We start from the raw sequence: 144,179 nt of genomic DNA, 5'->3' as shown, positions 1-144,179 counted from the left end.
ATTAAAGCGCTGCGTGCACTGTATTACCGCACTGCGTACACTGTATTAAAGCACTGAGTGCACAGTATTACCACACTGTGTCACTGTATTACCGCACTGCGTACACTGTATAACCGCACTGCGTGCACTGTATTAACGCACTGCACACACTTTATTAACACACTGCAGGCACTGTATTACAGCACTGCGTGCACTGTATTAACGTACTGTGTGCCCTGTATTAATGCACTGCGGGCACTGTATTAATGCACTGTTTACACTGTTACCTCACTTTGTAGAGTCTATTACGGCAATGTGTACACCGTATTACCGCACTGCATGCACTGTATTACCGCACTGTGTAGAGTCTACTACCGCACTGTGTACACTATATTACTGCACTGCATTCACTGTATTACCGCACTGTGTACACTGTATTACCGCACTGCGTGCACTGTATTACCGCACTGCGTACACTGTATTATCGCACTGCGTGCACTGTATTACCGCACTTCGTGAGATGTATTATCGCACTGTGTACACTGTATTACCGCACTGTGTACACAGTATTACCGTACTGTGTACACTGTATTACCGCACTGCATTCACTGTATTACCGCACTGCGTGCACTGTATTACCGCACTGCGTACACTGTATTATCGCACTGCGTGCACTGTATTACCGCACTTCGTGAGATGTATTATCGCACTGTGTACACTGTATTACCGCACTGTGTACACAGTATTACCGTACTGTGTACACTGTATTACCGCACTGCATTCACTGTATTACCGCACTGCGTGCACTGTATTACCGCACTGCACGCACATTATTAGCGCACTGCATTACAGTGCTACGTGCACTGTATTACCGCACTGCATTACCACACTGCATGCACTGTATTACCGCACTGCATACACTGTATTATCGCACTGTGTAGAGTCTATTACCGCACTGTGTACACTATATTAATGCACTGTGTACACTATATTAGCGCACTATGTAGAGTCTATTACCGCACTTTGTAGAGTTTATTACCGCACTGTGTACACTTTATTACTGCACTGTGTACAATGTATTACCGCACTGCGGGCACTGTATTACCGCACTGCGGGCACTGTATTAATGCACTGCGGGCACTGCATTACCGCAATGTTTACACTGTTACCGCACTTTGTAGTGTCTATTACGGCACTGTGTACACTGTATTACAGCACTGCATGCACTGTATTACCTCACTGTGTAGAGTCTATTACCGCACTGTGTACCCTGTAATACTGCACTGTGAGCACTGTATTACCGCACTGTGTGCACTGTATTAACGCACTGTAATACCGCACTGTGTACTCTGTATAACCGCACTTCGTGCACTGTGTTAACGCACTGTGTGGACTGTGTGCACTGTAATACCGCACTGTGTACCCTGTATTACTTCACTGTGTACACTATATTACCGCACTGCGTCCACTGTAATACCACACTGTGTGCACTGTATTACTGCACTGCGTTCACTGTATTACCGCACTGTGTACACTGTATTACCACACTGTGTGCACTGTATTACAACACTGTGTGCACTGTATTACCGCACTGTATTACCACACTGTGTACACTGTATGACCGCACTGTGTACACTGTATTACCGCACTGTGTGCCCTGTATTACCGCATTGTATACCCTGTATTACCGCACTGTGTACCCTGTATTACTGCACAGTGTACACTATATTACCGCACTGTGTACCCTGTATTTCCGCACTGTGTACACTGTATTAACGCACTGTGTAGAGTCTATTACCACACTGTGTACACAATATTACTGCACTGTGTACACAGTATTACCGCACTGTGTGCACTGTATTACCGCATTGTGTACCCTGTATTACCGCACTGTGTACCCTGTATTACTGCACTGTGTACACTGTATTACCACACTGCGTACACTGTATTACCGCACTGCGTACACTGTATTAACGCACTGTGTAGAGTCTATTAACGCACTTTGTAGAGTCTATTACCTCACTGTGTACACAATATTACTGCACTGTGTACACTGTATTACCGCACTGCGGGCACTGTATTACCGCACTGCAATGACTGTATTAATGCACTGCGGGCACTGCATTACTGCACTGTTTACACTGTTACCGCACTGTGTAGAGTCTATTACGGCACTGTGTACACTGTATTACCGCACTGCATGCACTGTATTAATGCACTGTATTACCGCACTGCGGGCACTGTACTACCGCACTGCGGGCACTGTATTAATGCACTGCGGGCACTGCATTACCGCTCTGTTTACACTGTTACCACACTTTGTAGTGTCTATTACGGCACTGTGTACTCTGTATTACAGCACTGCATGCACTGTATTACCGCACTGTGTAGAGTCTATTACGGCACTGTGTACACTGTATTAACGCACTGTGTACCCTGTATAACCGCACTGTGTAGAGTCTATTACGGCACTGTGTACACTGTATTACCGCACTGCATGCACTGTATTAATGCACTGTATTATCGCACTGTGTACACTGTATAACCGCACTGCGTGCACTGTATTATCGCACTGCACACACTTTATTAACACACTGCAGGCACTGTATTACAGCACTGCGTGCACTGTATTAACGCACTGTGTGCCCTGTATTAATGCACTGCTGACACTGTATTAACGCACTGTGTAGAGTCTACTCCCGCACTGTGTACACTATATTACTGCACTGCATTAACTGTATTACCGCACTGTGTACACTGTATTACCGCACTGTGTGCAATGTATTACCGCACTGCGTGCACTGTATTACCGCACTGCGTACACTGTATTAGCGCACTGCGTGCACTGTATTACCGCACTTCGTGAGATGTATTATCACACTGTGTACACTGTATTACCGCACTGTGTACACTGTATTACCGTACTGTGTACACTGTATTACCATACTGTGTGCACTGTATTACCGCACTGCGTACACTGTATTACCGAACTGTGTGCACTGTATTACCGCACCGTGTGCACTGTATTACCTCACTGTGTGCACTGTGTTACCGCACTGCATGCACTGTATTACAGCACTGCGAGCACTGTATTACCGCACTGTGCACTCTGTATTACCGCACTGCGAGCACAGTATTACCACACTGAATACACTGTATTACCGCACTGCGTGCACTGTATTACCGCACTGCACACACTGTATTACTGCAATGTGTGCACTGTATTACCGCACTGCGCGCACTTTATTAACACACTGCAGGCACTGTATTACAGCACTGCGTGCACTGTATTAGCACACTGTGTGCCCTGTATTAATGCATTGCGGGCACTGTATTAACGCACTGCGTGCACTTTATTAACACACTGCGTACACTGTATTACTGCACTGTGTACACTGTATTACTGCACTGCGTACACTGTATTAACACACTGGGCACACTGTATTAACACACTGTGTAGAGTCTATTACCGCACTGTGTAGAATCAATTACCGCACTGTGTACACTATATTACTGCACTGTGTACACTGTATTACCACACTGTGTGCACTGTATTACCGCACTGCGTGCACTGTATTACCACACTGCATTACCGCACTGCGTGCACTGTATTACCGTACTGTGTACACTGTATTACCGTACTGTGTGCACTGTATTACAGCACTGTGTGGACTGTATTAACGCACTGTATTACCGCACTGTGTACACTATATTACAGCACTGCATACACTGTATTACCCCACTGCGTGCACTGTATCACCGCACTGTGTAGAGTCTATTACTGCACTGTGTGCACTGTATTACCTCACTGCGTGCACTGTATTACCGCACTGCGTGCACTTTTTACCGCACTGCACGCACTGTATTACCACACCGCGCACACTGTATTACCGCACTGCGTGCACTGTATTACCGCACTGTGTGCACTGTATTACAGCACTGTGTGCACTGCATTACAGCACTGCATGCACTGTATTACCGCACTGCGTACACTGTATTACCGCACTGTGTAGTCTATTACCGCACTGTGTACACTATTTTACTGCACTGCATTCACTGTATTACCGCACTGTGTACACTGTATTACCACACTGTGTGCACTGTATTAAAGCACTGAGTGCACTGTATTACCGCACTGCTTGCACTGTATTACAGCACTGCATGCACTTTTTACGGCACTGCACACACTGTATTACCGCACTGCGCACACTGTATTACTGCACTGTATGCACTGTATTGCCGCACTGCGTGCACTGTATTACCGCACTGTGTGCACTGTATTACCGCACTGTATTACCGCACTGTGTACACTGTATGACCACACAGTGTACACTGTATTACCGCACTGTGTGCACTGTGTGCACTGTATAACCGCACTGCGTGCACTGTATTAACGCACTGCACACACTTTATTAACACACTGCAGGCACTGTATTACAGCACTGCGTGCACTGTATTAACGTACTGTGTGCCCTGTATTAATGCACTGCGGGCACTGTATTAGTGCACTGTGGGCACTGTATTAATGCACTGCGGGCACTGTATTACCGCACTCTTTACACTGTTACCTCACTTTGTAGAGTCTATTACGGCACTGTGTACACTGTATTACTGCACTGCATGCACTGTATTACCGCACTGTGTAGAGTCTACTACCGCACTGTGTACACTATATTACTGCACTGCATTCACTGTATTACCGCACTGTGTACACTGTATTACTGCACTGCGTGCAATGTATTACCGCACTGCATGCACTGTATTACCGCACTGCGTACACTGTATTACCGCACTGCATGCACTGTATTACCGCACTTCGTGAGATGTATTATTGCACTGTGTACACTGTATTACCGCACTGTGTACACTGTATTACCTTACTGTGTACACTGTATTACCGTACTGTGTGCACTGGATTACCGCACTGCGTGCACTGTATTACCGCACTTCGTGAGATGTATTATCGCACTGTGTACACTGTATTACCGTACTGTGTACACTGTATTACCGTACTGTGTACACTGTATTACCGCACCGTGTGCACTGTATTACCTCACTGTGTGCACTGTATTACTGCACTGCGCACACTTTATTAACGCACTGTATTACATCACTGCGTGCACTGTATTAACGCACTGTGTGCCCTGTATTAATGTACTGCGGGCACTGTATTAACGCACTGCGTGCATTTTATTAACACACTGCCTACACTGTATTGCAGCACTGCGTACACTGTATTACTGCACTGTGTACACTGAATTACCGCACTGCGCACACTGTATTACTGCACTGTGTGCACTGTATTACTGCACTGCGCACACTTTATTAATGCACTGTATTACATAACTGCGTGCACTGTATTAACGCACTGTGTGCACTGTATTAATGCACTGCGGGCACTGTATTTACGCACTGCGTGCATTTTATTAACACACTGCCTACACTGTATTGCAGCACTGCGTACACTGTATTACTGCACTGTGTACACTGTATTACCGCACTTCATGAGATGTATTATCGCACTGTGTACACTGTATTACCGCACTGTGTACACTGTATCACCGTACTGTGTAAACTGTAATACCGTACTGTGTGCACTGCATTACAGCTCTGTGTGGACTGTATTAACGCACTGTATTACCGCACTGTGTACACTATATTATCGCACTGTGTACACTGTATTACCGCACTGTTTACACTATATTACTGCACTCTGTACACTGTATTACCGCACTGCGAGCACAGTATTACCGCACTGAATACACTGTATTACCGTACTGTGTACATTGTAATACCGTACTGTGTGCACTGCATTACAGCTCTGTGTGGACTGTATTAACGCACTGTATTAGCACTGTGTACACTATATTACCGCACTGTGTACACTATATTACAGCACTGCATACACTGTATTACCCCACTGCGTGCACTGTATTACTGCACTGTGTAGAGTCTATTACTGCACTGTGCGCACTATATTACCACACCGCGCACACTGTATTACCGCACTGTGTGCACTGTATTACCGCACTGTGTACACTGTATTACCGCACTGTATTACAGCACTGTGTGCACTGCATTACCGCACTGCATGCACTGTATTACCGCACTGTGTACACTGTATTACCGCACTGTGTAGTCTATTACCGCACTGTGCACACTATTTTACTGCACTGCATTCACTGTATTACCGCACTGTGTACACTGTATTACCACACTGTGTGCACTGTATTAAAGCACTGAGTGCACTGTATTACCGCACTGCTTGCACTGTATTACAGCACTGAGTGCACTGTATTACCACACTGTGTGCACTGTATTAAAGCACTGCGTGCACTGTATTACCGCACTGCATACACTGTATTAAAGCACTGAGTGCACTGTATTACCGCACTGCGTGCACTGTATTAAAGCACTAAGTGCACTGTATTACCGCACTGCGTACACTGTATGACCGCACTGTGTAGAGTCTACTACCGCACTGTGTACACTAGGGTGACCGCAAAAAATCGATGTCGTAATTTTGTCCATCTGGACCCCACAAAACGATTCCCCTTCCAGATATTGAGATAGCCAAAATTTGAGCTCGATCAAACGACGTTAACCCGTGCCGCTCGTCGCTCAAAGTTTGAAAAAATTCAAATTGAGGTACTTTAAGATTTAGGTATATTGCATAGTCTGTTAGACTATAAAGAATGTGCCAACAACATTGCAGAAATAGCCCTGACCAAATTTTCAAACCATTTGTGGTATTTGAATGCAGAGTTGGTGGGATTATCGTTTTTTTTTATCCCACCATTACAGACAATGAAAAGTTGTTAATGGCTAATAGATTGCTCAGTAGCACAGATCAACCATCAGAGCATGCTAGGGTTGTAAATCCCAAAGTTAGGTAAGAAAAATTAAAAGAGGTAGGAAGTAACCGACTTTAACGACCTTTTGACAAAAGATGAAGAACAAAAGCAATATGTCCTGCAGGTTGTAAGCAAATGCCGAGCATTATATTCTGACGTTTCAAAAACTACTTTAACAAAAGCTCTAGAATAGATTAGATAACTATGTAAAATTATCAACTCATGTAGGTTAGCGTGCTCTGATGGTTCATCTGTGCTACTGAGCAATTTATTAGCCATTAACAACTTTTCATTGTAATGGTGGGATCAAAAAACGATAAACCCACCAACTCTGCATTCAAATACCACAAATGGTTCGAAAATTTGGTCAGGGCTATTTCTGCAATGTTGTTGTCACATTCTTTATAGTCTAACAGACTATTCAAAATACCTAAATCTTAAAATACCTCAATTTGGATTTTTTCAAACTTTGAGCGACGAGCGGCACGGGTTAATGTCACTTGATCGAGCTCAAATTTTGGCTCTCTCAATATCTGGAAAGGGGAATCGTTTTGTGGGGTCCAGACGAACAAGATTCTGACATGTTTTCCCCCCCATATGAGATCCGGTCACCCTAGTGTACACTATATTACTGCACTGCAATCACTGTATTACCACACTGTGTGCAATGTACTACCGCACTGCATTCACTGTATTACCGCACTGCGTGCACTGTATTACCGCACTGAGTGCACTGTATTACCGCACTTCATGAGATGTATTATCGCACTGTGTACACTGTATTACCGCACTGTGTACACTGTATTACTGTACTGTGTACACTGTATTACCGCACTGAGTACACTATATTACCGCACTGTGTACACTGTATTACCGCACTGTGTACACTGTATTACCGCACTGTGTACACTGTATTGCTGCACTGCGTACACTGTATCACCGCACTGCGTGCACTGTATTACCGCACTGTATAGAATCTATTACCGCACTGTGTACACTATATTACTGCACTGCATTCACTGTATTACCGCACTGTGCACACTGTATTATCACACTATGTGCAATGTATTACCGCACTGCGTGCACTGTATTACCGCACTGTATGCATGGTATTACCGCACTGTGTACACTGTATTACCTCACTGCGTGCACTGTATTACCGCACTGCATGCACTGTATTACAGCACTTCATGCACTGTATTACCGCACTGTGTCACTGTATTACCGCACTGCGTGCACTTTATTAACACACTGCGTGCACTGTATTACCGCACTGTGTACACTGTATTACTGCACTTTGTGCACTGTATTACAGCACTTTGTGCACTGTATTACAGCACTGTGTGCACTGTATTAACGCACTGTATTACCACACTGTGTACACTGTATGACCACAATGTGTGCACTGTATTACCGCACTGTGTACCCTGTATTACCGCACTGTGTACCCTCTATTACTGCACTGTGTACACTATATTACCGCACTGTGCACACTATATTACCACACTGTGTACCCTGTATTACCGCACTGTGTGCACTGTATTACCGTTCTGTGTGCACTGTATTACAGCACTGCATGCACTTTATTACCGCAATGCGTACACTGTATTACATCACTGCGTGCACTGTATTAACGCACTCTGTGCCCTGTATTAATGCACTGCGGGCACTGTATTAACACATTTTGTGCACTTTATTAACACACTGTGTACACTGTATTACAGCACTGCTTACACTGTATTACCACACTGTGTACACTGTATTACCGCACTGTGTGCACTGTATTACAGCACTGTGTGCACTGTATTACCGCACTGTGTGCACTGTATGACCGTACTGTGTACACTGTATTACCACACTGTGTGCACTGTATTACATCACTGCATGCACTGTATTACTGCACTGCGTACACTGTATTACCGCACTGTGTGCACTGTATTTCTGTACTGTGTAGAGTCTATTTCCGCACTGTGTACACTGTTTTTCCGCACTGTGTACACTGTATTACCGCAATGCGTGCACTGTATTACCGCACTGTGTGCACTGTATTACCGTTATACTGTGTACACTGTATAACCTCAATGCGTGCACTGTATTAACGCACTGCGCTCACTTTATTAACGCACTGCAGGCACTGTATTACATCACTGCGTGCACTGTATTAACACACTGTGTGCCCTGTATTAATGCACTGCGTGCACTGTATCGATGCACTGTGTGCCCAGTATTAATGCAATGCGGGCACTGTATTAACGCACTGCGTTTCCCTTTATTAACACACTGCATGCACTGTATTACAGCACTGCGTACACTGTATTACTGCACTGTGTACACTGTATTACCACACTACATACACTGTATTACCGCACTGCGTACACTGTATTAACGCACTGTGTAGAGTATATTACCGCATTTTGTAGAGTCTATTACCGCACTGTGTACACTATATTACTGCACTGTGTACACTGTATTACCGCACTGTGGGCACTGTATTACCGCACTGTGTGCACTGTATTTCTGTACTGTGTAGAGTCTATTTCCGCACTGTGTACACTGTTTTTCCCCACTGTGTACACTGTATTACCGCAATGCGTGCACTGTATTACCGCACTGTGTGCACTGTATTACCGCACTGTGCACACTGTATTACCGCACTGCGTACACTGTATTAACGCACTGTGTAGAGTCTATTAACACACTTTGTAGAGTCTATTACCGCACTGTGTACACAATATTACTGCACTGTGTACACTGTATTACAGCACTGCGGGCACTGTATTACCGCACTGCAATGACTGTATTAATGCACTGCGGGCACTGCATTACTGCACTGTTTACACTGTTACCGCACTGTGTAGAGTCTATTACGGCACTGTGTACACTGTATTACCGCACTGCATGCACTGTATTAATGCACTGTATTACCGCACTGCGGGCACTGTACTACCGCACTGCGGGCACTGTATTAATGCACTGCGGGCACTGCATTACCGCTCTGTTTACACTGTTACCACACTTTGTAGTGTCTATTACGGCACTGTGTACACTGTATTACAGCACTGCATGCACTGTATTACCGCACTGTGTAGAGTCTATTACGGCACTGTGTACACTGTATTAACGCACTGTGTACCCTGTATAACCGCACTGTGTAGAGTCTATTACGGCACTGTGTACACTGTATAACCGCACTGCGTGCACTGTATTATCGCACTGCACACACTTTATTAACACACTGCAGGCACTGTATTACAGCACTGCGTGCACTGTATTAACGCACTGTGTGCCCTGTATTAATGCACTGCTGACACTGTATTAACGCACTGTGTAGAGTCTACTCCCGCACTGTGTACACTATATTACTGCACTGCATTAACTGTATTACCGCACTGTGTACACTGTATTACCGCACTGTGTGCAATGTATTACCGCACTGCGTGCACTGTATTACCGCACTGCGTACACTGTATTAGCGCACTGCGTGCACTGTATTACCGCACTTCGTGAGATGTATTATCGCACTGTGTACACTGTATTACCGCACTGTGTACACTGTATTACCGTACTGTGTACACTGTATTACCATACTGTGTGCACTGTATTACCGCACTGCGTACACTGTATTACCGAACTGTGTGCACTGTATTACCGCACCGTGTGCACTGTATTACCTCACTGTGTGCACTGTATTACCGCACTGCATGCACTGTATTACAGCACTGCGAGCACTGTATTACCGCACTGTGCACTCTGTATTACCGCACTGCGAGCACAGTATTACCACACTGAATACACTGTATTACCGCACTGCGTGCACTGTATTACCGCACTGCACACACTGTATTACTGCAATGTGTGCACTGTATTACCGCACTGCGCGCACTTTATTAACACACTGCAGGCACTGTATTACAGCACTGCGTGCACTGTATTAGCACACTGTGTGCCCTGTATTAATGCATTGCGGGCACTGTATTAACGCACTGCGTGCACTTTATTAACACACTGCGTACACTGTATTACTGCACTGTGTACACTGTATTACTGCACTGCGTACACTGTATTAACACACTGGGCACACTGTATTAACACACTGTGTAGAGTCTATTACCGCACTGTGTAGAATCAATTACCGCACTGTGTACACTATATTACTGCACTGTGTACACTGTATTACCACACTGTGTGCACTGTATTACCGCACTGCGTGCACTGTATTACCACACTGCATTACCGCACTGCGTGCACTGTATTACCGTACTGTGTACACTGTATTACCGTACTGTGTGCACTGTATTACAGCACTGTGTGGACTGTATTAACGCACTGTATTACCACACTGTGTACACTATATTACAGCACTGCATACACTGTATTACCCCACTGCGTGCACTGTATTACCGCACTGTGTAGAGTCTATTACTGCACTGTGTGCACTGTATTACCTCACTGCGTGCACTGTATTACCGCACTGCGTGCACTTTTTACCGCACTGCACGCACTGTATTACCACACCGCGCACACTGTATTACCGCACTGCGTGCACTGTATTACCGCACTGTGTGCACTGTATTACAGCACTGTGTGCACTGCATTACAGCACTGCATGCACTGTATTACCGCACTGCGTACACTGTATTACCGCACTGTGTAGTCTATTACCGCACTGTGTACACTATTTTACTGCACTGCATTCACTGTATTACCGCACTGTGTACACTGTATTACCACACTGTGTGCACTGTATTAAAGCACTGAGTGCACTGTATTACCGCACTGCTTGCACTGTATTACAGCACTGCATGCACTTTTTACGGCACTGCACACACTGTATTACCGCACTGCGCACACTGTATTACTGCACTGTATGCACTGTATTGCCGCACTGCGTGCACTGTATTACCGCACTGTGTGCACTGTATTACCGCACTGTATTACCGCACTGTGTACACTGTATGACCACACAGTGTACACTGTATTACCGCACTGTGTGCACTGTGTGCACTGTATAACCGCACTGCGTGCACTGTATTAACGCACTGCACACACTTTATTAACACACTGCAGGCACTGTATTACAGCACTGCGTGCACTGTATTAACGTACTGTGTGCCCTGTATTAATGCACTGCGGGCACTGTATTAGTGCACTGTGGGCACTGTATTAATGCACTGCGGGCACTGTATTACCGCACTGTTTACACTGTTACCTCACTTTGTAGAGTCTATTACGGCACTGTGTACACTGTATTACTGCACTGCATGCACTGTATTACCGCACTGTGTAGAGTCTACTACCGCACTGTGTACACTATATTACTGCACTGCATTCACTGTATTACCGCACTGTGTACACTGTATTACTGCACTGCGTGCAATGTATTACCGCACTGCATGCACTGTATTACCGCACTGCGTACACTGTATTACCCCACTGCATGCACTGTATTACCGCACTTCGTGAGATGTATTATTGCACTGTGTACACTGTATTACCGCACTGTGTACACTGTATTACCTTACTGTGTACACTGTATTACCGTACTGTGTGCACTGGATTACCGCACTGCGTGCACTGTATTACCGCACTTCGTGAGATGTATTATCGCACTGTGTACACTGTATTACCGTACTGTGTACACTGTATTACCGTACTGTGTACACTGTATTACCGCACCGTGTGCACTGTATTACCTCACTGTGTGCACTGTATTACTGCACTGCGCACACTTTATTAACGCACTGTATTACATCACTGCGTGCACTGTATTAACGCACTGTGTGCCCTGTATTAATGTACTGCGGGCACTGTATTAACGCACTGCGTGCATTTTATTAACACACTGCCTACACTGTATTGCAGCACTGCGTACACTGTATTACTGCACTGTGTACACTGAATTACCGCACTGCGCACACTGTATTACTGCACTGTGTGCACTGTATTACTGCACTGCGCACACTTTATTAATGCACTGTATTACATAACTGCGTGCACTGTATTAACGCACTGTGTGCACTGTATTAATGCACTGCGGGCACTGTATTTACGCACTGCGTGCATTTTATTAACACACTGCCTACACTGTATTGCAGCACTGCGTACACTGTATTACTGCACTGTGTACACTGTATTACCGCACTTCATGAGATGTATTATCGCACTGTGTACACTGTATTACCGCACTGTGTACACTGTATCACCGTACTGTGTAAACTGTAATACCGTACTGTGTGCACTGCATTACAGCTCTGTGTGGACTGTATTAACGCACTGTATTACCGCACTGTGTACACTATATTATCGCACTGTGTACACTGTATTACCGCACTGTTTACACTATATTACTGCACTCTGTACACTGTATTACCGCACTGCGAGCACAGTATTACCGCACTGAATACACTGTATTACCGTACTGTGTACATTGTAATACCGTACTGTGTGCACTGCATTACAGCTCTGTGTGGACTGTATTAACGCACTGTATTAGCACTGTGTACACTATATTACCGCACTGTGTACACTATATTACAGCACTGCATACACTGTATTACCCCACTGCGTGCACTGTATTACTGCACTGTGTAGAGTCTATTACTGCACTGTGCGCACTATATTACCACACCGCGCACACTGTATTACCGTACTGTGTGCACTGTATTACCGCACTGTGTACACTGTATTACCGCACTGTATTACAGCACTGTGTGCACTGCATTACCGCACTGCATGCACTGTATTACCGCACTGCGTACACTGTATTACCGCACTGTGTAGTCTATTACCGCACTGTGCACACTATTTTACTGCACTGCATTCACTGTATTACCGCACTGTGTACACTGTATTACCACACTGTGTGCACTGTATTAAAGCACTGAGTGCACTGTATTACCGCACTGCTTGCACTGTATTACAGCACTGAGTGCACTGTATTACCACACTGTGTGCACTGTATTAAACCACTGTGTGCACTGTATTACCGCACTGCGTACACTGTATTAAAGCACTGAGTGCACTGTATTACCGCACTGCGTGCACTGTATTAAAGCACTAAGTGCACTGTATTACCGCACTGCGTACACTGTATGACCGCACTGTGTAGAGTCTACTACCGCACTGTGTACACTAGGGTGACCGCAAAAAATCGATGTCGTAATTTTGGCCATCTGGACCCCACAAAACGATTCCCCTTCCAGATATTGAGATAGCCAAAATTTGAGCTCGATCAAACGACGTTAACCCGTGCCGCTCGTCGCTCAAAGTTTGAAAAAATTCAAATTGAGGTACTTTAAGATTTAGGTATATTGCATAGTCTGTTAGACTATAAAGAATGTGCCAACAACATTGCAGAAATAGCCCTGACCAAATTTTCAAACCATTTGTGGTATTTGAATGCAGAGTTGGTGGGATTATCGTTTTTTTTTATCCCACCATTACAGACAATGAAAAGTTGTTAATGGCTAATAGATTGCTCAGTAGCACAGATCAACCATCAGAGCATGCTAGGGTTGTAAATCCCAAAGTTAGGTAAGAAAAATTAAAAGAGGTAGGAAGTAACCGACTTTAACGACCTTTTGACAAAAGATGAAGAACAAAAGCAATATGTCCTGCAGGTTGTAAGCAAATGCCGAGCATTATATTCTGACGTTTCAAAAACTACTTTAACAAAAGCTCTAGAATAGATTAGATAACTATGTAAAATTATCAACTCATGTAGGTTAGCGTGCTCTGATGGTTCATCTGTGCTACTGAGCAATTTATTAGCCATTAACAACTTTTCATTGTAATGGTGGGATCAAAAAACGATAAACCCACCAACTCTGCATTCAAATACCACAAATGGTTCGAAAATTTGGTCAGGGCTATTTCTGCAATGTTGTTGTCACATTCTTTATAGTCTAACAGACTATTCAAAATACCTAAATCTTAAAATACCTCAATTTGGATTTTTTCAAACTTTGAGCGACGAGCGGCACGGGTTAATGTCACTTGATCGAGCTCAAATTTTGGCTCTCTCAATATCTGGAAAGGGGAATCGTTTTGTGGGGTCCAGACGAACAAGATTCTGACATGTTTTCCCCCCCATATGAGATCCGGTCACCCTAGTGTACACTATATTACTGCACTGCAATCACTGTATTACCACACTGTGTGCAATGTACTACCGCACTGCATTCACTGTATTACCGCACTGCGTGCACTGTATTACCGCACTGAGTGCACTGTATTACCGCACTTCATGAGATGTATTATCGCACTGTGTACACTGTATTACCGCACTGTGTACACTGTATTACTGTACTGTGTACACTGTATTACCGCACTGAGTACACTATATTACCGCACTGTGTACACTGTATTACCGCACTGTGTACACTGTATTACCGCACTGTGTACACTGTATTGCTGCACTGCGTACACTGTATCACCGCACTGCGTGCACTGTATTACCGCACTGTATAGAATCTATTACCGCACTGTGTACACTATATTACTGCACTGCATTCACTGTATTACCGCACTGTGCACACTGTATTATCACACTATGTGCAATGTATTACCGCACTGCGTGCACTGTATTACCGCACTGTATGCATGGTATTACCGCACTGTGTACACTGTATTACCTCACTGCGTGCACTGTATTACCGCACTGCATGCACTGTATTACAGCACTTCATGCACTGTATTACCGCACTGTGTCACTGTATTACCGCACTGCGTGCACTTTATTAACACACTGCGTGCACTGTATTACCGCACTGTGTACACTGTATTACTGCACTTTGTGCACTGTATTACAGCACTTTGTGCACTGTATTACAGCACTGTGTGCACTGTATTAACGCACTGTATTACCACACTGTGTACACTGTATGACCACAATGTGTGCACTGTATTACCGCACTGTGTACCCTGTATTACCGCACTGTGTACCCTCTATTACTGCACTGTGTACACTATATTACCGCACTGTGCACACTATATTACCACACTGTGTACCCTGTATTACAGCACTGTGTGCACTGTATTACCGTTCTGTGTGCACTGTATTACAGCACTGCATGCACTTTATTACCGCAATGCGTACACTGTATTACATCACTGCGTGCACTGTATTAACGCACTCTGTGCCCTGTATTAATGCACTGCGGGCACTGTATTAACACATTTTGTGCACTTTATTAACACACTGTGTACACTGTATTACAGCACTGCTTACACTGTATTACCACACTGTGTACACTGTATTACCGCACTGTGTGCACTGTATTACAGCACTGTGTGCACTGTATTACCGCACTGTGTGCACTGTATGACCGCACTGTGTACACTGTATTACCACACTGTGTGCAGTGTATTACATCACTGCATGCACTGTATTACTGCACTGCGTACACTGTATTACCGCACTGTGTGCACTGTATTTCTGTACTGTGTAGAGTCTATTTCCGCACTGTGTACACTGTTTTTCCGCACTGTGTACACTGTATTACCGCAATGCGTGCACTGTATTACCGCACTGTGTGCACTGTATTACCGTTATACTGTGTACACTGTATAACCTCAATGCGTGCACTGTATTAACGCACTGCGCTCACTTTATTAACGCACTGCAGGCACTGTATTACATCACTGCGTGCACTGTATTAACACACTGTGTGCCCTGTATTAATGCACTGCGTGCACTGTATCGATGCACTGTGTGCCCAGTATTAATGCAATGCGGGCACTGTATTAACGCACTGCGTTTCCCTTTATTAACACACTGCATGCACTGTATTACAGCACTGCGTACACTGTATTACTGCACTGTGTACACTGTATTACCACACTACATACACTGTATTACCGCACTGCGTACACTGTATTAACGCACTGTGTAGAGTATATTACCGCACTTCGTGAGATGTACTATCGCACTGTGTACACCGTATTACCGTACTGTGTACACTGTAATACCGTACTGTGTGCACTGCATTACAGCTCTGTGTGGACTGTATTAACGCACTGTGTACACTATATTACCGCACTGTGTACACTGTATTACCGCACTGTGTACACTATATTACTGCACTGTGTACACTGTATTACCGCACTGCGAGCACAGTATTACCGCACTGAATACACTGTATTACCGCACTGCATGCACTGTATTACTGCACTGTATTACCGCACTGCACACACTTTATTAACGCACTGCAAGCACTGTATTACATCACTGCGTGCACTGTATTAACACACTGTGTGCCCTGTATTAATGCACTGTGGGCACTGTATTAACGCACTGCGTGCACTTTATTAACACACTGCGTACACTGTATTACTGCACTGTGTACACTGTATTACCGCACTGTGTACACTGTATTACTGTACTGTGTACACTGTATTACCGCACTGAGTACACTATATTACCGCACTGTGTACACTGTATTACCGCACTGTGTACACTGTATTGCTGCACTGCGTACACTGTATTACCGCACTGCGTGCACTGTATTACCGCACTGTATAGAATCTATTACCGCACTGTGTACACTATATTACTGCACTGCATTCACTGTATTACCGCACTGTGCACACTGTATTATCACACTATGTGCAATGTATTACCGCACTGCGTGCACTGTATTACCGCACTGTATGCATGGTATTACCGCACTGTGCACACTGTATTACCTCACTGCGTGCACTGTATTACAGCACTGCATGCACTGTATTACCGCACTTCATGCACTGTATTACCGCACTGTGTCACTGTATTACCGCACTGCGTGCACTTTATTAACACACTGCGTGCACTGTATTACCGCACTGTGTACACTGTATTACTGCACTTTGTGCACTGTATTACAGCACTGTGTGCACTGTATTAACGCACTGTATTACCACACTGTGTACACTGTATGACCACAATGTGTGCACTGTATTACCGCACTGTGTACCCTGTATTACCGCACTGTGTACCCTCTATTACTGCACTGTGTACACTATATTACCGCACTATGCACACTATATTACCACACTGTGTACCCTGTATTACCGCACTGTGTGCACTGTATTACCGTTCTGTGTGCACTGTATTACAGCACTGCATGCACTTTATTACCGCAATGCGTACACTGTATTACATCACTGCGTGCACTGTATTAACGCACTCTGTGCCCTGTATTAATGCACTGCGGGCACTGTATTAACACATTTTGTGCACTTTATTAACACACTGTGTACACTGTATTACAGCACTGCTTACACTGTATTACCACACTGTGTACACTGTATTACCGCACTGTGTGCACTGTATTACAGCACTGTGTGCACTGTATTACCGCACTGTGTGCACTGTATGACCGCACTGTGTACACTGTATTACCACACTGTGTGCACTGTATTACATCACTGCATGCACTGTATTACTGCACTGCGTACACTGTATTACCGCACTGTGTGCACTGTATTTCTGTACTGTGTAGAGTCTATTTCCGCACTGTGTACACTGTTTTTCCGCACTGTGTACACTGTATTACCGCAATGCGTGCACTGTATTACCGCACTGTGTGCACTGTATTACCGTTATACTGTGTACACTGTATAACCTCAATGCGTGCACTGTATTAACGCACTGCGCTCACTTTATTAACGCACTGCAGGCACTGTATTACATCACTGCGTGCACTGTATTAACACACTGTGTGCCCTGTATTAATGCACTGCGTGCACTGTATCGATGCACTGTGTGCCCAGTATTAATGCAATGCGGGCACTGTATTAACGCACTGCGTTTCCCTTTATTAACACACTGCATGCACTGTATTACAGCACTGCGTACACTGTATTACTGCACTGTGTACACTGTATTACCACACTACATACACTGTATTACCGCACTGCGTACACTGTATTAACGCACTGTGTAGAGTATATTACCGCATTTTGTAGAGTCTATTACCGCACTGTGTACACTATATTACTGCACTGTGTACACTGTATTACCGCACTGTGGGCACTGTATTACCGCACTGTGTGCACTGTATTTCTGTACTGTGTAGAGTCTATTTCCGCACTGTGTACACTGTTTTTCCCCACTGTGTACACTGTATTACCGCAATGCGTGCACTGTATAACCGCAATGCGTGCACTGTATTAACGCACTGCGCTCACTTTATTAACGCACTGCAGGCACTGTATTACATCACTGCGTGCCCTGTATTAACGCACTGCGTGCACTTTATTAACACACTGCAGGCACTGTATTAGATCACTGCGTGCACTGTATTAACGCACTGTGTGCCCTGTATTAATGCACTTCTGGCACTGTATTGACGCACTGCGTGCACTTTATTAACACACTGCGTGCACTGTATTACAGCACTGCGTACACTGTATTACTGCACTGTGTACACTGTATTACCACACTGCGTACACTGTATTACCGCACTGTGTACTCTGTATAACCGCACTTCGTGCACTGTATTAATGCACTGTGTGCACTGTGTGCATTGTAATACCGCACTGTGTACCCTGTATTACTGCACTGAGTACACTATATTACCGAACTGCGTCCACTGTATTACCACACTGCGTGCACCGTATTACCGCACTGCGTGCACTTTTTCCCGCACTGCGCACACTGTATTACCACACTGTGTGCACTGTATTACTGCACTGCGTGCACTGTATTACCGCACTGTGTACACTGTGTTACCGCACTGCATGCACTTTATTAACACACTGCGTACACTGTAATACAGCACTGCGTGCACTTTTTACCGCACTGCACGCACTGTATTACCGCACTGTACACACTGTATTACTGCACTGTATGCACTGTATTACCGCACAGCATGCACTGTAATACCGCACTGCATGCACTGTATTAACGCACTGTATTACCGTACTGTGTACACTGTATTACCGCACTGAGTACACTATATTACCGCACTGTGTACACTGTATTACCGCACTGTGTACACTGTATTACCGCACTGCGTACACTGTATTGCTGCACTGCGTACACTGTATTACCGCACTGCGTGCACTGTATTACCGCACTGTATAGAATCTATTACCGCACTGTGTACACTATATTAATGCACTGCGTTCACTGTATTACCGCACTGTGCACACTGTATTATCACACTATGTGCAATGTATTACCGCACTGCGTGCACTGTATTACCGCACTGTGTGCATGGTATTACCGCACTGCGTACACTGTATTACCTCACTGCGTGCACTGTATTACCGCACTGCATGCACTGTATTACCGCACTGCATGCACTGTATTACAGCACTGCATGCACTGTATTACCGCACTGTGTCACTGTATTACAGCACTGCGTGCACTTTATTAACACACTGCGTGCACTGTATTACCGCACTGTGTGCACTGTATTACTGCACTTTGTGCACTGTATTACAGCACTTTGTGCACTGTATTACAGCACTGTGTGCACTGTATTAACGCACTGTATTACCACACTGTGTACACTGTATGACCAAACTGTGTGCACTGCATTACCGCACTGTGTACCCTGTATTACCGCACTGTGTACCCTCTATTACTGCACTGTGTACACTATATTACCGCACTGTGCACACTATATTACCACACTGTGTACCCTGTATTACCACACTGTGTACCCTGTATTACCGCACTGTGTACACTGTATTACCGCACTGCATGCACTGTATTACCGCACTGCGTGCAATGTATTACCGCACTGTGTAGTCTATTACCGCACTGTGTACACTATTTTACTGCACTGCATTCACTGTATTACCGCACTGTGTACACTGTATTACCACACTGTGTGCACTGTATTAAAGCACTGCGTGCACTGTATTACCGCACTGCATACACTGTATTAAAGCACTGAGTGCACTGTATTACCACACTGTGTGCACTGTATTAAAGCACTGTGTGCACTGTATTACCGCACTGTGTACACTGTATTACCGCACTGCGTACACTGTATTAACACACTGGGTACACTGTATTAACGCACTGTGTAGAGTCTATTACCGCACTGTGTAGAATCAATTACCGCACTGTGTACACTGTATTACCGCACTGCGTGCACTGTATTACCACACTGCGTGCACTGTATTACCGCACTGCGTGCACTGTATTACCACACTGCATTACCGCACTGCGTGCACTGTATTACCGTACTGTGTACACTGTATTACCGTACTGTGTGCACTGTATTACAGCACTGTGTGGACTGTATTAACGCACTGTATTACCGCACTGTGTACACTATATTACCGCACTGCATACACTGTTTTACCCCACTGGGTGCACAGTATTACCGCACTGTGTAGAGTCTATTACCGCACTGTGTGCACTGTATTACCTCACTGCGTGCACTGTATTACCGCACTGCGTGCACTTTTTACCGCACTGCGCGCATTGTATTACCACACTGCGCACACTCTATTACCGCACTGCGTGCACTGTATTACCGCACTGTGTACACTGTATTACCGCACTGTGTGCACTGTATTACAGCACTGTATGCACTGCATTACCGCACTGCATGCACTGTATTACCGCACTGCGTACACTGTATTACCGCACTGTGTAGTCTATTACCGCACTGTGTACACTATTTTACTGCACTGCATTCACTGTATTACCGCACTGTGTACAATGTATTACCACACTGTGTGCACTGTATTAAAGCGCTGCGTGCACTGTATTACCGCACTGCGTACACTGTATTAAAGCACTGAGTGCACAGTATTACCACACTGTGTCACTGTATTACCGCACTGCGTACACTGTATAACCGCACTGCGTGCACTGTATTAACGCACTGCACACACTTTATTAACACACTGCAGGCACTGTATTACAGCACTGCGTGCACTGTATTAACGTACTGTGTGCCCTGTATTAATGCACTGCGGGCACTGTATTAATGCACTGTTTACACTGTTACCTCACTTTGTAGAGTCTATTACGGCAATGTGTACACCGTATTACCGCACTGCATGCACTGTATTACCGCACTGTGTAGAGTCTACTACCGCACTGTGTACACTATATTACTGCACTGCATTCACTGTATTACCGCACTGTGTACACTGTATTACCGCACTGCGTGCACTGTATTACCGCACTGCGTACACTGTATTATCGCACTGCGTGCACTGTATTACCGCACTTCGTGAGATGTATTATCGCACTGTGTACACTGTATTACCGCACTGTGTACACAGTATTACCGTACTGTGTACACTGTATTACCGCACTGCATTCACTGTATTACCGCACTGCGTGCACTGTATTACCGCACTGCGTACACTGTATTATCGCACTGCGTGCACTGTATTACCGCACTTCGTGAGATGTATTATCGCACTGTGTACACTGTATTACCGCACTGTGTACACAGTATTACCGTACTGTGTACACTGTATTACCGCACTGCATTCACTGTATTACCGCACTGCGTGCACTGTATTACCGCACTGCACGCACATTATTAGCGCACTGCATTACAGTGCTACGTGCACTGTATTACCGCACTGCATTACCACACTGCATGCACTGTATTACCGCACTGCATACACTGTATTATCGCACTGTGTAGAGTCTATTACCGCACTGTGTACACTATATTAATGCACTGTGTACACTATATTAGCGCACTATGTAGAGTCTATTACCGCACTTTGTAGAGTTTATTACCGCACTGTGTACACTTTATTACTGCACTGTGTACAATGTATTACCGCACTGCGGGCACTGTATTACCGCACTGCGGGCACTGTATTAATGCACTGCGGGCACTGCATTACCGCAATGTTTACACTGTTACCGCACTTTGTAGTGTCTATTACGGCACTGTGTACACTGTATTACAGCACTGCATGCACTGTATTACCTCACTGTGTAGAGTCTATTACCGCACTGTGTACCCTGTAATACTGCACTGTGTGCACTGTATTACCGCACTGTGTGCACTGTATTAACGCACTGTAATACCGCACTGTGTACTCTGTATAACCGCACTTCGTGCACTGTGTTAACGCACTGTGTGGACTGTGTGCACTGTAATACCGCACTGTGTACCCTGTATTACTTCACTGTGTACACTATATTACCGCACTGCGTCCACTGTAATACCACACTGTGTGCACTGTATTACTGCACTGCGTTCACTGTATTACCGCACTGTGTACACTGTATTACCACACTGTGTGCACTGTATTACAACACTGTGTGCACTGTATTACCGCACTGTATTACCACACTGTGTACACTGTATGACCGCACTGTGTACACTGTATTACCGCACTGTGTGCCCTGTATTACCGCATTGTATACCCTGTATTACCGCACTGTGTACCCTGTATTACTGCACAGTGTACACTATATTACCGCACTGTGTACCCTGTATTTCCGCACTGTGTACACTGTATTAACGCACTGTGTAGAGTCTATTACCACACTGTGTACACAATATTACTGCACTGTGTACACAGTATTACCGCACTGTGTGCACTGTATTACCGCATTGTGTACCCTGTATTACCGCACTGTGTACCCTGTATTACTGCACTGTGTACACTGTATTACCACACTGCGTACACTGTATTACCGCACTGCGTACACTGTATTAACGCACTGTGTAGAGTCTATTAACGCACTTTGTAGAGTCTATTACCGCACTGTGTACACAATATTACTGCACTGTGTACACTGTATTACCGCACTGCGGGCACTGTATTACCGCACTGCAATGACTGTATTAATGCACTGCGGGCACTGCATTACTGCACTGTTTACACTGTTACCGCACTGTGTAGAGTCTATTACGGCACTGTGTACACTGTATTACCGCACTGCATGCACTGTATTAATGCACTGTATTACCGCACTGCGGGCACTGTACTACCGCACTGCGGGCACTGTATTAATGCACTGCGGGCACTGCATTACCGCTCTGTTTACACTGTTACCACACTTTGTAGTGTCTATTACGGCACTGTGTACACTGTATTACAGCACTGCATGCACTGTATTACCGCACTGTGTAGAGTCTATTACGGCACTGTGTACACTGTATTAACGCACTGTGTACCCTGTATAACCGCACTGTGTAGAGTCTATTACGGCACTGTGTACACTGTATTACCGCACTGCATGCACTGTATTAATGCACTGTATTATCGCACTGTGTACACTGTATAACCGCACTGCGTGCACTGTATTATCGCACTGCACACACTTTATTAACACACTGCAGGCACTGTATTACAGCACTGCGTGCACTGTATTAACGCACTGTGTGCCCTGTATTAATGCACTGCTGACACTGTATTAACGCACTGTGTAGAGTCTACTCCCGCACTGTGTACACTATATTACTGCACTGCATTAACTGTATTACCGCACTGTGTACACTGTATTACCGCACTGTGTGCAATGTATTACCGCACTGCGTGCACTGTATTACCGCACTGCGTACACTGTATTAGCGCACTGCGTGCACTGTATTACCGCACTTCGTGAGATGTATTATCGCACTGTGTACACTGTATTACCGCACTGTGTACACTGTATTACCGTACTGTGTACACTGTATTACCATACTGTGTGCACTGTATTACCGCACTGCGTACACTGTATTACCGAACTGTGTGCACTGTATTACCGCACCGTGTGCACTGTATTACCTCACTGTGTGCACTGTGTTACCGCACTGCATGCACTGTATTACAGCACTGCGAGCACTGTATTACCGCACTGTGCACTCTGTATTACCGCACTGCGAGCACAGTATTACCACACTGAATACACTGTATTACCGCACTGCGTGCACTGTATTACCGCACTGCACACACTGTATTACTGCAATGTGTGCACTGTATTACCGCACTGCGCGCACTTTATTAACACACTGCAGGCACTGTATTACAGCACTGCGTGCACTGTATTAGCACACTGTGTGCCCTGTATTAATGCATTGCGGGCACTGTATTAACGCACTGCGTGCACTTTATTAACACACTGCGTACACTGTATTACTGCACTGTGTACACTGTATTACTGCACTGCGTACACTGTATTAACACACTGGGCACACTGTATTAACACACTGTGTAGAGTCTATTACCGCACTGTGTAGAATCAATTACCGCACTGTGTACACTATATTACTGCACTGTGTACACTGTATTACCACACTGTGTGCACTGTATTACCGCACTGCGTGCACTGTATTACCACACTGCATTACCGCACTGCGTGCACTGTATTACCGTACTGTGTACACTGTATTACCGTACTGTGTGCACTGTATTACAGCACTGTGTGGACTGTATTAACGCACTGTATTACCGCACTGTGTACACTATATTACAGCACTGCATACACTGTATTACCCCACTGCGTGCACTGTATTACCGCACTGTGTAGAGTCTATTACTGCACTGTGTGCACTGTATTACCTCACTGCGTGCACTGTATTACCGCACTGTGTGCACTTTTTACCGCACTGCACGCACTGTATTACCACACCGCGCACACTGTATTACCGCACTGCGTGCACTGTATTACCGCACTGTGTGCACTGTATTACAGCACTGTGTGCACTGCATTACAGCACTGCATGCACTGTATTACCGCACTGCGTACACTGTATTACCGCACTGTGTAGTCTATTACCGCACTGTGTACACTATTTTACTGCACTGCATTCACTGTATTACCGCACTGTGTACACTGTATTACCACACTGTGTGCACTGTATTAAAGCACTGAGTGCACTGTATTACCGCACTGCTTGCACTGTATTACAGCACTGCATGCACTTTTTACGGCACTGCACACACTGTATTACCGCACTGCGCACACTGTATTACTGCACTGTATGCACTGTATTGCCGCACTGCGTGCACTGTATTACCGCACTGTGTGCACTGTATTACCGCACTGTATTACCGCACTGTGTACACTGTATGACCACACAGTGTACACTGTATTACCGCACTGTGTGCACTGTGTGCACTGTATAACCGCACTGCGTGCACTGTATTAACGCACTGCACACACTTTATTAACACACTGCAGGCACTGTATTACAGCACTGCGTGCACTGTATTAACGTACTGTGTGCCCTGTATTAATGCACTGCGGGCACTGTATTAGTGCACTGTGGGCACTGTATTAATGCACTGCGGGCACTGTATTACCGCACTGTTTACACTGTTACCTCACTTTGTAGAGTCTATTACGGCACTGTGTACACTGTATTACTGCACTGCATGCACTGTATTACCGCACTGTGTAGAGTCTACTACCGCACTGTGTACACTATATTACTGCACTGCATTCACTGTATTACCGCACTGTGTACACTGTATTACTGCACTGCGTGCAATGTATTACCGCACTGCATGCACTGTATTACCGCACTGCGTACACTGTATTACCGCACTGCATGCACTGTATTACCGCACTTCGTGAGATGTATTATTGCACTGTGTACACTGTATTACCGCACTGTGTACACTGTATTACCTTACTGTGTACACTGTATTACCGTACTGTGTGCACTGGATTACCGCACTGCGTGCACTGTATTACCGCACTTCGTGAGATGTATTATCGCACTGTGTACACTGTATTACCGTACTGTGTACACTGTATTACCGTACTGTGTACACTGTATTACCGCACCGTGTGCACTGTATTACCTCACTGTGTGCACTGTATTACTGCACTGCGCACACTTTATTAACGCACTGTATTACATCACTGCGTGCACTGTATTAACGCACTGTGTGCCCTGTATTAATGTACTGCGGGCACTGTATTAACGCACTGCGTGCATTTTATTAACACACTGCCTACACTGTATTGCAGCACTGCGTACACTGTATTACTGCACTGTGTACACTGAATTACCGCACTGCGCACACTGTATTACTGCACTGTGTGCACTGTATTACTGCACTGCGCACACTTTATTAATGCACTGTATTACATAACTGCGTGCACTGTATTAACGCACTGTGTGCACTGTATTAATGCACTGCGGGCACTGTATTTACGCACTGCGTGCATTTTATTAACACACTGCCTACACTGTATTGCAGCACTGCGTACACTGTATTACTGCACTGTGTACACTGTATTACCGCACTTCATGAGATGTATTATCGCACTGTGTACACTGTATTACCGCACTGTGTACACTGTATCACCGTACTGTGTAAACTGTAATACCGTACTGTGTGCACTGCATTACAGCTCTGTGTGGACTGTATTAACGCACTGTATTACCGCACTGTGTACACTATATTATCGCACTGTGTACACTGTATTACCGCACTGTTTACACTATATTACTGCACTCTGTACACTGTATTACCGCACTGCGAGCACAGTATTACCGCACTGAATACACTGTATTACCGTACTGTGTACATTGTAATACCGTACTGTGTGCACTGCATTACAGCTCTGTGTGGACTGTATTAACGCACTGTATTAGCACTGTGTACACTATATTACCGCACTGTGTACACTATATTACAGCACTGCATACACTGTATTACCCCACTGCGTGCACTGTATTACTGCACTGTGTAGAGTCTATTACTGCACTGTGCGCACTATATTACCACACCGCGCACACTGTATTACCGCACTGTGTGCACTGTATTACCGCACTGTGTACACTGTATTACCGCACTGTATTACAGCACTGTGTGCACTGCATTACCGCACTGCATGCACTGTATTACCGCACTGCGTACACTGTATTACCGCACTGTGTAGTCTATTACCGCACTGTGCACACTATTTTACTGCACTGCATTCACTGTATTACCGCACTGTGTACACTGTATTACCACACTGTGTGCACTGTATTAAAGCACTGAGTGCACTGTATTACCGCACTGCTTGCACTGTATTACAGCACTGAGTGCACTGTATTACCACACTGTGTGCACTGTATTAAACCACTGTGTGCACTGTATTACCGCACTGCGTACACTGTATTAAAGCACTGAGTGCACTGTATTACCGCACTGCGTGCACTGTATTAAAGCACTAAGTGCACTGTATTACCGCACTGCGTACACTGTATGACCGCACTGTGTAGAGTCTACTACCGCACTGTGTACACTAGGGTGACCGCAAAAAATCGATGTCGTAATTTTGGCCATCTGGACCCCACAAAACGATTCCCCTTCCAGATATTGAGATAGCCAAAATTTGAGCTCGATCAAACGACGTTAACCCGTGCCGCTCGTCGCTCAAAGTTTGAAAAAATTCAAATTGAGGTACTTTAAGATTTAGGTATATTGCATAGTCTGTTAGACTATAAAGAATGTGCCAACAACATTGCAGAAATAGCCCTGACCAAATTTTCAAACCATTTGTGGTATTTGAATGCAGAGTTGGTGGGATTATCGTTTTTTTTTATCCCACCATTACAGACAATGAAAAGTTGTTAATGGCTAATAGATTGCTCAGTAGCACAGATCAACCATCAGAGCATGCTAGGGTTGTAAATCCCAAAGTTAGGTAAGAAAAATTAAAAGAGGTAGGAAGTAACCGACTTTAACGACCTTTTGACAAAAGATGAAGAACAAAAGCAATATGTCCTGCAGGTTGTAAGCAAATGCCGAGCATTATATTCTGACGTTTCAAAAACTACTTTAACAAAAGCTCTAGAATAGATTAGATAACTATGTAAAATTATCAACTCATGTAGGTTAGCGTGCTCTGATGGTTCATCTGTGCTACTGAGCAATTTATTAGCCATTAACAACTTTTCATTGTAATGGTGGGATCAAAAAACGATAAACCCACCAACTCTGCATTCAAATACCACAAATGGTTCGAAAATTTGGTCAGGGCTATTTCTGCAATGTTGTTGTCACATTCTTTATAGTCTAACAGACTATTCAAAATACCTAAATCTTAAAATACCTCAATTTGGATTTTTTCAAACTTTGAGCGACGAGCGGCACGGGTTAATGTCACTTGATCGAGCTCAAATTTTGGCTCTCTCAATATCTGGAAAGGGGAATCGTTTTGTGGGGTCCAGACGAACAAGATTCTGACATGTTTTCCCCCCCATATGAGATCCGGTCACCCTAGTGTACACTATATTACTGCACTGCAATCACTGTATTACCACACTGTGTGCAATGTACTACCGCACTGCATTCACTGTATTACCGCACTGCGTGCACTGTATTACCGCACTGAGTGCACTGTATTACCGCACTTCATGAGATGTATTATCGCACTGTGTACACTGTATTACCGCACTGTGTACACTGTATTACTGTACTGTGTACACTGTATTACCGCACTGAGTACACTATATTACCGCACTGTGTACACTGTATTACCGCACTGTGTACACTGTATTACCGCACTGTGTACACTGTATTGCTGCACTGCGTACACTGTATCACCGCACTGCGTGCACTGTATTACCGCACTGTATAGAATCTATTACCGCACTGTGTACACTATATTACTGCACTGCATTCACTGTATTACCGCACTGTGCACACTGTATTATCACACTATGTGCAATGTATTACCGCACTGCGTGCACTGTATTACCGCACTGTATGCATGGTATTACCGCACTGTGTACACTGTATTACCTCACTGCGTGCACTGTATTACCGCACTGCATGCACTGTATTACAGCACTTCATGCACTGTATTACCGCACTGTGTCACTGTATTACCGCACTGCGTGCACTTTATTAACACACTGCGTGCACTGTATTACCGCACTGTGTACACTGTATTACTGCACTTTGTGCACTGTATTACAGCACTTTGTGCACTGTATTACAGCACTGTGTGCACTGTATTAACGCACTGTATTACCACACTGTGTACACTGTATGACCACAATGTGTGCACTGTATTACCGCACTGTGTACCCTGTATTACCGCACTGTGTACCCTCTATTACTGCACTGTGTACACTATATTACCGCACTGTGCACACTATATTACCACACTGTGTACCCTGTATTACAGCACAGTGTGCACTGTATTACCGTTCTGTGTGCACTGTATTACAGCACTGCATGCACTTTATTACCGCAATGCGTACACTGTATTACATCACTGCGTGCACTGTATTAACGCACTCTGTGCCCTGTATTAATGCACTGCGGGCACTGTATTAACACATTTTGTGCACTTTATTAACACACTGTGTACACTGTATTACAGCACTGCTTACACTGTATTACCACACTGTGTACACTGTATTACCGCACTGTGTGCACTGTATTACAGCACTGTGTGCACTGTATTACCGCACTGTGTGCACTGTATGACCGCACTGTGTTACCACACTGTGTGCACTGTATTACATCACTGCATGCACTGTATTACTGCACTGCGTACACTGTATTACCGCACTGTGTGCACTGTATTTCTGTACTGTGTAGAGTCTATTTCCGCACTGTGTACACTGTTTTTCCGCACTGTGTACACTGTATTACCGCAATGCGTGCACTGTATTACCGCACTGTGTGCACTGTATTACCGTTATACTGTGTACACTGTATAACCTCAATGCGTGCACTGTATTAACGCACTGCGCTCACTTTATTAACGCACTGCAGGCACTGTATTACATCACTGCGTGCACTGTATTAACACACTGTGTGCCCTGTATTAATGCACTGCGTGCACTGTATCGATGCACTGTGTGCCCAGTATTAATGCAATGCGGGCACTGTATTAACGCACTGCGTTTCCCTTTATTAACACACTGCATGCACTGTATTACAGCACTGCGTACACTGTATTACTGCACTGTGTACACTGTATTACCACACTACATACACTGTATTACCGCACTGCGTACACTGTATTAACGCACTGTGTAGAGTATATTACCGCACTTCGTGAGATGTACTATCGCACTGTGTACACCGTATTACCGTACTGTGTACACTGTAATACCGTACTGTGTGCACTGCATTACAGCTCTGTGTGGACTGTATTAACGCACTGTGTACACTATATTACCGCACTGTGTACACTGTATTACCGCACTGTGTACACTATATTACTGCACTGTGTACACTGTATTACCGCACTGCGAGCACAGTATTACCGCACTGAATACACTGTATTACCGCACTGCATGCACTGTATTACTGCACTGTATTACCGCACTGCACACACTTTATTAACGCACTGCAAGCACTGTATTACATCACTGCGTGCACTGTATTAACACACTGTGTGCCCTGTATTAATGCACTGTGGGCACTGTATTAACGCACTGCGTGCACTTTATTAACACACTGCGTACACTGTATTACTGCACTGTGTACACTGTATTACCGCACTGTGTACACTGTATTACTGTACTGTGTACACTGTATTACCGCACTGAGTACACTATATTACCGCACTGTGTACACTGTATTACCGCACTGTGTACACTGTATTGCTGCACTGCGTACACTGTATTACCGCACTGCGTGCACTGTATTACCGCACTGTATAGAATCTATTACCGCACTGTGTACACTATATTACTGCACTGCATTCACTGTATTACCGCACTGTGCACACTGTATTATCACACTATGTGCAATGTATTACCGCACTGCGTGCACTGTATTACCGCACTGTATGCATGGTATTACCGCACTGTGCACACTGTATTACCTCACTGCGTGCACTGTATTACAGCACTGCATGCACTGTATTACCGCACTTCATGCACTGTATTACCGCACTGTGTCACTGTATTACCGCACTGCGTGCACTTTATTAACACACTGCGTGCACTGTATTACCGCACTGTGTACACTGTATTACTGCACTTTGTGCACTGTATTACAGCACTGTGTGCACTGTATTAACGCACTGTATTACCACACTGTGTACACTGTATGACCACAATGTGTGCACTGTATTACCGCACTGTGTACCCTGTATTACCGCACTGTGTACCCTCTATTACTGCACTGTGTACACTATATTACCGCACTATGCACACTATATTACCACACTGTGTACCCTGTATTACCGCACTGTGTGCACTGTATTACCGTTCTGTGTGCACTGTATTACAGCACTGCATGCACTTTATTACCGCAATGCGTACACTGTATTACATCACTGCGTGCACTGTATTAACGCACTCTGTGCCCTGTATTAATGCACTGCGGGCACTGTATTAACACATTTTGTGCACTTTATTAACACACTGTGTACACTGTATTACAGCACTGCTTACACTGTATTACCACACTGTGTACACTGTATTACCGCACTGTGTGCACTGTATTACAGCACTGTGTGCACTGTATTACCGCACTGTGTGCACTGTATGACCGCACTGTGTACACTGTATTACCACACTGTGTGCACTGTATTACATCACTGCATGCACTGTATTACTGCACTGCGTACACTGTATTACCGCACTGTGTGCACTGTATTTCTGTACTGTGTAGAGTCTATTTCCGCACTGTGTACACTGTTTTTCCGCACTGTGTACACTGTATTACCGCAATGCGTGCACTGTATTACCGCACTGTGTGCACTGTATTACCGTTATACTGTGTACACTGTATAACCTCAATGCGTGCACTGTATTAACGCACTGCGCTCACTTTATTAACGCACTGCAGGCACTGTATTACATCACTGCGTGCACTGTATTAACACACTGTGTGCCCTGTATTAATGCACTGCGTGCACTGTATCGATGCACTGTGTGCCCAGTATTAATGCAATGCGGGCACTGTATTAACGCACTGCGTTTCCCTTTATTAACACACTGCATGCACTGTATTACAGCACTGCGTACACTGTATTACTGCACTGTGTACACTGTATTACCACACTACATACACTGTATTACCGCACTGCGTACACTGTATTAACGCACTGTGTAGAGTATATTACCGCATTTTGTAGAGTCTATTACCGCACTGTGTACACTATATTACTGCACTGTGTACACTGTATTACCGCACTGTGGGCACTGTATTACCGCACTGTGTGCACTGTATTTCTGTACTGTGTAGAGTCTATTTCCGCACTGTGTACACTGTTTTTCCCCACTGTGTACACTGTATTACCGCAATGCGTGCACTGTATAACCGCAATGCGTGCACTGTATTAACGCACTGCGCTCACTTTATTAACGCACTGCAGGCACTGTATTACATCACTGCGTGCCCTGTATTAACGCACTGCGTGCACTTTATTAACACACTGCAGGCACTGTATTAGATCACTGCGTGCACTGTATTAACGCACTGTGTGCCCTGTATTAATGCACTTCTGGCACTGTATTGACGCACTGCGTGCACTTTATTAACACACTGCGTGCACTGTATTACAGCACTGCGTACACTGTATTACTGCACTGTGTACACTGTATTACCACACTGCGTACACTGTATTACCGCACTGTGTACTCTGTATAACCGCACTTCGTGCACTGTATTAATGCACTGTGTGCACTGTGTGCATTGTAATACCGCACTGTGTACCCTGTATTACTGCACTGAGTACACTATATTACCGAACTGCGTCCACTGTATTACCACACTGCGTGCACCGTATTACCGCACTGCGTGCACTTTTTCCCGCACTGCGCACACTGTATTACCACACTGTGTGCACTGTATTACTGCACTGCGTGCACTGTATTACCGCACTGTGTACACTGTGTTACCGCACTGCATGCACTTTATTAACACACTGCGTACACTGTAATACAGCACTGCGTGCACTTTTTACCGCACTGCACGCACTGTATTACCGCACTGTACACACTGTATTACTGCACTGTATGCACTGTATTACCGCACAGCATGCACTGTAATACCGCACTGCATGCACTGTATTAACGCACTGTATTACCGTACTGTGTACACTGTATTACCGCACTGAGTACACTATATTACCGCACTGTGTACACTGTATTACCGCACTGTGTACACTGTATTACCGCACTGCGTACACTGTATTGCTGCACTGCGTACACTGTATTACCGCACTGCGTGCACTGTATTACCGCACTGTATAGAATCTATTACCGCACTGTGTACACTATATTAATGCACTGCGTTCACTGTATTACCGCACTGTGCACACTGTATTATCACACTATGTGCAATGTATTACCGCACTGCGTGCACTGTATTACCGCACTGTGTGCATGGTATTACCGCACTGCGTACACTGTATTACCTCACTGCGTGCACTGTATTACCGCACTGCATGCACTGTATTACCGCACTGCATGCACTGTATTACAGCACTGCATGCACTGTATTACCGCACTGTGTCACTGTATTACAGCACTGCGTGCACTTTATTAACACACTGCGTGCACTGTATTACCGCACTGTGTGCACTGTATTACTGCACTTTGTGCACTGTATTACAGCACTTTGTGCACTGTATTACAGCACTGTGTGCACTGTATTAACGCACTGTATTACCACACTGTGTACACTGTATGACCAAACTGTGTGCACTGCATTACCGCACTGTGTACCCTGTATTACCGCACTGTGTACCCTCTATTACTGCACTGTGTACACTATATTACCGCACTGTGCACACTATATTACCACACTGTGTACCCTGTATTACCACACTGTGTACCCTGTATTACCGCACTGTGTACACTGTATTACCGCACTGCATGCACTGTATTACCGCACTGCGTGCAATGTATTACCGCACTGTGTAGTCTATTACCGCACTGTGTACACTATTTTACTGCACTGCATTCACTGTATTACCGCACTGTGTACACTGTATTACCACACTGTGTGCACTGTATTAAAGCACTGCGTGCACTGTATTACCGCACTGCATACACTGTATTAAAGCACTGAGTGCACTGTATTACCACACTGTGTGCACTGTATTAAAGCACTGTGTGCACTGTATTACCGCACTGTGTACACTGTATTACCGCACTGCGTACACTGTATTAACACACTGGGTACACTGTATTAACGCACTGTGTAGAGTCTATTACCGCACTGTGTAGAATCAATTACCGCACTGTGTACACTGTATTACCGCACTGCGTGCACTGTATTACCACACTGCGTGCACTGTATTACCGCACTGCGTGCACTGTATTACCACACTGCATTACCGCACTGCGTGCACTGTATTACCGTACTGTGTACACTGTATTACCGTACTGTGTGCACTGTATTACAGCACTGTGTGGACTGTATTAACGCACTGTATTACCGCACTGTGTACACTATATTACCGCACTGCATACACTGTTTTACCCCACTGGGTGCACAGTATTACCGCACTGTGTAGAGTCTATTACCGCACTGTGTGCACTGTATTACCTCACTGCGTGCACTGTATTACCGCACTGCGTGCACTTTTTACCGCACTGCGCGCATTGTATTACCACACTGCGCACACTCTATTACCGCACTGCGTGCACTGTATTACCGCACTGTGTACACTGTATTACCGCACTGTGTGCACTGTATTACAGCACTGTATGCACTGCATTACCGCACTGCATGCACTGTATTACCGCACTGCGTACACTGTATTACCGCACTGTGTAGTCTATTACCGCACTGTGTACACTATTTTACTGCACTGCATTCACTGTATTACCGCACTGTGTACAATGTATTACCACACTGTGTGCACTGTATTAAAGCGCTGCGTGCACTGTATTACCGCACTGCGTACACTGTATTAAAGCACTGAGTGCACAGTATTACCACACTGTGTCACTGTATTACCGCACTGCGTACACTGTATAACCGCACTGCGTGCACTGTATTAACGCACTGCACACACTTTATTAACACACTGCAGGCACTGTATTACAGCACTGCGTGCACTGTATTAACGTACTGTGTGCCCTGTATTAATGCACTGCGGGCACTGTATTAATGCACTGTTTACACTGTTACCTCACTTTGTAGAGTCTATTACGGCAATGTGTACACCGTATTACCGCACTGCATGCACTGTATTACCGCACTGTGTAGAGTCTACTACCGCACTGTGTACACTATATTACTGCACTGCATTCACTGTATTACCGCACTGTGTACACTGTATTACCGCACTGCGTGCACTGTATTACCGCACTGCGTACACTGTATTATCGCACTGCGTGCACTGTATTACCGCACTTCGTGAGATGTATTATCGCACTGTGTACACTGTATTACCGCACTGTGTACACAGTATTACCGTACTGTGTACACTGTATTACCGCACTGCATTCACTGTATTACCGCACTGCGTGCACTGTATTACCGCACTGCGTACACTGTATTATCGCACTGCGTGCACTGTATTACCGCACTTCGTGAGATGTATTATCGCACTGTGTACACTGTATTACCGCACTGTGTACACAGTATTACCGTACTGTGTACACTGTATTACCGCACTGCATTCACTGTATTACCGCACTGCGTGCACTGTATTACCGCACTGCACGCACATTATTAGCGCACTGCATTACAGTGCTACGTGCACTGTATTACCGCACTGCATTACCACACTGCATGCACTGTATTACCGCACTGCATACACTGTATTATCGCACTGTGTAGAGTCTATTACCGCACTGTGTACACTATATTAATGCACTGTGTACACTATATTAGCGCACTATGTAGAGTCTATTACCGCACTTTGTAGAGTTTATTACCGCACTGTGTACACTTTATTACTGCACTGTGTACAATGTATTACCGCACTGCGGGCACTGTATTACCGCACTGCGGGCACTGTATTAATGCACTGCGGGCACTGCATTACCGCAATGTTTACACTGTTACCGCACTTTGTAGTGTCTATTACGGCACTGTGTACACTGTATTACAGCACTGCATGCACTGTATTACCTCACTGTGTAGAGTCTATTACCGCACTGTGTACCCTGTAATACTGCACTGTGTGCACTGTATTACCGCACTGTGTGCACTGTATTAACGCACTGTAATACCGCACTGTGTACTCTGTATAACCGCACTTCGTGCACTGTGTTAACGCACTGTGTGGACTGTGTGCACTGTAATACCGCACTGTGTACCCTGTATTACTTCACTGTGTACACTATATTACCGCACTGCGTCCACTGTAATACCACACTGTGTGCACTGTATTACTGCACTGCGTTCACTGTATTACCGCACTGTGTACACTGTATTACCACACTGTGTGCACTGTATTACAACACTGTGTGCACTGTATTACCGCACTGTATTACCACACTGTGTACACTGTATGACCGCACTGTGTACACTGTATTACCGCACTGTGTGCCCTGTATTACCGCATTGTATACCCTGTATTACCGCACTGTGTACCCTGTATTACTGCACAGTGTACACTATATTACCGCACTGTGTACCCTGTATTTCCGCACTGTGTACACTGTATTAACGCACTGTGTAGAGTCTATTACCACACTGTGTACACAATATTACTGCACTGTGTACACAGTATTACCGCACTGTGTGCACTGTATTACCGCATTGTGTACCCTGTATTACCGCACTGTGTACCCTGTATTACTGCACTGTGTACACTGTATTACCACACTGCGTACACTGTATTACCGCACTGCGTACACTGTATTAACGCACTGTGTAGAGTCTATTAACGCACTTTGTAGAGTCTATTACCGCACTGTGTACACAATATTACTGCACTGTGTACACTGTATTACCGCACTGCGGGCACTGTATTACCGCACTGCAATGACTGTATTAATGCACTGCGGGCACTGCATTACTGCACTGTTTACACTGTTACCGCACTGTGTAGAGTCTATTACGGCACTGTGTACACTGTATTACCGCACTGCATGCACTGTATTAATGCACTGTATTACCGCACTGCGGGCACTGTACTACCGCACTGCGGGCACTGTATTAATGCACTGCGGGCACTGCATTACCGCTCTGTTTACACTGTTACCACACTTTGTAGTGTCTATTACGGCACTGTGTACACTGTATTACAGCACTGCATGCACTGTATTACCGCACTGTGTAGAGTCTATTACGGCACTGTGTACACTGTATTAACGCACTGTGTACCCTGTATAACCGCACTGTGTAGAGTCTATTACGGCACTGTGTACACTGTATTACCGCACTGCATGCACTGTATTAATGCACTGTATTATCGCACTGTGTACACTGTATAACCGCACTGCGTGCACTGTATTATCGCACTGCACACACTTTATTAACACACTGCAGGCACTGTATTACAGCACTGCGTGCACTGTATTAACGCACTGTGTGCCCTGTATTAATGCACTGCTGACACTGTATTAACGCACTGTGTAGAGTCTACTCCCGCACTGTGTACACTATATTACTGCACTGCATTAACTGTATTACCGCACTGTGTACACTGTATTACCGCACTGTGTGCAATGTATTACCGCACTGCGTGCACTGTATTACCGCACTGCGTACACTGTATTAGCGCACTGCGTGCACTGTATTACCGCACTTCGTGAGATGTATTATCGCACTGTGTACACTGTATTACCGCACTGTGTACACTGTATTACCGTACTGTGTACACTGTATTACCATACTGTGTGCACTGTATTACCGCACTGCGTACACTGTATTACCGAACTGTGTGCACTGTATTACCGCACCGTGTGCACTGTATTACCTCACTGTGTGCACTGTGTTACCGCACTGCATGCACTGTATTACAGCACTGCGAGCACTGTATTACCGCACTGTGCACTCTGTATTACCGCACTGCGAGCACAGTATTACCACACTGAATACACTGTATTACCGCACTGCGTGCACTGTATTACCGCACTGCACACACTGTATTACTGCAATGTGTGCACTGTATTACCGCACTGCGCGCACTTTATTAACACACTGCAGGCACTGTATTACAGCACTGCGTGCACTGTATTAGCACACTGTGTGCCCTGTATTAATGCATTGCGGGCACTGTATTAACGCACTGCGTGCACTTTATTAACACACTGCGTACACTGTATTACTGCACTGTGTACACTGTATTACTGCACTGCGTACACTGTATTAACACACTGGGCACACTGTATTAACACACTGTGTAGAGTCTATTACCGCACTGTGTAGAATCAATTACCGCACTGTGTACACTATATTACTGCACTGTGTACACTGTATTACCACACTGTGTGCACTGTATTACCGCACTGCGTGCACTGTATTACCACACTGCATTACCGCACTGCGTGCACTGTATTACCGTACTGTGTACACTGTATTACCGTACTGTGTGCACTGTATTACAGCACTGTGTGGACTGTATTAACGCACTGTATTACCGCACTGTGTACACTATATTACAGCACTGCATACACTGTATTACCCCACTGCGTGCACTGTATTACCGCACTGTGTAGAGTCTATTACTGCACTGTGTGCACTGTATTACCTCACTGCGTGCACTGTATTACCGCACTGTGTGCACTTTTTACCGCACTGCACGCACTGTATTACCACACCGCGCACACTGTATTACCGCACTGCGTGCACTGTATTACCGCACTGTGTGCACTGTATTACAGCACTGTGTGCACTGCATTACAGCACTGCATGCACTGTATTACCGCACTGCGTACACTGTATTACCGCACTGTGTAGTCTATTACCGCACTGTGTACACTATTTTACTGCACTGCATTCACTGTATTACCGCACTGTGTACACTGTATTACCACACTGTGTGCACTGTATTAAAGCACTGAGTGCACTGTATTACCGCACTGCTTGCACTGTATTACAGCACTGCATGCACTTTTTACGGCACTGCACACACTGTATTACCGCACTGCGCACACTGTATTACTGCACTGTATGCACTGTATTGCCGCACTGCGTGCACTGTATTACCGCACTGTGTGCACTGTATTACCGCACTGTATTACCGCACTGTGTACACTGTATGACCACACAGTGTACACTGTATTACCGCACTGTGTGCACTGTGTGCACTGTATAACCGCACTGCGTGCACTGTATTAACGCACTGCACACACTTTATTAACACACTGCAGGCACTGTATTACAGCACTGCGTGCACTGTATTAACGTACTGTGTGCCCTGTATTAATGCACTGCGGGCACTGTATTAGTGCACTGTGGGCACTGTATTAATGCACTGCGGGCACTGTATTACCGCACTGTTTACACTGTTACCTCACTTTGTAGAGTCTATTACGGCACTGTGTACACTGTATTACTGCACTGCATGCACTGTATTACCGCACTGTGTAGAGTCTACTACCGCACTGTGTACACTATATTACTGCACTGCATTCACTGTATTACCGCACTGTGTACACTGTATTACTGCACTGCGTGCAATGTATTACCGCACTGCATGCACTGTATTACCGCACTGCGTACACTGTATTACCGCACTGCATGCACTGTATTACCGCACTTCGTGAGATGTATTATTGCACTGTGTACACTGTATTACCGCACTGTGTACACTGTATTACCTTACTGTGTACACTGTATTACCGTACTGTGTGCACTGGATTACCGCACTGCGTGCACTGTATTACCGCACTTCGTGAGATGTATTATCGCACTGTGTACACTGTATTACCGTACTGTGTACACTGTATTACCGTACTGTGTACACTGTATTACCGCACCGTGTGCACTGTATTACCTCACTGTGTGCACTGTATTACTGCACTGCGCACACTTTATTAACGCACTGTATTACATCACTGCGTGCACTGTATTAACGCACTGTGTGCCCTGTATTAATGTACTGCGGGCACTGTATTAACGCACTGCGTGCATTTTATTAACACACTGCCTACACTGTATTGCAGCACTGCGTACACTGTATTACTGCACTGTGTACACTGAATTACCGCACTGCGCACACTGTATTACTGCACTGTGTGCACTGTATTACTGCACTGCGCACACTTTATTAATGCACTGTATTACATAACTGCGTGCACTGTATTAACGCACTGTGTGCACTGTATTAATGCACTGCGGGCACTGTATTTACGCACTGCGTGCATTTTATTAACACACTGCCTACACTGTATTGCAGCACTGCGTACACTGTATTACTGCACTGTGTACACTGTATTACCGCACTTCATGAGATGTATTATCGCACTGTGTACACTGTATTACCGCACTGTGTACACTGTATCACCGTACTGTGTAAACTGTAATACCGTACTGTGTGCACTGCATTACAGCTCTGTGTGGACTGTATTAACGCACTGTATTACCGCACTGTGTACACTATATTATCGCACTGTGTACACTGTATTACCGCACTGTTTACACTATATTACTGCACTCTGTACACTGTATTACCGCACTGCGAGCACAGTATTACCGCACTGAATACACTGTATTACCGTACTGTGTACATTGTAATACCGTACTGTGTGCACTGCATTACAGCTCTGTGTGGACTGTATTAACGCACTGTATTAGCACTGTGTACACTATATTACCGCACTGTGTACACTATATTACAGCACTGCATACACTGTATTACCCCACTGCGTGCACTGTATTACTGCACTGTGTAGAGTCTATTACTGCACTGTGCGCACTATATTACCACACCGCGCACACTGTATTACCGCACTGTGTGCACTGTATTACCGCACTGTGTACACTGTATTACCGCACTGTATTACAGCACTGTGTGCACTGCATTACCGCACTGCATGCACTGTATTACCGCACTGCGTACACTGTATTACCGCACTGTGTAGTCTATTACCGCACTGTGCACACTATTTTACTGCACTGCATTCACTGTATTACCGCACTGTGTACACTGTATTACCACACTGTGTGCACTGTATTAAAGCACTGAGTGCACTGTATTACCGCACTGCTTGCACTGTATTACAGCACTGAGTGCACTGTATTACCACACTGTGTGCACTGTATTAAACCACTGTGTGCACTGTATTACCGCACTGCGCACACTGTATTAAAGCACTGAGTGCACTGTATTACCGCACTGCGTGCACTGTATTAAAGCACTAAGTGCACTGTATTACCGCACTGCGTACACTGTATGACCGCACTGTGTAGAGTCTACTACCGCACTGTGTACACTAGGGTGACCGCAAAAAATCGATGTCGTAATTTTGGCCATCTGGACCCCACAAAACGATTCCCCTTCCAGATATTGAGATAGCCAAAATTTGAGCTCGATCAAACGACGTTAACCCGTGCCGCTCGTCGCTCAAAGTTTGAAAAAATTCAAATTGAGGTACTTTAAGATTTAGGTATATTGCATAGTCTGTTAGACTATAAAGAATGTGCCAACAACATTGCAGAAATAGCCCTGACCAAATTTTCAAACCATTTGTGGTATTTGAATGCAGAGTTGGTGGGATTATCGTTTTTTTTTATCCCACCATTACAGACAATGAAAAGTTGTTAATGGCTAATAGATTGCTCAGTAGCACAGATCAACCATCAGAGCATGCTAGGGTTGTAAATCCCAAAGTTAGGTAAGAAAAATTAAAAGAGGTAGGAAGTAACCGACTTTAACGACCTTTTGACAAAAGATGAAGAACAAAAGCAATATGTCCTGCAGGTTGTAAGCAAATGCCGAGCATTATATTCTGACGTTTCAAAAACTACTTTAACAAAAGCTCTAGAATAGATTAGATAACTATGTAAAATTATCAACTCATGTAGGTTAGCGTGCTCTGATGGTTCATCTGTGCTACTGAGCAATTTATTAGCCATTAACAACTTTTCATTGTAATGGTGGGATCAAAAAACGATAAACCCACCAACTCTGCATTCAAATACCACAAATGGTTCGAAAATTTGGTCAGGGCTATTTCTGCAATGTTGTTGTCACATTCTTTATAGTCTAACAGACTATTCAAAATACCTAAATCTTAAAATACCTCAATTTGGATTTTTTCAAACTTTGAGCGACGAGCGGCACGGGTTAATGTCACTTGATCGAGCTCAAATTTTGGCTCTCTCAATATCTGGAAAGGGGAATCGTTTTGTGGGGTCCAGACGAACAAGATTCTGACATGTTTTCCCCCCCATATGAGATCCGGTCACCCTAGTGTACACTATATTACTGCACTGCAATCACTGTATTACCACACTGTGTGCAATGTACTACCGCACTGCATTCACTGTATTACCGCACTGCGTGCACTGTATTACCGCACTGAGTGCACTGTATTACCGCACTTCATGAGATGTATTATCGCACTGTGTACACTGTATTACCGCACTGTGTACACTGTATTACTGTACTGTGTACACTGTATTACCGCACTGAGTACACTATATTACCGCACTGTGTACACTGTATTACCGCACTGTGTACACTGTATTACCGCACTGTGTACACTGTATTGCTGCACTGCGTACACTGTATCACCGCACTGCGTGCACTGTATTACCGCACTGTATAGAATCTATTACCGCACTGTGTACACTATATTACTGCACTGCATTCACTGTATTACCGCACTGTGCACACTGTATTATCACACTATGTGCAATGTATTACCGCACTGCGTGCACTGTATTACCGCACTGTATGCATGGTATTACCGCACTGTGTACACTGTATTACCTCACTGCGTGCACTGTATTACCGCACTGCATGCACTGTATTACAGCACTTCATGCACTGTATTACCGCACTGTGTCACTGTATTACCGCACTGCGTGCACTTTATTAACACACTGCGTGCACTGTATTACCGCACTGTGTACACTGTATTACTGCACTTTGTGCACTGTATTACAGCACTTTGTGCACTGTATTACAGCACTGTGTGCACTGTATTAACGCACTGTATTACCACACTGTGTACACTGTATGACCACAATGTGTGCACTGTATTACCGCACTGTGTACCCTGTATTACCGCACTGTGTACCCTCTATTACTGCACTGTGTACACTATATTACCGCACTGTGCACACTATATTACCACACTGTGTACCCTGTATTACAGCACTGTGTGCACTGTATTACCGTTCTGTGTGCACTGTATTACAGCACTGCATGCACTTTATTACCGCAATGCGTACACTGTATTACATCACTGCGTGCACTGTATTAACGCACTCTGTGCCCTGTATTAATGCACTGCGGGCACTGTATTAACACATTTTGTGCACTTTATTAACACACTGTGTACACTGTATTACAGCACTGCTTACACTGTATTACCACACTGTGTACACTGTATTACCGCACTGTGTGCACTGTATTACAGCACTGTGTGCACTGTATTACCGCACTGTGTGCACTGTATGACCGCACTGTGTTACCACACTGTGTGCACTGTATTACATCACTGCATGCACTGTATTACTGCACTGCGTACACTGTATTACCGCACTGTGTGCACTGTATTTCTGTACTGTGTAGAGTCTATTTCCGCACTGTGTACACTGTTTTTCCGCACTGTGTACACTGTATTACCGCAATGCGTGCACTGTATTACCGCACTGTGTGCACTGTATTACGTTATACTGTGTACACTGTATAACCTCAATGCGTGCACTGTATTAACGCACTGCGCTCACTTTATTAACGCACTGCAGGCACTGTATTACATCACTGCGTGCACTGTATTAACACACTGTGTGCCCTGTATTAATGCACTGCGTGCACTGTATTGATGCACTGTGTGCCCAGTATTAATGCAATGCGGGCACTGTATTAACGCACTGCGTTTCCCTTTATTAACACACTGCATGCACTGTATTACAGCACTGCGTACACTGTATTACTGCACTGTGTACACTGTATTACCACACTACATACACTGTATTACCGCACTGCGTACACTGTATTAACGCACTGTGTAGAGTATATTACCGCACTTCGTGAGATGTACTATCGCACTGTGTACACCGTATTACCGTACTGTGTACACTGTAATACCGTACTGTGTGCACTGCATTACAGCTCTGTGTGGACTGTATTAACGCACTGTGTACACTATATTACCGCACTGTGTACACTGTATTACCGCACTGTGTACACTATATTACTGCACTGTGTACACTGTATTACCGCACTGCGAGCACAGTATTACCGCACTGAATACACTGTATTACCGCACTGCATGCACTGTATTACTGCACTGTATTACCGCACTGCACACACTTTATTAACGCACTGCAAGCACTGTATTACATCACTGCGTGCACTGTATTAACACACTGTGTGCCCTGTATTAATGCACTGTGGGCACTGTATTAACGCACTGCGTGCACTTTATTAACACACTGCGTACACTGTATTACTGCACTGTGTACACTGTATTACCGCACTGTGTACACTGTATTACTGTACTGTGTACACTGTATTACCGCACTGAGTACACTATATATTACCGCACTGTGTACACTGTATTACCGCACTGTGTACACTGTATTGCTGCACTGCGTACACTGTATTACCGCACTGCGTGCACTGTATTACCGCACTGTATAGAATCTATTACCGCACTGTGTACACTATATTACTGCACTGCATTCACTGTATTACCGCACTGTGCACACTGTATTATCACACTATGTGCAATGTATTACCGCACTGCGTGCACTGTATTACCGCACTGTATGCATGGTATTACCGCACTGTGTACACTGTATTACCTCACTGCGTGCACTGTATTACAGCACTGCATGCACTGTATTACCGCACTTCATGCACTGTATTACCGCACTGTGTCACTGTATTACCGCACTGCGTGCACTTTATTAACACACTGCGTGCACTGTATTACCGCACTGTGTACACTGTATTACTGCACTTTGTGCACTGTATTACAGCACTTTGTGCACTGTATTACAGCACTGTGTGCACTGTATTAACGCACTGTATTACCACACTGTGTACACTGTATGACCACAATGTGTGCACTGTATTACCGCACTGTGTACCCTGTATTACCGCACTGTGTACCCTCTATTACTGCACTGTGTACACTATATTACCGCACTGTGCACACTATATTACCACACTGTGTACCCTGTATTACCGCACTGTGTGCACTGTATTACCGTTCTGTGTGCACTGTATTACAGCACTGCATGCACTTTATTACCGCAATGCGTACACTGTATTACATCACTGCGTGCACTGTATTAACGCACTCTGTGCCCTGTATTAATGCACTGCGGGCACTGTATTAACACATTTTGTGCACTTTATTAACACACTGTGTACACTGTATTACAGCACTGCTTACACTGTATTACCACACTGTGTACACTGTATTACCGCACTGTGTGCACTGTATTACAGCACTGTGTGCACTGTATTACCGCACTGTGTGCACTGTATGACCGCACTGTGTACACTGTATTACCACACTGTGTGCACTGTATTACATCACTGCATGCACTGTATTACTGCACTGCGTACACTGTATTACCGCACTGTGTGCACTGTATTTCTGTACTGTGTAGAGTCTATTTCCGCACTGTGTACACTGTTTTTCCGCACTGTGTACACTGTATTACCGCAATGCGTGCACTGTATTACCGCACTGTGTGCACTGTATTACCGTTATACTGTGTACACTGTATAACCTCAATGCGTGCACTGTATTAACGCACTGCGCTCACTTTATTAACGCACTGCAGGCACTGTATTACATCACTGCGTGCACTGTATTAACACACTGTGTGCCCTGTATTAATGCACTGCGTGCACTGTATCGATGCACTGTGTGCCCAGTATTAATGCAATGCGGGCACTGTATTAACGCACTGCGTTTCCCTTTATTAACACACTGCATGCACTGTATTACAGCACTGCGTACACTGTATTACTGCACTGTGTACACTGTATTACCACACTACATACACTGTATTACCGCACTGCGTACACTGTATTAACGCACTGTGTAGAGTATATTACCGCATTTTGTAGAGTCTATTACCGCACTGTGTACACTATATTACTGCACTGTGTACACTGTATTACCGCACTGTGGGCACTGTATTACCGCACTGTGTGCACTGTATTTCTGTACTGTGTAGAGTCTATTTCCGCACTGTGTACACTGTTTTTCCCCACTGTGTACACTGTATTACCGCAATGCGTGCACTGTATAACCGCAATGCGTGCACTGTATTAACGCACTGCGCTCACTTTATTAACGCACTGCAGGCACTGTATTACATCACTGCGTGCCCTGTATTAACGCACTGCGTGCACTTTATTAACACACTGCAGGCACTGTATTAGATCACTGCGTGCACTGTATTAACGCACTGTGTGCCCTGTATTAATGCACTTCTGGCACTGTATTGACGCACTGCGTGCACTTTATTAACACACTGCGTGCACTGTATTACAGCACTGCGTACACTGTATTACTGCACTGTGTACACTGTATTACCACACTGCGTACACTGTATTACCGCACTGTGTACTCTGTATAACCGCACTTCGTGCACTGTATTAATGCACTGTGTGCACTGTGTGCATTGTAATACCGCACTGTGTACCCTGTATTACTGCACTGAGTACACTATATTACCGAACTGCGTCCACTGTATTACCACACTGCGTGCACCGTATTACCGCACTGCGTGCACTTTTTCCCGCACTGCGCACACTGTATTACCACACTGTGTGCACTGTATTACTGCACTGCGTGCACTGTATTACCGCACTGTGTACACTGTGTTACCGCACTGCATGCACTTTATTAACACACTGCGTACACTGTAATACAGCACTGCGTGCACTTTTTACCGCACTGCACGCACTGTATTACCGCACTGTACACACTGTATTACTGCACTGTATGCACTGTATTACCGCACAGCATGCACTGTAATACCGCACTGCATGCACTGTATTAACGCACTGTATTACCGTACTGTGTACACTGTATTACCGCACTGAGTACACTATATTACCGCACTGTGTACACTGTATTACCGCACTGTGTACACTGTATTACCGCACTGCGTACACTGTATTGCTGCACTGCGTACACTGTATTACCGCACTGCGTGCACTGTATTACCGCACTGTATAGAATCTATTACCGCACTGTGTACACTATATTAATGCACTGCGTTCACTGTATTACCGCACTGTGCACACTGTATTATCACACTATGTGCAATGTATTACCGCACTGCGTGCACTGTATTACCGCACTGTGTGCATGGTATTACCGCACTGCGTACACTGTATTACCTCACTGCGTGCACTGTATTACCGCACTGCATGCACTGTATTACCGCACTGCATGCACTGTATTACAGCACTGCATGCACTGTATTACCGCACTGTGTCACTGTATTACCGCACTGCGTGCACTTTATTAACACACTGCGTGCACTGTATTACCGCACTGTGTGCACTGTATTACTGAACTTTGTGCACTGTATTACAGCACTTTGTGCACTGTATTACAGCACTGTGTGCACTGTATTAACGCACTGTATTACCACACTGTGTACACTGTATGACCAAACTGTGTGCACTGCATTACCGCACTGTGTACCCTGTATTACCGCACTGTGTACCCTCTATTACTGCACTGTGTACACTATATTACCGCACTGTGCACACTATATTACCACACTGTGTACCCTGTATTACCACACTGTGTACCCTGTATTACCGCACTGTGTACACTGTATTACCGCACTGCATGCACTGTATTACCGCACTGCGTGCAATGTATTACCGCACTGTGTAGTCTATTACCGCACTGTGTACACTATTTTACTGCACTGCATTCACTGTATTACCGCACTGTGTACACTGTATTACCACACTGTGTGCACTGTATTAAAGCACTGCGTGCACTGTATTACCGCACTGCATACACTGTATTAAAGCACTGAGTGCACTGTATTACCACACTGTGTGCACTGTATTAAAGCACTGTGTGCACTGTATTACCGCACTGTGTACACTGTATTACCGCACTGCTTACACTGTATTAACACACTGGGTACACTGTATTAACGCACTGTGTAGAGTCTATTACCGCACTGTGTAGAATCAATTACCGCACTGTGTACACTGTATTACCGCACTGCGTGCACTGTATTACCACACTGCGTGCACTGTATTACCGCACTGCGTGCACTGTATTACCACACTGCATTACCGCACTGCGTGCACTGTATTACCGTACTGTGTACACTGTATTACCGTACTGTGTGCACTGTATTACAGCACTGTGTGGACTGTATTAACGCACTGTATTACCGCACTGTGTACACTATATTACCGCACTGCATACACTGTTTTACCCCACTGGGTGCACAGTATTACCGCACTGTGTAGAGTCTATTACCGCACTGTGTGCACTGTATTACCTCACTGCGTGCACTGTATTACCGCACTGCGTGCACTTTTTACCGCACTGCGCGCATTGTATTACCACACTGCGCACACTCTATTACCGCACTGCGTGCACTGTATTACCGCACTGTGTACACTGTATTACCGCACTGTGTGCACTGTATTACAGCACTGTATGCACTGCATTACCGCACTGCATGCACTGTATTACCGCACTGCGTACACTGTATTACCGCACTGTGTAGTCTATTACCGCACTGTGTACACTATTTTACTGCACTGCATTCACTGTATTACCGCACTGTGTACAATGTATTACCACACTGTGTGCACTGTATTAAAGCGCTGCGTGCACTGTATTACCGCACTGCGTACACTGTATTAAAGCACTGAGTGCACAGTATTACCACACTGTGTCACTGTATTACCGCACTGCGTACACTGTATAACCGCACTGCGTGCACTGTATTAACGCACTGCACACACTTTATTAACACACTGCAGGCACTGTATTACAGCACTGCGTGCACTGTATTAACGTACTGTGTGCCCTGTATTAATGCACTGCGGGCACTGTATTAATGCACTGTTTACACTGTTACCTCACTTTGTAGAGTCTATTACGGCAATGTGTACACCGTATTACCGCACTGCATGCACTGTATTACCGCACTGTGTAGAGTCTACTACCGCACTGTGTACACTATATTACTGCACTGCATTCACTGTATTACCGCACTGTGTACACTGTATTACCGCACTGCGTGCACTGTATTACCGCACTGCGTACACTGTATTATCGCACTGCGTGCACTGTATTACCGCACTTCGTGAGATGTATTATCGCACTGTGTACACTGTATTACCGCACTGTGTACACAGTATTACCGTACTGTGTACACTGTATTACCGCACTGCATTCACTGTATTACCGCACTGCGTGCACTGTATTACCGCACTGCGTACACTGTATTATCGCACTGCGTGCACTGTATTACCGCACTTCGTGAGATGTATTATCGCACTGTGTACACTGTATTACCGCACTGTGTACACAGTATTACCGTACTGTGTACACTGTATTACCGCACTGCATTCACTGTATTACCGCACTGCGTGCACTGTATTACCGCACTGCACGCACATTATTAGCGCACTGCATTACAGTGCTACGTGCACTGTATTACCGCACTGCATTACCACACTGCATGCACTGTATTACCGCACTGCATACACTGTATTATCGCACTGTGTAGAGTCTATTACCGCACTGTGTACACTATATTAATGCACTGTGTACACTATATTAGCGCACTATGTAGAGTCTATTACCGCACTTTGTAGAGTTTATTACCGCACTGTGTACACTTTATTACTGCACTGTGTACAATGTATTACCGCACTGCGGGCACTGTATTACCGCACTGCGGGCACTGTATTAATGCACTGCGGGCACTGCATTACCGCAATGTTTACACTGTTACCGCACTTTGTAGTGTCTATTACGGCACTGTGTACACTGTATTACAGCACTGCATGCACTGTATTACCTCACTGTGTAGAGTCTATTACCGCACTGTGTACCCTGTAATACTGCACTGTGAGCACTGTATTACCGCACTGTGTGCACTGTATTAACGCACTGTAATACCGCACTGTGTACTCTGTATAACCGCACTTCGTGCACTGTGTTAACGCACTGTGTGGACTGTGTGCACTGTAATACCGCACTGTGTACCCTGTATTACTTCACTGTGTACACTATATTACCGCACTGCGTCCACTGTAATACCACACTGTGTGCACTGTATTACTGCACTGCGTTCACTGTATTACCGCACTGTGTACACTGTATTACCACACTGTGTGCACTGTATTACAACACTGTGTGCACTGTATTACCGCACTGTATTACCACACTGTGTACACTGTATGACCGCACTGTGTACACTGTATTACCGCACTGTGTGCCCTGTATTACCGCATTGTATACCCTGTATTACCGCACTGTGTACCCTGTATTACTGCACAGTGTACACTATATTACCGCACTGTGTACCCTGTATTTCCGCACTGTGTACACTGTATTAACGCACTGTGTAGAGTCTATTACCACACTGTGTACACAATATTACTGCACTGTGTACACAGTATTACCGCACTGTGTGCACTGTATTACCGCATTGTGTACCCTGTATTACCGCACTGTGTACCCTGTATTACTGCACTGTGTACACTGTATTACCACACTGCGTACACTGTATTACCGCACTGCGTACACTGTATTAACGCACTGTGTAGAGTCTATTAACGCACTTTGTAGAGTCTATTACCTCACTGTGTACACAATATTACTGCACTGTGTACACTGTATTACCGCACTGCGGGCACTGTACTACCGCACTGCGGGCACTGTATTAATGCACTGCGGGCACTGCATTACCGCTCTGTTTACACTGTTACCACACTTTGTAGTGTCTATTACGGCACTGTGTACTCTGTATTACAGCACTGCATGCACTGTATTACCGCACTGTGTAGAGTCTATTACGGCACTGTGTACACTGTATTAACGCACTGTGTACCCTGTATAACCGCACTGTGTAGAGTCTATTACGGCACTGTGTACACTGTATTACCGCACTGCATGCACTGTATTAATGCACTGTATTATCGCACTGTGTACACTGTATAACCGCACTGCGTGCACTGTATTATCGCACTGCACACACTTTATTAACACACTGCAGGCACTGTATTACAGCACTGCGTGCACTGTATTAACGCACTGTGTGCCCTGTATTAATGCACTGCTGACACTGTATTAACGCACTGTGTAGAGTCTACTCCCGCACTGTGTACACTATATTACTGCACTGCATTAACTGTATTACCGCACTGTGTACACTGTATTACCGCACTGTGTGCAATGTATTACCGCACTGCGTGCACTGTATTACCGCACTGCGTACACTGTATTAGCGCACTGCGTGCACTGTATTACCGCACTTCGTGAGATGTATTATCACACTGTGTACACTGTATTACCGCACTGTGTACACTGTATTACCGTACTGTGTACACTGTATTACCATACTGTGTGCACTGTATTACCGCACTGCGTACACTGTATTACCGAACTGTGTGCACTGTATTACCGCACCGTGTGCACTGTATTACCTCACTGTGTGCACTGTGTTACCGCACTGCATGCACTGTATTACAGCACTGCGAGCACTGTATTACCGCACTGTGCACTCTGTATTACCGCACTGCGAGCACAGTATTACCACACTGAATACACTGTATTACCGCACTGCGTGCACTGTATTACCGCACTGCACACACTGTATTACTGCAATGTGTGCACTGTATTACCGCACTGCGCGCACTTTATTAACACACTGCAGGCACTGTATTACAGCACTGCGTGCACTGTATTAGCACACTGTGTGCCCTGTATTAATGCATTGCGGGCACTGTATTAACGCACTGCGTGCACTTTATTAACACACTGCGTACACTGTATTACTGCACTGTGTACACTGTATTACTGCACTGCGTACACTGTATTAACACACTGGGTACACTGTATTAACACACTGTGTAGAGTCTATTACCGCACTGTGTAGAATCAATTACCGCACTGTGTACACTATATTACTGCACTGTGTACACTGTATTACCACACTGTGTGCACTGTATTACCGCACTGCGTGCACTGTATTACCACACTGCATTACCGCACTGCGTGCACTGTATTACCGTACTGTGTACACTGTATTACCGTACTGTGTGCACTGTATTACAGCACTGTGTGGACTGTATTAACGCACTGTATTACCGCACTGTGTACACTATATTACAGCACTGCATACACTGTATTACCCCACTGCGTGCACTGTATCACCGCACTGTGTAGAGTCTATTACTGCACTGTGTGCACTGTATTACCTCACTGCGTGCACTGTATTACCGCACTGCGTGCACTTTTTACCGCACTGCACGCACTGTATTACCACACCGCGCACACTGTATTACCGCACTGCGTGCACTGTATTACCGCACTGTGTGCACTGTATTACAGCACTGTGTGCACTGCATTACAGCACTGCATGCACTGTATTACCGCACTGCGTACACTGTATTACCGCACTGTGTAGTCTATTACCGCACTGTGTACACTATTTTACTGCACTGCATTCACTGTATTACCGCACTGTGTACACTGTATTACCACACTGTGTGCACTGTATTAAAGCACTGAGTGCACTGTATTACCGCACTGCTTGCACTGTATTACAGCACTGCATGCACTTTTTACGGCACTGCACACACTGTATTACCGCACTGCGCACACTGTATTACTGCACTGTATGCACTGTATTGCCGCACTGCGTGCACTGTATTACCGCACTGTGTGCACTGTATTACCGCACTGTATTACCGCACTGTGTACACTGTATGACCACACAGTGTACACTGTATTACCGCACTGTGTGCACTGTGTGCACTGTATAACCGCACTGCGTGCACTGTATTAACGCACTGCACACACTTTATTAACACACTGCAGGCACTGTATTACAGCACTGCGTGCACTGTATTAACGTACTGTGTGCCCTGTATTAATGCACTGCGGGCACTGTATTAGTGCACTGTGGGCACTGTATTAATGCACTGCGGGCACTGTATTACCGCACTCTTTACACTGTTACCTCACTTTGTAGAGTCTATTACGGCACTGTGTACACTGTATTACTGCACTGCATGCACTGTATTACCGCACTGTGTAGAGTCTACTACCGCACTGTGTACACTATATTACTGCACTGCATTCACTGTATTACCGCACTGTGTACACTGTATTACTGCACTGCGTGCAATGTATTACCGCACTGCATGCACTGTATTACCGCACTGCGTACACTGTATTACCGCACTGCATGCACTGTATTACCGCACTTCGTGAGATGTATTATTGCACTGTGTACACTGTATTACCGCACTGTGTACACTGTATTACCTTACTGTGTACACTGTATTACCGTACTGTGTGCACTGGATTACCGCACTGCGTGCACTGTATTACCGCACTTCGTGAGATGTATTATCGCACTGTGTACACTGTATTACCGTACTGTGTACACTGTATTACCGTACTGTGTACACTGTATTACCGCACCGTGTGCACTGTATTACCTCACTGTGTGCACTGTATTACTGCACTGCGCACACTTTATTAACGCACTGTATTACATCACTGCGTGCACTGTATTAACGCACTGTGTGCCCTGTATTAATGTACTGCGGGCACTGTATTAACGCACTGCGTGCATTTTATTAACACACTGCCTACACTGTATTGCAGCACTGCGTACACTGTATTACTGCACTGTGTACACTGAATTACCGCACTGCGCACACTGTATTACTGCACTGTGTGCACTGTATTACTGCACTGCGCACACTTTATTAATGCACTGTATTACATAACTGCGTGCACTGTATTAACGCACTGTGTGCACTGTATTAATGCACTGCGGGCACTGTATTTACGCACTGCGTGCATTTTATTAACACACTGCCTACACTGTATTGCAGCACTGCGTACACTGTATTACTGCACTGTGTACACTGTATTACCGCACTTCATGAGATGTATTATCGCACTGTGTACACTGTATTACCGCACTGTGTACACTGTATCACCGTACTGTGTAAACTGTAATACCGTACTGTGTGCACTGCATTACAGCTCTGTGTGGACTGTATTAACGCACTGTATTACCGCACTGTGTACACTATATTATCGCACTGTGTACACTGTATTACCGCACTGTTTACACTATATTACTGCACTCTGTACACTGTATTACCGCACTGCGAGCACAGTATTACCGCACTGAATACACTGTATTACCGTACTGTGTACATTGTAATACCGTACTGTGTGCACTGCATTACAGCTCTGTGTGGACTGTATTAACGCACTGTATTAGCACTGTGTACACTATATTACCGCACTGTGTACACTATATTACAGCACTGCATACACTGTATTACCCCACTGCGTGCACTGTATTACTGCACTGTGTAGAGTCTATTACTGCACTGTGCGCACTATATTACCACACCGCGCACACTGTATTACCGCACTGTGTGCACTGTATTACCGCACTGTGTACACTGTATTACCGCACTGTATTACAGCACTGTGTGCACTGCATTACCGCACTGCATGCACTGTATTACCGCACTGCGTACACTGTATTACCGCACTGTGTAGTCTATTACCGCACTGTGCACACTATTTTACTGCACTGCATTCACTGTATTACCGCACTGTGTACACTGTATTACCACACTGTGTGCACTGTATTAAAGCACTGAGTGCACTGTATTACCGCACTGCTTGCACTGTATTACAGCACTGAGTGCACTGTATTACCACACTGTGTGCACTGTATTAAAGCACTGCGTGCACTGTATTACCGCACTGCATACACTGTATTAAAGCACTGAGTGCACTGTATTACCGCACTGCGTGCACTGTATTAAAGCACTAAGTGCACTGTATTACCGCACTGCGTACACTGTATGACCGCACTGTGTAGAGTCTACTACCGCACTGTGTACACTAGGGTGACCGCAAAAAATCGATGTCGTAATTTTGTCCATCTGGACCCCACAAAACGATTCCCCTTCCAGATATTGAGATAGCCAAAATTTGAGCTCGATCAAACGACGTTAACCCGTGCCGCTCGTCGCTCAAAGTTTGAAAAAATTCAAATTGAGGTACTTTAAGATTTAGGTATATTGCATAGTCTGTTAGACTATAAAGAATGTGCCAACAACATTGCAGAAATAGCCCTGACCAAATTTTCAAACCATTTGTGGTATTTGAATGCAGAGTTGGTGGGATTATCGTTTTTTTTTATCCCACCATTACAGACAATGAAAAGTTGTTAATGGCTAATAGATTGCTCAGTAGCACAGATCAACCATCAGAGCATGCTAGGGTTGTAAATCCCAAAGTTAGGTAAGAAAAATTAAAAGAGGTAGGAAGTAACCGACTTTAACGACCTTTTGACAAAAGATGAAGAACAAAAGCAATATGTCCTGCAGGTTGTAAGCAAATGCCGAGCATTATATTCTGACGTTTCAAAAACTACTTTAACAAAAGCTCTAGAATAGATTAGATAACTATGTAAAATTATCAACTCATGTAGGTTAGCGTGCTCTGATGGTTCATCTGTGCTACTGAGCAATTTATTAGCCATTAACAACTTTTCATTGTAATGGTGGGATCAAAAAACGATAAACCCACCAACTCTGCATTCAAATACCACAAATGGTTCGAAAATTTGGTCAGGGCTATTTCTGCAATGTTGTTGTCACATTCTTTATAGTCTAACAGACTATTCAAAATACCTAAATCTTAAAATACCTCAATTTGGATTTTTTCAAACTTTGAGCGACGAGCGGCACGGGTTAATGTCACTTGATCGAGCTCAAATTTTGGCTCTCTCAATATCTGGAAAGGGGAATCGTTTTGTGGGGTCCAGACGAACAAGATTCTGACATGTTTTCCCCCCCATATGAGATCCGGTCACCCTAGTGTACACTATATTACTGCACTGCAATCACTGTATTACCACACTGTGTGCAATGTACTACCGCACTGCATTCACTGTATTACCGCACTGCGTGCACTGTATTACCGCACTGAGTGCACTGTATTACCGCACTTCATGAGATGTATTATCGCACTGTGTACACTGTATTACCGCACTGTGTACACTGTATTACTGTACTGTGTACACTGTATTACCGCACTGAGTACACTATATTACCGCACTGTGTACACTGTATTACCGCACTGTGTACACTGTATTACCGCACTGTGTACACTGTATTGCTGCACTGCGTACACTGTATCACCGCACTGCGTGCACTGTATTACCGCACTGTATAGAATCTATTACCGCACTGTGTACACTATATTACTGCACTGCATTCACTGTATTACCGCACTGTGCACACTGTATTATCACACTATGTGCAATGTATTACCGCACTGCGTGCACTGTATTACCGCACTGTATGCATGGTATTACCGCACTGTGTACACTGTATTACCTCACTGCGTGCACTGTATTACCGCACTGCATGCACTGTATTACAGCACTTCATGCACTGTATTACCGCACTGTGTCACTGTATTACCGCACTGCGTGCACTTTATTAACACACTGCGTGCACTGTATTACCGCACTGTGTACACTGTATTACTGCACTTTGTGCACTGTATTACAGCACTTTGTGCACTGTATTACAGCACTGTGTGCACTGTATTAACGCACTGTATTACCACACTGTGTACACTGTATGACCACAATGTGTGCACTGTATTACCGCACTGTGTACCCTGTATTACCGCACTGTGTACCCTCTATTACTGCACTGTGTACACTATATTACCGCACTGTGCACACTATATTACCACACTGTGTACCCTGTATTACCGCACTGTGTGCACTGTATTACCGTTCTGTGTGCACTGTATTACAGCACTGCATGCACTTTATTACCGCAATGCGTACACTGTATTACATCACTGCGTGCACTGTATTAACGCACTCTGTGCCCTGTATTAATGCACTGCGGGCACTGTATTAACACATTTTGTGCACTTTATTAACACACTGTGTACACTGTATTACAGCACTGCTTACACTGTATTACCACACTGTGTACACTGTATTACCGCACTGTGTGCACTGTATTACAGCACTGTGTGCACTGTATTACCGCACTGTGTGCACTGTATGACCGCACTGTGTACACTGTATTACCACACTGTGTGCACTGTATTACATCACTGCATGCACTGTATTACTGCACTGCGTACACTGTATTACCGCACTGTGTGCACTGTATTTCTGTACTGTGTAGAGTCTATTTCCGCACTGTGTACACTGTTTTTCCGCACTGTGTACACTGTATTACCGCAATGCGTGCACTGTATTACCGCACTGTGTGCACTGTATTACCGTTATACTGTGTACACTGTATAACCTCAATGCGTGCACTGTATTAACGCACTGCGCTCACTTTATTAACGCACTGCAGGCACTGTATTACATCACTGCGTGCACTGTATTAACACACTGTGTGCCCTGTATTAATGCACTGCGTGCACTGTATCGATGCACTGTGTGCCCAGTATTAATGCAATGCGGGCACTGTATTAACGCACTGCGTTTCCCTTTATTAACACACTGCATGCACTGTATTACAGCACTGCGTACACTGTATTACTGCACTGTGTACACTGTATTACCACACTACATACACTGTATTACCGCACTGCGTACACTGTATTAACGCACTGTGTAGAGTATATTACCGCATTTTGTAGAGTCTATTACCGCACTGTGTACACTATATTACTGCACTGTGTACACTGTATTACCGCACTGTGGGCACTGTATTACCGCACTGTGTGCACTGTATTTCTGTACTGTGTAGAGTCTATTTCCGCACTGTGTACACTGTTTTTCCCCATTGTGTACACTGTATTACCGCAATGCGTGCACTGTATTACCGCACTGTGTGCACTGTATTACCGCACTGTGCACACTGTATTACCGCACTGCGTACACTGTATTAACGCACTGTGTAGAGTCTATTAACACACTTTGTAGAGTCTATTACCGCACTGTGTACACAATATTACTGCACTGTGTACACTGTATTACAGCACTGCGGGCACTGTATTACCGCACTGCAATGACTGTATTAATGCACTGCGGGCACTGCATTACTGCACTGTTTACACTGTTACCGCACTGTGTAGAGTCTATTACGGCACTGTGTACACTGTATTACCGCACTGCATGCACTGTATTAATGCACTGTATTACCGCACTGCGGGCACTGTACTACCGCACTGCGGGCACTGTATTAATGCACTGCGGGCACTGCATTACCGCTCTGTTTACACTGTTACCACACTTTGTAGTGTCTATTACGGCACTGTGTACACTGTATTACAGCACTGCATGCACTGTATTACCGCACTGTGTAGAGTCTATTACGGCACTGTGTACACTGTATTAACGCACTGTGTACCCTGTATAACCGCACTGTGTAGAGTCTATTACGGCACTGTGTACACTGTATAACCGCACTGCGTGCACTGTATTATCGCACTGCACACACTTTATTAACACACTGCAGGCACTGTATTACAGCACTGCGTGCACTGTATTAACGCACTGTGTGCCCTGTATTAATGCACTGCTGACACTGTATTAACGCACTGTGTAGAGTCTACTCCCGCACTGTGTACACTATATTACTGCACTGCATTAACTGTATTACCGCACTGTGTACACTGTATTACCGCACTGTGTGCAATGTATTACCGCACTGCGTGCACTGTATTACCGCACTGCGTACACTGTATTAGCGCACTGCGTGCACTGTATTACCGCACTTCGTGAGATGTATTATCGCACTGTGTACACTGTATTACCGCACTGTGTACACTGTATTACCGTACTGTGTACACTGTATTACCATACTGTGTGCACTGTATTACCGCACTGCGTACACTGTATTACCGAACTGTGTGCACTGTATTACCGCACCGTGTGCACTGTATTACCTCACTGTGTGCACTGTATTACCGCACTGCATGCACTGTATTACAGCACTGCGAGCACTGTATTACCGCACTGTGCACTCTGTATTACCGCACTGCGAGCACAGTATTACCACACTGAATACACTGTATTACCGCACTGCGTGCACTGTATTACCGCACTGCACACACTGTATTACTGCAATGTGTGCACTGTATTACCGCACTGCGCGCACTTTATTAACACACTGCAGGCACTGTATTACAGCACTGCGTGCACTGTATTAGCACACTGTGTGCCCTGTATTAATGCATTGCGGGCACTGTATTAACGCACTGCGTGCACTTTATTAACACACTGCGTACACTGTATTACTGCACTGTGTACACTGTATTACTGCACTGCGTACACTGTATTAACACACTGGGCACACTGTATTAACACACTGTGTAGAGTCTATTACCGCACTGTGTAGAATCAATTACCGCACTGTGTACACTATATTACTGCACTGTGTACACTGTATTACCACACTGTGTGCACTGTATTACCGCACTGCGTGCACTGTATTACCACACTGCATTACCGCACTGCGTGCACTGTATTACCGTACTGTGTACACTGTATTACCGTACTGTGTGCACTGTATTACAGCACTGTGTGGACTGTATTAACGCACTGTATTACCACACTGTGTACACTATATTACAGCACTGCATACACTGTATTACCCCACTGCGTGCACTGTATTACCGCACTGTGTAGAGTCTATTACTGCACTGTGTGCACTGTATTACCTCACTGCGTGCACTGTATTACCGCACTGCGTGCACTTTTTACCGCACTGCACGCACTGTATTACCACACCGCGCACACTGTATTACCGCACTGCGTGCACTGTATTACCGCACTGTGTGCACTGTATTACAGCACTGTGTGCACTGCATTACAGCACTGCATGCACTGTATTACCGCACTGCGTACACTGTATTACCGCACTGTGTAGTCTATTACCGCACTGTGTACACTATTTTACTGCACTGCATTCACTGTATTACCGCACTGTGTACACTGTATTACCACACTGTGTGCACTGTATTAAAGCACTGAGTGCACTGTATTACCGCACTGCTTGCACTGTATTACAGCACTGCATGCACTTTTTACGGCACTGCACACACTGTATTACCGCACTGCGCACACTGTATTACTGCACTGTATGCACTGTATTGCCGCACTGCGTGCACTGTATTACCGCACTGTGTGCACTGTATTACCGCACTGTATTACCGCACTGTGTACACTGTATGACCACACAGTGTACACTGTATTACCGCACTGTGTGCACTGTGTGCACTGTATAACCGCACTGCGTGCACTGTATTAACGCACTGCACACACTTTATTAACACACTGCAGGCACTGTATTACAGCACTGCGTGCACTGTATTAACGTACTGTGTGCCCTGTATTAATGCACTGCGGGCACTGTATTAGTGCACTGTGGGCACTGTATTAATGCACTGCGGGCACTGTATTACCGCACTGTTTACACTGTTACCTCACTTTGTAGAGTCTATTACGGCACTGTGTACACTGTATTACTGCACTGCATGCACTGTATTACCGCACTGTGTAGAGTCTACTACCGCACTGTGTACACTATATTACTGCACTGCATTCACTGTATTACCGCACTGTGTACACTGTATTACTGCACTGCGTGCAATGTATTACCGCACTGCATGCACTGTATTACCGCACTGCGTACACTGTATTACCCCACTGCATGCACTGTATTACCGCACTTCGTGAGATGTATTATTGCACTGTGTACACTGTATTACCGCACTGTGTACACTGTATTACCTTACTGTGTACACTGTATTACCGTACTGTGTGCACTGGATTACCGCACTGCGTGCACTGTATTACCGCACTTCGTGAGATGTATTATCGCACTGTGTACACTGTATTACCGTACTGTGTACACTGTATTACCGTACTGTGTACACTGTATTACCGCACCGTGTGCACTGTATTACCTCACTGTGTGCACTGTATTACTGCACTGCGCACACTTTATTAACGCACTGTATTACATCACTGCGTGCACTGTATTAACGCACTGTGTGCCCTGTATTAATGTACTGCGGGCACTGTATTAACGCACTGCGTGCATTTTATTAACACACTGCCTACACTGTATTGCAGCACTGCGTACACTGTATTACTGCACTGTGTACACTGAATTACCGCACTGCGCACACTGTATTACTGCACTGTGTGCACTGTATTACTGCACTGCGCACACTTTATTAATGCACTGTATTACATAACTGCGTGCACTGTATTAACGCACTGTGTGCACTGTATTAATGCACTGCGGGCACTGTATTTACGCACTGCGTGCATTTTATTAACACACTGCCTACACTGTATTGCAGCACTGCGTACACTGTATTACTGCACTGTGTACACTGTATTACCGCACTTCATGAGATGTATTATCGCACTGTGTACACTGTATTACCGCACTGTGTACACTGTATCACCGTACTGTGTAAACTGTAATACCGTACTGTGTGCACTGCATTACAGCTCTGTGTGGACTGTATTAACGCACTGTATTACCGCACTGTGTACACTATATTATCGCACTGTGTACACTGTATTACCGCACTGTTTACACTATATTACTGCACTCTGTACACTGTATTACCGCACTGCGAGCACAGTATTACCGCACTGAATACACTGTATTACCGTACTGTGTACATTGTAATACCGTACTGTGTGCACTGCATTACAGCTCTGTGTGGACTGTATTAACGCACTGTATTAGCACTGTGTACACTATATTACCGCACTGTGTACACTATATTACAGCACTGCATACACTGTATTACCCCACTGCGTGCACTGTATTACTGCACTGTGTAGAGTCTATTACTGCACTGTGCGCACTATATTACCACACCGCGCACACTGTATTACCGTACTGTGTGCACTGTATTACCGCACTGTGTACACTGTATTACCGCACTGTATTACAGCACTGTGTGCACTGCATTACCGCACTGCATGCACTGTATTACCGCACTGCGTACACTGTATTACCGCACTGTGTAGTCTATTACCGCACTGTGCACACTATTTTACTGCACTGCATTCACTGTATTACCGCACTGTGTACACTGTATTACCACACTGTGTGCACTGTATTAAAGCACTGAGTGCACTGTATTACCGCACTGCTTGCACTGTATTACAGCACTGAGTGCACTGTATTACCACACTGTGTGCACTGTATTAAACCACTGTGTGCACTGTATTACCGCACTGCGTACACTGTATTAAAGCACTGAGTGCACTGTATTACCGCACTGCGTGCACTGTATTAAAGCACTAAGTGCACTGTATTACCGCACTGCGTACACTGTATGACCGCACTGTGTAGAGTCTACTACCGCACTGTGTACACTAGGGTGACCGCAAAAAATCGATGTCGTAATTTTGGCCATCTGGACCCCACAAAACGATTCCCCTTCCAGATATTGAGATAGCCAAAATTTGAGCTCGATCAAACGACGTTAACCCGTGCCGCTCGTCGCTCAAAGTTTGAAAAAATTCAAATTGAGGTACTTTAAGATTTAGGTATATTGCATAGTCTGTTAGACTATAAAGAATGTGCCAACAACATTGCAGAAATAGCCCTGACCAAATTTTCAAACCATTTGTGGTATTTGAATGCAGAGTTGGTGGGATTATCGTTTTTTTTTATCCCACCATTACAGACAATGAAAAGTTGTTAATGGCTAATAGATTGCTCAGTAGCACAGATCAACCATCAGAGCATGCTAGGGTTGTAAATCCCAAAGTTAGGTAAGAAAAATTAAAAGAGGTAGGAAGTAACCGACTTTAACGACCTTTTGACAAAAGATGAAGAACAAAAGCAATATGTCCTGCAGGTTGTAAGCAAATGCCGAGCATTATATTCTGACGTTTCAAAAACTACTTTAACAAAAGCTCTAGAATAGATTAGATAACTATGTAAAATTATCAACTCATGTAGGTTAGCGTGCTCTGATGGTTCATCTGTGCTACTGAGCAATTTATTAGCCATTAACAACTTTTCATTGTAATGGTGGGATCAAAAAACGATAAACCCACCAACTCTGCATTCAAATACCACAAATGGTTCGAAAATTTGGTCAGGGCTATTTCTGCAATGTTGTTGTCACATTCTTTATAGTCTAACAGACTATTCAAAATACCTAAATCTTAAAATACCTCAATTTGGATTTTTTCAAACTTTGAGCGACGAGCGGCACGGGTTAATGTCACTTGATCGAGCTCAAATTTTGGCTCTCTCAATATCTGGAAAGGGGAATCGTTTTGTGGGGTCCAGACGAACAAGATTCTGACATGTTTTCCCCCCCATATGAGATCCGGTCACCCTAGTGTACACTATATTACTGCACTGCAATCACTGTATTACCACACTGTGTGCAATGTACTACCGCACTGCATTCACTGTATTACCGCACTGCGTGCACTGTATTACCGCACTGAGTGCACTGTATTACCGCACTTCATGAGATGTATTATCGCACTGTGTACACTGTATTACCGCACTGTGTACACTGTATTACTGTACTGTGTACACTGTATTACCGCACTGAGTACACTATATTACCGCACTGTGTACACTGTATTACCGCACTGTGTACACTGTATTACCGCACTGTGTACACTGTATTGCTGCACTGCGTACACTGTATCACCGCACTGCGTGCACTGTATTACCGCACTGTATAGAATCTATTACCGCACTGTGTACACTATATTACTGCACTGCATTCACTGTATTACCGCACTGTGCACACTGTATTATCACACTATGTGCAATGTATTACCGCACTGCGTGCACTGTATTACCGCACTGTATGCATGGTATTACCGCACTGTGTACACTGTATTACCTCACTGCGTGCACTGTATTACCGCACTGCATGCACTGTATTACAGCACTTCATGCACTGTATTACCGCACTGTGTCACTGTATTACCGCACTGCGTGCACTTTATTAACACACTGCGTGCACTGTATTACCGCACTGTGTACACTGTATTACTGCACTTTGTGCACTGTATTACAGCACTTTGTGCACTGTATTACAGCACTGTGTGCACTGTATTAACGCACTGTATTACCACACTGTGTACACTGTATGACCACAATGTGTGCACTGTATTACCGCACTGTGTACCCTGTATTACCGCACTGTGTACCCTCTATTACTGCACTGTGTACACTATATTACCGCACTGTGCACACTATATTACCACACTGTGTACCCTGTATTACAGCACTGTGTGCACTGTATTACCGTTCTGTGTGCACTGTATTACAGCACTGCATGCACTTTATTACCGCAATGCGTACACTGTATTACATCACTGCGTGCACTGTATTAACGCACTCTGTGCCCTGTATTAATGCACTGCGGGCACTGTATTAACACATTTTGTGCACTTTATTAACACACTGTGTACACTGTATTACAGCACTGCTTACACTGTATTACCACACTGTGTACACTGTATTACCGCACTGTGTGCACTGTATTACAGCACTGTGTGCACTGTATTACCGCACTGTGTGCACTGTATGACCGCACTGTGTACACTGTATTACCACACTGTGTGCAGTGTATTACATCACTGCATGCACTGTATTACTGCACTGCGTACACTGTATTACCGCACTGTGTGCACTGTATTTCTGTACTGTGTAGAGTCTATTTCCGCACTGTGTACACTGTTTTTCCGCACTGTGTACACTGTATTACCGCAATGCGTGCACTGTATTACCGCACTGTGTGCACTGTATTACCGTTATACTGTGTACACTGTATAACCTCAATGCGTGCACTGTATTAACGCACTGCGCTCACTTTATTAACGCACTGCAGGCACTGTATTACATCACTGCGTGCACTGTATTAACACACTGTGTGCCCTGTATTAATGCACTGCGTGCACTGTATCGATGCACTGTGTGCCCAGTATTAATGCCATGCGGGCACTGTATTAACGCACTGCGTTTCCCTTTATTAACACACTGCATGCACTGTATTACAGCACTGCGTACACTGTATTACTGCACTGTGTACACTGTATTACCACACTACATACACTGTATTACCGCACTGCGTACACTGTATTAACGCACTGTGTAGAGTATATTACCGCACTTCGTGAGATGTACTATCGCACTGTGTACACCGTATTACCGTACTGTGTACACTGTAATACCGTACTGTGTGCACTGCATTACAGCTCTGTGTGGACTGTATTAACGCACTGTGTACACTATATTACCGCACTGTGTACACTGTATTACCGCACTGTGTACACTATATTACTGCACTGTGTACACTGTATTACCGCACTGCGAGCACAGTATTACCGCACTGAATACACTGTATTACCGCACTGCATGCACTGTATTACTGCACTGTATTACCGCACTGCACACACTTTATTAACGCACTGCAAGCACTGTATTACATCACTGCGTGCACTGTATTAACACACTGTGTGCCCTGTATTAATGCACTGTGGGCACTGTATTAACGCACTGCGTGCACTTTATTAACACACTGCGTACACTGTATTACTGCACTGTGTACACTGTATTACCGCACTGTGTACACTGTATTACTGTACTGTGTACACTGTATTACCGCACTGAGTACACTATATTACCGCACTGTGTACACTGTATTACCGCACTGTGTACACTGTATTGCTGCACTGCGTACACTGTATTACCGCACTGCGTGCACTGTATTACCGCACTGTATAGAATCTATTACCGCACTGTGTACACTATATTACTGCACTGCATTCACTGTATTACCGCACTGTGCACACTGTATTATCACACTATGTGCAATGTATTACCGCACTGCGTGCACTGTATTACCGCACTGTATGCATGGTATTACCGCACTGTGCACACTGTATTACCTCACTGCGTGCACTGTATTACAGCACTGCATGCACTGTATTACCGCACTTCATGCACTGTATTACCGCACTGTGTCACTGTATTACCGCACTGCGTGCACTTTATTAACACACTGCGTGCACTGTATTACCGCACTGTGTACACTGTATTACTGCACTTTGTGCACTGTATTACAGCACTGTGTGCACTGTATTAACGCACTGTATTACCACACTGTGTACACTGTATGACCACAATGTGTGCACTGTATTACCGCACTGTGTACCCTGTATTACCGCACTGTGTACCCTCTATTACTGCACTGTGTACACTATATTACCGCACTATGCACACTATATTACCACACTGTGTACCCTGTATTACCGCACTGTGTGCACTGTATTACCGTTCTGTGTGCACTGTATTACAGCACTGCATGCACTTTATTACCGCAATGCGTACACTGTATTACATCACTGCGTGCACTGTATTAACGCACTCTGTGCCCTGTATTAATGCACTGCGGGCACTGTATTAACACATTTTGTGCACTTTATTAACACACTGTGTACACTGTATTACAGCACTGCTTACACTGTATTACCACACTGTGTACACTGTATTACCGCACTGTGTGCACTGTATTACAGCACTGTGTGCACTGTATTACCGCACTGTGTGCACTGTATGACCGCACTGTGTACACTGTATTACCACACTGTGTGCACTGTATTACATCACTGCATGCACTGTATTACTGCACTGCGTACACTGTATTACCGCACTGTGTGCACTGTATTTCTGTACTGTGTAGAGTCTATTTCCGCACTGTGTACACTGTTTTTCCGCACTGTGTACACTGTATTACCGCAATGCGTGCACTGTATTACCGCACTGTGTGCACTGTATTACCGTTATACTGTGTACACTGTATAACCTCAATGCGTGCACTGTATTAACGCACTGCGCTCACTTTATTAACGCACTGCAGGCACTGTATTACATCACTGCGTGCACTGTATTAACACACTGTGTGCCCTGTATTAATGCACTGCGTGCACTGTATCGATGCACTGTGTGCCCAGTATTAATGCAATGCGGGCACTGTATTAACGCACTGCGTTTCCCTTTATTAACACACTGCATGCACTGTATTACAGCACTGCGTACACTGTATTACTGCACTGTGTACACTGTATTACCACACTACATACACTGTATTACCGCACTGCGTACACTGTATTAACGCACTGTGTAGAGTATATTACCGCATTTTGTAGAGTCTATTACCGCACTGTGTACACTATATTACTGCACTGTGTACACTGTATTACCGCACTGTGGGCACTGTATTACCGCACTGTGTGCACTGTATTTCTGTACTGTGTAGAGTCTATTTCCGCACTGTGTACACTGTTTTTCCCCACTGTGTACACTGTATTACCGCAATGCGTGCACTGTATAACCGCAATGCGTGCACTGTATTAACGCACTGCGCTCACTTTATTAACGCACTGCAGGCACTGTATTACATCACTGCGTGCCCTGTATTAACGCACTGCGTGCACTTTATTAACACACTGCAGGCACTGTATTAGATCACTGCGTGCACTGTATTAACGCACTGTGTGCCCTGTATTAATGCACTTCTGGCACTGTATTGACGCACTGCGTGCACTTTATTAACACACTGCGTGCACTGTATTACAGCACTGCGTACACTGTATTACTGCACTGTGTACACTGTATTACCACACTGCGTACACTGTATTACCGCACTGTGTACTCTGTATAACCGCACTTCGTGCACTGTATTAATGCACTGTGTGCACTGTGTGCATTGTAATACCGCACTGTGTACCCTGTATTACTGCACTGAGTACACTATATTACCGAACTGCGTCCACTGTATTACCACACTGCGTGCACCGTATTACCGCACTGCGTGCACTTTTTCCCGCACTGCGCACACTGTATTACCACACTGTGTGCACTGTATTACTGCACTGCGTGCACTGTATTACCGCACTGTGTACACTGTGTTACCGCACTGCATGCACTTTATTAACACACTGCGTACACTGTAATACAGCACTGCGTGCACTTTTTACCGCACTGCACGCACTGTATTACCGCACTGTACACACTGTATTACTGCACTGTATGCACTGTATTACCGCACAGCATGCACTGTAATACCGCACTGCATGCACTGTATTAACGCACTGTATTACCGTACTGTGTACACTGTATTACCGCACTGAGTACACTATATTACCGCACTGTGTACACTGTATTACCGCACTGTGTACACTGTATTACCGCACTGCGTACACTGTATTGCTGCACTGCGTACACTGTATTACCGCACTGCGTGCACTGTATTACCGCACTGTATAGAATCTATTACCGCACTGTGTACACTATATTAATGCACTGCGTTCACTGTATTACCGCACTGTGCACACTGTATTATCACACTATGTGCAATGTATTACCGCACTGCGTGCACTGTATTACCGCACTGTGTGCATGGTATTACCGCACTGCGTACACTGTATTACCTCACTGCGTGCACTGTATTACCGCACTGCATGCACTGTATTACCGCACTGCATGCACTGTATTACAGCACTGCATGCACTGTATTACCGCACTGTGTCACTGTATTACAGCACTGCGTGCACTTTATTAACACACTGCGTGCACTGTATTACCGCACTGTGTGCACTGTATTACTGCACTTTGTGCACTGTATTACAGCACTTTGTGCACTGTATTACAGCACTGTGTGCACTGTATTAACGCACTGTATTACCACACTGTGTACACTGTATGACCAAACTGTGTGCACTGCATTACCGCACTGTGTACCCTGTATTACCGCACTGTGTACCCTCTATTACTGCACTGTGTACACTATATTACCGCACTGTGCACACTATATTACCACACTGTGTACCCTGTATTACCACACTGTGTACCCTGTATTACCGCACTGTGTACACTGTATTACCGCACTGCATGCACTGTATTACCGCACTGCGTGCAATGTATTACCGCACTGTGTAGTCTATTACCGCACTGTGTACACTATTTTACTGCACTGCATTCACTGTATTACCGCACTGTGTACACTGTATTACCACACTGTGTGCACTGTATTAAAGCACTGCGTGCACTGTATTACCGCACTGCATACACTGTATTAAAGCACTGAGTGCACTGTATTACCACACTGTGTGCACTGTATTAAAGCACTGTGTGCACTGTATTACCGCACTGTGTACACTGTATTACCGCACTGCGTACACTGTATTAACACACTGGGTACACTGTATTAACGCACTGTGTAGAGTCTATTACCGCACTGTGTAGAATCAATTACCGCACTGTGTACACTGTATTACCGCACTGCGTGCACTGTATTACCACACTGCGTGCACTGTATTACCGCACTGCGTGCACTGTATTACCACACTGCATTACCGCACTGCGTGCACTGTATTACCGTACTGTGTACACTGTATTACCGTACTGTGTGCACTGTATTACAGCACTGTGTGGACTGTATTAACGCACTGTATTACCGCACTGTGTACACTATATTACCGCACTGCATACACTGTTTTACCCCACTGGGTGCACAGTATTACCGCACTGTGTAGAGTCTATTACCGCACTGTGTGCACTGTATTACCTCACTGCGTGCACTGTATTACCGCACTGCGTGCACTTTTTACCGCACTGCGCGCATTGTATTACCACACTGCGCACACTCTATTACCGCACTGCGTGCACTGTATTACCGCACTGTGTACACTGTATTACCGCACTGTGTGCACTGTATTACAGCACTGTATGCACTGCATTACCGCACTGCATGCACTGTATTACCGCACTGCGTACACTGTATTACCGCACTGTGTAGTCTATTACCGCACTGTGTACACTATTTTACTGCACTGCATTCACTGTATTACCGCACTGTGTACAATGTATTACCACACTGTGTGCACTGTATTAAAGCGCTGCGTGCACTGTATTACCGCACTGCGTACACTGTATTAAAGCACTGAGTGCACAGTATTACCACACTGTGTCACTGTATTACCGCACTGCGTACACTGTATAACCGCACTGCGTGCACTGTATTAACGCACTGCACACACTTTATTAACACACTGCAGGCACTGTATTACAGCACTGCGTGCACTGTATTAACGTACTGTGTGCCCTGTATTAATGCACTGCGGGCACTGTATTAATGCACTGTTTACACTGTTACCTCACTTTGTAGAGTCTATTACGGCAATGTGTACACCGTATTACCGCACTGCATGCACTGTATTACCGCACTGTGTAGAGTCTACTACCGCACTGTGTACACTATATTACTGCACTGCATTCACTGTATTACCGCACTGCATTCACTGTATTACCGCACTGCGTGCACTGTATTACCGCACTGCGTACACTGTATTATCGCACTGCGTGCACTGTATTACCGCACTTCGTGAGATGTATTATCGCACTGTGTACACTGTATTACCGCACTGTGTACACAGTATTACCGTACTGTGTACACTGTATTACCGCACTGCATTCACTGTATTACCGCACTGCGTGCACTGTATTACCGCACTGCGTACACTGTATTATCGCACTGCGTGCACTGTATTACCGCACTTCGTGAGATGTATTATCGCACTGTGTACACTGTATTACCGCACTGTGTACACAGTATTACCGTACTGTGTACACTGTATTACCGCACTGCATTCACTGTATTACCGCACTGCGTGCACTGTATTACCGCACTGCACGCACATTATTAGCGCACTGCATTACAGTGCTACGTGCACTGTATTACCGCACTGCATTACCACACTGCATGCACTGTATTACCGCACTGCATACACTGTATTATCGCACTGTGTAGAGTCTATTACCGCACTGTGTACACTATATTAATGCACTGTGTACACTATATTAGCGCACTATGTAGAGTCTATTACCGCACTTTGTAGAGTTTATTACCGCACTGTGTACACTTTATTACTGCACTGTGTACAATGTATTACCGCACTGCGGGCACTGTATTACCGCACTGCGGGCACTGTATTAATGCACTGCGGGCACTGCATTACCGCAATGTTTACACTGTTACCGCACTTTGTAGTGTCTATTACGGCACTGTGTACACTGTATTACAGCACTGCATGCACTGTATTACCTCACTGTGTAGAGTCTATTACCGCACTGTGTACCCTGTAATACTGCACTGTGAGCACTGTATTACCGCACTGTGTGCACTGTATTAACGCACTGTAATACCGCACTGTGTACTCTGTATAACCGCACTTCGTGCACTGTGTTAACGCACTGTGTGGACTGTGTGCACTGTAATACCGCACTGTGTACCCTGTATTACTTCACTGTGTACACTATATTACCGCACTGCGTCCACTGTAATACCACACTGTGTGCACTGTATTACTGCACTGCGTTCACTGTATTACCGCACTGTGTACACTGTATTACCACACTGTGTGCACTGTATTACAACACTGTGTGCACTGTATTACCGCACTGTATTACCACACTGTGTACACTGTATGACCGCACTGTGTACACTGTATTACCGCACTGTGTGCCCTGTATTACCGCATTGTATACCCTGTATTACCGCACTGTGTACCCTGTATTACTGCACAGTGTACACTATATTACCGCACTGTGTACCCTGTATTTCCGCACTGTGTACACTGTATTAACGCACTGTGTAGAGTCTATTACCACACTGTGTACACAATATTACTGCACTGTGTACACAGTATTACCGCACTGTGTGCACTGTATTACCGCATTGTGTACCCTGTATTACCGCACTGTGTACCCTGTATTACTGCACTGTGTACACTGTATTACCACACTGCGTACACTGTATTACCGCACTGCGTACACTGTATTAACGCACTGTGTAGAGTCTATTAACGCACTTTGTAGAGTCTATTACCTCACTGTGTACACAATATTACTGCACTGTGTACACTGTATTACCGCACTGCGGGCACTGTATTACCGCACTGCAATGACTGTATTAATGCACTGCGGGCACTGCATTACTGCACTGTTTACACTGTTACCGCACTGTGTAGAGTCTATTACGGCACTGTGTACACTGTATTACCGCACTGCATGCACTGTATTAATGCACTGTATTACCGCACTGCGGGCACTGTACTACCGCACTGCGGGCACTGTATTAATGCACTGCGGGCACTGCATTACCGCTCTGTTTACACTGTTACCACACTTTGTAGTGTCTATTACGGCACTGTGTACTCTGTATTACAGCACTGCATGCACTGTATTACCGCACTGTGTAGAGTCTATTACGGCACTGTGTACACTGTATTAACGCACTGTGTACCCTGTATAACCGCACTGTGTAGAGTCTATTACGGCACTGTGTACACTGTATTACCGCACTGCATGCACTGTATTAATGCACTGTATTATCGCACTGTGTACACTGTATAACCGCACTGCGTGCACTGTATTATCGCACTGCACACACTTTATTAACACACTGCAGGCACTGTATTACAGCACTGCGTGCACTGTATTAACGCACTGTGTGCCCTGTATTAATGCACTGCTGACACTGTATTAACGCACTGTGTAGAGTCTACTCCCGCACTGTGTACACTATATTACTGCACTGCATTAACTGTATTACCGCACTGTGTACACTGTATTACCGCACTGTGTGCAATGTATTACCGCACTGCGTGCACTGTATTACCGCACTGCGTACACTGTATTAGCGCACTGCGTGCACTGTATTACCGCACTTCGTGAGATGTATTATCACACTGTGTACACTGTATTACCGCACTGTGTACACTGTATTACCGTACTGTGTACACTGTATTACCATACTGTGTGCACTGTATTACCGCACTGCGTACACTGTATTACCGAACTGTGTGCACTGTATTACCGCACCGTGTGCACTGTATTACCTCACTGTGTGCACTGTGTTACCGCACTGCATGCACTGTATTACAGCACTGCGAGCACTGTATTACCGCACTGTGCACTCTGTATTACCGCACTGCGAGCACAGTATTACCACACTGAATACACTGTATTACCGCACTGCGTGCACTGTATTACCGCACTGCACACACTGTATTACTGCAATGTGTGCACTGTATTACCGCACTGCGCGCACTTTATTAACACACTGCAGGCACTGTATTACAGCACTGCGTGCACTGTATTAGCACACTGTGTGCCCTGTATTAATGCATTGCGGGCACTGTATTAACGCACTGCGTGCACTTTATTAACACACTGCGTACACTGTATTACTGCACTGTGTACACTGTATTACTGCACTGCGTACACTGTATTAACACACTGGGTACACTGTATTAACACACTGTGTAGAGTCTATTACCGCACTGTGTAGAATCAATTACCGCACTGTGTACACTATATTACTGCACTGTGTACACTGTATTACCACACTGTGTGCACTGTATTACCGCACTGCGTGCACTGTATTACCACACTGCATTACCGCACTGCGTGCACTGTATTACCGTACTGTGTACACTGTATTACCGTACTGTGTGCACTGTATTACAGCACTGTGTGGACTGTATTAACGCACTGTATTACCGCACTGTGTACACTATATTACAGCACTGCATACACTGTATTACCCCACTGCGTGCACTGTATCACCGCACTGTGTAGAGTCTATTACTGCACTGTGTGCACTGTATTACCTCACTGCGTGCACTGTATTACCGCACTGCGTGCACTTTTTACCGCACTGCACGCACTGTATTACCACACCGCGCACACTGTATTACCGCACTGCGTGCACTGTATTACCGCACTGTGTGCACTGTATTACAGCACTGTGTGCACTGCATTACAGCACTGCATGCACTGTATTACCGCACTGCGTACACTGTATTACCGCACTGTGTAGTCTATTACCGCACTGTGTACACTATTTTACTGCACTGCATTCACTGTATTACCGCACTGTGTACACTGTATTACCACACTGTGTGCACTGTATTAAAGCACTGAGTGCACTGTATTACCGCACTGCTTGCACTGTATTACAGCACTGCATGCACTTTTTACGGCACTGCACACACTGTATTACCGCACTGCGCACACTGTATTACTGCACTGTATGCACTGTATTGCCGCACTGCGTGCACTGTATTACCGCACTGTGTGCACTGTATTACCGCACTGTATTACCGCACTGTGTACACTGTATGACCACACAGTGTACACTGTATTACCGCACTGTGTGCACTGTGTGCACTGTATAACCGCACTGCGTGCACTGTATTAACGCACTGCACACACTTTATTAACACACTGCAGGCACTGTATTACAGCACTGCGTGCACTGTATTAACGTACTGTGTGCCCTGTATTAATGCACTGCGGGCACTGTATTAGTGCACTGTGGGCACTGTATTAATGCACTGCGGGCACTGTATTACCGCACTCTTTACACTGTTACCTCACTTTGTAGAGTCTATTACGGCACTGTGTACACTGTATTACTGCACTGCATGCACTGTATTACCGCACTGTGTAGAGTCTACTACCGCACTGTGTACACTATATTACTGCACTGCATTCACTGTATTACCGCACTGTGTACACTGTATTACTGCACTGCGTGCAATGTATTACCGCACTGCATGCACTGTATTACCGCACTGCGTACACTGTATTACCGCACTGCATGCACTGTATTACCGCACTTCGTGAGATGTATTATTGCACTGTGTACACTGTATTACCGCACTGTGTACACTGTATTACCTTACTGTGTACACTGTATTACCGTACTGTGTGCACTGGATTACCGCACTGCGTGCACTGTATTACCGCACTTCGTGAGATGTATTATCGCACTGTGTACACTGTATTACCGTACTGTGTACACTGTATTACCGTACTGTGTACACTGTATTACCGCACCGTGTGCACTGTATTACCTCACTGTGTGCACTGTATTACTGCACTGCGCACACTTTATTAACGCACTGTATTACATCACTGCGTGCACTGTATTAACGCACTGTGTGCCCTGTATTAATGTACTGCGGGCACTGTATTAACGCACTGCGTGCATTTTATTAACACACTGCCTACACTGTATTGCAGCACTGCGTACACTGTATTACTGCACTGTGTACACTGAATTACCGCACTGCGCACACTGTATTACTGCACTGTGTGCACTGTATTACTGCACTGCGCACACTTTATTAATGCACTGTATTACATAACTGCGTGCACTGTATTAACGCACTGTGTGCACTGTATTAATGCACTGCGGGCACTGTATTTACGCACTGCGTGCATTTTATTAACACACTGCCTACACTGTATTGCAGCACTGCGTACACTGTATTACTGCACTGTGTACACTGTATTACCGCACTTCATGAGATGTATTATCGCACTGTGTACACTGTATTACCGCACTGTGTACACTGTATCACCGTACTGTGTAAACTGTAATACCGTACTGTGTGCACTGCATTACAGCTCTGTGTGGACTGTATTAACGCACTGTATTACCGCACTGTGTACACTATATTATCGCACTGTGTACACTGTATTACCGCACTGTTTACACTATATTACTGCACTCTGTACACTGTATTACCGCACTGCGAGCACAGTATTACCGCACTGAATACACTGTATTACCGTACTGTGTACATTGTAATACCGTACTGTGTGCACTGCATTACAGCTCTGTGTGGACTGTATTAACGCACTGTATTAGCACTGTGTACACTATATTACCGCACTGTGTACACTATATTACAGCACTGCATACACTGTATTACCCCACTGCGTGCACTGTATTACTGCACTGTGTAGAGTCTATTACTGCACTGTGCGCACTATATTACCACACCGCGCACACTGTATTACCGCACTGTGTGCACTGTATTACCGCACTGTGTACACTGTATTACCGCACTGTATTACAGCACTGTGTGCACTGCATTACCGCACTGCATGCACTGTATTACCGCACTGCGTACACTGTATTACCGCACTGTGTAGTCTATTACCGCACTGTGCACACTATTTTACTGCACTGCATTCACTGTATTACCGCACTGTGTACAATGTATTACCACACTGTGTGCACTGTATTAAAGCACTGAGTGCACTGTATTACCGCACTGCTTGCACTGTATTACAGCACTGAGTGCACTGTATTACCACACTGTGTGCACTGTATTAAAGCACTGCGTGCACTGTATTACCGCACTGCATACACTGTATTAAAGCACTGAGTGCACTGTATTACCGCACTGCGTGCACTGTATTAAAGCACTAAGTGCACTGTATTACCGCACTGCGTACACTGTATGACCGCACTGTGTAGAGTCTACTACCGCACTGTGTACACTAGGGTGACCGCAAAAAATCGATGTCGTAATTTTGTCCATCTGGACCCCACAAAACGATTCCCCTTCCAGATATTGAGATAGCCAAAATTTGAGCTCGATCAAACGACGTTAACCCGTGCCGCTCGTCGCTCAAAGTTTGAAAAAATTCAAATTGAGGTACTTTAAGATTTAGGTATATTGCATAGTCTGTTAGACTATAAAGAATGTGCCAACAACATTGCAGAAATAGCCCTGACCAAATTTTCAAACCATTTGTGGTATTTGAATGCAGAGTTGGTGGGATTATCGTTTTTTTTTATCCCACCATTACAGACAATGAAAAGTTGTTAATGGCTAATAGATTGCTCAGTAGCACAGATCAACCATCAGAGCATGCTAGGGTTGTAAATCCCAAAGTTAGGTAAGAAAAATTAAAAGAGGTAGGAAGTAACCGACTTTAACGACCTTTTGACAAAAGATGAAGAACAAAAGCAATATGTCCTGCAGGTTGTAAGCAAATGCCGAGCATTATATTCTGACGTTTCAAAAACTACTTTAACAAAAGCTCTAGAATAGATTAGATAACTATGTAAAATTATCAACTCATGTAGGTTAGCGTGCTCTGATGGTTCATCTGTGCTACTGAGCAATTTATTAGCCATTAACAACTTTTCATTGTAATGGTGGGATCAAAAAACGATAAACCCACCAACTCTGCATTCAAATACCACAAATGGTTCGAAAATTTGGTCAGGGCTATTTCTGCAATGTTGTTGTCACATTCTTTATAGTCTAACAGACTATTCAAAATACCTAAATCTTAAAATACCTCAATTTGGATTTTTTCAAACTTTGAGCGACGAGCGGCACGGGTTAATGTCACTTGATCGAGCTCAAATTTTGGCTCTCTCAATATCTGGAAAGGGGAATCGTTTTGTGGGGTCCAGACGAACAAGATTCTGACATGTTTTCCCCCCCATATGAGATCCGGTCACCCTAGTGTACACTATATTACTGCACTGCAATCACTGTATTACCACACTGTGTGCAATGTACTACCGCACTGCATTCACTGTATTACCGCACTGCGTGCACTGTATTACCGCACTGAGTGCACTGTATTACCGCACTTCATGAGATGTATTATCGCACTGTGTACACTGTATTACCGCACTGTGTACACTGTATTACTGTACTGTGTACACTGTATTACCGCACTGAGTACACTATATTACCGCACTGTGTACACTGTATTACCGCACTGTGTACACTGTATTACCGCACTGTGTACACTGTATTGCTGCACTGCGTACACTGTATCACCGCACTGCGTGCACTGTATTACCGCACTGTATAGAATCTATTACCGCACTGTGTACACTATATTACTGCACTGCATTCACTGTATTACCGCACTGTGCACACTGTATTATCACACTATGTGCAATGTATTACCGCACTGCGTGCACTGTATTACCGCACTGTATGCATGGTATTACCGCACTGTGTACACTGTATTACCTCACTGCGTGCACTGTATTACCGCACTGCATGCACTGTATTACAGCACTTCATGCACTGTATTACCGCACTGTGTCACTGTATTACCGCACTGCGTGCACTTTATTAACACACTGCGTGCACTGTATTACCGCACTGTGTACACTGTATTACTGCACTTTGTGCACTGTATTACAGCACTTTGTGCACTGTATTACAGCACTGTGTGCACTGTATTAACGCACTGTATTACCACACTGTGTACACTGTATGACCACAATGTGTGCACTGTATTACCGCACTGTGTACCCTGTATTACCGCACTGTGTACCCTCTATTACTGCACTGTGTACACTATATTACCGCACTGTGCACACTATATTACCACACTGTGTACCCTGTATTACTGCACTGTGTGCACTGTATTACCGTTCTGTGTGCACTGTATTACAGCACTGCATGCACTTTATTACCGCAATGCGTACACTGTATTACATCACTGCGTGCACTGTATTAACGCACTCTGTGCCCTGTATTAATGCACTGCGGGCACTGTATTAACACATTTTGTGCACTTTATTAACACACTGTGTACACTGTATTACAGCACTGCTTACACTGTATTACCACACTGTGTACACTGTATTACCGCACTGTGTGCACTGTATTACAGCACTGTGTGCACTGTATTACCGCACTGTGTGCACTGTATGACCGCACTGTGTACACTGTATTATCACACTGTGTGCACTGTATTACATCACTGCATGCACTGTATTACTGCACTGCGTACACTGTATTACCGCACTGTGTGCACTGTATTTCTGTACTGTGTAGAGTCTATTTCCGCACTGTGTACACTGTTTTTCCGCACTGTGTACACTGTATTACCGCAATGCGTGCACTGTATTACCGCACTGTGTGCACTGTATTACCGTTATACTGTGTACACTGTATAACCTCAATGCGTGCACTGTATTAACGCACTGCGCTCACTTTATTAACGCACTGCAGGCACTGTATTACATCACTGCGTGCACTGTATTAACACACTGTGTGCCCTGTATTAATGCACTGCGTGCACTGTATCGATGCACTGTGTGCCCAGTATTAATGCAATGCGGGCACTGTATTAACGCACTGCGTTTCCCTTTATTAACACACTGCATGCACTGTATTACAGCACTGCGTACACTGTATTACTGCACTGTGTACACTGTATTACCACACTACATACACTGTATTACCGCACTGCGTACACTGTATTAACGCACTGTGTAGAGTATATTACCGCATTTTGTAGAGTCTATTACCGCACTGTGTACACTATATTACTGCACTGTGTACACTGTATTACCGCACTGTGGGCACTGTATTACCGCACTGTGTGCACTGTATTTCTGTACTGTGTAGAGTCTATTTCCGCACTGTGTACACTGTTTTTCCCCACTGTGTACACTGTATTACCGCAATGCGTGCACTGTATTACCGCACTGTGTGCACTGTATTACCGCACTGTGTACACTGTATTACCGCACTGCGTACACTGTATTAACGCACTGTGTAGAGTCTATTAACGCACTTTGTAGAGTCTATTACCGCACTGTGTACACAATATTACTGCACTGTGTACACTGTATTACAGCACTGCGGGCACTGTATTACCGCACTGCAATGACTGTATTAATGCACTGCGGGCACTGCATTACTGCACTGTTTACACTGTTACCGCACTGTGTAGAGTCTATTACGGCACTGTGTACACTGTATTACCGCACTGCATGCACTGTATTAATGCACTGTATTACCGCACTGCGGGCACTGTACTACCGCACTGCGGGCACTGTATTAATGCACTGCGGGCACTGCATTACCGCTCTGTTTACACTGTTACCACACTTTGTAGTGTCTATTACGGCACTGTGTACACTGTATTACAGCACTGCATGCACTGTATTACCGCACTGTGTAGAGTCTATTACGGCACTGTGTACACTGTATTAACGCACTGTGTACCCTGTATAACCGCACTGTGTAGAGTCTATTACGGCACTGTGTACACTGTATTACCGCACTGCATGCACTGTATTAATGCACTGTATTATCGCACTGTGTACACTGTATAACCGCACTGCGTGCACTGTATTATCGCACTGCACACACTTTATTAACACACTGCAGGCACTGTATTACAGCACTGCGTGCACTGTATTAACGCACTGTGTGCCCTGTATTAATGCACTGCTGACACTGTATTAACGCACTGTGTAGAGTCTACTCCCGCACTGTGTACACTATATTACTGCACTGCATTAACTGTATTACCGCACTGTGTACACTGTATTACCGCACTGTGTGCAATGTATTACCGCACTGCGTGCACTGTATTACCGCACTGCGTACACTGTATTAGCGCACTGCGTGCACTGTATTACCGCACTTCGTGAGATGTATTATCGCACTGTGTACACTGTATTACCGCACTGTGTACACTGTATTACCGTACTGTGTACACTGTATTACCATACTGTGTGCACTGTATTACCGCACTGCGTACACTGTATTACCGAACTGTGTGCACTGTATTACCGCACCGTGTGCACTGTATTACCTCACTGTGTGCACTGTATTACCGCACTGCATGCACTGTATTACAGCACTGCGAGCACTGTATTACCGCACTGTGCACTCTGTATTACCGCACTGCGAGCACAGTATTACCACACTGAATACACTGTATTACCGCACTGCGTGCACTGTATTACCGCACTGCACACACTGTATTACTGCAATGTGTGCACTGTATTACCGCACTGCGCGCACTTTATTAACACACTGCAGGCACTGTATTACAGCACTGCGTGCACTGTATTAGCACACTGTGTGCCCTGTATTAATGCATTGCGGGCACTGTATTAACGCACTGCGTGCATTTTATTAACACACTGCATACACTGTATTACTGCACTGTGTACACTGTATTACTGCACTGCGTACACTGTATTAACACACTGGGCACACTGTATTAACACACTGTGTAGAGTCTATTACCGCACTGTGTAGAATCAATTACCGCACTGTGTACACTATATTACTGCACTGTGTACACTGTATTACCACACTGTGTGCACTGTATTACCGCACTGCGTGCACTGTATTACCACACTGCATTACCGCACTGCGTGCACTGTATTACCGTACTGTGTACACTGTATTACCGTACTGTGTGCACTGTATTACAGCACTGTGTGGACTGTATTAACGCACTGTATTACCACACTGTGTACACTATATTACAGCACTGCATACACTGTATTACCCCACTGCGTGCACTGTATTACCGCACTGTGTAGAGTCTATTACTGCACTGTGTGCACTGTATTACCTCACTGCGTGCACTGTATTACCGCACTGCGTGCACTTTTTACCGCACTGCACGCACTGTATTACCACACCGCGCACACTGTATTACCGCACTGCGTGCACTGTATTACCGCACTGTGTGCACTGTATTACAGCACTGTGTGCACTGCATTACAGCACTGCATGCACTGTATTACCGCACTGCGTACACTGTATTACCGCACTGTGTAGTCTATTACCGCACTGTGTACACTATTTTACTGCACTGCATTCACTGTATTACCGCACTGTGTACACTGTATTACCACACTGTGTGCACTGTATTAAAGCACTGAGTGCACTGTATTACCGCACTGCTTGCACTGTATTACAGCACTGCATGCACTTTTTACGGCACTGCACACACTGTATTACCGCACTGCGCACACTGTATTACTGCACTGTATGCACTGTATTGCCGCACTGCGTGCACTGTATTACCGCACTGTGTGCACTGTATTACCGCACTGTATTACCGCACTGTGTACACTGTATGACCACACAGTGTACACTGTATTACCGCACTGTGTGCACTGTGTGCACTGTATAACCGCACTGCGTGCACTGTATTAACGCACTGCACACACTTTATTAACACACTGCAGGCACTGTATTACAGCACTGCGTGCACTGTATTAACGTACTGTGTGCCCTGTATTAATGCACTGCGGGCACTGTATTAGTGCACTGTGGGCACTGTATTAATGCACTGCGGGCACTGTATTACCGCACTGTTTACACTGTTACCTCACTTTGTAGAGTCTATTACGGCACTGTGTACACTGTATTACTGCACTGCATGCACTGTATTACCGCACTGTGTAGAGTCTACTACCGCACTGTGTACACTATATTACTGCACTGCATTCACTGTATTACCGCACTGTGTACACTGTATTACTGCACTGCGTGCAATGTATTACCGCACTGCATGCACTGTATTACCGCACTGCGTACACTGTATTACCCCACTGCATGCACTGTATTACCGCACTTCGTGAGATGTATTATTGCACTGTGTACACTGTATTACCGCACTGTGTACACTGTATTACCTTACTGTGTACACTGTATTACCGTACTGTGTGCACTGGATTACCGCACTGCGTGCACTGTATTACCGCACTTCGTGAGATGTATTATCGCACTGTGTACACTGTATTACCGTACTGTGTACACTGTATTACCGTACTGTGTACACTGTATTACCGCACCGTGTGCACTGTATTACCTCACTGTGTGCACTGTATTACTGCACTGCGCACACTTTATTAACGCACTGTATTACATCACTGCGTGCACTGTATTAACGCATTGTGTGCCCTGTATTAATGTACTGCGGGCACTGTATTAACGCACTGCGTGCATTTTATTAACACACTGCCTACACTGTATTGCAGCACTGCGTACACTGTATTACTGCACTGTGTACACTGAATTACCGCACTGCGCACACTGTATTACTGCACTGTGTGCACTATATTACTGCACTGCGCACACTTTATTAATGCACTGTATTACATAACTGCGTGCACTGTATTAACACACTGTGTGCACTGTATTAATGCACTGCGGGCACTGTATTTACGCACTGCGTGCATTTTATTAACACACTGCCTACACTGTATTGCAGCACTGCGTACACTGTATTACTGCACTGTGTACACTGTATTACCGCACTTCATGAGATGTATTATCGCACTGTGTACACTGTATTACCGCACTGTGTACACTGTATCACCGTACTGTGTAAACTGTAATACCGTACTGTGTGCACTGCATTACAGCTCTGTGTGGACTGTATTAACGCACTGTATTACCGCACTGTGTACACTATATTATTGCACTGTGTACACTGTATTACCGCACTGTTTACACTATATTACTGCACTCTGTACACTGTATTACCGCACTGCGAGCACAGTATTACCGCACTGAATACACTGTATTACCGTACTGTGTACATTGTAATACCGTACTGTGTGCACTGCATTACAGCTCTGTGTGGACTGTATTAACGCACTGTATTAGCACTGTGTACACTATATTACCGCACTGTGTACACTATATTACAGCACTGCATACACTGTATTACCCCACTGCGTGCACTGTATTACTGCACTGTGTAGAGTCTATTACTGCACTGTGCGCACTATATTACCACACCGCGCACACTGTATTACCGCACTGTGTGCACTGTATTACCGCACTGTGTACACTGTATTACCGCACTGTGTGCACTGTATTACAGCACTGTGTGCACTGCATTACCGCACTGCATGCACTGTATTACCGCACTGCGTACACTGTATTACCGCACTGTGTAGTCTATTACCGCACTGTGCACACTATTTTACTGCACTGCATTCACTGTATTACCGCACTGTGTACACTGTATTACCACACTGTGTGCACTGTATTAAAGCACTGAGTGCACTGTATTACCGCACTGCTTGCACTGTATTACAGCACTGAGTGCACTGTATTACCACACTGTGTGCACTGTATTAAAGCACTGTGTGCACTGTATTACCGCACTGCGTACACTGTATTAAAGCACTGAGTGCACTGTATTACCGCACTGCGTGCACTGTATTAAAGCACTAAGTGCACTGTATTACCGCACTGCGTACACTGTATGACCGCACTGTGTAGAGTCTACTACCGCACTGTGTACACTAGGGTGACCGCAAAAAAATCGATGTCGTAATTTTGTCCATCTGGACCCCACAAAACGATTCCCCTTCCAGATATTGAGATAGCCAAAATTTGAGCTCGATCAAACGACGTTAACCCGTGCCGCTCGTCGCTCAAAGTTTGAAAAAATTCAAATTGAGGTACTTTAAGATTTAGGTATATTGCATAGTCTGTTAGACTATAAAGAATGTGCCAACAACATTGCAGAAATAGCCCTGACCAAATTTTCAAACCATTTGTGGTATTTGAATGCAGAGTTGGTGGGATTATCGTTTTTTTTTATCCCACCATTACAGACAATGAAAAGTTGTTAATGGCTAATAGATTGCTCAGTAGCACAGATCAACCATCAGAGCATGCTAGGGTTGTAAATCCCAAAGTTAGGTAAGAAAAATTAAAAGAGGTAGGAAGTAACCGACTTTAACGACCTTTTGACAAAAGATGAAGAACAAAAGCAATATGTCCTGCAGGTTGTAAGCAAATGCCGAGCATTATATTCTGACGTTTCAAAAACTACTTTAACAAAAGCTCTAGAATAGATTAGATAACTATGTAAAATTATCAACTCATGTAGGTTAGCGTGCTCTGATGGTTCATCTGTGCTACTGAGCAATTTATTAGCCATTAACAACTTTTCATTGTAATGGTGGGATCAAAAAACGATAAACCCACCAACTCTGCATTCAAATACCACAAATGGTTCGAAAATTTGGTCAGGGCTATTTCTGCAATGTTGTTGTCACATTCTTTATAGTCTAACAGACTATTCAAAATACCTAAATCTTAAAATACCTCAATTTGGATTTTTTCAAACTTTGAGCGACGAGCGGCACGGGTTAATGTCACTTGATCGAGCTCAAATTTTGGCTCTCTCAATATCTGGAAAGGGGAATTGTTTTGTGGGGTCCAGACGAACAAGATTCTGACATGTTTTCCCCCCCATATGAGATCCGGTCACCCTAGTGTACACTATATTACTGCACTGCAATCACTGTATTACCACACTGTGTGCAATGTACTACCGCACTGCATTCACTGTATTACCGCACTGCGTGCACTGTATTACCGCACTGAGTGCACTGTATTACCGCACTTCATGAGATGTATTATCGCACTGTGTACACTGTATTACCGCACTGTGTACACTGTATTACTGTACTGTGTACACTGTATTACCGCACTGAGTACACTATATTACCACACTGTGTACACTGTATTACCGCACTGTGTACACTGTATTACCGCACTGTGTACACTGTATTGCTGCACTGCGTACACTGTATTACCGCACTGCGTGCACTGTATTACCGCACTGTATAGAATCTATTACCGCACTGTGTACACTATATTACTGCACTGCATTCACTGTATTACCGCACTGTGCACACTGTATTATCACACTATGTGCAATGTATTACCGCACTGCGTGCACTGTATTACCGCACTGTATGCATGGTATTACCGCACTGTGTACACTGTATTACCTCACTGCGTGCACTGTATTACCGCACTGCATGCACTGTATTACAGCACTTCATGCACTGTATTACCGCACTGTGTCACTGTATTACCGCACTGCGTGCACTTTATTAACACACTGCGTGCACTGTATTACCGCACTGTGTACACTGTATTACTGCACTTTGTGCACTGTATTACAGCACTTTGTGCACTGTATTACAGCACTGTGTGCACTGTATTAACGCACTGTATTACCACACTGTGTACACTGTATGACCACAATGTGTGCACTGTATTACCGCACTGTGTACCCTGTATTACCGCACTGTGTACCCTCTATTACTGCACTGTGTACACTATATTACCGCACTGTGCACACTATATTACCACACTGTGTACCCTGTATTACAGTACTGTGTGCACTGTATTACCGTTCTGTGTGCACTGTATTACAGCACTGCATGCACTTTATTACCGCAATGCGTACACTGTATTACATCACTGCGTGCACTGTATTAACGCACTCTGTGCCCTGTATTAATGCACTGCGGGCACTGTATTAACACATTTTGTGCACTTTATTAACACACTGTGTACACTGTATTACAGCACTGCTTACACTGTATTACCACACTGTGTACACTGTATTACCGCACTGTGTGCACTGTATTACAGCACTGTGTGCACTGTATTACCGCACTGTGTGCACTGTATGACCGCACTGTGTACACTGTATTACCACACTGTGTGCACTGTATTACATCACTGCATGCACTGTATTACTGCACTGCGTACACTGTATTACCGCACTGTGTGCACTGTATTTCTGTACTGTGTAGAGTCTATTTCCGCACTGTGTACACTGTTTTTCCGCACTGTGTACACTGTATTACCGCAATGCGTGCACTGTATTACCGCACTGTGTGCACTGTATTACCGTTATACTGTGTACACTGTATAACCTCAATGCGTGCACTGTATTAACGCACTGCGCTCACTTTATTAACGCACTGCAGGCACTGTATTACATCACTGCGTGCACTGTATTAACACACTGTGTGCCATGTATTAATGCACTGCGTGCACTGTATTGATGCACTGTGTGCCCAGTATTAATGCAATGCGGGCACTGTATTAACGCACTGCGTTTCCCTTTATTAACACACTGCATGCACTGTATTACAGCACTGCGTACACTGTATTACTGCACTGTGTACACTGTATTACCACACTACATACACTGTATTACCGCACGGCGTACACTGTATTAACGCACTGTGTAGAGTATATTACCGCACTTCGTGAGATGTACTATCGCACTGTGTACACCGTATTACCGTACTGTGTACACTGTAATACCGTACTGTGTGCACTGCATTACAGCTCTGTGTGGACTGTATTAACGCACTGTGTACACTATATTACCGCACTGTGTACACTGTATTACCGCACTGTGTACACTATATTACTGCACTGTGTACACTGTATTACCGCACTGCGAGCACAGTATTACCGCACTGAATACACTGTATTACCGCACTGCATGCACTGTATTACTGCACTGTATTACCGCACTGCACACACTTTATTAACGCACTGCAAGCACTGTATTACATCACTGCGTGCACTGTATTAACACACTGTGTGCCCTGTATTAATGCACTGTGGGCACTGTATTAACGCACTGCGTGCACTTTATTAACACACTGCGTACACTGTATTACTGCACTGTGTACACTGTATTACCACACTGCTTACACTGTATTAACGCACTGGGTACACTGTATTAACGCACTGTGTAGAGTCTATTACCGCACTGTGTAGAATCAATTACCGCACTGTGTACACTATATTACTGCACTGTGTACACTGTATTTCCACACTGTGTGCACTGTATTACCGCACTGCGTGCACTGTATTACCACACTGCATTACCGCACTGCAAGCACTGTATTACCGTACTGTGTGCACTGTATTACCATACTGTGTGCACTGTATTACAGCACTGTGTGGACTGTATTAACACACTGTATTACCGCACTGTGTACACTGTATTACCGCACTGCATGCACTGTATTACCGCACTGCGTGCAATGTATTACCGCACTGTGTAGTCTATTACCGCACTGTGTACACTATTTTACTGCACTGCATTCACTGTATTACCGCACTGTGTACACTGTATTACCACACTGTGTGCACTGTATTAAAGCACTGCGTGCACTGTATTACCGCACTGCGTACACTGTATTAAAGCACTGAGTGCACTGTATTACCACACTGTGTGCACTGTATTAAAGCACTGTGTGCACTGTATTACCGCACTGTGTACACTGTATTACCGCACTGCGTACACTGTATTAACACACTGGGTACACTGTATTAACGCACTGTGTAGAGTCTATTACCGCACTGTGTAGAATCAATTACCGCATTGTGTACACTATATTACTGCACTGTGTACACTGTATTACCACACTGCGTGCACTGTATTACCGCACTGCGTGCACTGTATTACCGTACTGTGTACACTGTATTACCGTACTGTGTGCACTGTATTACAGCACTGTGTGGACTGTATTAACGCACTGTATTACCGCACTGTGTACACTATATTACCGCACTGCATACACTGTTTTACCCCACTGGGTGCACAGTATTACCGCACTGTGTAGAGTCTATTACCGCACTGTGTGCACTGTATTACCACACTGCGTGCACTGTATTACCGCACTGCGTGCACTTTTTACCGCACTGCGCGCATTGTATTACCACACTGTGCACACTCTATTACCGCACTGTGTGCACTGTATTACCGCACTGTGTACACTGTATTACCGCACTGTGTGCACTGTATTACAGCACTGTGTGCACTGCATTACCGCACTGCATGCACTGTATTACCGCACTGCGTACACTGTATTACCGCACTGTGTAGTCTATTACCGCACTGTGTACACTATTTTACTGCACTGCATTCACTGTATTACCGCACTGTGTACAATGTATTACCACACTGTGTGCACTGTATTAAAGCGCTGCGTGCACTGTATTACCGCACTGCGTACACTGTATTAAAGCACTGAGTGCACGGTATTACCACACTGTGTCACTGTATTACCGCACTGCGTACACTGTATAACCGCACTGCGTGCACTGTATTATCGCACTGCACACACTTTATTAACACACTGCAGGCACTGTATTACAGCACTGCGTGCACTGTATTAACGTACTGTGTGCCCTGTATTAATGCACTGCGGGCACTGTATTAATGCACTGTTTACACTGTTACCTCACTTTGTAGAGTCTATTACGGCAATGTGTACACCGTATTACCGCACTGCATGCACTGTATTACCGCACTGTGTAGAGTCTACTACCGCACTGTGTACACTATATTACTGCACTGCATTCACTATATTACCGCACTGTGTACACTGTATTACCGCACTGCGTGCACTGTATTACCACACTGCGTACACTGTATTATCGCACTGCGTGCATTGTATTACCACACTTCGTGAGATGTATTATCGCACTGTGTACACTGTATTACCGCACTGTGTACACAGTATTACCACACTGTGTACACTGTATTACCGCACTGCATTCACTGTATTACCGCACTGCGTGCACTGTATTACCGCACTGCGTACACTGTATTATCGCACTGCGTGCACTGTATTACCGCACTTCGTGAGATGTATTATCGCACTGTGTACACTGTATTACCGCACTGTGTACACAGTATTACCGTACTGTGTACACTGTATTACCGCACTGCATTCACTGTATTACCGCACTGCGTGCACTGTATTACCACACTGCACGCACGTTATTAGCGCACTGCATTACAGTGCTACGTGCACTGTATTACCGCACTGCATTACCACACTGCATGCACTGTATTACCGCACTGCATACACTGTATTATCGCACTGTGTAGAGTCTATTACCGCACTGTGTACACTATATTAATGCACTGTGTACACTATATTAGCGCACTATGTAGAGTCTATTACCGCACTTTGTAGAGTTTATTACCGCACTGTGTACACTATATTACTGCACTGTGTACAATGTATTACCGCACTGCGGGCACTGTATTACCGCACTGCGGGCACTGTATTAATGAACTGCGGGCACTGCATTACCGCAATGTTTACACTGTTACCGCACTTTGTAGTGTCTATTACGGCACTGTGTACACTGTATTACAGCACTGCATGCACTGTATTACCTCACTGTGTAGAGTCTATTACCGCACTGTGTACCCTGTAATACTGCACTGTGTGCACTGTATTACCGCACTGTGTGCACTGTATTAACGCACTGTAATACCGCACTGTGCACTCTGTATAACCGCACTTCGTGCACTGTGTTAATGCACTGTGTGGACTGTGTGCACTGTAATACCGCACTGTGTACCCTGTATTACTTCACTGTGTACACTATATTACCGCACTGCGTCCACTGTAATACCACACTGTGTGCACTGTATTACTGCACTGCGTTCACTGTATTACCGCACTGTGTACACTGTATTACCACACTGTGTGCACTGTATTACAACACTGTGTGCACTGTATTACCGCACTGTATTACCACACTGTGTACACTGTATGACCGCACTGTGTACACTGTATTACCGCACTGTGTACCCTGTATTTCCGCACTGTGTACACTGTATTAACGCACTGTGTAGAGTCTATTACCGCACTGTGTACACAATATTACTGCACTGTGTACACAGTATTACCGCACTGTGTGCACTGTATTACCGCATTGTGTACCCTGTATTACCGCACTGTGTACCCTGTATTACTGCACTGTGTACACTGTATTACCACACTGCGTACACTGTATTACCGCACTGCGTACACTGTATTAACGCACTGTGTAGAGTCTATTAACGCACTTTGTAGAGTCTATTACCACACTGTGTACACAATATTACTGCACTGTGTACACTGTATTACCGCACTGCGGGCACTGTATTACCGCACTGCAATGACTGTATTAATGCACTGCGGGCACTGCATTACTGCACTGTTTACACTGTTACCGCACTGTGTAGAGTCTATTACGGCACTGTGTACACTGTATTACCGCACTGCATGCACTGTATTAATGCACTGTATTACCGCACTGCGGGCACTGTACTACCGCACTGCGGGCACTGTATTAATGCACTGCGGGCACTGCATTACCGCTCTGTTTACACTGTTACCACACTTTGTAGTGTCTATTACGGCACTGTGTACACTGTATTACAGCACTGCATGCACTGTATTACCGCACTGTGTAGAGTCTATTACGGCACTGTGTACACTGTATTAACGCACTGTGTACCCTGTATAACCGCACTGTGTAGAGTCTATTACGGCACTGTGTACACTGTATTACCGCACTGCATGCACTGTATTAATGCACTGTATTATCGCACTGTGTACACTGTATAACCGCACTGCGTGCACTGTATTATCGCACTGCACACACTTTATTAACACACTGCAGGCACTGTATTACAGCACTGCGTGCACTGTATTAACGCACTGTGTGCCCTGTATTAATGCACTGCTGACACTGTATTAACGCACTGTGTAGAGTCTACTCCCGCACTGTGTACACTATATTACTGCACTGATTTAACTGTATTACCGCACTGTGTACACTGTTTTACCGCACTGTGTGCAATGTATTACCGCACTGCGTGCACTGTATTACCGCACTGCGTACACTGAATTAGCGCACTGCGTGCACTGTATTACCGCACTTCGTGAGATGTATTATCGCACTGTGTACACTGTATTACCGCACTGTGTACACTGTATTACCGTACTGTGTACACTGTATTACCATACTGTGTGCACTGTATTACCGCACTGCGTACACTGTATTACCGAACTGTGTGCACTGTATTACTGCACCGTGTGCACTGTATTACCTCACTGTGTGCACTGTATTACCGCACTGCATGCACTGTATTACAGCACTGCGAGCACTGTATTACCGCACTGTTCACTCTGTATTACCGCACTGCGAGCACAGTATTACCACACTGAATACACTGTATTACCGCACTGCGTGCACTGTATTACCGCACTGCACACACTGTATTACTGCAATGTGTGCACTGTATTACCGCACTGCGCTCACTTTATTAACACACTGCAGGCACTGTATTACAGCACTGCGTGCACTGTATTAGCACACTGTGTGCCCTGTGTTAATGCATTGCGGGCACTGTATTAACGCACTGCGTGCACTTTATTAACACACTGCGTACACTGTATTACTGCACTGTGTACACTGTATTACCGCACTGCGTACACTGTATTAACACACTGGGTACACTGTATGAACGCACTGTGTATAGTCTATTACCGCACTGTGTAGAATCAATTACCGCACTGTGTACACTATATTACTGCACTGTGTACACTGTATTACCACACTGTGTGCACTGTATTACCGCACTGCGTGCACTGTATTACCACACTGCATTACCGCACTGCGTGCACTGTATTACCGTACTGTGTACACTGTATTACCGTACTGTGTGCACTGTATTACAGCACTGTGTGGACTGTATTAACGCACTGTATTACCGCACTGTGTACACTATATTACAGCACTGCATACACTGTATTACCCCACTGCGTGCACTGTATTACCGCACTGTGTAGAGTCTATTACTGCACTGTGTGCACTGTATTACCTCACTGCATGCACTGTATTACCGCACTGCGTGCACTTTTTACCGCACTGCGCGCACTGTATTACCACACCGCGCACACTGTATTACCGCACTGCGTGCACTGTATTACCGCACTGTGTGCACTGTATTACAGCACTGTGTGCACTGCATTACAGCACTGCGTGCACTGTATTACCGCACTGCGTACACTGTATTACCGCACTGCGAGCACAGTATTACCGCACTGAATACACTGTATTACCGCACTGCATGCACTGTATTACTGCACTGTATTACCGCACTGCACACACTTTATTAACGCACTGCAAGCACTGTATTACATCACTGCGTGCACTGTATTAACACACTGTGTACCCTGTATTAATGCACTGCGGGCACTGTATTAACGCACTGCGTGCACTTTATTAACACACTGCGTACACTGTATTACTGCACTGTGTACACTGTATTACCACACTGCTTACACTGTATTAACGCACTGTGTAGAGTCTATTACCGCACTGTGTAGAATCAATTACCGCACTGTGTACACTATTTCACTGCACTGTGTACACTGTATTTCCACACTGTGTGCACTGTATTACCGCACTGCATTACCACACTGCATTACCGCACTGCAAGCACTGTATTACCGTACTGTGTGCACTGTATTACCATACTGTGTGCACTGTATTACAGCACTGTGTGGACTGTATTAACACACTGTATTACCGCACTGTGTACACTGTATTACCGCACTGCATGCACTGTATTACTGCACTGCGTGCACTGTATTACCGCACTGCGTGCAATGTATTACCGCACTGTGTAGTCTATTACCGCACTGTGTACACTATTTTACTGCACTGCATTCACTGTATTACCGCACTGTGTACACTGTATTACCACACTGTGTGCACTGTATTAAAGCACTGCGTGCACTGTATTACCGCACTGCGTACACTGTATTAAAGCACTGAGTGCACTGTATTACCACACTGTGTGCACTGTATTAAAGCACTGTGTGCACTGTATTACCGCACTGTGTACACTTTATTACCGCACTGCGTACACTGTATTAACACACTGGGTACACTGTATTAACGCACTGTGTAGAGTCTATTACCGCACTGTGTAGAATCAATTACCGCACTGTGTACACGATATTACTGCACTGTGTACACTGTATTACCACACTGCGTGCACTGTATTACCGCACTGCGTGCACTGTATTACCACACTGCATTACCGCACTGTGTGCACTGTATTACCGTACTGTGTACACTGTATTACCGTACTGTGTGCACTGTATTACAGCACTGTGTGGACTGTATTAACGCACTGTATTACCGCACTGTGTACACTATATTACCGCACTGCATACACTGTTTTACCCCACTGGGTGCACAGTATTACCGCACTGTGTAGAGTCTATTACCGCACTGTGTGCACTGTATTACCTCACTGCGTGCACTGTATTACCGCACTGCGTGCACTTTTTACCGCACTGCGCGCATTGTATTACCACACTGCGCACACTCTATTACCGCACTGCGTGCACTGTATTACCGCACTGTGTACACTGTATTACCGCACTGTGTGCACTGTATTACAGCACTGTGTGCACTGCATTACCGCACTGCATGCACTGTATTACCGCACTGCGTACACTGTATTACCGCACTGTGTAGTCTATTACCGCACTGTGTACACTATTTTACTGCACTGCATTCACTGTATTACCGCACTGTGTACAATGTATTACCACACTGTGTGCACTGTATTAAAGCGCTGCGTGCACTGTATTACCGCACTGCGTACACTGTATTAAAGCACTGAGTGCACGGTATTACCACACTGTGTCACTGTATTACCGCACTGCGTACACTGTATAACCGCACTGCATGCACTGTATTAACGCACTGCACACACTTTATTAACACACTGCAGGCACTGTATTACAGCACTGCGTGCACTGTATTAACGTACTGTGTGCCCTGTATTAATGCACTGCGGGCACTGTATTAATGCACTGTTTACACTGTTACCTCACTTTGTAGAGTCTATTACGGCAATGTGTACACCGTATTACCGCACTGCATGCACTGTATTACCGCACTGTGTAGAGTCTACTACCGCACTGTGTACACTATATTACTGCACTGCATTCACTGTATTACCGCACTGTGTACACTGTATTACCGCACTGCGTACACTGTATTATCGCACTGCGTGCACTGTATTACCGCACTTCGTGAGATGTATTATCGCACTGTGTACACTGTATTACCGCACTGTGTACACAGTATTACCGTACTGTGTACACTGTATTACCGCACTGCATTCACTGTATTACCGCACTGCGTGCACTGTATTACCGCACTGCGTACACTGTATTATCGCACTGCGTGCACTGTATTACCGCACTTCGTGAGATGTATTATCGCACTGTGTACACTGTATTACCGCACTGTGTACACAGTATTACCGTACTGTGTACACTGTATTACCGCACTGCATTCACTGTATTACCGCACTGCGTGCACTGTATTACCGCACTGCACGCACGTTATTAGCGCACTGCATTACAGTGCTACGTGCACTGTATTACCGCACTGCATTACCACACTGCATGCACTGTATTACCGCACTGCATACACTGTATTATCGCACTGTGTAGAGTCTATTACCGCACTGTGTACACTATATTAATGCACTGTGTACACTATATTAGCGCACTATGTAGAGTCTATTACCGCACTTTGTAGAGTTTATTACCGCACTGTGTACACTATATTACTGCACTGTGTACAATGTATTACCGCACTGCGGGCACTGTATTACCGCACTGCGGGCACTGTATTAATGAACTGCGGGCACTGCATTACCGCAATGTTTACACTGTTACCGCACTTTGTAGTGTCTATTACGGCACTGTGTACACTGTATTACAGCACTGCATGCACTGTATTACCTCACTGTGTAGAGTCTATTACCGCACTGTGTACCCTGTAATACTGCACTGTGTGCACTGTATTACCGCACTGTGTGCACTGTATTAACGCACTGTAATACCGCACTGTGTACTCTGTATAACCGCACTTCGTGCACTGTGTTAACGCACTGTGTGGACTGTGTGCACTGTAATACCGCACTGTGTACCCTGTATTACTTCACTGTGTACACTATATTACCGCACTGCGTCCACTGTAATACCACACTGTGTGCACTGTATTACTGCACTGCGTGCACTGTATTACCGCACTGCGTCCACTGTAATACCACACTGTGTGCACTGTATTACTGCACTGCGTGCACTGTATTACCGCACTGTGTACACTGTATTACCACACTGTGTGCACTGTATTACAACACTGTGTGCACTGTATTACCGCACTGTATTACCACACTGTGTACACTGTATGACCGCACTGTGTACACTGTATTACCGCACTGTGTGCCCTGTATTACCGCATTGTATACCCTGTATTACCGCACTGTGTACCCTGTATTACTGCACAGTGTACACTATATTACCGCACTGTGTACCCTGTATTTCCGCACTGTGCACACTGTATTAACGCACTGTGTAGAGTCTATTACCGCACTGTGTACACAATATTACTGCACTGTGTACACAGTATTACCGCACTGTGTAGAGTCTATTAACGCACTTTGTAGAGTCTATTACCGCACTGTGTACACAATATTACTGCACTGTGTACACTGTATTACCGCACTGCGGGCACTGTATTACCGCACTGCAATGACTGTATTAATGCACTGCGGGCACTGCATCACTGCACTGTTTACACTGTTACCGCACTGTGTAGAGTCTATTACGGCACTGTGTACACTGTATTACCGCACTGCATGCACTGTATTAATGCACTGTATTACCGCACTGCGGGCACTGTACTACCGCACTGCGGGCACTGTATTAATGCACTGCGGGCACTGCATTACCGCTCTGTTTACACTGTTACCACACTTTGTAGTGTCTATTACGGCACTGTGTACACTGTATTACAGCACTGCATGCACTGTATTACCGCACTGTGTAGAGTCTATTACGGCACTGTGTACACTGTATTAACGCACTGTGTACCCTGTATAACCGCACTGTGTAGAGTCTATTACGGCACTGTGTACACTGTATTACCGCACTGCATGCACTGTATTATCGCACTGTGTACACTGTATAACCGCACTGCGTGCACTGTATTATCGCACTGCACACACTTTATTAACACACTGCAGGCACTGTATTACAGCACTGCGTGCACTGTATTAACGCACTGTGTGCCCTGTATTAATGCACTGCTGACACTGTATTAACGCACTGTGTAGAGTCTACTCCCGCACTGTGTACACTATATTACTGCACTGCATTAACTGTATTACCGCACTGTGTACACTGTATTACCGCACTGTGTGCAATGTATTACCGCACTGCGTGCACTGTATTACCGCACTGTGTACATTGTATTAGCGCACTGCGTGCACTGTATTACCGCACTTCGTGAGATGTATTATTGCACTGTGTACACTGTATTACCGCACTGTGTACACTGTATTACCGTACTGTGTACACTGTATTACCATACTGTGTGCACTGTATTACCGCACTGCGTACACTGTATTACCGAACTGTGTGCACTGTATTACCGCACCGTGTGCACTGTATTACCTCACTGTGTGCATTGTATTACCGCACTGCATGCACTGTATTACAGCACTGCGAGCACTGTATTACCGCACTGTGCACTCTGTATTACCGCACTGCGAGCACAGTATTACCACACTGAATACACTGTATTACCGCACTGCGTGCACTGTATTACCGCACTGCGCACACTGTATTACTGCAATGTGTGCACTGTATTACCGCACTGCGCGCACTTTATGAACACACTGCAGGCACTGTATTACACCACTGCGTGCACTGTATTAGCACACTGTGTGCCCTGTATTAATGCATTGCGGGCACTGTATTAACGCACTGCGTGCACTTTATTAACACACTGCGTACACTGTATTACTGCACTGTGTACACTGTATTACCGCACTGCGTACACTGTATTAACACACTGGGTACACTGTATTAACGCACTGTGTAGAGTCTATTACCGCACTGTGTAGAATCAATTACCGCACTGTGTACACTATATTACTGCACTGTGTACACTGTATTACCACACTGTGTGCACTGTATTACCGCACTGCGTGCACTGTATTACCACACTGCATTACCGCACTGCGTGCACTGTATTACCGTACTGTGTACACTGTATTACCGTACTGTGTGCACTGTATTACAGCACTGTGTGGACTGTATTAACGCACTGTATTACCGCACTGTGTACACTATATTACAGCACTGCATACACTGTATTACCCCACTGCGTGCACTGTATTACCGCACTGTGTAGAGTCTATTACTGCACTGTGTGCACTGTATTACCTCACTGCATGCACTGTATTACCGCACTGCGTACACTTTTTACCGCACTGCGCGCACTGTATTACCACACCGCGCACACTGTATTACCGCACTGCGTGCACTGTATTACCGCACTGTGTGCACTGTATTACAGCACTGTGTGCACTGCATTACAGCACTGCATGCACTGTATTACCGCACTGCGTACACTGTATTACCGCACTGCGAGCACAGTATTACCGCACTGAATACACTGTATTACCGCACTGCATGCACTGTATTACTGCACTGTATTACCGCACTGCACACACTTTATTAACGCACTGCATGCACTGTATTACTGCACTGTATTACCGCACTGAATACACTGTATTACCGCACTGCATGCACTGTATTACTGCACTGTATTACCGCACTGTGCACACTGTATTACCACACTGTGTGCACTGTATTAAAGCACTGAGAGCACTGTATTACAGCACTGCATGCACTGTATTACTGCACTGCAATCACTGTATTACCACACTGTGTGCAATGTACTACCGCACTGCATTCACTGTATTACCGCACTGCGTGCACTGTATTACCGCACTGAGTGCACTGTATTACCGCACTTCATGAGATGTATTATCGCACTGTGTACACTGTATTACCGCACTGTGTACACTGTATTACTGTACTGTGTACACTGTATTACCGCACTGAGTACACTATATTACCGCACTGTGTACACTGTATTACCGCACTGTGTACACTGTATTACCGCACTGTGTACACTATATTACTGCACTGCATTCACTGTATTACCGCACTGTGCACACTGTATTATCACACTATGTGCAATGTATTACCGCACTGCGTGCACTGTATTACCGCACTGTATGCATGGTATTACCGCACTGTGTACACTGTATTACCTCACTGCGTGCACTGTATTACCGCACTGCATGCACTGTATTACAGCACTTCATGCACTGTATTACCGCACTGTGTCACTGTATTACCGCACTGCGTGCACTTTATTAACACACTGCGTGCACTGTATTACCGCACTGTGTGCACTGTATTACTGCACTTTGTGCACTGTATTACAGCACTTTGTGCACTGTATTACAGCACTGTGTGCACTGTATTAACGCACTGTATTACCACACTGTGTACACTGTATGACCACAATGTGTGCACTGTATTACCGCACTGTGTACCCTGTATTACCGCACTGTGTACCCTCTATTACTGCACTGTGTACACTATATTACCGCACTGTGCACACTATATTACCACACTGTGTACCCTGTATTACCGCACTGTGTGCACTGTATTACCGTTCTGTGTGCACTGTATTACAGCACTGCATGCACTTTATTACCGCAATGCGTACACTGTATTACATCACTGCGTGCACTGTATTAACGCACTATGTGCCCTGTATTAATGCACTGCGGGCACTGTATTAACACATTTTGTGCACTTTATTAACACACTGTGTACACTGTATTACAGCACTGCTTACACTGTATTACCACACTGTGTACACTGTATTACCGCACTGTGTGCACTGTATTACAGCACTGTGTGCACTGTATTACCGCACTGTGTGCACTGTATGACCGCACTGTGTACACTGTATTACCACACTGTGTGCACTGTATTACATCACTGCATGCACTGTATTACTGCACTGCGTACACTGTATTACCGCACTGTGTGCACTGTATTTCTGTACTGTGTAGAGTCTATTTCTGCACTGTGTACACTGTTTTTCCGCACTGTGTACACTGTATTACCGCAATGCGTGCACTGTATTACCGCACTGTGTGCACTGTATTTCCGTTATACTGTGTACACTGTATAACCTCAATGCGTGCACTGTATTAACGCACTGCGCTCACTTTATTAACGCACTGCAGGCACTGTATTACATCACTGCGTGCACTGTATTAACACACTGTGTGCCCTGTATTAATGCACTGCGTGCACTGTATCGATGCACTGTGTGCCCAGTATTAATGCAATGCGGGCACTGTATTAACGCACTGCGTTTCCCTTTATTAACACACTGCATGCACTGTATTACAGCACTGCGTACACTGTATTACTGCACTGTGTACACTGTATTACCACACTACATACACTGTATTACCGCACTGCGTACACTGTATTAACGCACTGTGTAGAGTATATTACCGCATTTTGTAGAGTCTATTACCGCACTGTGTACACTATATTACTGCACTGTGTACACTGTATTACCGCACTGTGGGCACTGTATTACCGCACTGTGTGCACTGTATTTCTGTACTGTGTAGAGTCTATTTCCGCACTGTGTACACTGTTTTTCCCCACTGTGTACACTGTATTACCGCAATGCGTGCACTGTATTACCGCACTGTGCGCACTGTATTACCGCACTGTGTACACTGTATAACCGCAATGCGTGCACTGTATTAACGCACTGCGCTCACTTTATTAACGCACTGCAGGCACTGTATTACATCACTGCGTGCCCTGTATTAACGCACTGCGTGCACTTTATTAACACACTGCAGGCACTGTATTAGATCACTGTGTGCACTGTATTAACGCACTGTGTGCCCTGTATTAATGCACTTCTGGCACTGTATTGACGCACTGCGTGCACTTTATTAACACACTGCGTGCACTGTATTACAGCACTGCGTACACTGTATTACTGCACTGTGTACACTGTATTACCACACTGCGTACACTGTATTACCGCACTGTGTACTCTGTATAACCGCACTTCGTGCACTGTATTAATGCACTGTGTGCACTGTGTGCATTGTAATACCGCACTGTGTACCCTGTATTACTGCACTGAGTACACTATATTACCGAACTGCGTCCACTGTATTACCACACTGCGTGCACCGTATTACCGCACTGCGTGCACTTTTTCCCGCACTGCGCACACTGTATTACCACACTGTGTGCACTGTATTACTGCACTGCGTGCACTGTATTACCGCACTGTGTACACTGTGTTACCGCACTGCATGCACTTTATTAACACACTGCGTACACTGTAATACAGCACTGCGTGCACTTTTTACCGCACTGCACGCACTGTATTACCGCACTGTACACACTGTATTACTGCACTGTATGCACTGTATTACCGCACAGCATGCACTGTAATACCGCACTGCATGCACTGTATTAACGCACTGTATTACCGCACTGTGTTAACGCACTGCACACACTTTATTAACACACTGCAGGCACTGTATTACAGCACTGCGTGCACTGTATTAACGTACTGTGTGCCCTGTATTAATGCACTGCGGGCACTGTATTAACGCACTGCGGGCACTGTATTAATGCACTGCGGGCACTGTATTACCGCACTGTTTACACTGTTACCTCAATTTGTAGAGTCTATTACGGCACTGTGTACATTGTACTACCGCACTGCATGCACTGTATTACCGCACTGTGTAGAGTCTACTACCACACTGTGTACACTATATTACTGCACTGCATTCACTGTATTACCGCACTGTGTACACTGTATTACCGCACTGCGTGCAATGTATTACCGCACTGCGTGCACTGTATTACCGCACTGCGTACACTGTATTATCGCACTGCGTGCACTGTATTACCGCACTGTGTGCACTGTATTTCCTCACTGCATGCACTTTATTACCGCACTGCGTACACTGTATTACCGCACTGTGTGCACTGTATTTCTGTACTGTGTAGAGTCTATTTCCGCACTGTGTACACTGTTTTTCCGCACTGTTTACACTGTATTACCGCAATGCGTGCACTGTATTACCGCACTGTGTGCACTGTATTACCGCACTGTGTACACTGTATAACCGCAATGCGTGCACTGTATTAACGCACTGCACACACTTTATTAACACACTGCAGGCACTGTTTTACAGCACTGCGTGCACTGTATTAACGTACTGTGTGCCCTGTATTAATGCACTGCGGGCACGGTATTAATGCACTGCGGGCACTGTATTACCGCACTGTTTACACTGTTACCTCACTTTGTAGAGTCTATTACGGCACTGTGTACACTGTATTACCGCACTGCATGCACTGTATTACCGCACTGTGTAGAGTCTACTACCGCACTGTGTACACTATATTACTGCACTGCATTCACTGCATTACCGCACTGTGTACACTGTATTACCGCACTGCGTGCAATGTATTGTCGCACTGCATGCACTGTATTACCGCACTGCGTACACTGTATTACCGCACTGCATGCACTGTATTATCGCACTTCGTGAGATGTATTATCGCACTGTGTACACTGTATTACCGTACTGTGTACACTGTATTACCGTACTGTGTACACTGTATTACCGCACTGTGTGCACTGTATTACCTCACTGTGTGCACTGTATTATCGCACTGTGTGCCCTGTATTTATGCACTGCGGGCACTGTATTAACGCACTGCGTGCATTTTATTAACACACTGCCTACACTGTATTGCAGCACTGCGTACACGGTATTACTGCACTGTGTACACTTTATTACCGCACTGTGCACACTGTATTACTGCACTGTGTGCACTGTATTACTGCACTGCGCACACTTTATTAACGCACTGTATTACATCACTGCATGCACTGTATTATTGCACTGCGGGCACTGTATTTACGCACTGCGTGCATTTTATTAACACACTGCCTACACTGTATTGCAGCACTGCGTACACTGTATTACTGCACTGTGTACACTGTATTACCTCACTTCGTGATATGTACTATCGCACTGTGTACACTGTATTACCGCATTGTGTACACTGTATTACCGTACTGTGTACACTGTAATACCGTACTGTGTGCACTGCATTACAGCTCTGTGTGGACTGTATTAACGCACTGTATTACCGCACTGTGAACACTATATTACCGCACTGTGTACACTGTATTACCGCACTGTGTACACTATATTACTGCACTGTGTACACTGTATTACCGCACTGCGAGCACAGTATTACCGCACTGAATACACTGTATTACCGCACTGCATGCACTGTATTACTGCACTGTATTACCGCACTGCACACACTTTATTAACGCACTGCAAGCACTGTATTACATCACTGCGTGCACTGTATTAACACACTGTGTACCCTGTATTAATGCACTGCGGGCACTGTATTAACGCACTGCGTGCACTTTATTAACACACTGCGTACACTGTATTACTGCACTGTGTACACTGTATTACCACACTGCTTACACTGTATTAACGCACTGGGTACACTGTATTAACGCACTGTGTAGAGTCTATTACCGCACTGTGTAGAATCAATTACCGCACTGTGTACACTATATTACTGCACTGTGTACACTGTATTTCCACACTGTGTGCACTGTATTACCGCACTGCGTGCACTGTATTACCACACTGCATTACCGCACTGCAAGCACTGTATTACCGTACTGTGTACACTGTATTACCGTACTGTGTGCACTGTATTACAGCACTGTGTGGACTGTATTAACGCACTGTATTACCGCACTGTGTACACTGTATTACCGCACTGCATGCACTGTATTACCGCACTGCGTGCAATGTATTACCGCACTGTGTAGTCTATTACCACACTGTGTACACTATTTTACTGCACTGCATTCACTGTATTACCGCACTGTGTACACTGTATTACCACACTGTGTGCACTGTATTAAAGCACTGCGTGCACTGTATTACCGCACTGCGTACACTGTATTAAAGCACTGAGCGCACTGTATTACCACACTGTGTGCACTGTATTAAAGCACTGCGTGCACTGTATTACCGCACTGCGTACACTGTATTAAAGCACTGAGTGCACTGTATTACCGCACTGCGTACACTGTATTAAAGCACTAAGTGCACTGTATTACCGCACTGCGTACACTGTATGACCGCACTGTGTAGAGTCTACTACCGCACTGTGTACACTAGGGTGACCGCAAAAAATCGATGTCGTAATTTTGTCCATCTGGACCCCACAAAACGATTCCCCTTCCAGATATTGAGATAGCCAAAATTTGAGCTCGATCAAACGACGTTAACCCGTGCCGCTCGTCGCTCAAAGTTTGAAAAAATTCAAATTGAGGTACTTTAAGATGTAGGTATATTGCATAGTCTGTTAGACTATAAAGAATGTGCCAACAACATTGCAGAAATAGCCCTGACCAAATTTTCAAACCATTTGTGGTATTTGAATGCAGAGTTGGTGGGATTATCGTTTTTTTTTATCCCACCATTACAGACAATGAAAAGTTGTTAATGGCTAATAGATTGCTCAGTAGCACAGATCAACCATCAGAGCATGCTAGGGTTGTAAATCCCAAAGTTAGGTAAGAAAAATTAAAAGAGGTAGGAAGTAACCGACTTTAACGACCTTTTGACAAAAGATGAAGAACAAAAGCAATATGTCCTGCAGGTTGTAAGCAAATGCCGAGCATTATATTCTGACGTTTCAAAAACTACTTTAACAAAAGCTCTAGAATAGATTAGATAACTATGTAAAATTATCAACTCATGTAGGTTAGCGTGCTCTGATGGTTCATCTGTGCTACTGAGCAATTTATTAGCCATTAACAACTTTTCATTGTAATGGTGGGATCAAAAAACGATAAACCCACCAACTCTGCATTCAAATACCACAAATGGTTCGAAAATTTGGTCAGGGCTATTTCTGCAATGTTGTTGTCACATTCTTTATAGTCTAACAGACTATTCAAAATACCTAAATCTTAAAATACCTCAATTTGGATTTTTTCAAACTTTGAGCGACGAGCGGCACGGGTTAATGTCACTTGATCGAGCTCAAATTTTGGCTCTCTCAATATCTGGAAAGGGGAATCGTTTTGTGGGGTCCAGACGAACAAGATTCTGACATGTTTTCCCCCCCATATGAGATCCGGTCACCCTAGTGTACACTATATTACTGCACTGCAATCACTGTATTACCACACTGTGTGCAATGTACTACCGCACTGCATTCACTGTATTACCGCACTGCGTGCACTGTATTACCGCACTGAGTGCACTGTATTACCGCACTTCATGAGATGTATTATCGCACTGTGTACACTGTATTACCGCACTGTGTACACTGTATTACTGTACTGTGTACACTGTATTACCGCACTGAGTACACTATATTACCGCACTGTGTACACTGTATTACCGCACTGTGTACACTGTATTACCGCACTGTGTACACTGTATTGCTGCACTGCGTACACTGTATCACCGCACTGCGTGCACTGTATTACCGCACTGTATAGAATCTATTACCGCACTGTGTACACTATATTACTGCACTGCATTCACTGTATTACCGCACTGTGCACACTGTATTATCACACTATGTGCAATGTATTACCGCACTGTGTGCACTGTATTACCGCACTGTATGCATGGTATTACCGCACTGTGTACACTGTATTACCTCACTGCGTGCACTGTATTACCGCACTGCATGCACTGTATTACAGCACTTCATGCACTGTATTACCGCACTGTGTCACTGTATTACCGCACTGCGTGCACTTTATTAACACACTGCGTGCACTGTATTACCGCACTGTGTACACTGTATTACTGCACTTTGTGCACTGTATTACAGCACTTTGTGCACTGTATTACAGCACTGTGTGCACTGTATTAACGCACTGTATTACCACACTGTGTACACTGTATGACCACAATGTGTGCACTGTATTACCGCACTGTGTACCCTGTATTACCGCACTGTGTACCCTCTATTACTGCACTGTGTACACTATATTACCGCACTGTGCACACTATATTACCACACTGTGTACCCTGTATTACCGCACTGTGTGCACTGTATTACCGTTCTGTGTGCACTGTATTACAGCACTGCATGCACTTTATTACCGCAATGCGTACACTGTATTACATCACTGCGTGCACTGTATTAACGCACTCTGTGCCCTGTATTAATGCACTGCGGGCACTGTATTAACACATTTTGTGCACTTTATTAACACACTGTGTACACTGTATTACAGCACTGCTTACACTGTATTACCACACTGTGTACACTGTATTACCGCACTGTGTGCACTGTATTACAGCACTGTGTGCACTGTATTACCGCACTGTGTGCACTGTATGACCGCACTGTGTACACTGTATTACCACACTGTGTGCACTGTATTACATCACTGCATGCACTGTATTACTGCACTGCGTACACTGTATTACCGCACTGTATTTCTGTACTGTGTAGAGTCTATTTCCGCACTGTGTACACTGTTTTTCCGCACTGTGTACACTGTATTACCGCAATGCGTGCACTGTATTACCGCACTGTGTGCACTGTATTACCGTTATACTGTGTACACTGTATAACCTCAATGCGTGCACTGTATTAACGCACTGCGCTCACTTTATTAACGCACTGCAGGCACTGTATTACATCACTGCGTGCACTGTATTAACACACTGTGTGCCCTGTATTAATGCACTGCGTGCACTGTATTGATGCACTGTGTGCCCAGTATTAATGCAATGCGGGCACTGTATTAACGCACTGCGTTTCCCTTTATTAACACACTGCATGCACTGTATTACCTCACTGCATGCACTGTATTACCGCACTGCGTGCACTTTTTACCGCACTGCGTGCACTGTATTACCACACCACACACACTGTATTACCGCACTGCGTGCACTGCATTACAGCACTGCATGCACTGTATTACCGCACTGCATACACTGTATTACCGCACTGCGAGCACAGTATTACCGCACTGAATACACTGTATTACCGCACTGCATGCACTGTATTACTGCACTGTATTACCGCACTGCACACACTTTATTATCGCACTGCAAGCACTGTATTACATCACTGCGTGCACTGTATTAACACACTGTGTACCCTGTATTAATGCACTGCGGGCACTGTATTAACGCACTGCGTGCACTTTATTAACACACTGCGTACACTGTATTACTGCACTGTGTACACTGTATTACCACACTGCTTACACTGTATTAACGCACTGGGTACACTGTATTAACGCACTGTGTAGAGTCTATTACCGCACTGTGTAGAATCAATTACCGCACTGTGTACACTATATTACTGCACTGTGTACACTGTATTTCCACACTGTGTGCACTGTATTACCGCACTGCGTGCACTGTATTACCACACTGCATTACCGCACTGCAAGCACTGTATTACCGTACTGTGTACACTGTATTACCATACTGTGTGCACTGTATTACAGCACTGTGTGGACTGTATTAACACACTGTATTACCGCACTGTGTACACTGTATTACCGCACTGCATGCACTGTATTACCGCACTGCGTACACTGTATTATCGCACTGCGTGCACTGTATTACCGCACTTCGTGAGATGTATTATCGCACTGTGTACACTGTATTACCGCACTGTGTACACAGTATTACCGTACTGTGTACACTGTATTACCGCACTGCATTCACTGTATTACCGCACTGCGTGCACTGTATTACCGCACTGCACGCACGCTATTAGCGCACTGCGTGCACTGTATTACCGCACTTCGTGAGATGTATTATCGCACTGTGTACACTGTATTACCGCACTGTGTACACAGTATTACCGTACTGTGTACACTGTATTACCGCACTGCATTCACTGTATTACCACACTGCGTGCACTGTATTACCGCACTGCACGCACATTATTAGCGCACTGCATTACAGTGCTACGTGCACTGTATTACCGCACTGCATTACCACACTGCATGCACTGTATTACCGCACTGCATACACTGTATTATCGCACTGTGTAGAGTCTATTACCGCACTGTGTACACTATATTAATGCACTGTGTACACTATATTAGCGCACTATGTAGAGTCTATTACCGCACTTTGTAGAGTTTATTACCGCACTGTGTACACTTTATTACTGCACTGTGTACAATGTATTACCGCACTGCGGGCACTGTATTACCGCACTGCGGGCACTGTATTAATGCACTGCGGGCACTGCATTACCGCAATGTTTACACTGTTACCGCACTTTGTAGTGTCTATTACGGCACTGTGTACACTGTATTACAGCACTGCATGCACTGTATTACCTCACTGTGTAGAGTCTATTACCGCACTGTGTACCCTGTAATACTGCACTGTGTGCACTGTATTACCGCACTGTGTGCACTGTATTAACGCACTGTAATACCGCACTGTGTACTCTGTATAACCGCACTTCGTGCACTGTGTTAACGCACTGTGTGGACTGTGTGCACTGTAATACCGCACTGTGTACCCTGTATTACTTCACTGTGTACACTATATTACCGCACTGCGTCCACTGTAATACCACACTGTGTGCACTGTATTACTGCACTGCGTTCACTGTATTACCGCACTGTGTACACTGTATTACCACACTGTGTGCACTGTATTACAACACTGTGTGCACTGTATTACCGCACTGTATTACCACACTGTGTACACTGTATGACCGCACTGTGTACACTGTATTACCGCACTGTGTGCCCTGTATTACCGCATTGTATACCCTGTATTACCGCACTGTGTACCCTGTATTACTGCACAGTGTACACTATATTACCGCACTGTGTACCCTGTATTTCCGCACTGTGTACACTGTATTAACGCACTGTGTAGAGTCTATTACCACACTGTGTACACAATATTACTGCACTGTGTACACAGTATTACCGCACTGTGTGCACTGTATTACCGCATTGTGTACCCTGTATTACCGCACTGTGTACCCTGTATTACTGCACTGTGTACACTGTATTACCACACTGCGTACACTGTATTACCGCACTGCGTACACTGTATTAACGCACTGTGTAGAGTCTATTAACGCACTTTGTAGAGTCTATTACCGCACTGTGTACACAATATTACTGCACTGTGTACACTGTATTACCGCACTGCGGGCACTGTATTACCGCACTGCAATGACTGTATTAATGCACTGCGGGCACTGCATTACTGCACTGTTTACACTGTTACCGCACTGTGTAGAGTCTATTACGGCACTGTGTACACTGTATTACCGCACTGCATGCACTGTATTAATGCACTGTATTACCGCACTGCGGGCACTGTACTACCGCACTGCGGGCACTGTATTAATGCACTGCGGGCACTGCATTACCGCTCTGTTTACACTGTTACCACACTTTGTAGTGTCTATTACGGCACTGTGTACACTGTATTACAGCACTGCATGCACTGTATTACCGCACTGTGTAGAGTCTATTACGGCACTGTGTACACTGTATTAACGCACTGTGTACCCTGTATAACCGCACTGTGTAGAGTCTATTACGGCACTGTGTACACTGTATTACCGCACTGCATGCACTGTATTAATGCACTGTATTATCGCACTGTGTACACTGTATAACCGCACTGCGTGCACTGTATTATCGCACTGCACACACTTTATTAACACACTGCAGGCACTGTATTACAGCACTGCGTGCACTGTATTAACGCACTGTGTGCCCTGTATTAATGCACTGCTGACACTGTATTAACGCACTGTGTAGAGTCTACTCCCGCACTGTGTACACTATATTACTGCACTGCATTAACTGTATTACCGCACTGTGTACACTGTATTACCGCACTGTGTGCAATGTATTACCGCACTGCGTGCACTGTATTACCGCACTGCGTACACTGTATTAGCGCACTGCGTGCACTGTATTACCGCACTTCGTGAGATGTATTATCGCACTGTGTACACTGTATTACCGCACTGTGTACACTGTATTACCGTACTGTGTACACTGTATTACCATACTGTGTGCACTGTATTACCGCACTGCGTACACTGTATTACCGAACTGTGTGCACTGTATTACCGCACCGTGTGCACTGTATTACCTCACTGTGTGCACTGTATTACCGCACTGCATGCACTGTATTACAGCACTGCGAGCACTGTATTACCGCACTGTGCACTCTGTATTACCGCACTGCGAGCACAGTATTACCACACTGAATACACTGTATTACCGCACTGCGTGCACTGTATTACCGCACTGCACACACTGTATTACTGCAATGTGTGCACTGTATTACCGCACTGCGCGCACTTTATTAACACACTGCAGGCACTGTATTACAGCACTGCGTGCACTGTATTAGCACACTGTGTGCCCTGTATTAATGCATTGCGGGCACTGTATTAACGCACTGCGTGCACTTTATTAACACACTGCGTACACTGTATTACTGCACTGTGTACACTGTATTACTGCACTGCGTACACTGTATTAACACACTGGGCACACTGTATTAACACACTGTGTAGAGTCTATTACCGCACTGTGTAGAATCAATTACCGCACTGTGTACACTATATTACTGCACTGTGTACACTGTATTACCACACTGTGTGCACTGTATTACCGCACTGCGTGCACTGTATTACCACACTGCATTACCGCACTGCGTGCACTGTATTACCGTACTGTGTACACTGTATTACCGTACTGTGTGCACTGTATTACAGCACTGTGTGGACTGTATTAACGCACTGTATTACCACACTGTGTACACTATATTACAGCACTGCATACACTGTATTACCCCACTGCGTGCACTGTATTACCGCACTGTGTAGAGTCTATTACTGCACTGTGTGCACTGTATTACCTCACTGCGTGCACTGTATTACCGCACTGTGTGCACTTTTTACCGCACTGCACGCACTGTATTACCACACCGCGCACACTGTATTACCGCACTGCGTGCACTGTATTACCGCACTGTGTGCACTGTATTACAGCACTGTGTGCACTGCATTACAGCACTGCATGCACTGTATTACCGCACTGCGTACACTGTATTACCGCACTGTGTAGTCTATTACCGCACTGTGTACACTATTTTACTGCACTGCATTCACTGTATTACCGCACTGTGTACACTGTATTACCACACTGTGTGCACTGTATTAAAGCACTGAGTGCACTGTATTACCGCACTGCTTGCACTGTATTACAGCACTGCATGCACTTTTTACGGCACTGCACACACTGTATTACCGCACTGCGCACACTGTATTACTGCACTGTATGCACTGTATTGCCGCACTGCGTGCACTGTATTACCGCACTGTGTGCACTGTATTACCGCACTGTATTACCGCACTGTGTACACTGTATGACCACACAGTGTACACTGTATTACCGCACTGTGTGCACTGTGTGCACTGTATAACCGCACTGCGTGCACTGTATTAACGCACTGCACACACTTTATTAACACACTGCAGGCACTGTATTACAGCACTGCGTGCACTGTATTAACGTACTGTGTGCCCTGTATTAATGCACTGCGGGCACTGTATTAGTGCACTGTGGGCACTGTATTAATGCACTGCGGGCACTGTATTACCGCACTGTTTACACTGTTACCTCACTTTGTAGAGTCTATTACGGCACTGTGTACACTGTATTACTGCACTGCATGCACTGTATTACCGCACTGTGTAGAGTCTACTACCGCACTGTGTACACTATATTACTGCACTGCATTCACTGTATTACCGCACTGTGTACACTGTATTACTGCACTGCGTGCAATGTATTACCGCACTGCATGCACTGTATTACCGCACTGCGTACACTGTATTACCGCACTGCATGCACTGTATTACCGCACTTCGTGAGATGTATTATTGCACTGTGTACACTGTATTACCGCACTGTGTACACTGTATTACCTTACTGTGTACACTGTATTACCGTACTGTGTGCACTGGATTACCGCACTGCGTGCACTGTATTACCGCACTTCGTGAGATGTATTATCGCACTGTGTACACTGTATTACCGTACTGTGTACACTGTATTACCGTACTGTGTACACTGTATTACCGCACCGTGTGCACTGTATTACCTCACTGTGTGCACTGTATTACTGCACTGCGCACACTTTATTAATGCACTGTATTACATCACTGCGTGCACTGTATTAACGCACTGTGTGCCCTGTATTAATGTACTGCGGGCACTGTATTAACGCACTGCGTGCATTTTATTAACACACTGCCTACACTGTATTGCAGCACTGCGTACACTGTATTACTGCACTGTGTACACTGAATTACCGCACTGCGCACACTGTATTACTGCACTGTGTGCACTGTATTACTGCACTGCGCACACTTTATTAATGCACTGTATTACATAACTGCGTGCACTGTATTAACGCACTGTGTGCACTGTATTAATGCACTGCGGGCACTGTATTTACGCACTGCGTGCATTTTATTAACACACTGCCTACACTGTATTGCAGCACTGCGTACACTGTATTACTGCACTGTGTACACTGTATTACCGCACTTCATGAGATGTATTATCGCACTGTGTACACTGTATTACCGCACTGTGTACACTGTATCACCGTACTGTGTAAACTGTAATACCGTACTGTGTGCACTGCATTACAGCTCTGTGTGGACTGTATTAACGCACTGTATTACCGCACTGTGTACACTATATTATCGCACTGTGTACACTGTATTACCGCACTGTTTACACTATATTACTGCACTCTGTACACTGTATTACCGCACTGCGAGCACAGTATTACCGCACTGAATACACTGTATTACCGTACTGTGTACATTGTAATACCGTACTGTGTGCACTGCATTACAGCTCTGTGTGGACTGTATTAACGCACTGTATTAGCACTGTGTACACTATATTACCGCACTGTGTACACTATATTACAGCACTGCATACACTGTATTACCCCACTGCGTGCACTGTATTACTGCACTGTGTAGAGTCTATTACTGCACTGTGCGCACTATATTACCACACCGCGCACACTGTATTACCGCACTGTGTGCACTGTATTACCGCACTGTGTACACTGTATTACCGCACTGTATTACAGCACTGTGTGCACTGCATTACCGCACTGCATGCACTGTATTACCGCACTGCGTACACTGTATTACCGCACTGTGTAGTCTATTACCGCACTGTGCACACTATTTTACTGCACTGCATTCACTGTATTACCGCACTGTGTACACTGTATTACCACACTGTGTGCACTGTATTAAAGCACTGAGTGCACTGTATTACCGCACTGCTTGCACTGTATTACAGCACTGAGTGCACTGTATTACCACACTGTGTGCACTGTATTAAACCACTGTGTGCACTGTATTACCGCACTGCGCACACTGTATTAAAGCACTGAGTGCACTGTATTACCGCACTGCGTGCACTGTATTAAAGCACTAAGTGCACTGTATTACCGCACTGCGTACACTGTATGACCGCACTGTGTAGAGTCTACTACCGCACTGTGTACACTAGGGTGACCGCAAAAAATCGATGTCGTAATTTTGGCCATCTGGACCCCACAAAACGATTCCCCTTCCAGATATTGAGATAGCCAAAATTTGAGCTCGATCAAACGACGTTAACCCGTGCCGCTCGTCGCTCAAAGTTTGAAAAAATTCAAATTGAGGTACTTTAAGATTTAGGTATATTGCATAGTCTGTTAGACTATAAAGAATGTGCCAACAACATTGCAGAAATAGCCCTGACCAAATTTTCAAACCATTTGTGGTATTTGAATGCAGAGTTGGTGGGATTATCGTTTTTTTTTATCCCACCATTACAGACAATGAAAAGTTGTTAATGGCTAATAGATTGCTCAGTAGCACAGATCAACCATCAGAGCATGCTAGGGTTGTAAATCCCAAAGTTAGGTAAGAAAAATTAAAAGAGGTAGGAAGTAACCGACTTTAACGACCTTTTGACAAAAGATGAAGAACAAAAGCAATATGTCCTGCAGGTTGTAAGCAAATGCCGAGCATTATATTCTGACGTTTCAAAAACTACTTTAACAAAAGCTCTAGAATAGATTAGATAACTATGTAAAATTATCAACTCATGTAGGTTAGCGTGCTCTGATGGTTCATCTGTGCTACTGAGCAATTTATTAGCCATTAACAACTTTTCATTGTAATGGTGGGATCAAAAAACGATAAACCCACCAACTCTGCATTCAAATACCACAAATGGTTCGAAAATTTGGTCAGGGCTATTTCTGCAATGTTGTTGTCACATTCTTTATAGTCTAACAGACTATTCAAAATACCTAAATCTTAAAATACCTCAATTTGGATTTTTTCAAACTTTGAGCGACGAGCGGCACGGGTTAATGTCACTTGATCGAGCTCAAATTTTGGCTCTCTCAATATCTGGAAAGGGGAATCGTTTTGTGGGGTCCAGACGAACAAGATTCTGACATGTTTTCCCCCCCATATGAGATCCGGTCACCCTAGTGTACACTATATTACTGCACTGCAATCACTGTATTACCACACTGTGTGCAATGTACTACCGCACTGCATTCACTGTATTACCGCACTGCGTGCACTGTATTACCGCACTGAGTGCACTGTATTACCGCACTTCATGAGATGTATTATCGCACTGTGTACACTGTATTACCGCACTGTGTACACTGTATTACTGTACTGTGTACACTGTATTACCGCACTGAGTACACTATATTACCGCACTGTGTACACTGTATTACCGCACTGTGTACACTGTATTACCGCACTGTGTACACTGTATTGCTGCACTGCGTACACTGTATCACCGCACTGCGTGCACTGTATTACCGCACTGTATAGAATCTATTACCGCACTGTGTACACTATATTACTGCACTGCATTCACTGTATTACCGCACTGTGCACACTGTATTATCACACTATGTGCAATGTATTACCGCACTGCGTGCACTGTATTACCGCACTGTATGCATGGTATTACCGCACTGTGTACACTGTATTACCTCACTGCGTGCACTGTATTACCGCACTGCATGCACTGTATTACAGCACTTCATGCACTGTATTACCGCACTGCGTGCACTTTATTAACACACTGCGTGCACTGTATTACCGCACTGTGTACACTGTATTACTGCACTTTGTGCACTGTATTACAGCACTTTGTGCACTGTATTACAGCACTGTGTGCACTGTATTAACGCACTGTATTACCACACTGTGTACACTGTATGACCACAATGTGTGCACTGTATTACCGCACTGTGTACCCTGTATTACCGCACTGTGTACCCTCTATTACTGCACTGTGTACACTATATTACCGCACTGTGCACACTATATTACCACACTGTGTACCCTGTATTACAGCACTGTGTGCACTGTATTACCGTTCTGTGTGCACTGTATTACAGCACTGCATGCACTTTATTACCGCAATGCGTACACTGTATTACATCACTGCGTGCACTGTATTAACGCACTCTGTGCCCTGTATTAATGCACTGCGGGCACTGTATTAACACATTTTGTGCACTTTATTAACACACTGTGTACACTGTATTACAGCACTGCTTACACTGTATTACCACACTGTGTACACTGTATTACCGCACTGTGTGCACTGTATTACAGCACTGTGTGCACTGTATTACCGCACTGTGTGCACTGTATGACCGCACTGTGTTACCACACTGTGTGCACTGTATTACATCACTGCATGCACTGTATTACTGCACTGCGTACACTGTATTACCGCACTGTGTGCACTGTATTTCTGTACTGTGTAGAGTCTATTTCCGCACTGTGTACACTGTTTTTCCGCACTGTGTACACTGTATTACCGCAATGCGTGCACTGTATTACCGCACTGTGTGCACTGTATTACCGTTATACTGTGTACACTGTATAACCTCAATGCGTGCACTGTATTAACGCACTGCGCTCACTTTATTAACGCACTGCAGGCACTGTATTACATCACTGCGTGCACTGTATTAACACACTGTGTGCCCTGTATTAATGCACTGCGTGCACTGTATTGATGCACTGTGTGCCCAGTATTAATGCAATGCGGGCACTGTATTAACGCACTGCGTTTCCCTTTATTAACACACTGCATGCACTGTATTACAGCACTGCGTACACTGTATTACTGCACTGTGTACACTGTATTACCACACTACATACACTGTATTACCGCACTGCGTACACTGTATTAACGCACTGTGTAGAGTATATTACCGCACTTCGTGAGATGTACTATCGCACTGTGTACACCGTATTACCGTACTGTGTACACTGTAATACCGTACTGTGTGCACTGCATTACAGCTCTGTGTGGACTGTATTAACGCACTGTGTACACTATATTACCGCACTGTGTACACTGTATTACCGCACTGTGTACACTATATTACTGCACTGTGTACACTGTATTACCGCACTGCGAGCACAGTATTACCGCACTGAATACACTGTATTACCGCACTGCATGCACTGTATTACTGCACTGTATTACCGCACTGCACACACTTTATTAACGCACTGCAAGCACTGTATTACATCACTGCGTGCACTGTATTAACACACTGTGTGCCCTGTATTAATGCACTGTGGGCACTGTATTAACGCACTGCGTGCACTTTATTAACACACTGCGTACACTGTATTACTGCACTGTGTACACTGTATTACCGCACTGTGTACACTGTATTACTGTACTGTGTACACTGTATTACCGCACTGAGTACACTATATTACCGCACTGTGTACACTGTATTACCGCACTGTGTACACTGTATTGCTGCACTGCGTACACTGTATTACCGCACTGCGTGCACTGTATTACCGCACTGTATAGAATCTATTACCGCACTGTGTACACTATATTACTGCACTGCATTCACTGTATTACCGCACTGTGCACACTGTATTATCACACTATGTGCAATGTATTACCGCACTGCGTGCACTGTATTACCGCACTGTATGCATGGTATTACCGCACTGTGTACACTGTATTACCTCACTGCGTGCACTGTATTACAGCACTGCATGCACTGTATTACCGCACTTCATGCACTGTATTACCGCACTGTGTCACTGTATTACCGCACTGCGTGCACTTTATTAACACACTGCGTGCACTGTATTACCGCACTGTGTACACTGTATTACTGCACTTTGTGCACTGTATTACAGCACTTTGTGCACTGTATTACAGCACTGTGTGCACTGTATTAACGCACTGTATTACCACACTGTGTACACTGTATGACCACAATGTGTGCACTGTATTACCGCACTGTGTACCCTGTATTACCGCACTGTGTACCCTCTATTACTGCACTGTGTACACTATATTACCGCACTGTGCACACTATATTACCACACTGTGTACCCTGTATTACCGCACTGTGTGCACTGTATTACCGTTCTGTGTGCACTGTATTACAGCACTGCATGCACTTTATTACCGCAATGCGTACACTGTATTACATCACTGCGTGCACTGTATTAACGCACTCTGTGCCCTGTATTAATGCACTGCGGGCACTGTATTAACACATTTTGTGCACTTTATTAACACACTGTGTACACTGTATTACAGCACTGCTTACACTGTATTACCACACTGTGTACACTGTATTACCGCACTGTGTGCACTGTATTACAGCACTGTGTGCACTGTATTACCGCACTGTGTGCACTGTATGACCGCACTGTGTACACTGTATTACCACACTGTGTGCACTGTATTACATCACTGCATGCACTGTATTACTGCACTGCGTACACTGTATTACCGCACTGTGTGCACTGTATTTCTGTACTGTGTAGAGTCTATTTCCGCACTGTGTACACTGTTTTTCCGCACTGTGTACACTGTATTACCGCAATGCGTGCACTGTATTACCGCACTGTGTGCACTGTATTACCGTTATACTGTGTACACTGTATAACCTCAATGCGTGCACTGTATTAACGCACTGCGCTCACTTTATTAACGCACTGCAGGCACTGTATTACATCACTGCGTGCACTGTATTAACACACTGTGTGCCCTGTATTAATGCACTGCGTGCACTGTATCGATGCACTGTGTGCCCAGTATTAATGCAATGCGGGCACTGTATTAACGCACTGCGTTTCCCTTTATTAACACACTGCATGCACTGTATTACAGCACTGCGTACACTGTATTACTGCACTGTGTACACTGTATTACCACACTACATACACTGTATTACCGCACTGCGTACACTGTATTAACGCACTGTGTAGAGTATATTACCGCATTTTGTAGAGTCTATTACCGCACTGTGTACACTATATTACTGCACTGTGTACACTGTATTACCGCACTGTGGGCACTGTATTACCGCACTGTGTGCACTGTATTTCTGTACTGTGTAGAGTCTATTTCCGCACTGTGTACACTGTTTTTCCCCACTGTGTACACTGTATTACCGCAATGCGTGCACTGTATAACCGCAATGCGTGCACTGTATTAACGCACTGCGCTCACTTTATTAACGCACTGCAGGCACTGTATTACATCACTGCGTGCCCTGTATTAACGCACTGCGTGCACTTTATTAACACACTGCAGGCACTGTATTAGATCACTGCGTGCACTGTATTAACGCACTGTGTGCCCTGTATTAATGCACTTCTGGCACTGTATTGACGCACTGCGTGCACTTTATTAACACACTGCGTGCACTGTATTACAGCACTGCGTACACTGTATTACTGCACTGTGTACACTGTATTACCACACTGCGTACACTGTATTACCGCACTGTGTACTCTGTATAACCGCACTTCGTGCACTGTATTAATGCACTGTGTGCACTGTGTGCATTGTAATACCGCACTGTGTACCCTGTATTACTGCACTGAGTACACTATATTACCGAACTGCGTCCACTGTATTACCACACTGCGTGCACCGTATTACCGCACTGCGTGCACTTTTTCCCGCACTGCGCACACTGTATTACCACACTGTGTGCACTGTATTACTGCACTGCGTGCACTGTATTACCGCACTGTGTACACTGTGTTACCGCACTGCATGCACTTTATTAACACACTGCGTACACTGTAATACAGCACTGCGTGCACTTTTTACCGCACTGCACGCACTGTATTACCGCACTGTACACACTGTATTACTGCACTGTATGCACTGTATTACCGCACAGCATGCACTGTAATACCGCACTGCATGCACTGTATTAACGCACTGTATTACCGTACTGTGTACACTGTATTACCGCACTGAGTACACTATATTACCGCACTGTGTACACTGTATTACCGCACTGTGTACACTGTATTACCGCACTGCGTACACTGTATTGCTGCACTGCGTACACTGTATTACCGCACTGCGTGCACTGTATTACCGCACTGTATAGAATCTATTACCGCACTGTGTACACTATATTAATGCACTGCGTTCACTGTATTACCGCACTGTGCACACTGTATTATCACACTATGTGCAATGTATTACCGCACTGCGTGCACTGTATTACCGCACTGTGTGCATGGTATTACCGCACTGCGTACACTGTATTACCTCACTGCGTGCACTGTATTACCGCACTGCATGCACTGTATTACCGCACTGTGTCACTGTATTACCGCACTGCGTGCACTTTATTAACACACTGCGTGCACTGTATTACCGCACTGTGTGCACTGTATTACTGAACTTTGTGCACTGTATTACAGCACTTTGTGCACTGTATTACAGCACTGTGTGCACTGTATTAACGCACTGTATTACCACACTGTGTACACTGTATGACCAAACTGTGTGCACTGCATTACCGCACTGTGTACCCTGTATTACCGCACTGTGTACCCTCTATTACTGCACTGTGTACACTATATTACCGCACTGTGCACACTATATTACCACACTGTGTACCCTGTATTACCACACTGTGTACCCTGTATTACCGCACTGTGTACACTGTATTACCGCACTGCATGCACTGTATTACCGCACTGCGTGCAATGTATTACCGCACTGTGTAGTCTATTACCGCACTGTGTACACTATTTTACTGCACTGCATTCACTGTATTACCGCACTGTGTACACTGTATTACCACACTGTGTGCACTGTATTAAAGCACTGCGTGCACTGTATTACCGCACTGCATACACTGTATTAAAGCACTGAGTGCACTGTATTACCACACTGTGTGCACTGTATTAAAGCACTGTGTGCACTGTATTACCGCACTGTGTACACTGTATTACCGCACTGCTTACACTGTATTAACACACTGGGTACACTGTATTAACGCACTGTGTAGAGTCTATTACCGCACTGTGTAGAATCAATTACCGCACTGTGTACACTGTATTACCGCACTGCGTGCACTGTATTACCACACTGCGTGCACTGTATTACCGCACTGCGTGCACTGTATTACCACACTGCATTACCGCACTGCGTGCACTGTATTACCGTACTGTGTACACTGTATTACCGTACTGTGTGCACTGTATTACAGCACTGTGTGGACTGTATTAACGCACTGTATTACCGCACTGTGTACACTATATTACCGCACTGCATACACTGTTTTACCCCACTGGGTGCACAGTATTACCGCACTGTGTAGAGTCTATTACCGCACTGTGTGCACTGTATTACCTCACTGCGTGCACTGTATTACCGCACTGCGTGCACTTTTTACCGCACTGCGCGCATTGTATTACCACACTGCGCACACTCTATTACCGCACTGCGTGCACTGTATTACCGCACTGTGTACACTGTATTACCGCACTGTGTGCACTGTATTACAGCACTGTATGCACTGCATTACCGCACTGCATGCACTGTATTACCGCACTGCGTACACTGTATTACCGCACTGTGTAGTCTATTACCGCACTGTGTACACTATTTTACTGCACTGCATTCACTGTATTACCGCACTGTGTACAATGTATTACCACACTGTGTGCACTGTATTAAAGCGCTGCGTGCACTGTATTACCGCACTGCGTACACTGTATTAAAGCACTGAGTGCACAGTATTACCACACTGTGTCACTGTATTACCGCACTGCGTACACTGTATAACCGCACTGCGTGCACTGTATTAACGCACTGCACACACTTTATTAACACACTGCAGGCACTGTATTACAGCACTGCGTGCACTGTATTAACGTACTGTGTGCCCTGTATTAATGCACTGCGGGCACTGTATTAATGCACTGTTTACACTGTTACCTCACTTTGTAGAGTCTATTACGGCAATGTGTACACCGTATTACCGCACTGCATGCACTGTATTACCGCACTGTGTAGAGTCTACTACCGCACTGTGTACACTATATTACTGCACTGCATTCACTGTATTACCGCACTGTGTACACTGTATTACCGCACTGCGTGCACTGTATTACCGCACTGCGTACACTGTATTATCGCACTGCGTGCACTGTATTACCGCACTTCGTGAGATGTATTATCGCACTGTGTACACTGTATTACCGCACTGTGTACACAGTATTACCGTACTGTGTACACTGTATTACCGCACTGCATTCACTGTATTACCGCACTGCGTGCACTGTATTACCGCACTGCGTACACTGTATTATCGCACTGCGTGCACTGTATTACCGCACTTCGTGAGATGTATTATCGCACTGTGTACACTGTATTACCGCACTGTGTACACAGTATTACCGTACTGTGTACACTGTATTACCGCACTGCATTCACTGTATTACCGCACTGCGTGCACTGTATTACCGCACTGCACGCACATTATTAGCGCACTGCATTACAGTGCTACGTGCACTGTATTACCGCACTGCATTACCACACTGCATGCACTGTATTACCGCACTGCATACACTGTATTATCGCACTGTGTAGAGTCTATTACCGCACTGTGTACACTATATTAATGCACTGTGTACACTATATTAGCGCACTATGTAGAGTCTATTACCGCACTTTGTAGAGTTTATTACCGCACTGTGTACACTTTATTACTGCACTGTGTACAATGTATTACCGCACTGCGGGCACTGTATTACCGCACTGCGGGCACTGTATTAATGCACTGCGGGCACTGCATTACCGCAATGTTTACACTGTTACCGCACTTTGTAGTGTCTATTACGGCACTGTGTACACTGTATTACAGCACTGCATGCACTGTATTACCTCACTGTGTAGAGTCTATTACCGCACTGTGTACCCTGTAATACTGCACTGTGAGCACTGTATTACCGCACTGTGTGCACTGTATTAACGCACTGTAATACCGCACTGTGTACTCTGTATAACCGCACTTCGTGCACTGTGTTAACGCACTGTGTGGACTGTGTGCACTGTAATACCGCACTGTGTACCCTGTATTACTTCACTGTGTACACTATATTACCGCACTGCGTCCACTGTAATACCACACTGTGTGCACTGTATTACTGCACTGCGTTCACTGTATTACCGCACTGTGTACACTGTATTACCACACTGTGTGCACTGTATTACAACACTGTGTGCACTGTATTACCGCACTGTATTACCACACTGTGTACACTGTATGACCGCACTGTGTACACTGTATTACCGCACTGTGTGCCCTGTATTACCGCATTGTATACCCTGTATTACCGCACTGTGTACCCTGTATTACTGCACAGTGTACACTATATTACCGCACTGTGTACCCTGTATTTCCGCACTGTGTACACTGTATTAACGCACTGTGTAGAGTCTATTACCACACTGTGTACACAATATTACTGCACTGTGTACACAGTATTACCGCACTGTGTGCACTGTATTACCGCATTGTGTACCCTGTATTACCGCACTGTGTACCCTGTATTACTGCACTGTGTACACTGTATTACCACACTGCGTACACTGTATTACCGCACTGCGTACACTGTATTAACGCACTGTGTAGAGTCTATTAACGCACTTTGTAGAGTCTATTACCTCACTGTGTACACAATATTACTGCACTGTGTACACTGTATTACCGCACTGCGGGCACTGTATTACCGCACTGCAATGACTGTATTAATGCACTGCGGGCACTGCATTACTGCACTGTTTACACTGTTACCGCACTGTGTAGAGTCTATTACGGCACTGTGTACACTGTATTACCGCACTGCATGCACTGTATTAATGCACTGTATTACCGCACTGCGGGCACTGTACTACCGCACTGCGGGCACTGTATTAATGCACTGCGGGCACTGCATTACCGCTCTGTTTACACTGTTACCACACTTTGTAGTGTCTATTACGGCACTGTGTACTCTGTATTACAGCACTGCATGCACTGTATTACCGCACTGTGTAGAGTCTATTACGGCACTGTGTACACTGTATTAACGCACTGTGTACCCTGTATAACCGCACTGTGTAGAGTCTATTACGGCACTGTGTACACTGTATTACCGCACTGCATGCACTGTATTAATGCACTGTATTATCGCACTGTGTACACTGTATAACCGCACTGCGTGCACTGTATTATCGCACTGCACACACTTTATTAACACACTGCAGGCACTGTATTACAGCACTGCGTGCACTGTATTAACGCACTGTGTGCCCTGTATTAATGCACTGCTGACACTGTATTAACGCACTGTGTAGAGTCTACTCCCGCACTGTGTACACTATATTACTGCACTGCATTAACTGTATTACCGCACTGTGTACACTGTATTACCGCACTGTGTGCAATGTATTACCGCACTGCGTGCACTGTATTACCGCACTGCGTACACTGTATTAGCGCACTGCGTGCACTGTATTACCGCACTTCGTGAGATGTATTATCACACTGTGTACACTGTATTACCGCACTGTGTACACTGTATTACCGTACTGTGTACACTGTATTACCATACTGTGTGCACTGTATTACCGCACTGCGTACACTGTATTACCGAACTGTGTGCACTGTATTACCGCACCGTGTGCACTGTATTACCTCACTGTGTGCACTGTGTTACCGCACTGCATGCACTGTATTACAGCACTGCGAGCACTGTATTACCGCACTGTGCACTCTGTATTACCGCACTGCGAGCACAGTATTACCACACTGAATACACTGTATTACCGCACTGCGTGCACTGTATTACCGCACTGCACACACTGTATTACTGCAATGTGTGCACTGTATTACCGCACTGCGCGCACTTTATTAACACACTGCAGGCACTGTATTACAGCACTGCGTGCACTGTATTAGCACACTGTGTGCCCTGTATTAATGCATTGCGGGCACTGTATTAACGCACTGCGTGCACTTTATTAACACACTGCGTACACTGTATTACTGCACTGTGTACACTGTATTACTGCACTGCGTACACTGTATTAACACACTGGGTACACTGTATTAACACACTGTGTAGAGTCTATTACCGCACTGTGTAGAATCAATTACCGCACTGTGTACACTATATTACTGCACTGTGTACACTGTATTACCACACTGTGTGCACTGTATTACCGCACTGCGTGCACTGTATTACCACACTGCATTACCGCACTGCGTGCACTGTATTACCGTACTGTGTACACTGTATTACCGTACTGTGTGCACTGTATTACAGCACTGTGTGGACTGTATTAACGCACTGTATTACCGCACTGTGTACACTATATTACAGCACTGCATACACTGTATTACCCCACTGCGTGCACTGTATCACCGCACTGTGTAGAGTCTATTACTGCACTGTGTGCACTGTATTACCTCACTGCGTGCACTGTATTACCGCACTGCGTGCACTTTTTACCGCACTGCACGCACTGTATTACCACACCGCGCACACTGTATTACCGCACTGCGTGCACTGTATTACCGCACTGTGTGCACTGTATTACAGCACTGTGTGCACTGCATTACAGCACTGCATGCACTGTATTACCGCACTGCGTACACTGTATTACCGCACTGTGTAGTCTATTACCGCACTGTGTACACTATTTTACTGCACTGCATTCACTGTATTACCGCACTGTGTACACTGTATTACCACACTGTGTGCACTGTATTAAAGCACTGAGTGCACTGTATTACCGCACTGCTTGCACTGTATTACAGCACTGCATGCACTTTTTACGGCACTGCACACACTGTATTACCGCACTGCGCACACTGTATTACTGCACTGTATGCACTGTATTGCCGCACTGCGTGCACTGTATTACCGCACTGTGTGCACTGTATTACCGCACTGTATTACCGCACTGTGTACACTGTATGACCACACAGTGTACACTGTATTACCGCACTGTGTGCACTGTGTGCACTGTATAACCGCACTGCGTGCACTGTATTAACGCACTGCACACACTTTATTAACACACTGCAGGCACTGTATTACAGCACTGCGTGCACTGTATTAACGTACTGTGTGCCCTGTATTAATGCACTGCGGGCACTGTATTAGTGCACTGTGGGCACTGTATTAATGCACTGCGGGCACTGTATTACCGCACTCTTTACACTGTTACCTCACTTTGTAGAGTCTATTACGGCACTGTGTACACTGTATTACTGCACTGCATGCACTGTATTACCGCACTGTGTAGAGTCTACTACCGCACTGTGTACACTATATTACTGCACTGCATTCACTGTATTACCGCACTGTGTACACTGTATTACTGCACTGCGTGCAATGTATTACCGCACTGCATGCACTGTATTACCGCACTGCGTACACTGTATTACCGCACTGCATGCACTGTATTACCGCACTTCGTGAGATGTATTATTGCACTGTGTACACTGTATTACCGCACTGTGTACACTGTATTACCTTACTGTGTACACTGTATTACCGTACTGTGTGCACTGGATTACCGCACTGCGTGCACTGTATTACCGCACTTCGTGAGATGTATTATCGCACTGTGTACACTGTATTACCGTACTGTGTACACTGTATTACCGTACTGTGTACACTGTATTACCGCACCGTGTGCACTGTATTACCTCACTGTGTGCACTGTATTACTGCACTGCGCACACTTTATTAACGCACTGTATTACATCACTGCGTGCACTGTATTAACGCACTGTGTGCCCTGTATTAATGTACTGCGGGCACTGTATTAACGCACTGCGTGCATTTTATTAACACACTGCCTACACTGTATTGCAGCACTGCGTACACTGTATTACTGCACTGTGTACACTGAATTACCGCACTGCGCACACTGTATTACTGCACTGTGTGCACTGTATTACTGCACTGCGCACACTTTATTAATGCACTGTATTACATAACTGCGTGCACTGTATTAACGCACTGTGTGCACTGTATTAATGCACTGCGGGCACTGTATTTACGCACTGCGTGCATTTTATTAACACACTGCCTACACTGTATTGCAGCACTGCGTACACTGTATTACTGCACTGTGTACACTGTATTACCGCACTTCATGAGATGTATTATCGCACTGTGTACACTGTATTACCGCACTGTGTACACTGTATCACCGTACTGTGTAAACTGTAATACCGTACTGTGTGCACTGCATTACAGCTCTGTGTGGACTGTATTAACGCACTGTATTACCGCACTGTGTACACTATATTATCGCACTGTGTACACTGTATTACCGCACTGTTTACACTATATTACTGCACTCTGTACACTGTATTACCGCACTGCGAGCACAGTATTACCGCACTGAATACACTGTATTACCGTACTGTGTACATTGTAATACCGTACTGTGTGCACTGCATTACAGCTCTGTGTGGACTGTATTAACGCACTGTATTAGCACTGTGTACACTATATTACCGCACTGTGTACACTATATTACAGCACTGCATACACTGTATTACCCCACTGCGTGCACTGTATTACTGCACTGTGTAGAGTCTATTACTGCACTGTGCGCACTATATTACCACACCGCGCACACTGTATTACCGCACTGTGTGCACTGTATTACCGCACTGTGTACACTGTATTACCGCACTGTATTACAGCACTGTGTGCACTGCATTACCGCACTGCATGCACTGTATTACCGCACTGCGTACACTGTATTACCGCACTGTGTAGTCTATTACCGCACTGTGCACACTATTTTACTGCACTGCATTCACTGTATTACCGCACTGTGTACACTGTATTACCACACTGTGTGCACTGTATTAAAGCACTGAGTGCACTGTATTACCGCACTGCTTGCACTGTATTACAGCACTGAGTGCACTGTATTACCACACTGTGTGCACTGTATTAAAGCACTGCGTGCACTGTATTACCGCACTGCATACACTGTATTAAAGCACTGAGTGCACTGTATTACCGCACTGCGTGCACTGTATTAAAGCACTAAGTGCACTGTATTACCGCACTGCGTACACTGTATGACCGCACTGTGTAGAGTCTACTACCGCACTGTGTACACTAGGGTGACCGCAAAAAATCGATGTCGTAATTTTGTCCATCTGGACCCCACAAAACGATTCCCCTTCCAGATATTGAGATAGCCAAAATTTGAGCTCGATCAAACGACGTTAACCCGTGCCGCTCGTCGCTCAAAGTTTGAAAAAATTCAAATTGAGGTACTTTAAGATTTAGGTATATTGCATAGTCTGTTAGACTATAAAGAATGTGCCAACAACATTGCAGAAATAGCCCTGACCAAATTTTCAAACCATTTGTGGTATTTGAATGCAGAGTTGGTGGGATTATCGTTTTTTTTTATCCCACCATTACAGACAATGAAAAGTTGTTAATGGCTAATAGATTGCTCAGTAGCACAGATCAACCATCAGAGCATGCTAGGGTTGTAAATCCCAAAGTTAGGTAAGAAAAATTAAAAGAGGTAGGAAGTAACCGACTTTAACGACCTTTTGACAAAAGATGAAGAACAAAAGCAATATGTCCTGCAGGTTGTAAGCAAATGCCGAGCATTATATTCTGACGTTTCAAAAACTACTTTAACAAAAGCTCTAGAATAGATTAGATAACTATGTAAAATTATCAACTCATGTAGGTTAGCGTGCTCTGATGGTTCATCTGTGCTACTGAGCAATTTATTAGCCATTAACAACTTTTCATTGTAATGGTGGGATCAAAAAACGATAAACCCACCAACTCTGCATTCAAATACCACAAATGGTTCGAAAATTTGGTCAGGGCTATTTCTGCAATGTTGTTGTCACATTCTTTATAGTCTAACAGACTATTCAAAATACCTAAATCTTAAAATACCTCAATTTGGATTTTTTCAAACTTTGAGCGACGAGCGGCACGGGTTAATGTCACTTGATCGAGCTCAAATTTTGGCTCTCTCAATATCTGGAAAGGGGAATCGTTTTGTGGGGTCCAGACGAACAAGATTCTGACATGTTTTCCCCCCCATATGAGATCCGGTCACCCTAGTGTACACTATATTACTGCACTGCAATCACTGTATTACCACACTGTGTGCAATGTACTACCGCACTGCATTCACTGTATTACCGCACTGCGTGCACTGTATTACCGCACTGAGTGCACTGTATTACCGCACTTCATGAGATGTATTATCGCACTGTGTACACTGTATTACCGCACTGTGTACACTGTATTACTGTACTGTGTACACTGTATTACCGCACTGAGTACACTATATTACCGCACTGTGTACACTGTATTACCGCACTGTGTACACTGTATTACCGCACTGTGTACACTGTATTGCTGCACTGCGTACACTGTATCACCGCACTGCGTGCACTGTATTACCGCACTGTATAGAATCTATTACCGCACTGTGTACACTATATTACTGCACTGCATTCACTGTATTACCGCACTGTGCACACTGTATTATCACACTATGTGCAATGTATTACCGCACTGCGTGCACTGTATTACCGCACTGTATGCATGGTATTACCGCACTGTGTACACTGTATTACCTCACTGCGTGCACTGTATTACCGCACTGCATGCACTGTATTACAGCACTTCATGCACTGTATTACCGCACTGTGTCACTGTATTACCGCACTGCGTGCACTTTATTAACACACTGCGTGCACTGTATTACCGCACTGTGTACACTGTATTACTGCACTTTGTGCACTGTATTACAGCACTTTGTGCACTGTATTACAGCACTGTGTGCACTGTATTAACGCACTGTATTACCACACTGTGTACACTGTATGACCACAATGTGTGCACTGTATTACCGCACTGTGTACCCTGTATTACCGCACTGTGTACCCTCTATTACTGCACTGTGTACACTATATTACCGCACTGTGCACACTATATTACCACACTGTGTACCCTGTATTACCGCACTGTGTGCACTGTATTACCGTTCTGTGTGCACTGTATTACAGCACTGCATGCACTTTATTACCGCAATGCGTACACTGTATTACATCACTGCGTGCACTGTATTAACGCACTCTGTGCCCTGTATTAATGCACTGCGGGCACTGTATTAACACATTTTGTGCACTTTATTAACACACTGTGTACACTGTATTACAGCACTGCTTACACTGTATTACCACACTGTGTACACTGTATTACCGCACTGTGTGCACTGTATTACAGCACTGTGTGCACTGTATTACCGCACTGTGTGCACTGTATGACCGCACTGTGTACACTGTATTACCACACTGTGTGCACTGTATTACATCACTGCATGCACTGTATTACTGCACTGCGTACACTGTATTACCGCACTGTGTGCACTGTATTTCTGTACTGTGTAGAGTCTATTTCCGCACTGTGTACACTGTTTTTCCGCACTGTGTACACTGTATTACCGCAATGCGTGCACTGTATTACCGCACTGTGTGCACTGTATTACCGTTATACTGTGTACACTGTATAACCTCAATGCGTGCACTGTATTAACGCACTGCGCTCACTTTATTAACGCACTGCAGGCACTGTATTACATCACTGCGTGCACTGTATTAACACACTGTGTGCCCTGTATTAATGCACTGCGTGCACTGTATCGATGCACTGTGTGCCCAGTATTAATGCAATGCGGGCACTGTATTAACGCACTGCGTTTCCCTTTATTAACACACTGCATGCACTGTATTACAGCACTGCGTACACTGTATTACTGCACTGTGTACACTGTATTACCACACTACATACACTGTATTACCGCACTGCGTACACTGTATTAACGCACTGTGTAGAGTATATTACCGCATTTTGTAGAGTCTATTACCGCACTGTGTACACTATATTACTGCACTGTGTACACTGTATTACCGCACTGTGGGCACTGTATTACCGCACTGTGTGCACTGTATTTCTGTACTGTGTAGAGTCTATTTCCGCACTGTGTACACTGTTTTTCCCCACTGTGTACACTGTATTACCGCAATGCGTGCACTGTATTACCGCACTGTGTGCACTGTATTACCGCACTGTGCACACTGTATTACCGCACTGCGTACACTGTATTAACGCACTGTGTAGAGTCTATTAACACACTTTGTAGAGTCTATTACCGCACTGTGTACACAATATTACTGCACTGTGTACACTGTATTACAGCACTGCGGGCACTGTATTACCGCACTGCAATGACTGTATTAATGCACTGCGGGCACTGCATTACTGCACTGTTTACACTGTTACCGCACTGTGTAGAGTCTATTACGGCACTGTGTACACTGTATTACCGCACTGCATGCACTGTATTAATGCACTGTATTACCGCACTGCGGGCACTGTACTACCGCACTGCGGGCACTGTATTAATGCACTGCGGGCACTGCATTACCGCTCTGTTTACACTGTTACCACACTTTGTAGTGTCTATTACGGCACTGTGTACACTGTATTACAGCACTGCATGCACTGTATTACCGCACTGTGTAGAGTCTATTACGGCACTGTGTACACTGTATTAACGCACTGTGTACCCTGTATAACCGCACTGTGTAGAGTCTATTACGGCACTGTGTACACTGTATTACCGCACTGCATGCACTGTATTAATGCACTGTATTATCGCACTGTGTACACTGTATAACCGCACTGCGTGCACTGTATTATCGCACTGCACACACTTTATTAACACACTGCAGGCACTGTATTACAGCACTGCGTGCACTGTATTAACGCACTGTGTGCCCTGTATTAATGCACTGCTGACACTGTATTAACGCACTGTGTAGAGTCTACTCCCGCACTGTGTACACTATATTACTGCACTGCATTAACTGTATTACCGCACTGTGTACACTGTATTACCGCACTGTGTGCAATGTATTACCGCACTGCGTGCACTGTATTACCGCACTGCGTACACTGTATTAGCGCACTGCGTGCACTGTATTACCGCACTTCGTGAGATGTATTATCGCACTGTGTACACTGTATTACCGCACTGTGTACACTGTATTACCGTACTGTGTACACTGTATTACCATACTGTGTGCACTGTATTACCGCACTGCGTACACTGTATTACCGAACTGTGTGCACTGTATTACCGCACCGTGTGCACTGTATTACCTCACTGTGTGCACTGTATTACCGCACTGCATGCACTGTATTACAGCACTGCGAGCACTGTATTACCGCACTGTGCACTCTGTATTACCGCACTGCGAGCACAGTATTACCACACTGAATACACTGTATTACCGCACTGCGTGCACTGTATTACCACACTGTGTGCACTGTATTACTGCACTGCGTGCACTGTATTACCGCACTGCGTCCACTGTAATACCACACTGTGTGCACTGTATTACTGCACTGCGTGCACTGTATTACCGCACTGTGTACACTGTATTACCACACTGTGTGCACTGTATTACAACACTGTGTGCACTGTATTACCGCACTGTATTACCACACTGTGTACACTGTATGACCGCACTGTGTACACTGTATTACCGCACTGTGTGCCCTGTATTACCGCATTGTATACCCTGTATTACCGCACTGTGTACCCTGTATTACTGCACAGTGTACACTATATTACCGCACTGTGTACCCTGTATTTCCGCACTGTGCACACTGTATTAACGCACTGTGTAGAGTCTATTACCGCACTGTGTACACAATATTACTGCACTGTGTACACAGTATTACCGCACTGTGTAGAGTCTATTAACGCACTTTGTAGAGTCTATTACCGCACTGTGTACACAATATTACTGCACTGTGTACACTGTATTACCGCACTGCGGGCACTGTATTACCGCACTGCAATGACTGTATTAATGCACTGCGGGCACTGCATCACTGCACTGTTTACACTGTTACCGCACTGTGTAGAGTCTATTACGGCACTGTGTACACTGTATTACCGCACTGCATGCACTGTATTAATGCACTGTATTACCGCACTGCGGGCACTGTACTACCGCACTGCGGGCACTGTATTAATGCACTGCGGGCACTGCATTACCGCTCTGTTTACACTGTTACCACACTTTGTAGTGTCTATTACGGCACTGTGTACACTGTATTACAGCACTGCATGCACTGTATTACCGCACTGTGTAGAGTCTATTACGGCACTGTGTACACTGTATTAACGCACTGTGTACCCTGTATAACCGCACTGTGTAGAGTCTATTACGGCACTGTGTACACTGTATTACCGCACTGCATGCACTGTATTATCGCACTGTGTACACTGTATAACCGCACTGCGTGCACTGTATTATCGCACTGCACACACTTTATTAACACACTGCAGGCACTGTATTACAGCACTGCGTGCACTGTATTAACGCACTGTGTGCCCTGTATTAATGCACTGCTGACACTGTATTAACGCACTGTGTAGAGTCTACTCCCGCACTGTGTACACTATATTACTGCACTGCATTAACTGTATTACCGCACTGTGTACACTGTATTACCGCACTGTGTGCAATGTATTACCGCACTGCGTGCACTGTATTACCGCACTGTGTACATTGTATTAGCGCACTGCGTGCACTGTATTACCGCACTTCGTGAGATGTATTATTGCACTGTGTACACTGTATTACCGCACTGTGTACACTGTATTACCGTACTGTGTACACTGTATTACCATACTGTGTGCACTGTATTACCGCACTGCGTACACTGTATTACCGAACTGTGTGCACTGTATTACCGCACCGTGTGCACTGTATTACCTCACTGTGTGCATTGTATTACCGCACTGCATGCACTGTATTACAGCACTGCGAGCACTGTATTACCGCACTGTGCACTCTGTATTACCGCACTGCGAGCACAGTATTACCACACTGAATACACTGTATTACCGCACTGCGTGCACTGTATTACCGCACTGCGCACACTGTATTACTGCAATGTGTGCACTGTATTACCGCACTGCGCGCACTTTATGAACACACTGCAGGCACTGTATTACACCACTGCGTGCACTGTATTAGCACACTGTGTGCCCTGTATTAATGCATTGCGGGCACTGTATTAACGCACTGCGTGCACTTTATTAACACACTGCGTACACTGTATTACTGCACTGTGTACACTGTATTACCGCACTGCGTACACTGTATTAACACACTGGGTACACTGTATTAACGCACTGTGTAGAGTCTATTACCGCACTGTGTAGAATCAATTACCGCACTGTGTACACTATATTACTGCACTGTGTACACTGTATTACCACACTGTGTGCACTGTATTACCGCACTGCGTGCACTGTATTACCACACTGCATTACCGCACTGCGTGCACTGTATTACCGTACTGTGTACACTGTATTACCGTACTGTGTGCACTGTATTACAGCACTGTGTGGACTGTATTAACGCACTGTATTACCGCACTGTGTACACTATATTACAGCACTGCATACACTGTATTACCCCACTGCGTGCACTGTATTACCGCACTGTGTAGAGTCTATTACTGCACTGTGTGCACTGTATTACCTCACTGCATGCACTGTATTACCGCACTGCGTACACTTTTTACCGCACTGCGCGCACTGTATTACCACACCGCGCACACTGTATTACCGCACTGCGTGCACTGTATTACCGCACTGTGTGCACTGTATTACAGCACTGTGTGCACTGCATTACAGCACTGCATGCACTGTATTACCGCACTGCGTACACTGTATTACCGCACTGCGAGCACAGTATTACCGCACTGAATACACTGTATTACCGCACTGCATGCACTGTATTACTGCACTGTATTACCGCACTGCACACACTTTATTAACGCACTGCATGCACTGTATTACTGCACTGTATTACCGCACTGAATACACTGTATTACCGCACTGCATGCACTGTATTACTGCACTGTATTACCGCACTGTGCACACTGTATTACCACACTGTGTGCACTGTATTAAAGCACTGAGAGCACTGTATTACAGCACTGCATGCACTGTATTACTGCACTGCAATCACTGTATTACCACACTGTGTGCAATGTACTACCGCACTGCATTCACTGTATTACCGCACTGCGTGCACTGTATTACCGCACTGAGTGCACTGTATTACCGCACTTCATGAGATGTATTATCGCACTGTGTACACTGTATTACCGCACTGTGTACACTGTATTACTGTACTGTGTACACTGTATTACCGCACTGAGTACACTATATTACCGCACTGTGTACACTGTATTACCGCACTGTGTACACTGTATTACCGCACTGTGTACACTATATTACTGCACTGCATTCACTGTATTACCGCACTGTGCACACTGTATTATCACACTATGTGCAATGTATTACCGCACTGCGTGCACTGTATTACCGCACTGTATGCATGGTATTACCGCACTGTGTACACTGTATTACCTCACTGCGTGCACTGTATTACCGCACTGCATGCACTGTATTACAGCACTTCATGCACTGTATTACCGCACTGTGTCACTGTATTACCGCACTGCGTGCACTTTATTAACACACTGCGTGCACTGTATTACCGCACTGTGTGCACTGTATTACTGCACTTTGTGCACTGTATTACAGCACTTTGTGCACTGTATTACAGCACTGTGTGCACTGTATTAACGCACTGTATTACCACACTGTGTACACTGTATGACCACAATGTGTGCACTGTATTACCGCACTGTGTACCCTGTATTACCGCACTGTGTACCCTCTATTACTGCACTGTGTACACTATATTACCGCACTGTGCACACTATATTACCACACTGTGTACCCTGTATTACCGCACTGTGTGCACTGTATTACCGTTCTGTGTGCACTGTATTACAGCACTGCATGCACTTTATTACCGCAATGCGTACACTGTATTACATCACTGCGTGCACTGTATTAACGCACTATGTGCCCTGTATTAATGCACTGCGGGCACTGTATTAACACATTTTGTGCACTTTATTAACACACTGTGTACACTGTATTACAGCACTGCTTACACTGTATTACCACACTGTGTACACTGTATTACCGCACTGTGTGCACTGTATTACAGCACTGTGTGCACTGTATTACCGCACTGTGTGCACTGTATGACCGCACTGTGTACACTGTATTACCACACTGTGTGCACTGTATTACATCACTGCATGCACTGTATTACTGCACTGCGTACACTGTATTACCGCACTGTGTGCACTGTATTTCTGTACTGTGTAGAGTCTATTTCTGCACTGTGTACACTGTTTTTCCGCACTGTGTACACTGTATTACCGCAATGCGTGCACTGTATTACCGCACTGTGTGCACTGTATTTCCGTTATACTGTGTACACTGTATAACCTCAATGCGTGCACTGTATTAACGCACTGCGCTCACTTTATTAACGCACTGCAGGCACTGTATTACATCACTGCGTGCACTGTATTAACACACTGTGTGCCCTGTATTAATGCACTGCGTGCACTGTATCGATGCACTGTGTGCCCAGTATTAATGCAATGCGGGCACTGTATTAACGCACTGCGTTTCCCTTTATTAACACACTGCATGCACTGTATTACAGCACTGCGTACACTGTATTACTGCACTGTGTACACTGTATTACCACACTACATACACTGTATTACCGCACTGCGTACACTGTATTAACGCACTGTGTAGAGTATATTACCGCATTTTGTAGAGTCTATTACCGCACTGTGTACACTATATTACTGCACTGTGTACACTGTATTACCGCACTGTGGGCACTGTATTACCGCACTGTGTGCACTGTATTTCTGTACTGTGTAGAGTCTATTTCCGCACTGTGTACACTGTTTTTCCCCACTGTGTACACTGTATTACCGCAATGCGTGCACTGTATTACCGCACTGTGCGCACTGTATTACCGCACTGTGTACACTGTATAACCGCAATGCGTGCACTGTATTAACGCACTGCGCTCACTTTATTAACGCACTGCAGGCACTGTATTACATCACTGCGTGCCCTGTATTAACGCACTGCGTGCACTTTATTAACACACTGCAGGCACTGTATTAGATCACTGTGTGCACTGTATTAACGCACTGTGTGCCCTGTATTAATGCACTTCTGGCACTGTATTGACGCACTGCGTGCACTTTATTAACACACTGCGTGCACTGTATTACAGCACTGCGTACACTGTATTACTGCACTGTGTACACTGTATTACCACACTGCGTACACTGTATTACCGCACTGTGTACTCTGTATAACCGCACTTCGTGCACTGTATTAATGCACTGTGTGCACTGTGTGCATTGTAATACCGCACTGTGTACCCTGTATTACTGCACTGAGTACACTATATTACCGAACTGCGTCCACTGTATTACCACACTGCGTGCACCGTATTACCGCACTGCGTGCACTTTTTCCCGCACTGCGCACACTGTATTACCACACTGTGTGCACTGTATTACTGCACTGCGTGCACTGTATTACCGCACTGTGTACACTGTGTTACCGCACTGCATGCACTTTATTAACACACTGCGTACACTGTAATACAGCACTGCGTGCACTTTTTACCGCACTGCACGCACTGTATTACCGCACTGTACACACTGTATTACTGCACTGTATGCACTGTATTACCGCACAGCATGCACTGTAATACCGCACTGCATGCACTGTATTAACGCACTGTATTACCGCACTGTGTTAACGCACTGCACACACTTTATTAACACACTGCAGGCACTGTATTACAGCACTGCGTGCACTGTATTAACGTACTGTGTGCCCTGTATTAATGCACTGCGGGCACTGTATTAACGCACTGCGGGCACTGTATTAATGCACTGCGGGCACTGTATTACCGCACTGTTTACACTGTTACCTCAATTTGTAGAGTCTATTACGGCACTGTGTACATTGTACTACCGCACTGCATGCACTGTATTACCGCACTGTGTAGAGTCTACTACCACACTGTGTACACTATATTACTGCACTGCATTCACTGTATTACCGCACTGTGTACACTGTATTACCGCACTGCGTGCAATGTATTACCGCACTGCGTGCACTGTATTACCGCACTGCGTACACTGTATTATCGCACTGCGTGCACTGTATTACCGCACTGTGTGCACTGTATTTCCTCACTGCATGCACTTTATTACCGCACTGCGTACACTGTATTACCGCACTGTGTGCACTGTATTTCTGTACTGTGTAGAGTCTATTTCCGCACTGTGTACACTGTTTTTCCGCACTGTTTACACTGTATTACCGCAATGCGTGCACTGTATTACCGCACTGTGTGCACTGTATTACCGCACTGTGTACACTGTATAACCGCAATGCGTGCACTGTATTAACGCACTGCACACACTTTATTAACACACTGCAGGCACTGTTTTACAGCACTGCGTGCACTGTATTAACGTACTGTGTGCCCTGTATTAATGCACTGCGGGCACGGTATTAATGCACTGCGGGCACTGTATTACCGCACTGTTTACACTGTTACCTCACTTTGTAGAGTCTATTACGGCACTGTGTACACTGTATTACCGCACTGCATGCACTGTATTACCGCACTGTGTAGAGTCTACTACCGCACTGTGTACACTATATTACTGCACTGCATTCACTGCATTACCGCACTGTGTACACTGTATTACCGCACTGCGTGCAATGTATTGTCGCACTGCATGCACTGTATTACCGCACTGCGTACACTGTATTACCGCACTGCATGCACTGTATTATCGCACTTCGTGAGATGTATTATCGCACTGTGTACACTGTATTACCGTACTGTGTACACTGTATTACCGTACTGTGTACACTGTATTACCGCACTGTGTGCACTGTATTACCTCACTGTGTGCACTGTATTATCGCACTGTGTGCCCTGTATTTATGCACTGCGGGCACTGTATTAACGCACTGCGTGCATTTTATTAACACACTGCCTACACTGTATTGCAGCACTGCGTACACGGTATTACTGCACTGTGTACACTTTATTACCGCACTGTGCACACTGTATTACTGCACTGTGTGCACTGTATTACTGCACTGCGCACACTTTATTAACGCACTGTATTACATCACTGCATGCACTGTATTATTGCACTGCGGGCACTGTATTTACGCACTGCGTGCATTTTATTAACACACTGCCTACACTGTATTGCAGCACTGCGTACACTGTATTACTGCACTGTGTACACTGTATTACCTCACTTCGTGATATGTACTATCGCACTGTGTACACTGTATTACCGCATTGTGTACACTGTATTACCGTACTGTGTACACTGTAATACCGTACTGTGTGCACTGCATTACAGCTCTGTGTGGACTGTATTAACGCACTGTATTACCGCACTGTGAACACTATATTACCGCACTGTGTACACTGTATTACCGCACTGTGTACACTATATTACTGCACTGTGTACACTGTATTACCGCACTGCGAGCACAGTATTACCGCACTGAATACACTGTATTACCGCACTGCATGCACTGTATTACTGCACTGTATTACCGCACTGCACACACTTTATTAACGCACTGCAAGCACTGTATTACATCACTGCGTGCACTGTATTAACACACTGTGTACCCTGTATTAATGCACTGCGGGCACTGTATTAACGCACTGCGTGCACTTTATTAACACACTGCGTACACTGTATTACTGCACTGTGTACACTGTATTACCACACTGCTTACACTGTATTAACGCACTGGGTACACTGTATTAACGCACTGTGTAGAGTCTATTACCGCACTGTGTAGAATCAATTACCGCACTGTGTACACTATATTACTGCACTGTGTACACTGTATTTCCACACTGTGTGCACTGTATTACCGCACTGCGTGCACTGTATTACCACACTGCATTACCGCACTGCAAGCACTGTATTACCGTACTGTGTACACTGTATTACCGTACTGTGTGCACTGTATTACAGCACTGTGTGGACTGTATTAACGCACTGTATTACCGCACTGTGTACACTGTATTACCGCACTGCATGCACTGTATTACCGCACTGCGTGCAATGTATTACCGCACTGTGTAGTCTATTACCACACTGTGTACACTATTTTACTGCACTGCATTCACTGTATTACCGCACTGTGTACACTGTATTACCACACTGTGTGCACTGTATTAAAGCACTGCGTGCACTGTATTACCGCACTGCGTACACTGTATTAAAGCACTGAGCGCACTGTATTACCACACTGTGTGCACTGTATTAAAGCACTGCGTGCACTGTATTACCGCACTGCGTACACTGTATTAAAGCACTGAGTGCACTGTATTACCGCACTGCGTACACTGTATTAAAGCACTAAGTGCACTGTATTACCGCACTGCGTACACTGTATGACCGCACTGTGTAGAGTCTACTACCGCACTGTGTACACTAGGGTGACCGCAAAAAATCGATGTCGTAATTTTGTCCATCTGGACCCCACAAAACGATTCCCCTTCCAGATATTGAGATAGCCAAAATTTGAGCTCGATCAAACGACGTTAACCCGTGCCGCTCGTCGCTCAAAGTTTGAAAAAATTCAAATTGAGGTACTTTAAGATGTAGGTATATTGCATAGTCTGTTAGACTATAAAGAATGTGCCAACAACATTGCAGAAATAGCCCTGACCAAATTTTCAAACCATTTGTGGTATTTGAATGCAGAGTTGGTGGGATTATCGTTTTTTTTTATCCCACCATTACAGACAATGAAAAGTTGTTAATGGCTAATAGATTGCTCAGTAGCACAGATCAACCATCAGAGCATGCTAGGGTTGTAAATCCCAAAGTTAGGTAAGAAAAATTAAAAGAGGTAGGAAGTAACCGACTTTAACGACCTTTTGACAAAAGATGAAGAACAAAAGCAATATGTCCTGCAGGTTGTAAGCAAATGCCGAGCATTATATTCTGACGTTTCAAAAACTACTTTAACAAAAGCTCTAGAATAGATTAGATAACTATGTAAAATTATCAACTCATGTAGGTTAGCGTGCTCTGATGGTTCATCTGTGCTACTGAGCAATTTATTAGCCATTAACAACTTTTCATTGTAATGGTGGGATCAAAAAACGATAAACCCACCAACTCTGCATTCAAATACCACAAATGGTTCGAAAATTTGGTCAGGGCTATTTCTGCAATGTTGTTGTCACATTCTTTATAGTCTAACAGACTATTCAAAATACCTAAATCTTAAAATACCTCAATTTGGATTTTTTCAAACTTTGAGCGACGAGCGGCACGGGTTAATGTCACTTGATCGAGCTCAAATTTTGGCTCTCTCAATATCTGGAAAGGGGAATCGTTTTGTGGGGTCCAGACGAACAAGATTCTGACATGTTTTCCCCCCCATATGAGATCCGGTCACCCTAGTGTACACTATATTACTGCACTGCAATCACTGTATTACCACACTGTGTGCAATGTACTACCGCACTGCATTCACTGTATTACCGCACTGCGTGCACTGTATTACCGCACTGAGTGCACTGTATTACCGCACTTCATGAGATGTATTATCGCACTGTGTACACTGTATTACCGCACTGTGTACACTGTATTACTGTACTGTGTACACTGTATTACCGCACTGAGTACACTATATTACCGCACTGTGTACACTGTATTACCGCACTGTGTACACTGTATTACCGCACTGTGTACACTGTATTGCTGCACTGCGTACACTGTATCACCGCACTGCGTGCACTGTATTACCGCACTGTATAGAATCTATTACCGCACTGTGTACACTATATTACTGCACTGCATTCACTGTATTACCGCACTGTGCACACTGTATTATCACACTATGTGCAATGTATTACCGCACTGTGTGCACTGTATTACCGCACTGTATGCATGGTATTACCGCACTGTGTACACTGTATTACCTCACTGCGTGCACTGTATTACCGCACTGCATGCACTGTATTACAGCACTTCATGCACTGTATTACCGCACTGTGTCACTGTATTACCGCACTGCGTGCACTTTATTAACACACTGCGTGCACTGTATTACCGCACTGTGTACACTGTATTACTGCACTTTGTGCACTGTATTACAGCACTTTGTGCACTGTATTACAGCACTGTGTGCACTGTATTAACGCACTGTATTACCACACTGTGTACACTGTATGACCACAATGTGTGCACTGTATTACCGCACTGTGTACCCTGTATTACCGCACTGTGTACCCTCTATTACTGCACTGTGTACACTATATTACCGCACTGTGCACACTATATTACCACACTGTGTACCCTGTATTACCGCACTGTGTGCACTGTATTACCGTTCTGTGTGCACTGTATTACAGCACTGCATGCACTTTATTACCGCAATGCGTACACTGTATTACATCACTGCGTGCACTGTATTAACGCACTCTGTGCCCTGTATTAATGCACTGCGGGCACTGTATTAACACATTTTGTGCACTTTATTAACACACTGTGTACACTGTATTACAGCACTGCTTACACTGTATTACCACACTGTGTACACTGTATTACCGCACTGTGTGCACTGTATTACAGCACTGTGTGCACTGTATTACCGCACTGTGTGCACTGTATGACCGCACTGTGTACACTGTATTACCACACTGTGTGCACTGTATTACATCACTGCATGCACTGTATTACTGCACTGCGTACACTGTATTACCGCACTGTATTTCTGTACTGTGTAGAGTCTATTTCCGCACTGTGTACACTGTTTTTCCGCACTGTGTACACTGTATTACCGCAATGCGTGCACTGTATTACCGCACTGTGTGCACTGTATTACCGTTATACTGTGTACACTGTATAACCTCAATGCGTGCACTGTATTAACGCACTGCGCTCACTTTATTAACGCACTGCAGGCACTGTATTACATCACTGCGTGCACTGTATTAACACACTGTGTGCCCTGTATTAATGCACTGCGTGCACTGTATTGATGCACTGTGTGCCCAGTATTAATGCAATGCGGGCACTGTATTAACGCACTGCGTTTCCCTTTATTAACACACTGCATGCACTGTATTACCTCACTGCATGCACTGTATTACCGCACTGCGTGCACTTTTTACCGCACTGCGTGCACTGTATTACCACACCACACACACTGTATTACCGCACTGCGTGCACTGCATTACAGCACTGCATGCACTGTATTACCGCACTGCATACACTGTATTACCGCACTGCGAGCACAGTATTACCGCACTGAATACACTGTATTACCGCACTGCATGCACTGTATTACTGCACTGTATTACCGCACTGCACACACTTTATTATCGCACTGCAAGCACTGTATTACATCACTGCGTGCACTGTATTAACACACTGTGTACCCTGTATTAATGCACTGCGGGCACTGTATTAACGCACTGCGTGCACTTTATTAACACACTGCGTACACTGTATTACTGCACTGTGTACACTGTATTACCACACTGCTTACACTGTATTAACGCACTGGGTACACTGTATTAACGCACTGTGTAGAGTCTATTACCGCACTGTGTAGAATCAATTACCGCACTGTGTACACTATATTACTGCACTGTGTACACTGTATTTCCACACTGTGTGCACTGTATTACCGCACTGCGTGCACTGTATTACCACACTGCATTACCGCACTGCAAGCACTGTATTACCGTACTGTGTACACTGTATTACCATACTGTGTGCACTGTATTACAGCACTGTGTGGACTGTATTAACACACTGTATTACCGCACTGTGTACACTGTATTACCGCACTGCATGCACTGTATTACCGCACTGCGTACACTGTATTATCGCACTGCGTGCACTGTATTACCGCACTTCGTGAGATGTATTATCGCACTGTGTACACTGTATTACCGCACTGTGTACACAGTATTACCGTACTGTGTACACTGTATTACCGCACTGCATTCACTGTATTACCGCACTGCGTGCACTGTATTACCGCACTGCACGCACGCTATTAGCGCACTGCGTGCACTGTATTACCGCACTTCGTGAGATGTATTATCGCACTGTGTACACTGTATTACCGCACTGTGTACACAGTATTACCGTACTGTGTACACTGTATTACCGCACTGCATTCACTGTATTACCACACTGCGTGCACTGTATTACCGCACTGCACGCACATTATTAGCGCACTGCATTACAGTGCTACGTGCACTGTATTACCGCACTGCATTACCACACTGCATGCACT

This window comes from Dendrobates tinctorius, unplaced genomic scaffold, assembly GCF_039654945.1.
Source record: "Dendrobates tinctorius isolate UK_male_01 unplaced genomic scaffold, ASM3965494v1 ptg000326l, whole genome shotgun sequence".
NCBI classification, from domain to species: domain Eukaryota; kingdom Metazoa; phylum Chordata; class Amphibia; order Anura; family Dendrobatidae; genus Dendrobates; species Dendrobates tinctorius.
The sequence above is the reverse complement of the archived record's forward strand: the minus strand, read 5'-3'. Positions refer to the sequence as shown.